The sequence below is a fragment of the Oncorhynchus keta genome, chromosome 34 (assembly GCF_023373465.1).
Source record: "Oncorhynchus keta strain PuntledgeMale-10-30-2019 chromosome 34, Oket_V2, whole genome shotgun sequence".
Taxonomy (NCBI): Eukaryota; Metazoa; Chordata; class Actinopteri; order Salmoniformes; family Salmonidae; genus Oncorhynchus; species Oncorhynchus keta.
Genome location: NC_068454.1, coordinates 33,596,802 through 33,707,815, shown reverse-complemented (window position 1 = coordinate 33,707,815; position 111,014 = coordinate 33,596,802). Strand labels below are relative to the sequence as shown.

At 42.0% G+C, this 111,014-nt stretch overlaps 1 protein-coding gene across 13 annotated transcripts; it reads right to left on the bottom strand.

The window, feature by feature from the left end:
- Positions 1 to 2,734: 2,734 nt before the first annotated feature.
- On the bottom strand, positions 2,735 to 80,894 carry LOC118366979 (R3H domain-containing protein 1-like). Of its 13 annotated transcripts, none has more exons than XM_052493727.1 (27): positions 80,522 to 80,701; positions 44,285 to 44,343; positions 34,087 to 34,342; positions 32,772 to 33,045; positions 31,149 to 31,184; positions 30,590 to 30,685; positions 28,491 to 28,623; positions 28,100 to 28,178; positions 27,804 to 27,863; positions 27,169 to 27,309; positions 26,739 to 26,847; positions 26,225 to 26,320; positions 26,059 to 26,141; positions 25,696 to 25,913; positions 23,789 to 24,085; positions 21,563 to 21,750; positions 20,216 to 20,341; positions 18,859 to 19,107; positions 18,366 to 18,489; positions 14,460 to 14,611; positions 14,073 to 14,233; positions 13,001 to 13,110; positions 9,426 to 9,595; positions 9,002 to 9,155; positions 8,628 to 8,722; positions 8,237 to 8,330; positions 2,735 to 7,946 (listed from the first exon to the last, which is right to left on the bottom strand). In XM_052493727.1, exons 4-27 carry the CDS (start codon positions 33,000 to 33,002, stop codon positions 7,795 to 7,797), a joined length of 3,354 nt encoding a protein of 1,117 aa, XP_052349687.1. In that variant the 5' UTR covers positions 33,003 to 33,045; positions 34,087 to 34,342; positions 44,285 to 44,343; positions 80,522 to 80,701; the 3' UTR covers positions 2,735 to 7,794. The 13 variants fall into 13 exon arrangements, with proteins under 13 accessions (XP_052349687.1, XP_035605762.2, XP_035605761.2 ...); XM_035749869.2 differs by lacking the exon at positions 44,285 to 44,343 and adding an exon at positions 38,454 to 38,529; XM_035749868.2 differs by lacking the exons at positions 44,285 to 44,343; positions 80,522 to 80,701 and adding exons at positions 38,454 to 38,529; positions 40,363 to 40,582.
- Between the last annotated feature and the right edge of the window lie 30,120 nt (positions 80,895 to 111,014).

The window sequence follows — 111,014 nt, the reverse complement described above, 5'->3', positions numbered from 1 at the left end:
CACAAACTACTGCAGCATAAATACTGGAGGCTGAGACAGGAGGGGTCAGGAGACACTGTGGCCCCATCCGAGGACACCCCCGGACAGAGCCAAACACACCACTAGAGGGATATCTTCAACCACCAACTTACCATCCTGAGACAAGGCTGAGTATAGCCCACAAAGATCTCCGCCATGGCACAACCCAAGGGGTTTATTATGTTTATTATGTGGTGCTCTATACATGTCCTCAAAGATGGAAGACAGGCGGGAAGCGAGATCAGGTGGGACCATTCTAGCCCATGAGGGGGCAGATACGTGTGTGAACATGCCATAGTGATAGAGGACTCATTTTTGTATCTGTGCCATTATAGCGTCTGTAACACATGGGCAGTGCCATTAAGGCTATCTCCATTTTAAAGTAGTACATTTTCTTCTTCGTTGGCTGATTGCTCCCAATTTGTAGAAATCCCCATCGAGTGGACTACTTTAAAATGGTGGAAGCCCTCAATGGCATTGTCCATTTGGATTTGAAATCAAATATGAGGTTAAAGTGCAGACTCTCAGCTTTAATTTAAGGGTATTTCCATCCATATCGATTATTATTATTGACTTGTTAATGGTTTACTCCATGTGTAACTGTGTTGTCTGCTCACACTGCTATGCTTTATCTTGGCCAGGTTGCAGTTGCAAATGAGAACTTGTTCTCAACTAGCCTACCTGGTTAAATAAAGGTGAAATTAAAAAAATATATAAAAAAATATCAGTGGTGGAAAAAGTACCCAATGGTCATACTTGAGTAAAGATACCTAGAAATAATGTGACTCAAGTAAGAGAAAGTCCTCCAGTAAAAGTACTACTTGAATAAAAGTCTAAAAGTATTTGGTTTTAAATATACTTAAGTATCAAAACTAAATGTAATTGCAAAAAATATACTTAAGCATCAAAAGTAAAAGTATAAATTATTTCAATGTGCTTATATTAAGCAAACCAGACAGCACCATTTAATATATACACTGCTCAAAAAAATAAAGGGAACACTAAAATAACACATCCTAGATCTGAATGAATGAAATATTCTTATTCAATACTTTTTTCTTTACATAGTTGAATGTGCTGACAACAAAATCACACAAAAATTATCAATGGAAATCAAATGTATCAACCCATGGAGGTCTGGATTTGGAGTCACACTCGAAATTAAAGTGGAAAACCACACTACAGGCTGATCCAACTTTGATGTAATGTCCTTAAAACAAGTCTATATTAGGCTTTGTAGTGTGTGTGACCTCCACATGCCTGTATGACCTCACAGCAACGCATGGGCATGCTCCTGATGAGGTGACGGATGGTCTCCTGAGGGATCTCCTCCCAGACCTGGACTAAAGCATCCGCCAACTCCTGGACAGTCTGTGGTGCAACATGGCGTTGGTGGATGGAGCGAGACATGATGTCCCAGATGTGCTCAATTGGATTCAGGTCTGGGGAATGGGCGGGCCAGTCCATAGCATCAATGCCTTCCTCTTGCAGGAACTGCTGACACACTCCAGCCACATGAGGTCTAACATTGTCTTGCATTAGGAGGAACCCAGGGCCAACCACAACAGCATATGGTCTCACAAGGGGTCTGAGGATATCATCTCGATACCTAATGGCAGTCAGGCTACCTCTGGCGAGCACATGGAGGGCTGTGCGGACCCCCAAAGAAATGCCACCCCACACCATGAGCTGCACTACCTGAGCCACTTGTGTGGGTTGTAGACTCCGTCTCATGCTACCACTAGAGTGAAAGCACCGCCAGCATTCAAAAGTGACCAAAACATCAGCCAGGAAGCATAGGAACTGAGAAGTGGTCTGTGGTCACCACCTGCAGAACCACTCCTTTATTGGGTGTGTCTTGCTAATTGCCTATAATTTCCACCTGTTGTCTATTCCATTTGCACAACAGCATGTGAAATTTATTGTCAATCAGTGTTGCTTCCTAAGTGGACAGTTTGATTGACTTGGAGTTACATTGTGTTGTTTAAGTGTTCCCTTTCTTTTTTTGAGCAGTGTATATAACAGATAGCCAGGGGCACACTACATGTAACAGTACTTTTGGGTGTCAGGGAAAATGTATGGAGTAAAAAGTACATTATTTTCTTTAGGAATGTTGTGAAGTAAAAGTTGTCAAAAATATCAACCGTAAAGTACAGATACTACTAAGTACTTTAAAGTATTTTGACTTAAGTACTTTACACCACTGTTGTATATGCAGCCCCTCATGACCTACATGTTTCCTATAAGGACATAAACTACGCCCATTAGATGTTCAGCAAATTACTAGTTTTGTCCCGCACCAAACATATTATTTTTCGGTGACCATTTTTTTATTATAATATTTTTTTCACACTGTCGGATCAAGCATAAATAGTATTTTATGGTCAATATGGCTTCTGTATTGGCCCTACAGCATTTACGGAGATGCGTCCTTTGCAGAAGTCAGGTAAATCATACTTATTGCGACTCGTTGAGGTATTTTCAGCATCTGTTGTGAAGGAAGTTATCAAGAAAGGGATTTTCTGTTTATACAGGACGTATCGCCTCCACCTACGGTCAAACAATGATCTCAATGCGGAGCTACATGTATATAGAGCCCTCCGCATCATTTGTGGGGGACGACATGTTTACTGTTGCCTTGTAACTATGGAGCTTTGATTAATAACAAGACCCTCCAAAAATACACGGGTGTGGTAGCTCACAACACAACACATAATAGAATATTGCATTTTATTACTGTGGTAATATATCAGCCTCCACTACATTACTTTGTAATGCCATATTAAGATAGTATGGGTTAAAATACGTGCACTATTTGTATTCTTACTCTTTATGGGAAGAAATAAAATCACAAGGCAAATAGTCACAAAATGTCTGTCTTAGCATCCCAGTGCTTTTCCTATTGATCATTACCCCACACTCTAGAAGGCTCTGTATGGTTACTGTGATACAGTCTCTGCAGAAGTCAACGCATTCATACTTCTTGCAATTTGTGGAGCAGAGCAGCGCTGTTGTCAATCAAGTGAGTTTGTGTTTATGCAGGACCTCCCGCCCCCACCTAGCGTCCCCCACTCATGTCAATGCGGAGCTACTGATAACAATTCACTAGCTTCGATTGCAGTCCGAGACCAATGTGTCGCAGGGGGGAGACTATACATTTTCACCACTAGTTTGCTTTCTCTATCAATAAGATTAGCATTTCAGAGACATGCATTCTTTATCAGGTTGATAAAGAAAATCTTATTTGATAGTCACCATGTCTTTATGACTTTCAAAACGACAGATGAGAATTCAATCTAACCTTGTTCTTCCTTAGGGTTATTGTGGTCCCCAGATGCCAGATACCCAAACAAGTGAATCCTGAACAAACACCAGATATTGACCCACATCAACCTAGATTCAGCATACCCCTCTCTATCCAAGCACCTATTCCTATGGTCACAATGCTTTCCCTATCTTATTGCTGCACCATCAGTTTTAAAACAATCAAAACGACCACCTGTACTGTCAGGGCCTTAGGGACAGTTTCCTGTCCCAAAAGCCTAGTCCTGGACTTAAAAAGCTTGTTCAATGGCAATTCTCCATTTAAAGTGCTTTTTAGCCCAGGACTAGGACTCATCTGTCAAGGAAACAAGCCCTCTGTGTTTAGTTTAATAAAGGCGTGAAAACATCCACCACCCCATTTTAATAGTAGGAATACAACCGAATTGGCACAGCTATTAAAGCCGTCTGTAACCTTATCTACTGTCTATGGAGCCCTTTCCAACCTGCCCTAATTTTAGCTTTACTCCTACTGTGTCTGGGCTGACCAAGTCATACAACAGTGGAGAGGGTAATGGCAGCAGGTTGTCACCCTTCTAACAGTGGGAAGGGCTGTTTCATAGGCTAGTGCATACAGTATGCGCTGGGTGCTTCACTACACATCAGAGAAAAAGACCATTCTCAGTAAGAACTATGAGCACCTTTCACAGAGAACAGGGTTGTATGTCATTTCCTTTCATGGAAAACATACCCCTGCTCACAGCTTTCATTCAATGATTTATGCATGTCTGGGACTATACTGGAGGTGATAGTGAGTGCAGCTTTGTTCAATTGGTTTTGTACGGACTTACCATCAATTCTCCATGGTCTTCAGTGCATGTATACATTATAGAGCAACATTTATTAATATTATACTTGCTGCTTGAAATAACTTCACAATGCATTAATATGCTTGATATCAATCCCTGTGCTAGACGTCAACCCTTCGGCAGAAAAAAAAGAGGGTAATTTATTGCTGAGAGAATTTCCTCAATAAGGCTCCATTTCACCAGCCTTGGCTGCAACACTGAGCTAGGTCCTCCAGATGTTGGCTTAATTATCTGTTAATAATCTCACTGTCAGCATGGAGATCCTTAATGCCATGACCGGACACATAACAGGCTCCTTCACATAACAGATAGCGCAGATATTAAGCCATCCATTTAAAACGGTTTCTGGCAACACTAGCTTCCCCAGGCTCTAGATGAGACATGGGGCAGGTGGTTAGATTTTTCTTGCAGTAAATTGTTTTATTGTTATTGGAAAGGAAAAATATGACAGTGGAGGAAGGAACTGTGTGGCATTGGGTGAGATGAGGTTGGTGGGAGGTTAATGTAGCAGACAAATTACCCTATAAAACCTGGATTGAGATGAATAGCACCAACCAAAGACCAAATTAGATAATGCCAAGTATAAAACCCACATCCCCACCAATAGCAAAATAAACCACTATCTGCTTACACTGACATCTGAGGTAGGACTATACTTAGTGTTGATGAAAAATAAAAAAATTTATCATAAGTTTAAACATCATGAGAGGCCATTCAAAGCGGTTTGTGATGATGGACAGAGAAAGAGAAACCCAGAGGACCCTCATCCATTTCAAAGGACTTCTTGTGATCTGAAAAAGCACATATTTTGGTGTAAACATTTATTGGTTTCAAACTGAAATAAAAATGACTTGCACCAGCACTGAACAGCCTTTCAGAATCCACACATTTTCATCTTTCGAGAGAAATAAAAAGGATATATATCTCGTACCAGTCAAAAGTTTAGACACACTCATTCCAATGTTTTTCTTTATTTGTGTTTTTTTCTACATAGTAGAATAATAGTGAAGACAAACTATGAAATAACATATGGAATCATGTAACCAAAAAAAAGCATTAAACAAATCAAAATAGATTTTATGAGATTATTCAAAGTAGCCACACTTTGCCTTGACAGCTTTGCACACTCTTGGCATTCTCTCAACCAGCTTCATGAGTTAGGTACCTGGAATGCATTTCAATTAACAGGCATGCCTTAATTTGTGGAATTTCTTTCCCTCGTAATGCTTCTGAGCCAATCAGTTGTGTTGTGACAGGTCAGGGGTAGTATACAGAAGATAAACCTCTTTGGTAAAAGACCAAGTCCATATTATGTCAAGAACAACTCAAATAAGCAAAGAGAAACGACACTCCATTACTTTAAGACATGAAAGTCAGTCAATACAGAACATTTCCTTCAAGTGCAGTCGCAAAAATCATCAAGCGCTATGATGAAACTGGCTCTCATGAGGACCGTCACAGGAAAGGAAGACCCACAGTTACCTCTACTGCAGGAGATACGTTCACTAGAGTTACCAGCCTCAGAAATTGCAGCCCAAATAAATGCGTCAGAGTTCAAGTAACAGACATCTCAACATCAACTGTTCAGAGGAGACTGTATAAATCAGGCCTTCATGGTTGAATTGCTGCAAAGAAACCACTACTAAAGGACACCAATAAGAAGAGACTCGCTTGGGCCAAGAAACACAAGCAATGGACATTAGACTGATGGAAAGCTGTCCTTTGGTCTGGAGTCAAAAGTTGAGATTTTTGGTTCCAAACACCGTGTCTTTGTGAAACACAAAGTAGGTGAACGAATGATCTCCGCATGTGTGGTTCCCACCGTGATGCACGGAGGTGGTGTGATGGTGTGGGGGTGCTTTGCTGGTGACACTGTTGGTGATTTATTTAGAATTCAAGGCACACTAAACCAGCATGTTTACCACAGCATTCTGCAGCAATACGCCATCCCATCTGGTTTTGTGCTTAATGGAACTATCATTTGTTTTTCAACAGGACAATGACCCAACACACCTCCCGGCTGTGTAAGGGCTAATTGACCAAGGAGAGTGATGGATTGCTGCATCAGATGACCTGGCCTCCACAATCACCCGACCTCAACCCAATTGAGATGGTTTGGGATGAGTTGGACCACAGAGTGAAGAAAAAGCAATAAGTGCTCAGCATGTGTGGAAACTCAAACTGTTGGAAAAGCAATCCAGGTGAAACTCGTTGAGAGAATGCAAAGCTGTCATCAAGGCAAAGGTTGGCTACTTTGAAGACACTAAAATATATTTTGATTTGTTTAACACTTTTTTGGTTACTACATGATTCCATGTATTATTTAATAGTTTTGATGTCTTCAATATTATTATACAATGTAGAAAATATTTATAAAAATAAATGAAAGTAAAACCCTTGAATGAGTAGGTGTCCAAACTTTTGACGGGTACTGTGTATTCAGTTGTATAAATGTGCAAACTGTCTTTTTTCCCCAGTGACCCAGTAGGTATATAATTTAAAAAGGCCTAATGAAAGATTTTAAACCATTGGCCTTGTAGGAGGAGAGGAGAAAGAGGGAGAACAGTGTGGTGGAGAGAGGCCCTCCAAGCAGAGGATTGCTAAAAATATGCAGTTGCAGTGGAGGAGTGTCATTTTTATCTCAACTTTTAAATTAAGTTAAAAACTAGGCGTGTTAAACAAAAGCCTTTCTTGGCTGCACTCATCTGTGCCCGCCTGTGACCAACACATACAGACCATTCACTGAAATGACAAGTGATTGAGATATTTAATTACCAATCCTATATAAATTATTTACAAGGTGCAGGTCTTTTCATTTAACAATAGACTGACTGGGGTGTCATTTTGTGTTTCTTGGAGAATAAATCAGTAGACTCTCAAGAGAAAGGCACAAGAGACCCATTGTGTAGCTAAGGGCGACTCCATGATGTACTGGCCACAATATGGGGCAAGTGGCTGGTGGCAGGGTGGCCGATAATCAGCAACCCTGGGGTGTGGGGAGGCTTTGGTTGAGTTAAACGGAACCAGGACAGACACTGCAACTGGGCTGGGGAATAATAATGAGCTTTGGGTCTGACTCAAGATTTCAACAACTATAAAACAAATTAAAAAATAAAACAAAAATACAGACCGCCCTTTTGATATGTTCTGGTCGGTTCTCAAAACAGAGAGCAGACGGGTTTATAATATTTGGAACTTCAATAATCGTGGTTTTTAAATGTTCGTTCATGTCGGATCAGTGTTACGTTTCGCTCTTTTGTTCCTTTTCATCAAATCGTTAGTAAGAACATTACAAAGTACAACACAATCCCCCTAAGCAAGTCTCTAGTGGAAAAACAACCCTTAACAACAAGCCAACTTAGTGAGGAGTGGGGCTGGGGGGAGTGATGGCAACAGGAAGTGACTGGCGGTGCTGATGAGGGGTGAAAGGTCAAGCCAGGGGTCCTTAGCACCCTCTACTGGGAGCTGGCCCTCTCCAGGGGGTGTCTGTGGCCCCTGCTCACAGTGAGTCTAAAGGAGGCTTGGGGGCCATTGTGGTGGAGGAGGGAGTCCTGCGCAGTGTATCCGGAAGGGAACATGGCCAGGATGGTGTAGATGAAGGTCGAGTCAGCAGGGGCTTGACCGTGGGTTTGGGTGGGGGACACCGTTAGCCCCCCGACTGCCAATCTCGGAGGCTGTGGTGCTCTGGGAGCCATCCGACTACAGCCCGGGCTCTGGAGAGCTCACCTAGCAGAGAGTCCGCCTCGGTCCTGCTGATCTCTCCCGGCAGGTCAGTCACCTCCAGGACTTGCCCACTCACTGTCACAGACAGAGCAGCGAGAGACAGAGCAGCAGGAGGGGGGGGAGCAAGAGAGAAACTGTCAAAACCAACTTGGAGACAACCTTAGGCCCATGACCTAATTAGTTTTACTGGTACAGACTAACCCTAGCGTCCTTTGCAATCAGTTTTGTTCTATGTACAAATCTGTGGGAATTCAAATCAAAGAAAAATATAAGATAGATCTAAGAGTGAGATATGAGGGAGGTTTTTAGGCTTGGAGGTCCACATCTCTGTCCTCTAACAGACAGAGGGTGTTCCCTACCATTACCTGGATCACCTACACTGAGATCTGTAGACAGAGCTTTCCTTGTCTGCTTCCTCCCTCTGCCCCCTCCACCGCTGTGCCGCATCCCCATGTGTACCTGGGTGCAGAAAGAAGGACAAGAGCATGTTCAGATTACCATCTCTCGCAACTATACTTTCTTTGGACTCCAGCTTAAGGTATCGGAATGATATTGATTCAATTGGAAGACAAATGAGGAACAAAAGAATTAGAGACCAATGTTTGACGTCTTTTGTTTTATTTGCACAGTACTAAAGAGATGTTTCCAGGCTTTGCCAAGCATTTCAGAAGGGTATATCGAAATCCCCACATAATTCCTCCTATAAACAATAGGTAGCTTCAACTTAAGTGGATGATCGGTCTTGTGTAGACTCACCTGATGGTTGGGGACCATGGGTGGAGCGTGGAGAGGAGGACGGATCTGGGGGTTGTACTGGAGGGCCTGCCCTAGTAACGGGTACCGCGCATCTCCTGGGAAACACAGAGATGACAACACACTTAGCTTGGCTCAATTTCATTAGGGTTACAATTTTCCATAAAGATGGAGCAACTGAGCTGTCCTCAGGGACCCTGAGCATTCCACACATTTGTTGAATTTAGTACTAGCACACCTGATTCTTCTTGTCAACGAATGACAGCAAGCCCTTGGGATATCATATTCCTATATAATTGGAATAGATTAAATATGTAGAAATATCTGGTTGAAGGTCCACCAGGACTGGGTAGAAAAACACTGGGTGTCTCCCTCACCTTGCCCTGGCATAAAGGGTCTGGAGAACTGGGGCATCATGGGTATGGGGGCGAGGCCTGGACGGATGCTCTTCACATTGGTTAGGTGGTGTGGGTGGGAGGGTGTTGGCGACTGGGCAGGGGAAGTTGAGGGACTGCCCAGCTGGGGAATGCTCTGTACGGACAGTTGGAGAGTTAGTGGGTGGACACGGAGCTCACAGACACCATTACATTTAGTCTCAGGGATACTCCCTTCTTAGAAAATTACAGACCATGGTCACGTCTGTCCACATCATAAAACCAAACCTCATTACTACATTTACACTCAGCATGTGATACTGATAAATATATATATTTTTTAATTAAATTGTGTTTTTTTTTCATATATATATATTTTTTTTAATCTGCAGGTTCTCTCTAGGCTCAGCTGGGTCCCTACACTCACCTGTGAGGTGTCTAGGGTGGAGAGCTCTGTGGACTTCTGTCCTCTCGTGTGGTCCAGACTGTAGTACTTGCTGTGTTTCCACTGCGGGGGCGAGTGAGGCCGTGGTTGCTGGCCGGGGGGCAACGTCAGCTGCATCATCACCATCCCACCGCCTGGGGGAGGGGGAACGCCTAGGGGGGCACAAAGACATCAAGGACAGACATTAGAATCTCATATTAAATAAACGTTTATTTATCCCCTCAGGGGCAATTAAAGATTTAATGTGTATAAACATATTGACCGCCTGTTAACGTGGGAATTCCATTATGTTCGTCCTGTGTGTAGCAGGTTTACCTTAAAAATATTTATCAAGTTCAATAGGATCAGCATACGTCAGTGTGACTTAAATTATTATTTCATTAGTGCATTAGAAAAAATAAAAATGTCCACGTTCACTGTCTCACCGTTAGAATCCTTTGTAATCTATTTGTGTGACGTTAACCTCCACTCATTTGATATGTAATATGTTAATAGTAACTAAATTCCATGTTTGAACAAAGTGTTTGTTGATATGCGTATTATTCTTGTCTGGTCGCGACTTTCAGCGTGTCTTCTTTCCAAGGACAGCGCCAACCACTAATACATAATCATATCTAATACCTTCAGCCGTCAAGCATCCATTTAAAGTTGTTTGCCCAACAATGAGGGGTTAGGAAATTTACTAGACCTGCACTTGGCCTTATTAAAAGAAGAGTTCTGACTGCACTTAGCCCGTCTAATGATTTTTGGCGGTGGTTTAAAAGTAAACAGTGTGTATATAATGCTCTTATCCTGACAGGGTGTAAACCACTGTATATAGCTAACTCATGCTTGAAGAAAACAAGTCTTCAAACAAAGTGTGCCAAAAAAGCTGTACTTGTAATAGAAAACCAGGCAAAACATTAAATATTTAGGCCTGTCTTGGTGCAATATGATGCAGTTTATTGGGATTTAATTGCAAATGAAGAAGCTTAAGGACCAAAACACAATTCCACATTTAAAGAAAGAGAATGCCATTATAATTTTGTACTAAGGACTTATCTAACTCCTCGTAAGCTTTCATATGAACATTTTGAATGATGCATTTACATTACATTACATTTAAGTCATTTAGCAGACGCTCTTATCCAGAGCGACTTACAAATTGGTGCATTCACCTTATGACATCCAGTGGAACAGCCACTTTACAATAGTGCATCTAAATCTTTTAAGGGGGGTGAGAAGGATTACTTTATCCTATCCTAGGTATTCCTTAAAGAGGTGGGGTTTCAGGTGTCTCCGGAAGGTGGTGATTGACTCCGCTGTCCTGGCGTCGTGAGGGAGTTTGTTCCACCATTGGGGGCCAGAGCAGCGAACAGTTTTGACTGGGCTGAGCGGGAACTGTACTTCCTCAGTGGTAGGGAGGCGAGCAGGCCAGAGGTGGATGAACGCAGTGCCCTTGTTTGGGTGTAGGGCCTGATCAGAGCCTGGAGGTACTGAGGTGCCGTTCCCCTCACAGCTCCGTAGGCAAGCACCATGGTCTTGTAGCGGATGCGAGCTTCAACTGGAAGCCAGTGGAGAGAGCGGAGGAGCGGGGTGACGTGAGAGAACTTGGGAAGGTTGAACACCAGACGGGCTGCGGCGTTCTGGATGAGTTGTAGGGGTTTAATGGCACAGGCAGGGAGCCCAGCCAACAGCGAGTTGCAGTAATCCAGACGGGAGATGACAAGTGCCTGGATTAGGACCTGCGCCGCTTCCTGTGTGAGGCAGGGTCGTACTCTGCGGATGTTGTAGAGCATGAACCTACCTACTGATGCATCCTGTACACTGTGCCCTCTTTAATGAACCTGTTACCTTTATACACATGGTTTAGGAATTCCCTCGTATCTCTACTGAACAAAAATATAAACGCAACATGTAACAATTTAAGATTTTACTGAGTTTGTTAATGGAAGGAAATCAGTCAATTGAAATTAATAAATTAGGCCCTAAACAAATTTGTGCACAAAATTTGAGAGAAATTTCTGGGATCTTTTATTTCAGCTCATTGAACATGGGACCAACACTTTACATGTTGCGTTTTATATTTTGGTTTAGTATATATTCTGGGATGAAGTAGCTTTGATCTTGTCCACTGATGTCCGAAAATATTCCAGCAACTCCTTTCATTTTACTTTTAAATGATTTCTCTGTACTTCATTTCTTTGTCAGTGGCACATTCTTCTTGCTGGCCTAACGGCTGCAAAGAAAATGATTGCCGTATGATGGAAGCCTCCACACACTATCTGGCAATGGATCCTCACTTTTTTGGATGTCATTTATATGGAGCTGTCTACCTCTCGCATTCATGGAGCTAAAGAAGTCACTTTGAACCAATGGTTCTTTCCGCTGAAACACTTTGTGATGTGTTGCTTTGAGTTTCTCTTTTCCTATCATTTATTTTGATCCATGTATGTTTATTTAATTTGATACTTTAGGTCCTCGGATGGGATTGGGATGGGGGAAGGTGTAACTTCATTTTGTATGTATGTATTCATGTTTGCTGACTATTATTACTAAATTTAAAAAACGTTTGATTAAAAAAAAGAAACAGAACGCAACAAAATACATATGTTAATTTGATAGTATTTGCCACAAAAAAATGAAGGGAATTATTTTTCACTTGGTAATCCCTGCATGAAATTAAAACATTTACCACCTCACTTCTGAATGGAGCGAAATCTAATTTCAGGATTTGAAAGAACATTTCCCTTTCCATTTTAATTAGATTATTCAAGGAGAAAAGACAAAAAGAGAGGGAGAGATGGAAAGGAGAGAGATGGGGTGACTGACGATGGCTATACTGATTCACAGGGGCTTCGCCACAGAGAGGAAATTAACATTAACTGAAATTAGAACACCCATGAAAGCCCTTACTTTTTAAAGATGGCCATAACTGGGAACAAAGCAGCAGAGGAATTACTTTTTAATTACCAGCCTATATCTGTTCAATAATTAGATCGTTAAGACTTGGAGTGTCATTTCAATTAGCACCTTAACGCTTCACAGCTAACAATCAGCGGTGGGGGCTGGCAGGGTGTTAAGGCGTCTACATGACTACCTTTCTTTTGTTGTTGCCACGTCGTATAATTATAGCTTTGGCCCTGGGAGATGAGAATGCTGCCTGCCTGTCTGTGCCCCCTCACCCTTTTAGAATCGATTCAATCAATTTTGAATTGCCAGAGAATTCAGTCTGAAGTCATTTCTCCTGATGACACCTGCCTCTGTTAAGTGGGGTTCTAATTCCAGGGTTTTTGGAAAGGTTGTTTTAGGCTATTACACTCCAGTGTTTTGCACAGGGGGGATTGGATTGAAGAGAGTATTAAAGAACAAAAAAGTACAGGTAGCAGAAAGGTTTAAAACAGGGTGCGAAGAGAAAGTCATACATGGAAGCTAGTGATCTGTGGGTTTTGTTCTAGAGACGACCTATACGGCAGCTAATTTTATTGACAGTGATTGATATTTCATTCCTAGTTGAGACCTGGTTGTAATGGATGCTGTTGCTCAGGCTGGATCTGTGCTGTGACTGGGCTGTGTACCTGAGCACTGCTGTGCCTGATGGAGGGGCTGCTGGGAGCTGCAGGGGGAGGACGGCCGAGGGAACTGCATCTGCTCTGATCCAGGAGGAGGCAAGAACCCAACAGAGGAGCTGCAGAGAGAGAAACACACACACACACACTTTTTAAATCTGAGCAGCAGAGAGGCAAAGCTCTGGCAGCGCTTCACTCAATGTAATCAGAATTTGGCTCATCAGTTTAAAATGGGCTAAATTACTGAAGTGGAACACTGTACACAGGGGCATTAGAACTACCACTAATATCCTCAATCGGAAACGAGTAAAGGCTGGGAATCGCTACGGACCTCATTTTCTACCAAATCAAAACAAATCAAGGGCAATCATCATTTTTTACTGTGTCTCCGTAACCAACTTTGCAGTTGCCGTGTGCAACTTTGGGTTTTCTGCTTTCCAGGCTCTTCTTTCGCTCATTTCAGTTGTGATTTAATAAGGATAAAAAGCAAAGCGAAGGCAGGCAGGAGGCAGGGTGATGCGTCAGCCCAAAGCACAGAGGCAGGCAGCTGCTGCTGGAGACAGTCGACTCTTCGCTCCGCTCTGCACCCTGAGGAATAGTGTGCGTCTGCACAGCGGACCAGAGGGCTGGCATGAAAGATGGTGTAGAGAGAGCAGCTCACCACATGGGACCAGCAATGTTATATTAAGACTCAGTAGATATCTGGCCTTATAAATCATCTTGAACATGGCCTACTAAAGAAGAGGCCCCATGAGAGGGAGGGAAGAGGGGGGTGGAAAGTGACCCCTTTCTTTGCCATGCATAGCCCAGTGTGAAGCATCACAGAGACGGGCTAGTTATCGGTTAAAACTAAAAACGTCTCACTGTAAAATAAGGAATATATTAACGGTCTGTAATATTGTAATTCGTCTATAATCAGAGTATGTTCACATTAAAACATTGTGATTTCCTACTACATGGTGTTTTGTTAAACTGGGAATACATTTAGAACCGGTATTCAACAATGTAATGGGTCTACAATAAGCATATATAATGGGTATAGGTATTTCCATGTTAAAACAGTGTGGTGACGATGTCCAACCTCATGGTGTTCTGTTGATTGGGTGTGATAACACTGTAGTAGACCTGGACACCAGAGCCAGGCATGGGCCCCTGGTTGGACTGGTTGTGGTTGGGGATGATGATAGGCTGCTGATATGTCTGCTGTGGCACACCCTGGGAGCCTTGGGGCTGCATGGATACCTGCCAAGACAGACCCAAATTACACATTGTCAACATGGGATGCCAAAAAATATACAAGATCGTTATTGTAAAAGAGAATGGTTCTTAACGACCAAGATACTTGACTAAATAAAGGTTTAAATAAATATACTTTTTTTAACGTCTTAATAATGTTCATCATTGACAATTGTGTTTTGACATTATAGACTTACACTGACTTAGTGTTGGTGAAATGCCAAGTACCCACCTGATAAGATGGCATGGAGGGATACTGGACCATCATGCCTTGCATCTGATTTCCCATATTGCTATGCAGGCCACTGACAGTGTTCTGACTCTGTGGCACTCCAATCATACTCTGATAGCTCTGTGGCTGATTTGGCATCACAGTTTGGTAACCTGGAGAAATAAAGAGAGCAAGTTGAAGTTGATAAAATCAAAAAGTGGACACAAATGACTTGAGGATCTTAGATTTCAGCAGACTTGCATTGAAATGAAATGCAAAGTTCCTTGGCACAGGACAGGCAGGCTATGTGCTTATTTATTTGAAAAGTGATCAATGATTCAAAGTCAACATTAAAATGGCTCGGTGAATAAACAACCTTTAAGAGCCAAAGTCATTTCAATAGGATTTATCCTCCGCTGGTAAGATTATGGGAGACGAGAAGAGAGAGAGAAAAAAAAACTTTTCATAGAGTATGTTAGAGAAATGATCCTCTTTTTTTTCACTGGGTAAAATACATCAGTGTCAAGGTTACCAGAGTGCGTGTAAAGCTCTGAGAACGCCATTGAAAAACCCTCCAAAGCAGGCGCCCTGAGGAGAGGTATGGGGGGATGGAGGGGAGAAAACTGCAGGAGGTAAAAAGGAGGAAGGGAGTGAGGTGGGGGGCTGGGCAATTTTCAATTTCTCCTGGCTTTTGGCCAGAGCGACAGCAATCAATTTGGTCCAGATGAGAAGAGAAGTGGGACAAAAGGAATGGATGGCCCCAGGCGGGGAATGAAGGAGAGGCAAGCGACGAGAGAGGCTGGTCGCTATTTTTAGTGCCATTCTCTCGCCTCCACTTACAAACTGAGCATGAAGCGAATATAATATTAAACACTCTCTGCTTCGGCTGACTGAGCAGAGGAAGGTGAGGAGAAAGGAGACGCGTTGCACTATGGTACCACCCAGACTCTGAACCTGGACATAGGGACTCAAAAGGCTTGAATCGCTTGCTGCTTGCAGACAGTTTTGCCTGCCTGGTTAAAAAGGTACTGACTGTCAGGCGGCTATAACAGATAAGATGAAACGGGCACGCCACCCCTCTCCTTGTTACAGCAGATAAACTGAGGCTTCCGCTGCCTTTCTCAAGTTCAAAAGCTTAATCTTTGCTTACAAGAATAAGGGAAAGGACTAGGCTTTCTCAGACGCCTGGGGAAAGGAGTTTTCAGACGGTACTGGTGTCCTTCAACTCAGATCTACCACAACATTTTTCTTCCTCCCTCTTTTCACCAAAACATTTTCCTTCAGCTTTATTTGACCACATGTGGAGAAGTATAGTACATGTTCACAGACAATGTCCAGTTTCAGCTGACATTAAGAATTATGCTGATATTTTGTGATTACAAAAATTGCACAATTATGAATATAATACTTTGTCTTCATAATTACAGTTGAGACTCTTGCACAAGCCTTTTATAGTTAACAGAATCAGCTAATAATGAGCAGTATAATATATGTTAACAGAATCTGATTTTATTATGAAATAATTATAGAAGTGGAGCACACAAAAAAGTTGAAGCCTGATGTAGAAGTTAAAACCAAAATGAGGGCACTTTTTATGGCAGGAACATTGAGGATAAAAACAAAAATACACTGAGTCTTCACAAATATTCACAGCGAGATGCATTTAAAGTCTCAGTCAAGTCAGAAGGCCTTCTGATTTGACCGTCAATAATCAAGAATGCCCAGAAGACAGGAGGGCTTTAACATGCGAGTTTTACAGCAGTTTGATTTATTGCGTAATCGTTCGTGCCGAGCGATTAAACAACATTTCTGTTATTTTTCATTTTTTAAAACAACTATTGTCCAACATTGGTTCAATTATTTGGATTCCATTTCATTCAGGGTTTTTTTGTGAGCTCAATGCAAATGATATCACTGCAGATTCTCTAAAGACAAATCAGATCAACCCTGAACTGTGCGATGTAGTAGGGAGTTATAATTCTCAACAGGCCAATATTCTATAGTTTAGCGTAGTGTTTCCCAATCCTGGTCCTCGAGTACCCCCAACAGTACACAATTTCGTTGTAACCCTTGACAGACACACCTCATTCAACTCATTAAGGGCCTTACTTTTTATTTGATTTAAGAAGGCAAGTCAGGTAAGAACAAATTCTTATTTACAATGACGGCCTACCCCGGCCAAATCCTAACCCGGATGACACTGGGCCAATTGTGCACCGCCCTATGGGACTCCCAATCACGGGCGGTTACGATACAGCTTGGAATCGAACCAGGGTCTGTAGTGACACCTCTAGCACTGAGATGCAGTGCCTTAGACCATTGTGCCACTTGGGAGCCTGATGATTAGTTGACAAGGTGTGCTTGAAGACCAGGGTTGAGAAACACTGGTTTAGCGCAAAAAACATAGCAATTAACTACAATGACCATAATCCATTGCACGCCTACTTGTCCGGACACAACGCATGATGGAGAGGGATAAAGAGCAGTTGCTTTGCGAGGCACTGTATCTCTACCTGAAAATACATGATCTAACTGATTAATAGTTGGTATTCAGCAGTCAAAAGTATGCCTTATTTACTTTAATGAACAAATAAAATTGAGATTTTGTCAGACAGCATAGACAGCCACTCTAGAGATGAGATGACTAGGAAATAAATATAGTAATCAAATAAAACAAATGTAATATACACAACTGAAATATTAAATTAAAGTAATGTGAATAAAATATGGGTAATAAGTGATAAGCAGTAATTGGTAGTCACTACCATCATGGGACTTTTATTAATTATTTTATTCTGTGTTACAGCATAATGCAATGTGCTTCTGCTGCCTTTCATTAAAAATGTCTACAAAAATTCTGTAAACTGAAACCGACCGCAAAAAGCACTGATCGATCGCTCAGCACTACTAGCGGTAGGATGTGGTTGGCGAACAGTTCTGTCTGAAGAGGTGAGAGTGAGGGGCTGGAAAAGAGACCGGTTCACTGTGAGAATCATAGGCCTCTCAGACAGTGCCCCGGCCCCGTATCCTGAGCCTCTGGTTTTACCATGGAGGGCCAATACCTGGTTCCACCCATGGAGGGTCTAGATCCACCAGTATCCAGGGCAGGCCTTTCGGTTCTAAAACAGTCTGGAGGGCTGATATCCAGGTAGGAAACCCATCTAAACACCTGACTTTGGACCCACAGGCATATAAACGTTCTGACATTTCCCTGCTGGAATTCACCATCATTTAATCATTTTCCCATTTGAAATCTCCATCCTTTTCTCCACTGCCAACCTGCATGACAGATGCATGTACAAAGGCTGGCAGGTAATTAAAACAAAATTCCCCATTTCCTTTCAGAGATCAGATTGGCTTCTGGATTTCAGTGGTGCAGCGGAGCATCTGTTTCTCTAGACAGGCCAGTGAATAATGCCTCAGCGATACACAGAGGGGGGAGGGAAACCATGCTAATAGTGTATTTGATTGGGAATTGTTATTATGGGGTAAAAGGGTAAGGCAAAACAATGGCCAAAACTGCAGAGAAAAGCATTCCAACACAGTAGCTTTTCGCTCTGCCCCAGGGGCACTGTCTAATTTCCCCTCTGCAGTTTACTTAAATTAGCCTATTGTGTACCCGCCATAAAAGCAGATAACCGGAGAGAAGAAAGTGCTGAGTGTAATAGAAAAGAAGTGTGAAAAGGGAGGGAGGAGCAGTAACAGCCATCTCCCCGCAGCTTGATATTAACCGTCTTAAAATAAACACACAAGGGGGTATTTTACCCCCCATGTAGATACCTTCAATGCAAACCACTCCACTGATGGTATTACATATATTACACCAGAGAAATAACACACCTGAAAGTAACACCTGTTTTTAATAGAAGAACTTGGCAGCTGAGATGGACGGTTGAGTTACTGGTTCAGCCTGTGCTAGATACCTACCTGTCTGTTGTGTGGGCGGGGGCATTGGCTGACTCTGTGGGGCGCTGAACTGCACTGTGCCCACAGGCCTGTACTGCTGGTTGGACAGGGGGTACTGGCCTGGCGCACAGTAACATGCTGGCATCTGTAGGCAGAGATAGAGCAGTCTAAAATGGCATACCATTAATACCAACACAGCTATCCATCTCTCTGAGGTCTCTGAACATACAGTACAGTACCGCTGCTGGTGTGTGGTATATAGTTACCAAGTGCCATTTAAATGCTATTTTAAGTAGAGAGAGAAAGTATTTATGAACAAATGTATTGTGCATGTGTCTCTCAGATAGTATTGATGGAACATTACAATCATGTAGTTGAGGGAACAAAGATACTGGCAAGGCATTGATTAAGATAGTCAGTTAGATGGAACAAAAGTATATTAGTACTAATGTAACAGAATAGTGTAAAGACTAAGAGGAGTAAACCAGGTTAGGCTCGGATGTACAGAAACTACCTGCTGCTGCATGTAGCCCTGTTGCTGCATGACCGGCTGGTTGACAGGCGGAGGGGCGGGGGTGTTGTAGACCTGGGGTGCCAGGACGGGCTGGACTGGAGGGGCCACCATGTAGCCCTGCTGCTGAGGGGGAGTCTGGAGCACGACGGAGGAGGGGTACATGGCAATGTGGGTGTCCCGACCTGGGCCCTCTCCAGAGACCTGCCGGGCCAAGCTCATGTGGGTGAACTGGGCTCCCAGGTTGTTTTGCTGTGGGAGCACACAGAAACGTGTTAAATTGATACATTACATTATTACATGTCTTTTATATATTTATTAATATAATGGGAGTTCAGTAATGGCTCTACTTGAACTACAACAGAACATTGTATATAATTAATAATACATTGTACTTTTATATAGCGATTTTCTGAAACCCAAAGACTTCTATAGAAAACTATAGGCTAGTACTAACGAACGACTACTGCTGGATACAGCCACCCATGCAAATCAAAAATCTGAAGGCCCTAAAACTGAATTCCTCCTGACCTGTTTAAGTGTGGTTTGGTTTACTTTACAGGATGGCGGGTGGTTAGGGACTTTCAGCATTGCTATTCATAGAACATCAAATTCCATCATCTGCTGTGAAATTAATTATTCAAAGCAGCCTTCCACAAATGTAAAAATGTAATTAGTTATTAAGGGATGTTTATTGGTAGAGGGAGGTCAGGAAAGAGGTTAACGGAACACATGATTTGCATCAATGGATGGAGTGGGGTAGAAATACACAACACATGAAAATAAAACTGATTCCATTTAGCATTAATTGGCATATTAAGTCTTACTAAGGGGGAAAAACACTAACCATTGACTAACTGCATTCGATTAGCCTCGAGAAGTAACACTAAGCAATGCCTGACACTAGTGAATATAAGTTCATTAAGGAACTTTTGCAAGTCTTGTTTGAAATTCTGTCCTTGTGTGTATTATTTCATGAATATTAGCCTACATGTTACATTCAGATCTTAATGTGGGCATATAGCAAGAACAGAACATTAGCTCCATTCATTTTGCTGTAGAGAATGTCTATATTTATTAATCACAGTCATCTATCATATAGCTGGAAAATGACCCTATACCATTCCCATTTAGCAGTCTCAGGCACCTACAGTAGCAAACACTAGTTTGGCTCTGTACTAAGTTCACTATGTATTTACAAAAAGTATCAACAGATTATTTGGCTCTGTACTAATAAGTTCACTACACATTTACAGATTTTTTTAAACAAGCCATAAGAGGGAAGATGGGATAGAACCCAAATATTGAGGTTGAAAGAGGAGGTGAATGAAGGAAGAGTAAAGAGATGAAAGTCAAGTACCACAGTGTATTGTTGGTTAGGGGAGACGGAGAGCAGCTGATGAGGTGGGTAAGAGACAGATGCGTACTGGACAGGCTGAGCAGAAGGCTGGAGGGGCCGGACCGGCTGAGGAAGGGATAGAACAGACTGAGAAGAGGAGAGTAAAAGAGATAGAGGAGAAGAATAGGTAGAGGAGGAGAGGAAAATAGGTAGGGGAGAAGAAGAGGTAGTAGAGGAGGAGAGAAGAAGAGGTAGAGAAGAGGCAGAAAAGACAAGAGGAAGATTAAAGGAGAGAAGTAGGCGTAGAAGGTGAAGAGGAGAGGTAGGAGGAGAGAAGTACAGGAGAGGAGAAGGAGAAGCGGTAGAGGGCAATGGGTTTAGTCAAAGACATTAGGCAGAAGATGCAAACACTGCAAGAGGAGAAAGCATTGCCATCTCATAAACAAAATAATTACAGTAGGGGAAAAGGATATTAGTTTAGTGCTAGCTCCTGGGGAAATACAACTAAACAGTAATGAAGTTAATTAAGACAAAGAGCTCAGTCAATAGATGACCATGGATATGAATATCCTCTGTCTTCTACCAAGGTTGACTGGTGGAAATCAATTACAAGACATAAATATGAACACCATGGGACAGCTCTTAGTTCAACATAAATATCCTCCAATTTGCAAACCCCTCATCAACCTCATCCCCTGTGTCTATAATGATGTCTTTATTAGAAAGGGACATTGCTGCTTCGCGTCATTGGAAAGGCATCCTTGTCCGACTCCTGGGTTGTGCACCCACACTATCAGAGGTCAACTCATTTTCCTGCCCTGGTATTTTCACTAATGAAGCTCAACCCCTCTGGCTCTGGTTTATTTTTTTAAAGGACCTCTTCATGACAGGTTGTGTTGATGGGGATCTTGCTATTAGAGATTGCTATTCCTACCACCGAGGGCCTGTATAAATTCTAATGATTACCGTTTGGGCTGTGTGCTGCACCAGGGTCACAGTGTTTAGCCGACACTCTGAACTCAATTCATTTACTCTGACAGGGGTGGCGACTAAGGAGAACGGCAGGTTGCAAAATTTCCTTAATGAATTACACCGTACCAATGTCAAGCACCGCCATGGTAATGTTTTGAAATGGGGACCATGTCAATCACCAGGGTGTTTTAGGATGACTGAGTAAGAATTGAACATGTACATCAGTTGTTTTCCTACTTTCCCTTGCCCTGCTAGGGATTAAACAAGCACGTTATGGTTTGTAATGTGTAGATGTTATGAATAAGCCAATGACATCTACATTTTCTCCTATGCTTCAATTGAATTGAATTAAATCTCAAATTAAATTCAGTGCCCTGCTAAAGGGTGTTAGCGGACCTGTGAGAGTACGTGGTTGTGATTGGTGGGCTGGTGTTGGTGGCGGCCAGGAGGGTGTGGAGGAGGAAGCATGGGCTGCTGGGTCCTGCCCTGCTGATTATGATGCTGATGATGTTGATGCTGAGGAGCCATGCTGTGGTTGGGGTTGTATACCACAGCACTGCCATCCGGGTTCACAAAGGGCTGGCCTGTAGGTTAGAGAGGAAGGGCTGAAACGCACTGGAAAACCACCAGCACTGGTATCTCTATTAACACATTAATAAACATAATTTTCAGCATTATAATCAACACGAACCATCTTCTCAAATCACATCAACCATTATTGTCAACATTCTCTTCATCCCTATTGATATTGGCCCCATTATCAACATTAAACATATTCTTCAATGCTATGATACGAATTTGCCAAATTGTTAGGTATCCAGAAATGTAATTTGGCTAGCATTATCCTTACAGCAGTTGTAGACAGTATAGTGTCCAAAGGGCTTAATTTACATTGCCTATTTCTGAATTCACACAGTGAAGTGAGTAAATATTTATACGGTGAATGCACCAATTTGTAAGTCGCTCTGGATAAGAGCGTCTGCTAAATGACTTAAATGTAATGTAATGTAATAAATGTGTACCTTTGCATGAGCAGGAAAAAGACGAAGAATATTGTGTGCAGAGGCACCTTGTGTAGAGAGAATATGAAAGAAACATCTAGGATAGATTTCTGCCCTCATTCTTTCCTAGGGCTCATTTCTCCTCTGAATCGCAGGTGAAAAATGCATTGATGGTTCTGAGGGTTCACTGTGAAATAGGCTGGCTCCGAATGACGAATATCCTTTTGTGAAGGTATTTTTTAATGCAGAAAGGAGGTTATTGCCACGGAGCAGTGCAGAGACACTCAGCTCCAGTGTATGGCTTATATATCACATTACCTGGTCAAATCTTGGGTGTTTTTTCCTTACATTTGTATTCTACACACGTCTAATGAAGTGCCTGTTGGTAATATACATTGCCATAGGGACAAGGTTTCACACTCCACAGACATATTTGCTTTGTGAGCTCTACAGTTACTCATATACTAAGAGGATTAGAGAGGGTTTGGGCCATGCTCTTATTTTACTAAATCTAATATCGGTGAGTATCTACTATAGTTAGCATTTTTCCTACACATTTGGAGTCATAATAAATTATTGAGAAGAAAATATATAGGCTATACATTTGCACTCTGGGCTCATTTGCCAGTGGTGAGAGGATGGGTTTTCCTCAACTTTTTGCACGTGTGACGCACACATGGACCTGAAAAGAACTCCTCTTGAGTTTTGAACTATCAGGTGGCTAAATTAATTCCTGGGTACTACACAATACATTTCCAAGTCCTTAAGAAAGGTCAATAAGCAATTACACACCCCTGACTGGCTCTTGAAAAACATATTAGTGCCAGCTCCATATACCCGGGCTTATCAGCCAGACCCATGCATATTTAACAACTAACCTTCTCTATGTCGGCCGCTGAACGAGCAGACTGAAGAAGAATGCATTATACATCAGAGCTCCGACTTACTCTCTAGTTTTTCTATATTCAACACCGTACAGTATGGCTCCATTATCCCTTGTCTCAGCAACACTTTATGGAATTTGTTTTGACCAACGTCGGGAAGTATTGATCTTGCGAGCGCACTATCGTTTTTCAAAGTGCTTCTGTTCTGACCTCATCTGCGGGTAGCAGAGAGACGGATCCTCATTTGAATGCAAGCCGCCACAGACAGCAACTCCCGTGTCAAATCTAAATAATTTGAGGAAAGTGATACACATTCTGTCGGTTGGGTTTACTATTTAAAAAGGACAATCAAAGCAAGTTCTAATTTTCACCTCCCCCAAAATACTCAGAACTCAAATGCATCATAAATAATGCATGAAGAAATGCCTTGTGTTCTGCTGTGGCGTTCCACCACTTTTCTTCCAGATACCCCCCACCCGAGATACATCACCCTCCCCAGCTGGCTCCAACGTTACAAACTACAGTACGCTGTCTGTCTCTCTATGCACCACAAGAAGAAGAAAGCAGTCAAGGAATAAGCAGCAAGTTGTGAGAGTTTGTGAGTCGTGTTAGTTTGAAGGAGAAGATATCGGTTTGTGAAAGAAACACATTTTACATCCCCCATGCAAGCCCCCGTACTGTACAACTAACTTATTCCTAACCAACCTGGTCCGATGGTATGGTTAGAGGGTACCAACCTGTGTGTGGGTTGACCAGGATACTCCCTGGCGGTATCCCTGTGGCTTCCAGGGGAAGCAAATAGTAGCTAGTGTTAGCTGCATTTGCTAGTGGTGGCGGCACCGGGCCGCTCCTGCCTCCCGCCTCATAAGTCACAGTACTACTAGTGCAGGTGGCTGGGTAAGCCACTGGGCAGGGGGGCACGGCGTGGTTGTGAGGGTGGCCAGCCTGGGTTAGAGCTGGGGCGGTGAGGGGCAGCTGGGAGCGAGAGAGCGAACCCGTTGAGGACCCTACACTACTAGAAGACTCTAGTGAACCTAGGGAAGGAAGGAAGGAAGGAAGGAAGGAAGGAAGGAAGGAAGGAAGGAAGGAAGGAAGGAAGGAAGGAAGGAAGGAAGGAAAGGAAGGAAGGAAGGAAAGCCTTAACCTACAGACACAGCAGAGTTAACACACCATGCTTAGAGTTGTTATATGGGGTTGGAAAGGGAGAGTTGTAAGATGCATGCCAAGGGTCAAAGGAGATACTGATGGTATCTACTGGAGAAGCTGCTTGAATTCATTGGATAGTTATATTAGTCTGGCTTAGACAATCACCTTTAACTGTACAATGCATCAATGGTTGAGACCATTGCCATAAAAACCTTTAGTTGACCCAAGTAGAAATCTAAAGTTTTTCATTAAGAAATGCACTACATTGAAAGGTCAGTTTTGAAATTCCAAACCTACACAACAATGATCTATTCTAATTACCTGTGGGACTGATGCGGTCATAAAATAGAAAAGAGGATGATGATATCGTCAGCAGCTCTAAATTACAATTTAATTAATTTCTTGATTAACGTGTTCATTTAACTATTCACTTTGTGTGTCCAAGCACCACCACCATGTCCATGGTGGGCAGAACACAACACAACACTTAATGAAACTAATAGATTCTTGAACTGTACATAATTAGATCATTAAGACTGGAATCTAATCACTGTCAGGTAAACAAAATAAAACATGATTGACTAAGTCATTCTACTACAATTCTAAAATAATGGCAAACCACTGATAGCATATTACCATAATATTTGTAGAACTATGGTTCAAAGAAAGAGAAAATGCATAAATGCTAAAATAATGCTTTGTTGAATTGGCTAGCTACTTCCCCTATTAAACTGACCATTGTATGTTTGAGATGGGGCTCTTCTTTTTGTGAACGTAATAACCAATGAATTCACACTCCAGATACCAAATGGTTGTAATAAAATGAGAGAGGAGGAGCGGCAAATGTAATAAGAGGAGAAAGTATGCTGGAAAGGCACGCATTAGAAAGCACACTGTCAAAAATGTACACACTGTCAATATGTGAGTGGTATGTTAAGTGCCAGCAAGGTGTGACAATGCACTAAGACCTGCATCAATGGTGCCAAATAGAAAAGTGCTCCGTCAATATCTTGATCAAATCAAATGGGGGGCGACACACAAAAAGCATCCTATATCAACGCAAGGAGACAGGAGATGAAATGTGCATGGTTTGGTTTTCCTCATCTGCCGACATCTGTTTGAGAATACACCTACAGCACAAGACCACACAGTGAAGCACCCATTTCACCTGGCAGGAGTCGTCATAGGGAATGTAATGTCTCTTTAAAGACTAAAAGCATTCAAACCCTTTGATAGAATGATGGGCATTATTCTAGAATCTGCTTTTGTCATGTCACATGGCTTCTCTGATTGGACGCTCCTCTAAATGGACAGGCCGTTTTGACAGGTGCTGCACTGCTGATTGGCCAATATAAAGGTGGAGATTTAGAGTGAAGTGAACTGTGGTTGGTGGTTAGTTTGGTTAAACCAGACTGAACACTGCACTCACCATGGAGGGTGGCATTCAGTCTGGTTTAACCAGGCTAGTTGATAGTGGAAGTAGTGGTTATTTATTTACCAGTCTTAGAGAGGCGACCCATGCTCTTGCTGCTGCTCGAGCTGTCTCCCCTGATGAGGACAGAGATCCCGCTGAAGCTGCTGGCCTTGGTCATGGCTGGCCTCAGGTTACGGTTGGAGCTGTCAGAGTCTGTGCTGCTCCACGGCCGAGGGTCAGAGTACTTGGGTTCGTTCTCAGAGCTGCTCTGGCGACTGTTGGCCGGGCGGCCATCTTTTAACCTGAGGAAGGAGCCATTTTAAACCATTATGGGATTATACATTTATTAGCTATTATAACAGATATAAACTAATTAATCACATAACCATTTCCTAAGTAAGAGATTGGTGAATTTGTCATGGCTATGTTACGGTGAGAGATAATTACCTAAACATTTGCCGCCTTTGCTGTGTACTGTTACAAGCATCATCCTCCTGTTTTCTTTTTTCAAGAACCAAGCCATCTGGACCCTGGAATAAAATAAGCTCTGTTCGCTACTTGTATTTACTGACTCAAACTATATATTAAGGGAATTCTATGGGATGGTTCTTACATCTTGAGCAAATATCCTGTCTCTGGCCCTCTGGTACTCCTCCTCTCGTTCCTCTATAGACTTACTCCTACGGTCGTCCTTTAGCCGCATCCGCATCTAGACACGTCAACACAATGCTTTAGCACTAACATCTGACACATACATCCACTGTCTCCTTTAGCAATGGTTTGTTAGTTAATAGTAACAAAAGGCTAAGGGAATATACTCTAGGAAACACTGAACAAATCACCATTAATTTGTCCATTGACTACTGCTTTTACTTTGTGCATGGAGGAAAAACATTCTGAGCTGTGCTAGTAGTGAAGACACCATTAATACCATTTGGCCATTGACTACGCTTGGCGCATCAAGGAAATACACTTTTCAAAATAGGGTGTTGTCTTTTTAAAACTTTACTGGCTTTCATGGAGAAAAGCGAATAATTTATTTTCACATTTTAACTTTCTTTCTTGGAAGCTAATTGATAATAATGAGGTCTAGTATTGGGGAGCCTCACATCAAATGACTATCTTACCATGTTGTCATCTTTGTCTGAGCCGGAGTTGTCCCTTTTGAGAATGTAGCGCTTTTGGAAGTCGTCAGTTTTGTCGTCTTTGATGTGTTCTGAAAACTTTTGATCAGGTCTACAGAGAGAGAGATATGGGGTGGGAAGAGAAAAAAAATGAGGAAACTTGAGTTGTAGTACTAATTCGTTCCAAGAAACCTGAGATGTTTACACCATCTCCCTTCCGCCTCAAATGCTGTTGCTCTCCTCCCAACTTTCATCACCCAATATTGAAAACGCAGATAATTACATTTCCCCAAAAACTCATTTCGAGGGCTGCAAAGGAAAATCTTTTTTGCCTTGGCAGAACATTTCTGCAGGCTTAGCCATTTGAATTAAGAGTAGGGATGAACATTTCAATTATTGGTTGTGGCAGAGAGGGACGAGAGAGATTACTCACATTCTTGTATTGCTAGTTTTGTTGATGATTACAGATTTCCCGGTTTGGTCGACGTTGTGGTCTAGGCCGAAGTAGGCGGCGACGCGGTGCAGCAGCATTCTGTGGTAGGAGGTCATTGGAGGGAACTTTCTCTTCTGGCTTCTGAGGAGGCGGATGAGGAGAGGACAGGACAGGGAGGAGAGGAGGATAGAGGACAGAGGGAGAGGACAGGAGGTGGGAGAGGATGGGAAAAGAGTGGGAGAGGACAGGGAGAGAGGAGGATAGAGGTGAGGACAGGGAGAGAGGAGCATGGGGGAGAGGACAGGGAGAGGAGCATGGCGGAGAGGACAGGGAGAATAGGATGGGGGGCGAGTACAGGGGACCAAATCAATAATTCAAAGAGGGACTACAGGACAATTAGGAACAGTCGTTCTGTGCAAAACGGTCCAACATAGCCTGGAGTGAAATCTCATTAGTTCTCCCCAGGCAGAGAGACATCACACGAAATTATGCATGAGGCTTAATAAATGAACAGAAACAGCTTATTCTGTTTAAATGACCCCCCCCCCCAAATCCTCAACAAATCGAGACACAAGAGACTTGTCAATTCAGTTGAAATGCACCCAAAAAAAACTTGACCCAGCTGAGCTACTCACTCGTTATTACTGATAAAGTCGAGAATGTCCTGTTCCAACTTCAGCAGCATCATTCTGTCCCTGTGAATATAATGGATTGAACATGGAGATAATTAGTTTGGAGTCTGTTTAGTCATTTGAGCATCCATCTCATTACCTCAGGGTATGAAAAAAACTGCAACTGATGACTGATGAAAATGCCAAGTGTTCAAACCTTTTAGAGAATGAGTCTTTGCTTATTCACCAGTGAAAGAGAACAACAGCTGGGCTTGTGGGTACAGACTAAATATTTTCAAATGACTGGCATGGGTACACACCTGGGGTTGTTTTTCAATGTGTTTACTAAGAATTCATGGATATCGATCCCGGTAGAATCTGTGTACTCCTGACTGGAATCTGGAGGGGAAAAATAGGCATTAAAGCAAAACGTTTCTATTGTGTCTCCTCATTTCGCAGAAACTTTGCAAAAGTTAGAGCATTAATGAGCAAGAAAGATTGTTTTTTTAAGTAAGCTAAACTTGTAGGACATAAGACCATCCATTGTTGTGGTTTATTTTAAATCAACTTTACAACCTCTGAGAAACCTCTGATTCCAGACAATAGCCGGTGCTTACCCACACAGGATGCCTGTGTCCCAAATGGAAACCTTTTTTGTTTTTAGTGCACTTCTTTGGACCAAGGCCCATAGGGGACGCAGATAATGCCTACCTCTGGACAGCATCTTCCTGGGCATCCTCTCAGTCTTCTCTAGCAGCTTCTCCACACCTTTGTCCTCCTCATCCTTGATGGGTGACACCTCCTCTTTGTCAAATGACTGGGAGACCTGGATCTCAACTTCATCCTGCAAAATAAAATACTGTTGGAGTCACCTTTTATAATGAAACAAATGGGATAAGGTGATTTCTCTTACTTAAGGAGCTATCCATCAGGATAATGATGACGACCCCACCAACTTTCCAAATGTACAGATTATGTAGCTAGTGGGGTGGCATGGTAGGAAAGCCCATGTGTACTAAGGGTTATCAGTTTAATGCTATGATCTTGAGCATTCACACCCTACAGAGTAGCCCAGCCTACTCTTTCTCTGATTAAGAATCTGAAGCACCCAGAAAGGCTTTCATTTAATATTTTGGTCAATACAAAAGTAGAAGTAAAACAAGCACACAATGAGGCAGAGGGACAGCAAATGTTTTTTTTAAATGGGGAAATCTGCTATGTTTACATTGGAAGAAAAAAAAACATTGCACCACCCCTGTAAAAAGTTATAGCCTAGGGGAGTTGCAGCTTGCTAACAATGCTTTGATGCTGCACAGACTGAGAAAAAGCGAGAGAGCGAAGGATAGTGAATAGAGGGGGGTGAAAAACTCCTGGGAAAGGAAATCTCAATCACACACCAGTTCAAGGGCATACATCTGACTGAATGAGTCTTCGTGACACCCTGCCAAGCGTATTCTTTCATGAGGTGGGAGATAATTTGACAAGCATTTGTTTAATTCACTCACACAGTCAGGGAGTTTCCATACTGCTCCTGATTTAGGGTTTTTATACAGTAAACCAGTTAATCGAGACACTATTTCTACTATGGAATGGGTGGAATGAAAGAAAGTTGGCCTAACACCTAATAAAACAAACGTGTTCTACAGAAGCTTGCATTCAAATAATTCAACAGATTTGAACCCCTGCTGTCAGATTAAAACAAATTATTTTAATAGGCTAATTCTAGTATGACCTGTTGGATCTTAAAAAAAAAATCAGATTTCATGTTGAACAAACAAATGTGAGAATCTAGACCACAGCTAACACGGAACCCAAACCGGCTGCGCACGTGCGCCATCGTGCATAAATGTATTTTGTCCCCCTACACCAAACGCGATCACGACACGCAGGTTAAAATATCAAAACAAACTCTGAACCAATGACATTAATTTGGGAACAGGTCAAAAAGCATTAAACATGTATGGCAATTTAACTAGTTAGCTTGCACTTGCTAGCTCATTTGTCCTATTTAGCTAGCTTGCTGTTGCTTGCTAATTTGTCCTGGGATATAAACATTGAGTTGTTATTTTACCTGAAATGCACAAAGTCCTCTACTCCACCAATTAATCCACACATAAAACGGCCAACCGAATCGTTTCTAGTCATCTCTCCTCCTTCAAGGCCTTTTCATCTTTGAACTTAAATGGTGATTGGCATCTACACTTTCATAGTATTACCACGAAAACCGGCAAAACATTTAGTCTTTCAATCACCCACTTGGGTTTAACCAATGAGGAGATGGCACGTGGGTACCTGCTTCTATAAACCAATGAGGAAATGGGAGAGGCAGGACTTGCAGCACGATCTGCGTCAGAAATAGAAAGGAGTTCTATTGTGTGGGTGCAATAATTGAATAACATTGATTTCTACATTTATTTTGCGACGCTTGCGCCACGTGTCCGGTCTGGTCAGCATGTAAAGCTAAATATGAATCATGTGGTGAGTGACCTGAAACAAGGTAGGTGCTTCAATAGTCACAAATCCTTTCAAGCAACTGGAAATGTCGTGTTATTCAAACAAATTCCTTTCTGAAGCTTTTGTTGCGGGGAAAATGTTGTTCTGGAAGCTGAAGATAACCAAAGAGGGGAACAGTTGGTGAGGTGTGGAAACTACAGGAATTTCTTGTAAACCTCTTTCTTGACGTTTCATTATTAAAAGAGATGCACTTGTGGGGTATAAATATGCAATGAAATGATGGTTTGACACCAGCTGATGGTTTGGGGCGGGGCAGTGAATTGTCATAGGAGGGGCGTGGGGGATTTGCGGTTTACCTTGTGTTCTCGAGGCAGATCAGTGGTAATAGGGGGAGGAGGAGAGGACTCTTCGCAAACAGCCAGGCTCCGAACTAACTTTAACTTTGAGTTAGACTGGGGATTGGAGAGTGGTGAGGGTTAAAAAGAGAGTCAGGATGGTACAAATACAGTGCAGGCAGAGTTTGAAAAAACACCACAAACCAAGCGCATGGAGGGAGGGAAATGTATATATCAGAAGGAAAATATCAGAAGAATCCAGAATTCCCATGCAAGCACAGCACACACTGGCATGGCAACCCAAGCTCAAGACTCAAGACACCAAGCACACGGTCACCTAGGTTAGATTGACCATTAACTGGTCACTGGTTAGATCACTCGTCATGATTCTGATGCATTAGAATTTACACTTGAATAACTGAAAATCACAAGCTTAAAAAAAGCTTAAAAAATATATACTACACAAAATGGGGGGGTGCAGGCAGTGTAAATTAAAAGGGAAAAACAACTCATTGTCAGCTATTAGATGGTGGGGTTCATCAAGCAAACACTGTTACAGACATGCCTCTTGCCACTGTACCTTGGGCCTTTTTCCCATCTGTCCCGGTGTTTGCCGCTGTACAGTAGGCAATGAGACAAAATGGATCACATGAGACAAGGGTCTCATTGTCTGTAAGCCCTGGGATGAGTCCCCTTAATTAATAACAAAATGACTGAGGACAATTACATAGTAAAGATGGGAATCTGCTCTTGAAACCATTTAGTCCATCTCTACAAAAACAGATCCATTAAATGTTTTTGTAATGAAGAAATATATTATTAACCTTTTCTTTTGCCTAAATATCCAACAGATTCTAACCCTTATTTATTAATGGTTGATGCACAATAACATTTGAATTTGTTTGCCCTAATGTTTGTTTGCCCTAATGCATCAGGCTAAATTATACCCAAGTCTAAATAAGTCACTGTAGTAGAGGATTTGGAAAGAAAGAGTTCCTTGCCCTCCATGCTACTCTGAATTCTAGACTTGGAAGAACGGCCGCGGGGAATTGTAAAATAACTGTTCTCTCCTGCACACACGTCTAAAACAGCACCTTGTGTGCAGTGAGGCGCCTCGATCTGCAAAGTGGAGGAGACAGATGGCAGTAAAGGCATTTGTTCCGCCTCCTCATCCCCCTAGGGGTGATACAGGAGAAGTTTGTGGATAAACTGGGATTTGAGATCGAGATTATCTGCTTTTCCGCTCTTGCATGGATCTCCTCAGCAGACTGACTGCATGGCTCCTGGCCTTTCCATTCCCTTACAGGTATATGCCGCCCCCCCCGCCCCCCTCTTATCTCAACTGCCTTTAGTACTATACAACCACCTTTACAAGGGGGGGGGCAGCCAGGCTAAGATACAACTGAAGTGGCAATCTTTTCCATATAAAGTGCACTACTTTTGACCAGAGCCCTATAGGCCCTAATCGAAAATAGTGCACTATATCGTAAATAGGGTGCCATTTCAAACGCAGCTCTCCTCTGACTGCTGTAATACCATATATAACCACCTATACACATGGAGCCAGGTTGAGAGAAGACTGGTGGTGCTGAGATATGAAAAGGGTCAAGGCTTTTCAGAAAGGGGGATAGCATGAGGGAAATGTTACAGCATGAAAGGAGACTAGCCTAGCTGTTCAAATCTTTCACGCACTACCTGTCAGAGGATGGGAGAGAAAAAACGATATAGGCCGCCTGCCATATAAAACCTCCACAAGGTTAACCTTCAAGCGTATGATAACTGAGTAGTGGTTTTGCGGTACACCGCTTCTGCGGGTTCTCACAACTCAATTATCTGACAATTGATTGGTTGTGCTTTGCCAGGGACTCCCCAGGGCCCCTGAGCCTGTGCTGTATCAGAAAGCAATTATTTCTCCCCGCTCTGCTAACCATTACAAAGCCCACCGATACCCCCAACCCTCACACGTCTGTCTCACTAGTCCCCTACCATTTCTCGCTGCATATACCTTTAGTGTAGTCCTCTGGTACATAACTCAACCCCGTCAACGGACATGCCATACTTTGATACGGAAATTGTGTGGGTAGGGATGGTTGATTTTGTGGGGAGGGGGGGTTGCAGGCATTGGTTAAAAAAAGGCTGACTGGTACGGGACGGTGTGGGACCCAGGTGGTAAGATACAACCCTGCTCTGTGATGAGATTTACCTGAGTTTCGTTCTTGTCTTGGCAGCAGCTCTCTGGTTGAATCTCGGGTTGGAGCTGGGTTTGAGCTTTGGCCTGTGGCGGGGTCTCTGCCTGCTCCCTGCCGTTTGTCTTGGTCGGGCTTGGTTCTTCTCCCCCCGCTGGTGTGGCACTGGCATGGTGGCTCTCCTCCGTCTCCACACCTCTCATGGTGGCGCTAGTCTCCTTTACAGTGACAGTATCAGACATCCTCATTAGAGAAGGCTACTTGGAGCTTCGTCTACCAAGAGCTCGAGACCTAGAGAGCAGAAAGAGATGGACAACACACGACACGGTTGCTTCGGTCAGCCTCAGCCACTGCCTGTCCTCCCCGAGGCTACTGTTTCAGCAGCAGCTATTTGTACTAACAGATCAATGAAGTTTCCTCAATGACAAATCACCCAATATTATAGCCAAGTGTGTAATAGTGCATAATTTTAAACTCTTAACCTCTCCCCCTTTCCTTTCCCTACACCCCTCCCTCGATCTAAATTGATGAAAACCGTGTCCCTGAGAGTGTGAGCAGCACCTGGCCCTCAGGAGAGCCCAGCCAGCTCAAAGGTGCTAATGAGAATCAGTGGCTTCTGAAGCGCTTCCATTAACACTTTAGGAGGGTGAGATGTGCTCTACTCCTGTGTGTGTGACGCTCCTCTACTCACACAGTGGTCCTGCCTGACAGTGCGTGCCTGGTGCCAGGGCGGACGTCAGCATGGCCAGATGGTGCAACGAGCTGTGACTGCTCTGCCTGCCAGGCTGCCTGCCTCGCAGGGAGAAAAGACACGGTGGTGGTGACACTCCCATATGCGGGCCTGTAGACGCTGTAGCAAGCAGCACTGAGGCCTCCAGGGATCCCGATCTTCCTTATCGTGAAAACGGGAGAAGCAGTCTCCCTGCGTTATCTCCTATCTGGCAACCTGTCACCACACTGGCATCCTATTCTCTCCCACCCAGTCTCTCTGGCTGTCACTGCCCGCTCTACCCTGCCTATCCAGTCTGCCATCTCTTGCCTGAAATGGACTGCCTTTTTAATGCTTTGTCCTGAGACATGGGCTGTGACTATTACTGCAGAGGCTGTAATGTCTGTGATGCGAGTGATGTCTGATTGTGTGTGTGTGTGTGTGTGTGTGTGTGTGTGTGTGTGTGTGTGTGTGTGTGTGTGTGTGTGTGTGTGTGTGTGTGTGTGTGTGTGTGTGTGTGTGTGTGTGTGTGTGTGTGTGTGTGTGTGTGTGTGTGTGTGTGTGTGTGTGTGTGTGTGTGTGTGTGTGTGTGTGTGTGTGTGTGTGTGTGTGTGTGTATTTACCGGCTGCGGTGCTTGGCCTGCAGGTCAGTGGTAGCGCCGAAGAGAAGGGCGAGACCCACTGAGGCGGGGTCCCTCTGCGTGCTGCTGCCGTTGGTGTCTGGGTGGTGCTGGACCAGTTGGTGGCTGAGGCTCTGGTTTGTGTGGAGCTGGGTCGTGCTGGAAGCCCTGAGGAAGAGGCCCATGTCCCCGTCACCAGCACTGGGTCCGGCAAGCAACAGCGCTGGCCTCCGACAAGGCTCTCATGCCCCTCAGTGACCTGGGGAGAGAGGTGGTGGAGGGAGGAAGAGAGAGAATGGTTTGTTAGTACGTGTGTTCACTGGTGATTTATGTATTTAAATGTAAACTCATCTTTAACATATTTGTAGAACAGGGTGTTGAAGTTATCAGTTGCATACACACTCACAGAGTGGGAGTGATACTAAAACAATCATTTTGAATCAACTCTATATGGCCACTGTCTAACTGAGAAGACGTGGATTTGTTGCTTCTCTGATTCTTTACTCTCCTGTGGTTGGAGGCCAAACTGCAGTGCAGGAGGCTGTCACAGAGAGCTAACGTTTCCATCTCTCAGCTTCCTCAGAGCTCCGCCACGCTCTAACCCCGCTAAACTCTGCTCTCTTCTGGGTTAAGAAGCTGTGTGGAGGAAGTCCCAGTCAGAGGAGTTGGCCAGGAGGTCAAGTGGATTTACAGCTCGCTCCATAATCCAGTTAACAATGGCTCCAACTCACCTCTTAGCCCTACGGAGCCCCAGGTAACCGGGCACTGTGTCACCTCGTAGAGGTTGCCATGGGCACCAAGAAGCATGGCGTCACGGTAGCTAGTTCATCCTAAATCTATTCTCTCTCTTCAGTCCAGTTTACTGAACTGATCTGATCTGCTCCACACTGGCCAGGATGACTGTGTTGGTGCTTCTCAATTCACATTTTTAGCAGAATTCAGCAGTGGAAATACCAGTCGAAATAGAGGCCTGAGATCATTGGGACGTGTTGACTTGAGAATGGCAGGGTACAGCTAAGCAAACACTTGCTGTGTACCTGACTGACAACGTAGCACATTTATCAGGCTAATGGAGGTGGCGCAGAGCTGAAGCAGGGGCTGCTGCATTATTTAATCCTCCGATGGCCTCGCCTGATTGGGATTCATGAGATCTGTAGCCCAGGGCTGGTAGGGGGCTGTCAGTAGAGAGGACAGGTGTGTGCGCGTGTCTGGTTGGCTTTTAGTGTCTCACACACACACTTACGGTCACACAAATGCTTGTCAACACACACACACCCCCGTCTGTCGGTGTGCGGCAGCCTCCTGTCTGTCAACAGGGCGTGTGGTGTCTGTCACAAGTCCCTCTGCTCAGTCTCTTTCCCCAGGCCTCCTGCTGTCTGGGCTGCCTGCCCTGTGCTTTTTGGGAGTGACAGCCTGCCATAAGCCCTCCACATCTCAACTACGCAAGCTGCGCTGTGTGGGGGGTCACAGGGACCAGACGTCGGTGAGGGGCTGAACGAGACACTCTGCATATTTTCCCACCTCTTCTCTAGGCGGACTCACACTCAAGGACAATTATGCTTTTAATGCGACCAGACAAGAGCAGTTCTGGAATTCATGAGAGCTCAGTAGTTCACCACCCCACCCCCTCCCGTTTTTTCCGCAGCACATCCAGCGTCAGGAGAGCAAGGACGCCCATGCCTGGCCAACCTTTTCCCTCCCACGCCCCCCGCTTTGGAGTGGCCACAGATGGAGGCTCCCCCGGGCTGAGAGAAGGGGTAGGCTGGTGGTGGAGGGCTGGTGGTAGAGAGGAGAGTACAGTGCTGTCTCTTCTAGTGGGAGGACCAGTGCTGCCTGACTGAGGCCCCATGAGGATCAACCTCCATTAAACAAGTTTGTGGTGCGTGCAGTGGAACATCTAAGAAGCAGGTCTTTCTTGACCCTGGATGTTGAGCCTTGTAGTCACATGACTCTTCTGGGACTTCTGGTCTCAGCCGGAGCACTGACTGGACGTTCCGTAGAATTTTCGGTGTCTGTCCATATGCTTGTGGTTTGTGTTTTTTTGTGAATTTATGAGTGCATCATTTCTACGGCAGACGCTCGTTCACCTCACAAGGTGACTTGGTTCACACAAATGCTTTTGTGGATGACAGATGGACAATATTAAAGAGGCAAAGGGCATTCTCCCCTCCCCCCCCCCTTGGAGACGCAAAAGTCCAATTCACGGAGCTTCATGGATCTTCCTCCAGGGGCTTGTATTTTGTTAATTTTCCTTCTTTCCTCCTCAATGGGGGAGTCTGAGTCCACATTTCACACTAATTGGTCAGGGTGTTCTATCCGAGCGGCTAGCCGGAGCCAGACAGAGACAGCACCGGCCATCTCTTCTACTCACAGTTGACTCGAGGAATGCTTAGGTGGTTAAGGATTTACATCGAGCTGCTCAACCAACTGTGGCCGACCAGTGAGCAGAGGGAAAACTAAGAGTACAAATAAGGTTGGAAGTGGCAAGTTTGTGAGTGATTGTAACGTGTGTTTGTGTGTGTGCGGGCCTCTCTCTTTCCGATCGGTCATCCAGTCGGCGAATGGATGTTGGAGATACAAATGAGATCTGTGTTGGTGTCAACGAGTGACAGCTAAGAGTGGAAAAGGTATTGATTTTGTCAGGCTGGATAAATAAGCTGTTTGCTGCTTCCTCATCCCTGCTGTGTACAAAACAAGAGGCAGGGTAGCATCCCAAATGGCACCTTACTCCTGCATAGTGCACTACTTCTGACCAGGGCCTGTCCAAAGTAGTGCACTAATATAGGGAATAGGGTGCCATTTGGGACCCATGAAGGGAGGTGTCCTATAGACTTAAATAGTGAGGAAGCATGGCACGAACATGGGCAGGAGGAGAGGAAAGCGGGAGCAGTCCGCTACGGTCGATCTGCAAGTTGACACCGTAATAAACCACAGAGACAAATGGACTGATCTGTCTGTGACAGTCCAATCATGTGTTAACTAACCATGAACATGCAATTTTATTTTCCAGAATATAAACTAGGTAAACAATATTTCCTTCTTATGAAAGCATGTGACTCACCAAAAATAATTTTACCCTTTATCTGTGGGGAAAGCATTTATGACAATGCAACAAGGAACATTTTTTGGGGTCAAGAATAAAATAGTAAATTTATATAATTCTGCAAGATTAGAATACTTTGTGATATTGAAATAAGAACTGAGGGAGATGAAAACTTTAATTAAATTCCTTCCTTTCAACCTTTGTTATCTTTTAAGCACATAGACCTGGAGAGAGTTTCTTTTTTTTTTTTTACCACCCACACACAGGGGGATGGCGTCCTTATTAATAATCCCCATCAGCACTGGGTGAACTATTTTTTCATAGCCAATTATATTTACGGATGATTGACAGTTGGCTGACGTCAGAACGGAATATAAATTGCAAGAAGAGGGGGGTGCTCTGAAGCCGACACAACTGTGCCTTAACTACACACACGCATTTAAAACACAAAATTAAAAGAAAAATACCAGTGATGCCAGCTCCGTAACTGCCCCTTTTTGCTCCCACCATGCCCCCTTCCCTTACATACAGCATCATCTGAAATATGTAATTCCCTGGCTTCAGTTTGGAACTGCGCCAAGAAGTACACCGTTCCATTGACAGACTAAGATTCCGATGCATTCAACACTCAGAAGGCTCAAAAGACAGCACCTCAAGCCCCAGGGTGCTTTCTTTAATGACGCTCTCTGAGTTAGGGGAGATTTTTTTTTAAATACCCCTGAGGTCGGAAGGTTCAACTCTCAGACCCCAGTGGTGCTGTTCATTTCCATCTCATTTCCACTTCCAGCTTAAACACAAAGCCGTGATCAAAAGCAGAGTCTTGTGGACAAAACGTTTTTTTTTTTTTTATTGAATGCAGGAATAAAGAAGTCTATATCTATGTCCGAGCCAGGGCTATCAAAAATGAGATGGGAGAATTCCCAGTAGTGCGGGGCAATATGGACAAAAATCCATATCACCATAAATGCAATGAAATTACCACGATAACGATACATTGAACATTAATGTGCACCAATTACTTTTTATTATATTACCCTTAAAACTACTAACTTTAAATGTGTCTATCATTGTCCTGTTAGCAATAACCCATTTTAGCAGCCTTATTTTATTTCAAACTTCACATTCCTCTAGTAAAGGCTACGTATCGTTCTTATTAATATCAGTAAAAATGTCCTCGATAAATGGTCGGTATTGATACATTTTGATTGATCGTCCCAGCTCTAATTCACAGTACATTGAGCTACACTAATGACTTCAATAGCAAATCACAATATCCACTATCCATCATCTCATCCAGCAGAGAGAGGAGACATGGTGAATCTCTCACCTGCTGTGTGAGTTTCCTAATAGATGGGCCAGGTGACTTCAGGGCTGCCGTCAGAGGTGAGGCTACCTCTAGCTTCCTTTCAATTACCAACGGGGGAGAAAGAGGAGAAAGAATGAATGAAACATATAAGGGAAGGAAGGATGGATAAGGATCAAAATCTTGGTGCAGTTCTTTCCTTTGCTGGATGGCAGCAGCCGACACTCAGCACACAAAGGAGCGCTACTTTTCACTAATGAGGACTTCCTGCGGAGGTTAGAGCGCAGTGCGCCGGGCTACGCTCCCTCCCCGGCTACATCCATATAGCAATTACACCACTTAATTGCCTTCATGGGCCAGATATTCCCCTGCCTTTTGCCCCAATCATAATGCAATTACGCCAGGTTCCTGGGCAATGTTAAACGCCATCTCTGGAGTGCATCTCTGGGGCATTGTGGCTTGCAGTAGCATTGGGTCCCATTATGTTATTAATTTCAACCCCCTCTTAGAGTGAGGCTGGAGGAGACTGAACTGAATCATTAGCCAGACTCTGAAAACGACCCTTATCACCTCGCTCCGGCCGTCTGGGACTGTGATGGGAGCCAAAGCTCACTGATGGCAAGTGACATTTGGGCTAGGCATCAAATTAGAATCCTTCACTTGTCCCCTTCATTAGATGTCCGATTAGTAGAGATAAAAGGATATGAGTTGAAGACTGGAGGGGAATTGATGAGAATGGCTGATTCAGAGTAGCCGTTAGGTGTGCGCTGACAGTGGTGGTCTGACGGACTCCATTCCCATCATAACCTTGTCCCACTTTACCAGAACTCTGATTGCCCCATTTAACAGAAATTAGATGCATAGTATTCAGGGAAACTAAATACAAGTGGCCCCACTCTACCAATTACAACACAGTTCGCACACACTTAGCATAAAAATAATTTGCTAACAGTCCCCTAAGGTATCATATGGGGAAATAGGCGCAATTACCAGTGAACTATTAGCAAATAAAGCCAAGCTCGTAACGCTATAGAATAATCTATGACAGGGATAATAACCAATTCATCAGCCAGCCAGAGGACGATTGAGGAAAAAAACACACCTGGAGACACAGAAATGAGCATAAAAATGCTGACAGAGGCACAAGACAAAAACAGCAAACCTCTACACTTCTAAATTGCTTATGAGCTGATTGAGCACTTACTAGTAGAATTGCAAAAATTACAGAAGAACAATAGCAAGCGCACTCCTACCAGACAATGTAATAATATTCAGAGTTGCAAAAGATCTGCATATTCCGCGCCCCATTAGACTCAACAACTTTTCCGGTGTGAAAAAAGCCACAGTGTCACAAATTGACAACGCCATTGAAGGAGAGAGATGGAGACTGTCTTACTGTTGCATGCATTTCCCTCCTGGTCCAAGCATGGCACAGCGAGTAAGGTTTTAGAGAGGGACTGAGCAGCTTGGGTCCGAGTGTCGTGGTGCTATTCAGCACACATCAAAAGATCTCAGCAGGGGTTCAAGCACACCGCTTCCTTCCCCCTCTCCATCCTAAGGGAAAAAGCCCTTTGAGAAAGAAACAACGTCGCAGCAGCGCAAATAACAATATTTTCAAAGGGGAAGTTAATGGGACTATGGCCAAAGACAACCTCGGTGCAAAAAAACTCACAAAGCTCCAGACAGCTAATCATATTCCTCCTTTTTCGAACGCAAAGCTTGTGAACTTCTAGAAAAGCCGCAGCATTTCCCCAGCAAACTCTGCTCTCTCACTGCAAATTGCTGAATACTACAGCCACGCTCAAACAGTCTCAGGTTTATTTCACTATGTACAAAGACAAGACCCACTTACACAGGGTGCTCATATATTGGACCTTGTTCTGGTAGGTACTTGCACCTCTCGAGTGGAGCGTGCACAGCACATATCACTCACCTGCCACATTGTAGCCACCATTATTTCCATTGGTCAGAGGTTTAGTTTCCATAGTACCAGAGGCTGCATTGGCTGTGAAAGTTGCTGCTCAGAGAATTGTCCCCGAGACAGCCCCCTTCTTTCTTCCTTTCTTCCTCTCTTTGTAGCGCTCTCTCGCTCTGTCTGTGCCGGGCTGCCTAAGTGCCAGAGCCCATGGTTGGGTTGAGACTCTCACTCCGAAGCCTCGGAGACAGAGCCAAATCAACGACTGGGCTGTATGATGTCAGAGCCGGGCTCAGCCACTCAGGTGGCTCGGCTGAGCTCGCGGCACGTCACTGGCTAAATTGAGCTCTTTATTAGCGATACAGCCCGAGCCCACGGCGTTGAGAGGAGCCATGGGATGTTTACCTACCTCACCCATCCCTCCCACTTCATAACCAACCACCCTCCCCGCAATAAAATCACAACCCAACCAGAGTGTGTGTGTAGGTGTTTGTGTAGGAGTGAGTGTGTGAGAAAGGTGGGGGTATGTTGGACCACAGTATATGCCTTACAGATGAATAGTGTAAAGAGGTAGTGCGATGTAAAGAAAGCTTGAGAGAATTCTACTGTCTAGGTGTATTTGATTGATTGGCCGTAGCAGTCAATTAAGGGGGAGAAACATCTCATCTGAATAAAGGTTTTGACACTTCTCTTCTGCAAGTCTTTTAGTGAACAAAACGTGTTTCTAAAGAGATAGTTACGACAAGATAAAATATTTGATGCATTATGCATTAGTGATGAAGAATTGTTTATTAAGGAATGCTTGGCCTAATCAACCAAATAGGACAACATACAGATGCTCAGGCTTACCCATGGCTGCGCCCCTGCCCAGTCATGTGAAATCCAAAGATTAGGGCCTAATTAATTAATTTAAATGGACTTATTTGCTTATATGAAGTGTAACGCAGTAAAATCATTGAAATTGTTGGCTATTGCGGTTATATTCCTGTTCAGTATAGTTCTGTACGATAGCGAGTGGTGGGGTCGATAAACCAGGACGATTCTCCAAAGTTTAAATCTCCAGTTAGGGAACATTTTGGCTTCACAGTAGACTGCAACGGCGATGGAAAGAGTGGGTATGTTGCCAGTTCTCAATGAGAATAGCCTACGCAGCTGCCAACACCTCAAACATGTTGACACATTTACACCAACATCACCCACGTGGACATTGTACCTCGATTACCTCAACATCGGTGCCCCCGCACATTGACTCTGTACCGGTATGCAATGTATATAGCCCCGCTATTGATATTTACTGCTGTTCTTTAACTATTTATTACTTATCTCTTACTTTTAAAAAATTGGGGGGGGGGGGGTATTTTCTTAAAACTGCATTGTTGGTTAAAACTTCTTATGGCTGCAGGGGCAGTATTGAGTAGCTTGGATGAAAGGTGCCCAGAGTAAACGGCCTGCTCCTCAGTCTCAGTTGCTGATATATGCATATTATTCGTAGTATTGGATAGAAAACACTCTGAAGTTTCTAAAACTGTTTGAATGATGTATGTGAGTATAACAAAGCTCATATGGCAGGCAAAAACCTGAGAAGAAATCCAAACAGGAAGTGAGAAATCTGAGGTTGGTCGATTTTCAACCCAGGCCCTATTGAATTCACATTGGGATATGGATGAAGTTGCACTTTCTAGGGCTTCCACTAGATGTCAACCGTCTTTACAAACTGGAATGAGGCTTCTACTGTGTTGTGGGCCTGAATAAGAGCTGAATAAGTCAGGTTACTGCCAGAGAGCCATTTCCTGGTCAGATGCATTCCACATGATATCGACCTGCGTTCCATTGCTTCTCTAGACACAAAGGAATTCTCCGGTTGGAACTTTATTGAAGATTTATTATAACAACACCCTAAAGATTGATTCTATACTTAGTTTGAAATGTTTCTTTGATCTGTAATATAACTTTTTGAAGTTTTTGACCGACGTTCGGCTGGACCTGCACGAGCGTTTGGATATGTGTACCTAACGCGCTAACAAAAGTAGCAACTTGGACATAAATAATGGACATTATCGAACATATCAAGCATTTACTGTGGAACTAGGATTCCTGGGGGTGCATACTGATGAAGATCAAAGGTAGGGGAATATTTATAATGTGATTTCTGGTTTCTGTTGACTCCGACATGGCAGAAAATGTTATTTGTTTTCTGAGCGCCGTCTCAGATTATTGCATGGTTTACTTTTTCCGTCAAGTTTTTAAAAAATCTGACACAGCGGTTGCATTAAGGAGAGGTATATCTATAATTCCATGTGTATAACTTGTATTATCAGCTACATTTATGATGAGTATGTCTGTTGAATCGATGTGGCTATGCAAAATCACTGATGTTTTTGGAACTAGTGAACGTAACACGCCAATGTAAACTCAGATTGATAAAGTTCATATTTATATAAAACAAACAAAACATACATGTATTGTGTAACATGAAGTCCTATGAGTGTCATCTGATGAAGATCGTCAAAGGTTTGTGATTCATTTTATTTCTATTTCTGCTTTTTGTGACTCCTCTCTTTGGCTGGAAAAATGGCTGTGTTTTTTTGTGGCTTGGTGGTGACCTAACATAATCGTTTGTGGGGCTTTCGCTGTAAAGCCTATTTGGAATCGGACACTGTGGTGGGATTAACAACAAGATTACCTTTAAAACGGTATAAAGATACATGTATGTTTGAGGTACATGTATTTTGTATTATGTATTTTAATTATGAGATTTCTGTTTTGAATTTGTGCCCTGCACTTTCACTGGCTGTTGTCATATCATTCCGTTAACGGGATTGCAGCCCAAAGAAGTTAAGGGCTTGTAAGTAAGCATTTCTGTTGTATTCGGCGCATGTGGCGGCAGATAGCCTACTGGTTAGAGCTTTGGACTAGTAACCGAAAGGTTGCAAGATTTAATCTGACAAGATAAAAAAAACTGTTGTTCTGCCCATGAACAAGGCAGTTAACCCACTATTCCCAGGCCATCATTGAAAATAAGAATTTGTTCTGAACTGACTTGTCTAGTTAAATGAAAGGTTAAAAAAAATTTAACTGCCAAAAAAATTGACAAATAAAATTTGATTTGAGTATTCCTACCAGCCAAGCAAGACGGTAAGGCACAAAAAAAAAACTCTCCCACACCTCTGCATTCAAGCAGCCGTTTGCAGGGGATTCTGACCAGGCCAAATAAATAACAAGAACAATAGTTATCTTAATAGCTGGGGATATGCGCCATTCTCAGTGGTTGAAAAGAATAACGGATTTCAGCACCTCGTGAAAGTGCTATAGCTAAGTTATTAACTTTGCCCTCTCCAACCCATTTGAGAAAACGGTTAGTACCAGCTCTATATAAGCAAGCTAAAGCCAAAGTTGTCAATGAACTGGCCAATGCACCCTGTGTTGCAATGACAACAGATGGAAGGAGCTCAAGGGCTACAGAGATAGCCCATTACATTACCTCGGAGTGGGAAATTAGAAGTAACCTGCTACAGACATTGGTGTGCATGTTTTTCTCTTTGTAAGAAAACATGGCATAGGCCTATATAATGTCTGAGCCATTTTTACATATTGATTTCATACACATAATGCACTTTGTTTTAATGTTACATAGTAATCGTGTATTCATTTCAGAAAATACAAAGTGTTGATATTCCTGATTGTGCTCTCATCAGGCATTATATGACTCATGATCATATATGGAATCAGGAATACCAACACTTTGTATTTTCTGAAATAAACAAAAATGAACTACAGTACCAAAACCGAACAGTTACCCCAAAACAACAATACTACTGAACCGTGGGTTTGGTGAACCTTTACATACCTACTAAACAAGTCATTAAAATCTAGATGGTATTAAAATAAACAATAGCATTTCTCTCAAGGATAGGGCACAGGCAGCAAAATCCTTTCTTACCCCTCTGCCATTGATCTACGTGGGGTCCTCACAACCCCCCCTGGCAAACACACCGACACCTAAAAAAAACATCCAATAAACAATTACTGCACATGAGTGCGGCACCCTGCCTCTACTGTAAACAAATGTGATTCTCACACCTTCAGAATTATACAGTTCTAGTAGGGAATGAATGCTTACTTCCTCCATCCTCCCCCAATAATATACTACAGATCCCTGTCAAGCAACCATCAGGAGTCTGTGTTCATTAAATGTGTTTACATTATACTGCAACGACGTGGGGAGTTGAGCCCAAAGTGATGGTGTTTGGCAATAACAGACGCTTTGAATGCCTCAGTAAGAAGCAGATGAGAAAGTTTGAGACAATTGGAGGGAGAGGGAAAGTTAGTAAAACAAAATGTAACCAAGTGTTTGTTTTTGCAAGCATTTCCCTGAAACCTTGTTGCATTATCCCTGGCAGGCTCGAGTCCTAGATTAAAACATGTCCCTGGGTGTCCCTGACAATATTCATATTTAATGATGGCTCCTGAAATGGTTGAAACTGCAAGTGCACACACCTTCTCTAAACTGTAGGAAAAATATAATTTGGCTATGGCTTAAATTATGTTGAAAGATTAATTCTGCTGAAAGAGAGAAGAGGCTACTCCTGTATATCCAACCTATTAGACTTTACTCTGTAGTTGAAGAAAACTGAACCCCTGAAACCTGTGCGGACAAACAATTATTTCAGAGAAATAATGACATAAGGTATAATTAACTAAATTGGTCAAAGAGCCTGTTTTTTTAAGCATCACACCATTGAGCTGCAAAGTTTCACTGTCACCTCTGGGTGGACGACTATAAGTGGAGGTGCGAGGGACATAGTTGTCATCGCTCTTGAGTGCTAGAGCAGGTCTGGTTGGGCGAACTGTGACAAGCTCACAGGGCTATTTGCATACACACCAACAGGCTACACAAGTACACACACAAGCTATACTTACGCACAAACAGGCACACACGCTCACAGCATGGTGCGGTGGTGAAGGAAACATCTAGGCACACAGGTGCTGGTGCCCTCGGCATTTTCATACTTCACCAGTGATTGGAAGAAATTGAGTTACATACCGCAATATTATTTTTGGCAATATTATATTGATATTTTTGATATTATTTCCTCATGCTCTCTCGTCTTTCTGTAGCCGACATATAGTGAGCAATATGTTTGTAATATCAAATCTTAATACATATAGAATCTCAACACATCGTTTTGGCACCGAAGAATTGTGATATCGTATTGTGAGTATCTGGCAATTCCCAGCCCTTCAGCTGAATAGATTGGTTAACAAAATACCTCTGGAAGATAATATCCACCCGGTACACTACATAACACACCCCTGGCAAATAAGGTAGTTCCTTTCGCCACTGTAATTGGAGAATATTCACTCATACTAATTAACTGAATGCATTGCAAAGCAAGCTGGGGTTGGAAATGGATTCAGATTAGGGCTGGCGATATGACCAAAATATCATATTACAATATTTCTCACATTTTTTACAGTATTTTATGTTTTTGAATAATAAAAGTTTGCTTTATGAGTAGCGCTTGTCCCTAGGGTGGCAACACATACATTCTAAGTGATTTCAAAATGGGGCTTTCTATTCTGATAGTTTTATACTGTTCAATTAAACTTCAACCAAAAATGTTTTTCAGCATTATCAATTTCCTGCACTCATTTCAGACCACACTGCCACTTAGGGCTGTACAGATGGGCAAAAAATCTAGACCTTATTTTAACTAAATATTGCAATTTGACTTGTGATTTAGATCAAAACACTTAAGCTGTTGAAAACTGTTGGAATCATGGAAATAGAACGATTATTCTAATAAGTGGGCACCACCTAACGTGAGATTAGCATTAGCTGTTTACATAATTTGGCCACAAACTAGCTGTTTATAGACAGTAAGAAACAAACAGTGCAATTATAGAATGCTTGTGGATTAAAATTAAGGAGCAAAGTGGAAACAGCATCGTCGTCATCATTTTGTTGCATGTGCCCCATTGACCATGCAGACTGAACGCAAGTGTTCTCGTGGTCGAGTAACATCTGCGATCCTTGAGCTTGAGTGACAGGGGACGGGCTAGGTCTGTGTGGAAAGTGGCAGGGAGAGGAGAGAGACGACTCAAGTAGCAAAGTAAACTATAAAAATGGACATTACACGCAGCTGAGTAGCGCATCACATTTAAACAAACCAAACATTGAAATAAGGTTATAGAAGGTAAAGTAAAAACCTAAACTGGTCCTTGCATCAATACCGGTATATAGTCAAAAATGGTATACCTCTCAGCCCTAATTCAGATTAGCACTGATTTAGTTCAAACTGACAAGTGTGGTAGTGGAGACAATGTATTTACAAAGAGCAACCAACCCATGAGTGACTAATTCTAGTAGTGAAATACATCCTGCAGTCAATTTAACATGAGGAACATACAGGTAACTGTGAAATTTAAGGAAACACCAACATAAGTGTCGTAATGGGCACTGGGCCTTCATGAGCCAGAACAGCATCAATGCACTTTGGCATAAATTCTACAAGTGTCTGCAACTCTATTGGAGGGATGGGACACCATTTTTTTCAAACAATAAATTCCCTAATTTTATGTTTTGTTGATGGTGGTGGATGGGGGCATTGTAATACCTATGCAGGGATAGCCATGGGAGCCAAATCAATAGCCAAAATAATGGCCTGCTGTAAGGGTGGATGGTAGGCCCCTTACTTAATCTGGTGAGCAAGGAGAGGCAGGAAGCAGAAGATCCCGTGCACCGTATTTATTTAAGGCTCTTAGAGCAGGTGCAGGTATTTACAAAATCTATAAATCATCCAACAAGATGGTGGACCAGGCTCAAAGTAAATAATAAACTGAAACTAGTCAAATGAATATAAAGACGGAAGATCTAACAACTCTACAGTAACAGTTGAGATACTATAACCTGTACGATACAGAAATATATATAGAATACTTTTAAAGAGCTGGACTAGAGCAGAAACTCTCCCCCCCCAATTAGTAATGGAGTGTTCCTTCTTAATGAGCAGACCATGGCCACGCCAAACATTTGTGGAGACAAATCGCACACCCAAAAATGTGTAAGTAATGCTTCAGACTCGCAACATAAAGTTTATTAGTTATCTAATTTAAATTTTTTTAATGATTTGGACTAGATCAAAACACATGAAACATGTAACTTAACCAAAACAAGCAATTATATATCACAGTGTATACTGTGAAATGGGACCAGTGAGAAAGCACAACTAGCTTTCTCACACCTGCCCAACATTTTTATACATGGCTGTAAGCATGATGAGGTGTTAATCGCTTAATTTAACCACATCTGTGTTTCAGCATACTTTGTATCCCTTATTTATTCAAGGGGTTCCATTATTGAGGCCGTTACCTGTACATGTAGCGGTAGCAAATATGACAAAAATACGGTCTACAAGGCGACGGCGCAGTCACGTATACTCACTCCCTCTCTGGGACTCGAGGTCACCAGGCTTCTCATTATTACGCACACCTGTCACCATCGTTATGCTCACCAGCACCTCAGTGAAATCAAACTGTCCACTTAGGAAGCAACACTGATTGACAATAAATTTCACATGCTGTTATGCAAATAGTTTAGACAACAGGTGGAAATTATAGGCAATTAGCAAGACACCCCCAATAAAGGAGTGGTTCTGCAGGTGATAACCACAGACCACTTCTCAGTTCCTATGCTTCCTGGCTGATGTTTTGGTCACTTTTGAATGCTGGCAGTGTTTTCACTCTAGTGGTAGCATGAGACGGAGTCTACAACCCACACAAGTGGCTCAGGTAGTGAAGCTCATCCAGGATGGCACATCAATGCGAGCTGTGGCAAGAAGGTTTGCTACCAGGAGACAGGCCAGTACATCAGGAGATGTGGAGGAGGCCGTAGGAGGGCAACAACCCAGCAGCAGCACCACCACTACCTCTGCCTTTGTGCAAGGAGGAGCAGGAGGAGCACTGCCAGAGCCCTGCAAAATGACCTCCAGCAGGCCACAAATGTGCATGTGTCTGCTCAAACGGTCAGAAACAGACTCCATGAGGGTGGTATGAGGGCCCGACGTCCACAGGTGGGGGTTGTGCTTACAGCCCAACACAGTGCAGGACGTTTGGCATTTGCCAGAGAACACCAAGATTGGAAAATTCGCCACTGGCGCCCTGTGCTCTTCACAAATGAAAGCAGATTCACACTGAGCACGTGACAGACGTGACAGTCTGGAGACGCCGTGGAGAACGTTCTGCTGCCTGCAACGTCCTCTCGCATGACCGGTTTGGCAGTGGGTCAGTCATGATGTGGGGTGGCATTTCTTTGGGGGGCCGCACAGCCCTCCATGTGCTCGCCAGAGGTAGCCTGACTGCCATTAGGTACCGAGATGAGATAATCCTCAGACCCCTTGTGAGACCATATGCTGGTGCGGTTGGCCCTGGGTTCCTCCTAATGCAAGACAATGTGGCTGGAGTGTGTCAGCAGTTCCTGCAAGACGAAGGCATTGATGCTATGGATTGGCCCGCCCGTTCCCCAGACCTGAATCCAATTGAGCACATGATGTCTCGCTCCATCCACCAACGCCACGTTGCACCACAGACTGTCCAGGAGTTGGTGAATGATTTAGTCCGGGTCTGGGAGGAGATCCCTCAGGAGACCATCCGCCACCTCATCAGGAGCATGCCCAGGCGTTGTAGGGAGGTCATACAGGCACGTGGAGGCCACATACACTACTGAGCCTAATTTTGACTTGTTTTAACAAGGAAAACTGTTCACCCCAACAACAAAAAAACAAGATCAATCTGCCAGTTGGCTGTATTGTCTATGGCCTGCGAAAATATATACATCTCAGTTTACAAGTCCTACAGCTTCCACACGATGTCACCAGTCTTGGCAATTTCCTTGACGTTGTTCCTTGGTCAAACGAAGAAGAGACACTTGATTTATTCCGGTCCACGACAGGAAGTTTTGGAAGAGAGAATTATGGACGCTCATTTCAAGACGTGGATCAATTTGATTGATTATTAATGTTTACTAATACCTAAAGTTGGATTACAAATGTATTTTGAAGTGTTTTGTCAAAGTTTATAGGCAACTTTGTTAATTTAAAAAAATGACGTTGCGTTTTGTAAAGCAGTTTTTTCCTGGATCAGACGGGCTACATAAATGGACATTTTGGGTATACATGGACGGATTTAATCAGAAAAAAGACCCAATTGTGATGTTTATGGTACATATAGGAGTGCCAACAAAGAAGCTCGTCAATTGTAATGGATGTTTTATATTTTATTTCTCCGTTTTGTGTAGCGCCGGCTATGCTAATTATTTTGTTTACGTCCCCTTCAGGTATTTTGGGGTGTTGCATGCTATCAGATAATAGCTTCTCAAGCTTTCGCCGAAAAGCATTTAAAAAATCTGACTTGTTGGCTAGATTCACAACGAGTGTAGCTTTAATTCAGTACCTTGCATGTGTGTTTTAATTAAAGTTTGAGTTTTAGCGAGTACTATTAGCATTTGGCGTTGCACATTTCCATTTCCTGTTGGCTAGGGGGCACGCAGACGTCTCACCTATCCCTAAGAGGTCTGTTACTCCTACCCCCTACTTTTTCGAACATTCTGTTAAAAATCGCGCAACATTTCAGCGCCCTGCTACTCATGCCAGGAATATAGTATATGCATATGATTAGTATGTGTGGATAGAAAACACTCAGACGTTTATAAAACTGTGACTATAACAGAACGTGCGTTTCATCGAAAAGCGCAGGAAAATCTGATCACTGAAAATGGGAAAATATATCCATGCGCCACTAGAACCCATTGTTGAATGTGATCCACATTAAATGGGGCCGAGGTTGCAATACCTTCAGCTTCCACACGATGTCAACAGTCTTGTCATTTGCCTTCGATTTGTTTCTTGGTCAAACGGACATACGGTAGCGCCTTTCTTCCGGTCTCCGACCGGATATTTTGGTTGAGATTTACCCGGACATTATTTCCAGACGTACAGCTATAGAATATACATCGCCTCGTGATCAATTTGATCGCTTATTAACGTTTACTAATAACTAAAGTTGCATTACAAAAGTATTTCGAAGTGTTTTGTGAAAGTTTATCGTCAACTTTTTTAATTTTAAAAAATGACTTACGTTATAAAACGCTATTTTTTTTCCTTGATCACACAGTCTTCGTAGATCGATATCTAGGCTATATATGGACCGATTTAATCGGGAAAAAAAATACCCAATAGTGATGTTTATGGGACATCTAGGAGTGCCAACAAAGAAGATGGCCAAAGGTAATGAATGTTTTATATTTTATTTGTGTGTTTTGTGTAGCGCCAACTATGCTAATTATTTTGTTTACGTCTCCTGCGGGTCTTTTGGGGTGTTACATGCTATCAGATAATAGCTTCTAATGCTTTCGCCGAAAAGCATTTTAAAAATCTGACTTGTTGCCTGGATTCACAACGAGTGTAGCTTTAATTCAGTACCTTGCATGTGTGTTTTAATTAAAGTTTGAGTTTTAGCGAGTACTATTAGCATTTGGCGTTGCACATTTCCATTTCCTGTTGGCTAGGGGGCACGCAGACGTCTCACCTATCCCTAAGAGGTCTGTTACTCCTACCCCCTACTTTTTCGAACATTCTGTTAAAAATCGCGCAACATTTCAGCGCCCTGCTACTCATGCCAGGAATATAGTATATGCATATGATTAGTATGTGTGGATAGAAAACACTCAGACGTTTATAAAACTGGTTAAATCACGGCTGTGACTATAACAGAACGTGCGTTTCATCGAAAAGCGCAGGAAAATCTGATCACTGAAAATGGGAAAATATATCCATGCGCCACTAGAACCCATTGTTGAATGTGATCCACATTAAATGGGGCCGAGGTTGCAATACCTTCAGCTTCCACACGATGTCAACAGTCTTGTCATTTGCCTTCGATTTGTTTCTTGGTCAAACGGACATACGGTAGCGCCTTTCTTCCGGTCTCCGACCGGATATTTTGGTTGAGATTTACCCGGACATTATTTCCAGACGTACAGCTATAGAATATACATCGCCTCGTGATCAATTTGATCGCTTATTAACGTTTACTAATAACTAAAGTTGCATTACAAAAGTATTTCGAAGTGTTTTGTGAAAGTTTATCGTCAACTTTTTTAATTTTAAAAAATGACTTACGTTATAAAACGCTATTTTTTTTCCTTGATCACACAGTCTTCATAGATCGATATCTAGGCTATATATGGACCGATTTAATCGGGGGAAAAAATACCCAATAGTGATGTTTATGGGACATCTAGGAGTGCCAACAAAGAAGATGGCCAAAGGTAATGAATGTTTTATATTTTATTTGTGTGTTTTGTGTAGCGCCAACTATGCTAATTATTTTGTTTACGTCTCCTGCGGGTCTTTTGGGGTGTTACATGCTATCAGATAATAGCTTCTAATGCTTTCGCCGAAAAGCATTTTAAAAATCTGACTTGTTGCCTGGATTCACAACGAGTTTAGCTTTAATTCAGTACCCTGCATGTGTATTTTAATGAACGTTTGAGTTTTAACGAGTGCTATTAGCATTTAGCGTAGCGCATTTGCATTTCCAGATGTCTAGATGGGACGCCTGCGTGTCGGGTAGGAGCAAGAGGTTAAACACGTCCTGTTATAGTCACGGACATGGTTTAACCAGTTTTAGAAACTTCAGAGTGTTTTCTATCCACACATACTAATCATGTGCATATACTATATTCCTGGAATTTTGCGCGATTTTTAACAAAATGTTGAAAAAATAGTCCCGAGCTCTAAGAGGTTTTAAGGACATTACATCAAAGTTGGATCCGCCTGTAGTGTGGTTTTCCACTTTAATTTTGAGTGTGACTCCAAATCCAGACCTCCATGGGTTGATCAATTTGATTTCCATTGATAATTTTTGTGTGATTTTGTTGTCAGCACATTCAACTATGTAAAGAAAAAAGTATTGAATAAGAATATTTCATTCATTCAGATCTATGCTGTGTTATTTTAGTGTTCCCTTTATTTTGTTGAGCAGTGTATATACAGTGGGGCAAAAAAGTATTTAGTCAGCCACGAATTGTGCAAGTGCTCCCACTTAAAAAGATGAGGCCTGTAATTTTCATCATAGGTACACTTCAAAAATGATTTTTAATGAATTTATTTGCAAATTATGTTGGAAAATAATCTCAATACTTTGTTATATACCCTTTGTTGGCAATGACAGAGGTCAAACGTTTTCACAAGTCTTCACAAGGTTTTCACACACTGTTGCTGGTATTTTGGCCCATTCCTCCATGCAGATCTCCTCTAGAGCAGTGATGTTTTGGGGCTTTTGCTGGGCAACACGGACTTTCAACTCCCTCCAAAGATATTCTATGGGGTTGAGACCTGGAGACTGGCTAGGCCACTCCAGGACCTTGAAATGTTTCTTACGAAGCCACTCCTTCGTTGCTCGGCTGTGTGTTTGGGTTCATTGTCATGCTGAAAGACCCAGCCACGTTTCATCTTCAATGCCCTTGCTGATGGAAGGCGGATTTCACTCAAAATCTCACGATACATGGCCCCATTCATTCTTTCCTTTACACGGATCACTCGTCCTGGTCCCTTTGCATAAAAACAGCCCCAAAGCATGATGTTTCCACCCCCATGCTTCACGGTAGGTATGGTGTACTTTGGATGCAACTCAGCATTCTTTGTCCTCCAAACACAACGAGTTGAGTTTTTACCAAAAAGTTATATTTTGGTTTCATCTGACCATATGACATTCTCCCAATCTTCTGGATCATCCAAATGCTCTCTAGAAACTTCAGACGGGCCTGGACATGTACTTAAGCAGGGGGACACGTCTGGCACTGCAGGAGTTGAGTCCCTGGCGGCGTAGTGTGTTACTGATGGTAGGCTTTGTTACTTTGGTCCCAGCTCTCTGCAGGTCATTCACTAGGTCCCCCCGTGTGGTTCTGGGATTTTTGCTCACCGTTGTTTTGATCATTTTGACCACATGGGGTGAGATCTTGCGTGGAGCCCCAGATCGAGGGAGATTATCAGTGGTCTTGTATGTCTTCCATTTCCTAATAATTGCTCCCACAGTTGATTTCTTCAAACCAAGCTGCTTACCTATTGCAGATTCAGTCTTCCCAGCCTGGTGCAGGTCTATAATTGTGTTTCTGGTGTCCTTTGACAGCTCTTTGGTATTGGCCATAGTGGAGTTTGGAGTGTGACTGTTTGGGGTTGTGGACATGTGTCTTTTATACTGATAACAAGTTAAAAACAGGTGCCATTAATACAGGTAACGAGTGGAGGACAGAGGAGCCTCTTAAAGAAGAAGTTACAGGTCTGTGAGAGCCAGAAATCTTGTTTGTTTGTAGGTGACCAAATACTTATTTTCCACCATAATTTGCAAATAAATTCATAAAAAATCCTACAATGTGATTTTCTGGAATTTTTTCTAATTTTGTCTGTCATAGTTGAAGTGTACCTTCGATGAAAATTACAGGCCTCTCATCTTTTTAAGTGGGAGAACTTGCACAATTGGTGGCTGACAATACTTTTTTGCCCCACTGTATATATATATATATATATATATTTCCCTAGACGTTATGATTTCTGTTTCAGCGTTTCATGTCTGTACACTACTCAAGTTCTTGTTTTGTTCCTTGTGTTATTTATTATTAACATCACTCTCTGTACTTGCTTCCCAATTCGCAGCGTACACGTTACAGGCTCCTTCACTTCGGCTGTGTCTGACGAAGTTACTTGAGGTCAAATCCTTGCTTTCGTTCTTGTTTCTATCAATTCTTTTCAAATCTCATTTTAGGAGTGAAACATGGATGGAAGAAGCAAGGACTTGACGCCAGCAAGTAAAGTTTTCAGACACAGCCTTGGAGTTGACCAGAGAGACAATAAGTGGAAGAAATAGACAAAACAAATGCCATTTCTTCATCCAGGCTCCGCCATCTAATTGCCCCTCGCCTTCTTTCACCCAGATGAAAATTATCCCTCTCCGTTATTCAATTAGAAAGAATATAAGTCACGGGCAACTCAGCATTGGCAAATTATAATCCTTCTGACCATAAATCAGAAGTAGCATCACTGCACTGCTAATTACAGACACTCCAGAGGTTCGGAGAGTCAACCACACCGTGCCACCCTACTTCAAAATAATTAATGGACGGACACTATGCACACTCACTGGTTCATCAGGATTCTATAATCCCATGGAAAGAACAAGAACATTTGGGGGAATTAAACGTCTGGAAAATTGTGAGTCATTCTTGACAGAGGGTCGCTTATAATGGCCAACAGTAACACAATCACAATGCTTCCTGGACCCGACCTATCAACCCATTTCCCAAGATGTCTACAGTGACAACTGGGTGTTTTGAGGTCCAACAAAATAAATTGAATAACACACACACACACACACACACACACACACACACACACACACACACACACACACACACACACACAAAAAGTGATAGAAACCTCATCTCTCAAATGCCAACCCAACACTTAAATAGCAGACGTCTTGCCTTTCTGTAGTTAATAAATCCAATGCGAAACGTGATCAACTAGCATTGAAAAAGTTACTTGATTGTTCTCCAATTAAAATCTCTCTCTCTGAATCACACCTGTAACATCAGTAGCTACAGTAGAATATGCACGCTTTGGAGGGAGGGGCAGGTGGCCTATACACACACACAGGCAAAGATGTTAGGCTGGTAGTCTCTGGAATAAGTTTGAGAGACAGTGAGGGCTTTGTTGCCTTTTTTGTGGGACTGAAAAATCCAAGAACGTTAAAGAAAGTTATTAACTGGTTTCCATGCTTTAGCAGTGCTGTTCCGGAACATTATAGTCCACTTTCGTTCTCGGTTCTGTTCCTCACAAAAATATATTTTCCAGTTTTCGCTACCGTTCCCTGAACTGGTTCCAACTCCAGTTGGAAAAATGATTTACATTTTTGGAAATTGGGTTTAAAAAAATATTCACATGCATAATAAAGAGATACTGTATGTGATCATATACAAGTTTAAATTAAAATCTGTTTGGTCTTCTTGCAGTCAACAAATTATTTGTTTTTATGTTCCGGCCTCCTGACCATGATGCCCTCAAGAAAAAGAAAAAAAAATGTCCCACAGCTGAATCAAGTCGAGATTACCTTGGGTTATTGGCTCAGCAGGATATATACATTTTTCTTTGATGGTCGTTCCGAGGCAAAATAGCTTGCATTACTTTGCAGTGATTTACAATGTTAAGAAGAGCATACCTTTTGCCAACCAGACAAGAGTCAGATTCCAATGGCAGGGTTTTTCATGCCTATTTGTACAGTTATAAAATGTATTGTATATCTATTATATTACATTGCTCCCCACAGTGATATGCTGCTGGCTATTATTCTGTGTACTTTCAGAGTGAAAAGCCCAATCAAAAACAGAAAGAGGTCTCATTGAAGTGACTAGATCAAAATCCTCCCAATTGACGTCAATCCAAATTACACAGGGGAGTGGGTCTTCAACATCAAGCCATTTCAAGTATGAGTTTTGGAATGAGGGGGTTCTTCTAAGCAATAAATGCACTTTAAGTGACTTGGCAGAGCTAAATGCGCTGGCTCAGCTTGGGAAAGGAGAGCAAACGGAGAGGCAGATCTAACAATGTTGTCACACCCACTATTCCCAGTGTCTCCTTTTCACAGAGATTTTGAGATTGAGCCATTAACAGATGGTATTCTCAATACAAAGCAGTAAAATCCAACGTTTTATCATTTGACTCCATCCAAAACATTTAATGAGGACAGACCACCAGCCAACTATATTCCTGCCTGCCTGTAGTTTAATAAGCTGTTCTCAGGTCCATTCTTCCACTGCCCATGCAATGGATCCACCATCATATGTGTAGGTTTGTGGCTGGCCTGGTCAGGTGGTGGAGGTTTGTGGGTTTATGAAAAGGAGGAGAGGAACTGGAGAAGGCGTGTCAGGGAGCCCTAATCTCCCTATAAAAAAGGTTTCAATATTAAACGACTGATAACACCTGCAGGCTATTCAGCACTGCAGTTTTCAGGCACATTGCACTCTGGATTTATGAGTATCAATTTCCACGTTTGGCAAAGATGGTTTCCCGGGAAAAGGGCAGAGAGCGAGAGGGTTCCTGAATAACTGAATGCTGAACAGCAGTCTGTCCAATAGGCACTCGACAGCCACCACTATGCACCCAAACTGTAACAAAGGATACTAAAGTAGCCCGTCACTCATGTCTTTCCAGCACTATAGCTGGAAAAACTGAGGAAAAACTAATCTGTCAAATAATTATAGCTTGTCCTATGATTTCACAGTGCAATTGTCTTTTTGATTCTTTCACATGCAAAAAATAGACCCCAGCATTCAGCTTGGAAACACCTGGCACGGGGCTTGTGAGACAACACTTCCAAACCGCTCGACCAATTAATTTGCATAATAAAGAAAGCGTAATGGCAGCGTTTACTAATTAAGCCTCAAATTGCAATTTGCTCCCAAGAAAGAGGACGAGGGAGAAAAAAATAAGAGGGAGGAGATAGAAGTGACAAATGCGTTTATTAAATTTTTTCCCCAAGGACATACTGATTCCTGCACATTTTAGGAAGGGAAAAAAAATAAAATAATAACTTTCTAATGAGGTCCCTTGGCGTGTAGGGAGAGCCTTCCCGCTCTCCCGCTTTCTCTCCTCCCTCTCTCTCATTCCTTCTTTCTCCCCCTCTCTAACGTGACAGACCTCCTGTGGACACGGTTATATCCTTAGAGCACAGGCAAAAACCGGGGCTGCACAGACACTATAGGTTCCGCATATGTCAGACGGTGACACGTCCTCACACCGTGAAATGCTTGTGCCGAGACAAGAGGGCTGGTGGTGGTGGAGGGGCAGCAGTGTGAGCACGTAATGGATTCTGACAGCCCAAACCAACGTTAGCGTACATTAGATTTCCAGTGCGCTCTAGCCAATAGAATAATATTGGTCTAAACTTTGATTGGCTGGGTCAATTCAGGCAACTCGCAATTATTGCATGTCAACAACGGCATACAACTGCAAAGTTGTAAATTGCTTTAAACAATGAAAATTCTGTGTTTGCAGAACACAGGTCTGGGGTGGATTGTGATGGCAAACCTTGATCCTCAAATGACGACCTCTGGTACACATCTATTGATCTGAAGAGCACAGTTTCCTCTGGGCTTTTTATAGGACACCGTGTTTCTTAGCAACCGTTACATCATTGTTTTTCTTTACCCAAGCCGGCGGAGCAAAGCCCTAAAATGATTATGCGACTCCAGACAGTTTCCCAAGCCCAGACTTCATAAACAAACACAGCATATTAATGCATAAGGCGACAGATCACTGCTCACATTTATTGATTCCCAGAGCGGCAGGCAGGCAGGCAGTATGATGCACATATCCAGATTGGCATCTTCATACACACACAGTGCAGAGCGTCAGTCTCCTCCACAGTTACTTAAGGTAATAATCTCCATGCAACCCCCCCCCTAGTGATTGACCTTTTCTATTGAATAGGTATACAGAGCAGCAGAGAATCCACTCCAGGGAAAGGGCAACAGTGTTTGTAGAGCAATATTAAACCCCTATAAGGACCAAACCGCAACGTTTCTCTTCATCGCTCCTGCTCTATCCACAATCTGCAAATATGTGTGAGAAAAATTGCTAGGGGAGAAAAAAACGAATTAGAAACACACGGGACAGATCCGTAGCAATTAGAGGGGAGCTCGTCAGCTGTGAACCTCTACTTGCAAAAGTGGCTCTGCAGCTCTGCCGTGCAGAGATGACAGGGTGAGCTCTCAGCACAACTGACGCTCTGTCTGCCCGCCTGATCTCCCTCTATCCCTTTCTTCCCTGCTCTCTGGCGGCCCTGAGCGTCGGTGGAAAATATGCAGGACTACGGGCAACCACAGAACATTTCTCCGGGGGGGTTCGGAAGAAAAAGCGGATAAGCGGGGTTTCAACGGGCATATGTTCTTCCTAGGTCAACACTCGTCCCACTAGTCGACCTCTACCTTGATTTTACAGAACCAGGTGCTGGTGGACCCCATCCTGGCTCGCATTGCAGACTGCAGGGGGAGGGATTAGAGGGAGGGAGAAACATCAAAGGGGAGGGTATCGTTCAAGCCCAGGCGAAGGACTACCAGACGGCAAAACAAAAATAGATTACCGTCTGGCGAGAGCAAAAGTTTACAAAAACGGGTTTCCACCCTGGCTTTCAGTGCTTTATCGCTTGTATGTTGCACTTGCAAGCTTGCTTACAGGGAACTGAATGCAATATAAATACCTGACATTGTCCGAGAGATGTTCTCATGCTGTGTAGAATGATATACATCGCTAGCCAGCCATCGCAGGTTATTCCATAATTTTGTGGCAATTTAATTGGCTCTGGGACACTTTTCTGACGACGGACAACTCCGGATTTGGAGAGCATTCAAACAATGAGAAAGACTGATCAGAGTCTAATAAGAAAGTACTTGGGTCACTGCAAAGGTGGATAGATGAAACTGCTATCTGCCTGCCTCAAAGGAAAAGCTCCAACAAATCTTGAGTCAGGTATTTCACATTTGGGTATTTTTCAAATAGGACATTATACGTCTTTTTGGGCAGGAGTACCGGCACCTCAAATTGTCTTCTGCTTGCGCTACTGCATCGCCATAGAATATTAGCTCAAAATGATTGAGTTCCTGCACACAAAGTCAACCACTGGCCTAGACATGCATACACTATCAAATAGAATTCATAGCAAGCAGTTGGGAGGGAGTGGGACGAAAGGTATATACACTACATGACGAACACCTGCTCGTCGAACATCTCATTCAAAATTCATTGGCATTAATATGGAGTTGGTCCCCCTTTGCTGCTATAACAGCCTCCACTCTTCTAGGAAGAACATTTCACTAGATCAGTGGTTCTCAAACTTTTTATAGTCCCGTACCCCTTCAAACATTCAACCTCCAGCTGTGTACCCCCTCTAGCACCAGGGTCAAAGCAATCTCAAATGTTGGTTTTTGCCATCATTGTAAGCCTGCCACCCACACACTATATGATACATTTATTAACCTCTTGATTCTAGCCATCCCGGATCCGGGATCGTGAATACAGCCTCAAGCTCATTACCATAATGCAACGTTAACTATTCATGAAAATCAAATGAAATAAATATATTTGCTCTCAAGCTTAGCATTTTGTTAACACTGTCATCTCAGATTTTCAAAATATTATTTTGAACCATAGCTAAACAAGCATTTGTGTAAGAGTATTGATAGCCTAGCATAGCATTTAGCCTAGCATTCAGCATGCAACATTTTTTTTAAAACAAGAAAAGCATTCAAATAAAATCATTTACCTTTGAAGAACTTCAGATGTTTTCAATGAGGAGACTCTCAGTTAGATAGCAAATGTTCAGTTTTTACAAAAATATTATTTGTGTAGGACAAATCGCTCCGTTTTGTTCATCACGTTGGCTACGAAAAAAACGTATCCAGGAGTGTAATTCTCTCTGCAAGCTCATTAGCATAATGCAAAGTTAACTATTCATGAAAATCGCAAATGAAATTAAATAAATATATTAGCTCTCAAGCTTAGCCTTTTGTTAACAACACTGTCATCTCAGATTTTCAAAATATGCGTTTAAACCATAGCTAAACAAGCATTTGTGTAACAGTATTGATAGCCTAGCATAGCATTCAGATGTTTTCAATGAGGAGACTCAGTTAGATAGCAAATGTTCAGTTTTTACAAAAATATTATTTGTGTAGACAAATCGCTCCATTTTCTTCATCACGTTTGGGTAAGAAAAAACCCGAAAATTAAGTCATTACAACGCAAACTTTTTCCAAATTAACTCCATAATATCGACAGAAACATGGCAAACGTTGTTTAGAATCAATCCTCAAGGTGTTTTTCACATATCTATCGATGATAAATCATTCGTGGCAGTTGACTTTCTCCTCTGAAGAAATGGAACGAGCATGGAGCTAAAGATTACGCAATAATTTCGACGCAGGACACCGGGCGGACACCTGGTAAATGTAGTCTCTTATGGTCAATCTTCCAATGATATGCCTACAAATACGTCACAATGCTGCAGACACCTTGGGGAAACGACAGAAAGGGCAGGCTCATTCCTGGCGCATTCACAGCCATATAACGAGACATTGGAACAGAGCGCCTTCAGAATCTGGGGCATTTCCTGTATGAAATTTCATCTTGGTTTCGCCTGTAGCATTAGTTCTGGGGCACTCACAGATAATATCTTTGCAGTTTTGGAAACGTCAGAGTTTTTTCTTTCCAAAGCTGTCAATTACATGCATAGTCGAGCATCTTTTCGTGACAAAATATCTCGTTTAAAACGGGAACGTTTTTTATCCAAAAATTAAGAGCGCCCCCTATCTTGAAGAAGTTAAACATAAGAACGAGTGTGAGTTTGTCACTTCCCACGAGCCAGGTTGAGACAAAGAGCTCTTATAGGACCAGGACACAAATTAATATAATCAATAATTCTGCTCTTTATGTAACCATCTTATATATAAAACCTTATTTATTAATCAAAATGAATTAATCGTGGTTGCAAAGGGAATCAGTGTATTAACAGCGCAATTTGCCAAGGCAGAATACTCGGAGCGCAACCTGATCCAGAAATCTGTCAGCAGCTTCTGATTAAATAAAAAGTTTCACAGAACCGCTTGTTGCAATTTCGATGAGGCTCTCTTGTTCAGATATCGGTAAGTGGACTGGAGGCAGGGCATGAAAGGGATAAGAATCCAGGTGTTTGTGTCATCCGTTTCGGGAAAGTACATGCGTAATTGCGCACCCAGCTCACGCAGGTGCTTCGCTATATCACATTTGATATTATCCGAAAGCTTGAGTTCATTTACACACAAATAAATCATACAATAATGGAAATACCTGTGTGTTGTCCTTGTTAATGCAGACACAAGAGCTCCAACTTCTTAATCATAGCCTCAATTGTGTCCCGCACAATGAATATAGTTGTGAAGAGTCCCTGTAATCCTAGATTCAGATCATTCAGGCGAGAAAAAACATCACCCAGATAGGTCAGTCATGTGAGAAACTCGTCATCATGCAAGCGGTCAGACAAGTGAAAATTATGGTCAGTAAAGAAAACTAAGCTCATCTCTCAATTAAAACAAAATGTGTCAATACTTTGCCCCTTCATAATCAGCACACTTTTTTTTACCCACTTTTTTCTCCCCAATTTCGTGGAATCCAATTGGTAGTAGATACAGTCTTGTCTCATCGCTGCAACTCCTGTACGGACTCGGGAGAGGAGAATTTTGAGAGCCATGCGTCCTCCGAAACACAACCCAACCTTGCCGCACTGCTTCTTGAAACAACGCACATCCAACCCGGAAGCCAGCCGCACCAATGTGTCGGAGGAAACACTGTACACCTAGCGACCTGGTCAGCGTGCACTGCGCCCAGCCCGTCACAGGAGTCGCGCAATGAGACAAGGATATCCTTGCCGGCCAAACCCTCCCTAACCGGGACGACGCTGGGCCAATTCTGCATCGCCCCATGGACCTCCCGGTCGAGGCCGGGTGCGACAGAACCTGGGCTCGAACCCAGAATCTCTGGTGGCATTGCGATGCGCCACCCAGAAGGCATCAGCGCACTTCTGTATGTTGTGAAAGCGGTACATGGTCGCTACCCATATCGTTGCATAGTGCAGAAAATATACAAGAGTTCAGGGGCCTTGCTTTAACCAAGTTAACCATTTTCACTGTAGTGTCCAAAACTTATTTCAAGCTGTCAGGCATTCACTTGGCAGCAAGAGCCTCTCGGTGGATGCTGCAGTATACCCAAGTGACGTCGGGAGCAACTGCTTGCACGCGAGTTACCACTCCACTATGTCTCCCTGTCATGGCTTTTACACCATCAGTAAAGATAACAACATAAGCAGCAGCTACGTTTGGCTACATATGGACCGTAAGTGGAATTTCCGCAAGAGAGTAACGGTTAATGTGGCGCGTTATCTATTTGTCAGCCATTTTTTTTTGTTAATGCAAGTTATTGCTAGTTTGACCGCATCTTTGAGAAGCATTTGATAGTCTTCCGTATTTGGCATTTTGGTATTTTATTAGGATCCCCATTAGCTGTCACAAAAGCAGCAGCTACTCTTCCTGGGGTCCACACAAAACAGAATACAGAATGACATAATACAGAACATCATTAGACAAGAACAGCTCACCATAGATTTCTAAAAAGGCACATGTAGCCTACATATCAATGCATACACACAAACTATCTAGGTCAAATAGGGGTGAGGTGTTGTGACACGAGGTGTCGCTTTATCTGTTTTTTGAAAATCAGGTTTGCAGTTAATTTGAGCAATATGAGATGGAAGGAAGTTCCATGCAATAAGGGCTCTATATAATACTGTATGTGTTCTTGAATTAGTTTTGGATTTGAAACTATGAAAAGACCCATGGTGGCATGTCTGGTGGGATAAGTGTGTGTGTCAGAGCTGTGTGTAAATTGACTATGCAAACAATTTGGGATATTAACTTATTTGGGATAGGGGGCAGCATTTTCACTTTTGGATGAATAGTGTGCCCAGAGTGAACTGCCTCCTACTCAGTCCCAGATGCTAAAATATGCATATTATTATTAGTATTGGATAGAAAACACTCTGAAGTTTCTAAAACTGTTTGAATGATGTCTGTGAGTATGGCAGGCAAAAACTTGAGAAAAAATCCAAACAGGAAGTGGAAAATCTGAGGTTTGTAGTTTTTGAACTCAGCCCCAATCGAATTCACAGTGGGATATGGGTTATTTTGCACTTACTAAGGTTTCCACTAGATGTCAACCGTCTTCAGAATGTTGTTTCAGGCTTTTCGTGTGAAGGGGGCCGGATGGGAGCTGTTTGACTAAGGGGTCTGCCAGCAGCCTCGTTCTCAGTCACGCACATTTCACATGAGAGGGATCTCTAATTTTTTATAAAAACATCCTAAAGATTGATTCTATACTTAGTTTGACAAGTTTCTTCGACCTGTAATATAACTTTTTGACTTTTCGTCCGACTGGACCTGAACGCGATTTTGGATTTGTTTACCAAACGCCCTAACAAAAGAAGATATTTGGACATAAATGATGGACATTATCGAACAAAACAAACATTTATTGTGGAACTGTGATTCCTGTGAGTGCATTCTGATGAAGATCATCAAAGGTAAGTGAATATTTGTAATGCTATTTAAGACTAATGCTGACTGCGCAACATGGCAGATATTTATTTTGGCTGGTTTGGGCTCAAGGAGCCGTTCTCAGATTATGCTTTTTCCGTAAAGTTTTTTGAATTCTGAAACAGCGGTTGCATTAAGGAGAAGTTTATCTAAAGTTCCATGCACAACACTAATTTTCATCAACATTTATAATGAGTATTTCTGTGAATTCATGTGGCTCTCTGCAATATCACTGCATGTTTTTGAACTACTGAAAATAACATGCCAATGTAAAATAAGATATTTGGATATACATAGGAACTTTACCGAACAAAACATACATGTATTGTGTAACATGAAGTCCTATGAGTGTCATCTGATGAAGATCATCAAAGGTTAGTGATTCATTTTATCTCTATTTGTGCTTTTTGTGACTCCTCTCTTTGGCTGTAAAAATGGCTGGGTTTTTCTGGGAGTTTGTGGTGACCTAACATAATTGTTTGTGGAGCTTTCACTGTAAAGCATTTTTTTAAATCAGACACTGTGGCTGGATTAACGAGAATTGTATCTTTCAAATGGTGCCTAATACTTGTATGTTTGAGAAATTTGATTTATGAGATTTCTGTTGATTTGTATTTGGCGCCCTGCAATTTCACTGGCTGTTGGCGAGGGGTTCCGCAGTTAACTGACTTGCCTCGTTAAATAAAAGGTTACACCAAGAGCATAACATTTCTGCACCCTAATTTTCCCTATGCTTGCCTCAGAGCAGCGCGAAACAGTGCTAAAATAGTTGTAGGCTTTTGCTTCTAACCTCAATATGCTCTTTAAATAAATAAGACCCCCACCATTTTTAACATCACATTAACTCAACACTTGTGAGACTCATTTCGCCTATGGTAGGCCTACAGTATATCGAAAAATATATTTTTTCACTTATAATTAATAATTACATTTAGAGGATTGGAGGACTCTAAATTAATATCTAAGGGGCATTTTCCATTAGATATTCTCAGATATTCTCACAGATCCCACGGGGCTTTTATAAAATTATTAATTAATTAATAATAATAGCTTTGTTTAAAAATGAACAATATTTGAAATTTTGTTTTTCATTTAACTAAGAGCGAGAAAAAGGCTATTCTTGAACATGGGGTTTCGCACTCATTTGTAAATAAAGTCAGTTTGTTATTTAGAATGTTTTATTTATTTAGAAACCAAACTAGATTATTTTGCAGACATCACTTGCTTATATTCATGAAGATGATAAAGGCAATCTAATCTGCTAACATCACGGCATGACGTCGCTCTAATTACAGTCAGAAGACAGTTGAAGAAACTAGCATGGAAAGGCTCAGTAAGAAATTGTATATATTTTTTTTATTATCAGAACACTAACCATGTGTTCACTTGTTTTGAACTGTTCTGTAGTTTCGAACCAATAATTAATCTGACAAACAAAGCATCAAACATGGCCCTTGAGCAATTTGCTCAAAATCACTACAGAAAAAAAAGAAAGAAGATCAAGCAAGCCGAGTCCCAAGCATCTGCTCAAACTCCATGTGTGGGGGGGTAATGTCTCGCCAGGGACCAGGCCCATATTAGATTTTTTGACATAAAATACTGTAGCATACACCTCACGGACTGTTATGTTCCACAATAATTCACTCTTGCCTCCTTTTTCAGGTATCATCATTGAAATTTCTTTGAGAAAGAAATCAAGAGATCTCTGACATGGGGTCCAGCATAAGTGTTTCTGGGTACACACCGTTTATTTCAAGGTAGAATTATAGCAATAATTTGTTAGGTTTAGGCCTATTTACATGTATAGTTATATTATTGTACCTCATTTTGGTTGTTAGGCTAAATGTATTTTTTTCTTCTCCAAATGCAGACAATGACCCAAAACACACTACCACCCGGGTTTGCATTGCAAAGGAGGGCATAAACTGGGTCAAGATGCCAGCAGAGACAGTAGACCTTTATGTTGTAAAATAAAGGTTCAATAAAGAATAAATAAAATACCTAAAACACCTTCGGTCTCATGATTTAAACCCGATCTAACTTGTTTGGCATCAACTGAAAACATTAATCCGTAACTTTGCCAAACCAACAGGAAAAGATGAACTGGTCAAAGCCATCAAGATGTTTTGGCTAGAGAAATTGACGATACAACAATGGAACAAATACATTGATCATCTCAGCAAGGTTTTACCTGTGGTCGTGGACTTCCAAAACAGTAGCCGGGTTATAAAAAAAGTATATTGTCCTGCTAATAGGAAACATTTGCATGATGGGCTACACCCGCTACAGTTGTGATGTCTTCACTATTATTCTACAATGTAGAAAATAGTAAACATATAGAAAAATCCTGGAATGAGTAGATGTCCCCAAACGTTTGACTGGTAATTAATTAATTAGATTAATATCATGGTGTTTATATTCCATGTAACACGAAAAACACTCGGTTTCTGTTAGGATGGAATGGAAAATATGTCGCGGTACAACGTGAAAGTTAAAAGTAAAGTACTGGGCTATTTAGCTAAAGAATCCCTGTGTCGTGCGGACGGGAGACCAGTTGTAATTGTAAGTAGGCCTAATAAATAAAAAAGATCTGACTTATATATTAGGCCGTTAAGCCTCATAACTGGATGAGGGAGGCAAAGTTATTTTATATATGTCTAGGCTCCGAAGAAAGACTCCAATTAAGCCCTCTTGTTGATTGTAAAGTCAAATTAAAATTAAGATTAATGTTGAAATGAATTGCTCGACTGGTGTAAGTTCTCCCTTTGTTGTTGTGCAACACTCGCATAAAAAGTTAGCTATATTTTTCAGCACCAGCCACTGTTCAGCTCCTATTTATTGCACTATGGTTGCCGCCTGTTGTTTTTTTTTTTATTAAACCTTTATTTATTTAACTAGGCAAGTCCGATAAGAACAAATTCTTATTTAGAATGAAGGGATACCACGGCCAAACACAGATAACGCTGGGCCAATTGTGCGCCCCCACATGGCACTCCCAATCATGGTCAGATGTGATACAGCCTAAATTCAACCCAGGGACGGTAGTAAAGCCTCTTGCACCGAGATGCAGTGCCTTAGACCGCTGCTCCACATGGGAACCATGACCAATTATGTATGTATGCATGTACAGTGGGGAGAACAAGTATTTGCTACACTGCCGATTTTGCAGGTTTTCCTACTTACAAAGCATGTAGAGGTCTGTAATTTTTTTTATCATAGGTACACGTCGACTGTGAGAGACGGAATCTAAAACAAAAATCCAGAAAATCACATTGTATGATTTTTAAGTAATTAATTTGCATTTTATTGCATGACATAAGTATTGGATCACCTACCAACCAGTAAGAATTCCGGCTCTCACAGACATGTTTGTTTTTCTTTAAGAAACCCTCCTGTTCTCCACTCATTACCTGTATTAACTGCACCTGTTTGAACTCGTTACCTGTATAAAAGACACCTGTCCACACACTCAATCAAACAGACTCCAACCTCTCCACAATGGCCAAGACCAGAGAGCTGTGTAAGGACATCAGGGATAAAATTGTAGACCTGCACAAGGCTGTGATGGGCTACAGGACAATAGGCAAGCAGCTTGGTGAGAAGGCAACAACTGATGGCGCAATTATTAGAAAATGGAAGAAGTTCAAGATGACGGTCAATCACCCTCGGTCTGGGGCTCCATGCAAGATCTCACCTCGTGGGGCATCAATGATCATGAGGAAGGTGAGAGATCAGCCCAGTACTACACGGCAGGACGTGGTCAATGACCTGAAGAGAGCTGGGACCACAGTCTCAAAGAAAACCATTAGTAACACACTACGCCATCATGGATTAAAATCCTGCAGCGCACGCAAGGTCCCCCTGCTCAAGCCAGCGCATGTTCAGGCCCATCTGAAGTTTGCCAATGACTATCTGGATGATCCAGAGGAGGAATGGGAGAAGGTCATGTGGTCTGATGAGACAAAAATAGAGCTTTTTGGTCTAAACTCCACTCGCCGTGTTTGGAGGAAGAAGAAGGATGAGTACAACCCCAAGAACACCATCCCAACCGTGAAGTATGGAGGTGGAAACATAATTCTTTGGGGATGCATTTCAGCAACGGGGACAGGACGACTGCACCGTATTGAGGGGAGGATGGATGGGGCCATGTATCGCGAGATCTTGGCCAACAACCTCCTTCCCTCAGTAAGAGCATTGAAGATGGGTCGTGCCTGGTTCTTCCAGCATGACAACAACCCGAAACACACAGCCAGGGCAACTAAGGAGTGGCTCAGTAAGAAGCATCTCAAGGTCCTGGAGTGGCCTAGCCAGTCTCCAGACCTGAACCAAATAGAAAATCTTTGGAGGGAGCTGAAAGTCCGTATTGCCCAGTGACAACCCTGAAAACTGAAGGATCTGGAGAAGGTCTGTATGGAGGAGTGGGCCAAAATTCCTGCTGCAGTGTGTGCAAACCTGGTCAAGAACTACAGGAAACGTATGATCTCTGTAATTGCAAACAAAGATTTCTGTACCAAATATTAAGTTCTGTTTTTCTGATGTATCAAACAAATACTTATGTCATGCAATAAAATGCAAATGAATTACTTAAAAATCATACAATGTGATTTTCTGGATTTTTGTTTTAGATTCCGTCTCTCACAGTTGAAGTGTACCTATGATAAAAAAATTAGACTTCCAAATGCTTTGTAAGTAGGAAAACCTACAAAATCGGCAGTGTATGAAATACTTGTTCTCCCCACTGTATGTATATATATATTTTTCCGCCCCCCAGAACATTAACCGTGTGTAGGTAGATACGTGTCTAGGTAGATGTGGAAAGATCAATAAAAATTATTTGTTGCAAGTTGGGGGGTTTCACATCTAGCTCGGCTATTAGACAATTATTTAGTAAAGGTTGAATATTGCTCTTCCACATGTCATTCTCCGCCTGAGTGGTTCACTTGTCGGAGTACTGGCAGAATATACTGTTTTTATATTCTGTATATAAGAATTACAAATCAGCCTTTACTTAAATCATGTTTCTCGTCAATTGCAGTTAGAATTCGAAAATCATTGATGTCCCTTGAGCAGGGGTGGTACACTGTTGACGTGTATAATTGTAATATATACATGCAGACACAGCATCATTCAAAGAATAGAGTTTGATACACCTGGTATTGGAAATGACAAAAAAAATCTTGCTAAATAGCGATTTTCATGAATGAACTTTATGACAAAAAAATATGCAATCATTTATCTCTACATTTTAACAATGTTCTTTTTTTACCTTTATTTAACTAGGCAAGTCAGTTAAGAACAAATTCTTATTTTCAATGGATTAACTGCCTGTTCAGGGGCAGGCAGAACGACAGATTTGTACCTTGTCAGCTCGGGGTTTGAACTTGCAACCTTCCGGTTACTAGTCCAACGCTCTAACCACTAGGCTACCCTGCCGCCCCAAAGTTTTTGCTTGACTCGTTATGGCATTATAATTACTTCAATTAGCTTCACTGTAATGTTCTGTCAGTCATCTTTGCTGAAGAAAGTCACAAGGGACTGGTGGCTCATGTCAAATTTGTCATTGGAACCACTCAATATGATTGGTCATATAAAAACCTTGGGACCCAAATGCATAATGAGAGCTCTAACTCCCCCTTGCGGTGGTCTGGAGTAGAGGTTGACCGATTATCATTTTTAAACGCCAAAACCAATTATTGGAGGACCAAAAATATATATATTGTAATAATGACAATTACAACAATACTGAATGAACACTTATTTTAACTTAATATAAAACATAAATAAAATCAATTTAGTCTCAAAAATCATATAAAAACAGTGTTGGCGAAGAAAGTAAAAGTGCAATACAGTTGAAGTGGAAGTTTACATACCACTCCACAAATTTCTTGTTAATAACAAACTATAGTGTTCTCAAGTCGGTTAGGACATCTACTTTGTGCATGACACAAGTAATTTCTCCAACAATTGTTTAGAGATTATTTCACTGTATCACAAGTCCAGTGGGTCAAAAGATTACATACACTAAGTTGACTGTGCCATTAAACAGCTTGAAGACTTAAACAGCGCTGTGCTTCAAGCATTGCTAAGAGCTGCAGGCGAAAGCAGTAAAGTGCTGTTTGAATGAATGCTTACGAGCCTGCTGCTGCCTACCACCGCTCAGTCAGACTGCTCTATCAAATCATATACTTAATTATAATAAAAACACAGAAATATGAGCCTTAGGTCATTAATATGGTAAAATACAACTGAGGACAGATGATTTTTACGCGCTACATCACTTGCTGGTCCCATTCTGTCAGCTTGTGTGGCCTACCACTTCACAGGTGATCTGTTGTTGCTCCTAGACGTTGCCATGACTTTTGTAAATATAGTGTACACTGACAATCATTTTAATTTTTAATACTTTTAATTTTATTTGGCAGATGTATTTCAGGTCACTCAAGGACATCTTAAATAAAGTGTTGTTCAAAACAATATTTAATTTAGGCCTAGGCTTTAAAAAATGAAGGAACGCGTTAAATTATTGTCATATGTCCTGATTGGTCAACAAGCTTATTTGACACGTCAAATAGTGTTATTTGACATGTATCTTTTTTGACACGCAAAAGATCCAAACGGTGTTCCATAGAAATCCTGTTTGAGAATTAAACGACTGAACAAATTAACAACAAAACAGAACAGCAAGTAAGTAGAATAAATATGTTTTGATTATGCTTTACTGGTAATGGGGACAAACGTAAATGCCAACAAAATAACTTTTTGGTCAGTGTGGTGTGTAACCTTTATTTAACTAGGCAAATCATTTAAGAAAAAAATCGTATTTACAATGACAGCCCGGACAACGCTGGGCCAATTGTGTGCCCTATTGGACTCCCAATCACAGCTGGATTCGAACCAGGGAATGTTGTTATACTTCTTGCACTGCGATGCAGTGCCTTAGACCTCTGCATCCATGTGTGTATGTTAACTGTACTATAATGCTTAAAATGCCGCAAACATTTTAAATATCGGTATTGCTTTTTTTTGGCAAGGAAAATATCAGTTATCGCTATCGACCAAAAATGTAATATCGGTGCATCACTAGTCTGAATACACTGTATATGAAAATAGGGTATTTACATTGACAGTAAATACATGATCCTATTTAATTTTATTGGATATAGAACTTTGCCCTGTGCTTCTTTGCCCATGCACTATAGTTGGGCCCTATAGGCTATTGATCATTTAATTGATATCCCACAATACATTCTAGGCGCAGTTGAACTCCCGCGCCCAGCAGAGAATGGAACTCGGCTTGCATTTTGACACAGTGATTTTGACTAAAAAAAGGTTGGTGACCACTGTTCTAGTCTATATAGGGTTATTGTGATATATTACTGTTATATTAGGGCATTATGTCCTAGTCTCAGTCTAATTATAGGCCTATGATTTATTATGTGTAGCCCTGTGTGAATCACGTTTTAAATGCAAGAGTCAAGGATTTTATGTAGGCCTACAAGACTATTTGGTCAGTAATGCGAAATCACTTTAGATGAGTAGTTGTGTGCGATTGATTACATTAGGGTATAGGGTAGGCATTTATGATAATTGAGTGATGATTTGAATACCCACATTTTGGCACACCTACATTTTTGCTGGCCCTGCCATCAACAGATCGCTGCCTAAGCCACTAGATTGGAGATGGGAAGACGGGAAGTTTTGATGAAAGCCACATGAAAAAGGTGAAGGTAAACTAGGGATACGGTGCTTTAACTTTTACACAAGGTATTGAAAATTCATAATTCTACCATTCACATTTCCATAAAAAAATTGTTGGAAAAGAAGACAGAGAGAGAGGGGGACAGAAAAATAAATGGCAAAAAAAATAAGATAAGAAAAAAAGGCACAAGTTGTCTGTGGAGGAAAGATTGCTACGAGCTACTGTACTACAACAAGATCAGAACAAGGTTGTTCTGAAATGCATGAATACACATACTGTGTCATGGCTGTATTTCAGTTTCAAGACAACAGAAAGAGAATAAAAAGTTAGGACTTTATGAGCTTAACAAAAATCACTGACATGTTTTCCTGTCTAAGTGCAGGTACAAGCTCCATTTCTCTTTATTCTGGGTTTACAGGTCCCTGCAATGCAGCAGTTTCCCTAGGAGAATTAAACTAGCAATAATCCATGCCAAACATTTGAGCTGTACCATTTCCATCAACCATATCAATAAACCAAAAGGGACAAATTAGTCAGCTAATTAACCCCCATCAAAATTAACCTACATTTAGGCTATTGTTTATGTGTATTTATATGATCTATTATGACTGTATGGAAGACTACGTTATAAGGCTACTCCTGAACTACTATTTTAGTGTGTGTGCGCTTTCTGGTGCCTGTGACTACCGTAGTATCACCCAAGTGGGTGCTGCATTTTGGTAGTAGCGAAGAGTAGTTGGCTAGCTACTAATCCATTGGCTAGTATGGAAGCCTAACTTCATCTGACTGAGTTCTACTATGAAGCCACAGATGGCGTGGATGGCAATACACAGGGTTGACAGCGTGCCGCCTGCTCGCCCCTTTGACCACCTCCTCCATCCTCTGACCTCACTCAAGCAATGAACTTCCTCCACCTTCAGTATCTTGACTGTCGATCTACCCATGATGATTAATGTTGTTTGTTGTTGTTGTTGTTGTTGCTTCACAAATGTATTTATGTAATGAATAGTGCTAAAAAAGTTTAATTACTAATATTTCACACTATTTTGGGGTAAAAACCTGAGTATAATGCTTGTATGGAATGTCAAGCCCAATACATGTTCATGTCATCACCAATCAAACATATTACACCACCAATTTCTATATATGCTAGCTATGCTACCAGCTTATATAGACGGGAGTTAGAATTTACCATAAATGTTTTCTAAGCACAAAAAAAAGGCCAATTTGTAAATATTATGCAGCAAAAACAGCCAAATGTATCCAAATTTGATTTTAGTAAGGAAATTGTGGGCCTATTAGAACACAAAAATCATGACGGATTTGACGAATATCCACTTTGCAAGATCATATTTTTTGCATGTGTGCCAATGACAGTGTCCTTGTTCTTTCCCCCACAGTCTGTGTTCCATTGATCTATTTAAGGCATGCATAGGGACCCAAAGGGCAGCCACCAAACAGATGGACTAACTCTTGACTTGCAACTTGGCAGTATGTGTCGCAGGTAAACTACTCCATTCAACACCACAGAGCCTGCTTGCCTCGACCATAATACCACTTAAAGCTTTTCAAAACAACATGATTAGAGAACATGACATTTTATGTACTATATAAGATATATAAAATACATGTTTAGCTTCCAGATGATCAGTGGGGAAAGTGAAATTATGAGGTCATTCACAACATGCAGGTCAATAAAAAGGCAGGCTGTATGCTAAAACAACAAGGATAATGCATCCTAAAGTGTGTTTGTTTGAAGTTGGGCAACGCTACCTTATTGCTGTGTTTCCAAACACGAGCTGTGCAAAGCCAGGCAGTTACTCAGGTGGGAGCCTCCTGGGGCCTAATGGAGACTGACGTTTGTTTCTGTTTCTCATTCCGCAGGAGCCCATATGGGCTAAGTCGCAAATGGCACCCTATTCCCTATGTAGTGCACTCTTTTGGACCAGGCCCTGAAGCAAGCAACTCATGCATCACATCCCCTCAGTCCCATTAATATCCCCCTGACAGATACAGGCCAGGGAAAAAGAGACCATTGCCAAACAATACTGAGACTGACATTAGCTGTAATGCAATTAGACAGCCTGACAAACCTCGACCAGAGAACATTACAGTCAGGGACGTAGCCTATCTGGAGGAAGGTGAGACTCATCGGGTGGTTCTTTCTCCTTTCAGTGTTTTTTTTTCACCTGACAGATAATCATGTTCTCTCGATAAGGCAAGGCATCGTCCTGACCGCATGGCACACGGCAAAGCGGCTGCTCTGTGCTTTGTCCAGCTTCACTTCAGTTGCCACTAGAGGACCGACTTATGATCACACTTGTTTGAACACCTTGTCTTGGTGGAGTGCTTTGCAAATTGGCATAATGCCCTCGAGTAAATGGATGTCCTGGTGGATTAGTATGTGTGACCTAACCCTGAGAAACAGGCAGAAACGGTTCAGCAGTTTGACAGTCCGTGAGTGTAGCATTGCTGAAAACCCACATGTATCTATTATGAACCACTCAAAGGCAGACAGGTGTATTAACACTGAGGTGCCGCTGGGCAGCCCTGATTAAAACGAGCCAATAATGTGGTTTGGAAAATTGCAGTAGTTGCAGGATCCGGAGAAGAGGAAGATCTTCCCGCAGGTGATCAACTATTTATTGCTTTGGAGCATGTGCCATTTCCCATCATGTGTAATATCATTCTGTAACCACGTTCCCACCCCCAGTTTTTATGCGGGTAAAGTCATTAATATTGCAAATAGGATTGTGGCTTCCATCAATGCAATTGTCTGAATCATTTCCAGTCCCCCATATACAGTACATTTGGAAAGTATTCAGACCCCTTGACCTTATCCACATTTTGTTACATTCCATCCTTATTATATATTTTTTTTTTTATCCTCAATCTACACACAAGACCCTTTACTTTGTTGAAGCACCTTTGGCAGCTTTTAGAGCCTTGCGTGTTCTTGGGTATTACACTTCAAGCTTGCCACAACTGTATTTGGAGAGTTTCTCCCATTCAGCAGATCCTATCAAGCTCTGCCAGGTTGGATGGGAAGTGTTGCTGCACAGCTATTTTCAGGTCTCTCCACAGATGTTCGATCAGGATCAAGTCCGAGCTCGGGCTGGGCCACTCAAGGACATTCAGAGACTTGTCTCGAAGCAAATCCGACCTGGTCTTGGCTGTGTGCTTAAGGTCGTTGTCCTATTGGAAGGTGAACCAGTGTCTCATTCTAAGGGCCTGAGTGCTCTGGAGCAGGTTTTCACCAAGGATCTCTCTGTACTTTGCTCTGTTCATCTTTCCCCCGATCCTGACTAGCCCCTACCGCTGAAAAACATCCCCACAGCATGATGCTGCCACCACCATGCTTGACCGTAGGGATGGTGCTAGGTTTCCTCCAGACGTGACGCTTGACATTCAGGCCAAAAAGTTAAATCTTGGTTTTATCAGATCAAAGAATCACGATTCTCATGGTCAGAGTCTTTAGGTGGCGTTTAGCAAACTGAAAGTGGGCTGCACTATTGGTTAGAGCATGTAAGTAAGCATTTCACTGTAAGGTCTACAGCTGAAGTATTCGGCGCAAATGACAAATAAACTTTGATTTGTGCCTTTACTGAGGAGTGGTTTCCATCTGGCCACTCTACCTTAAAGGCCTAATTGGTGGAGTGCTGCAGAGATGGGAGAACCTTCCAGAAGGAAAACTATCTCCAAAGGAACTCTGGAGCTCTGTAAGAGTGACCTTTGTGTTCTTGTTCACCTCGCTGACCAAGGCCCTTCTCCCACGATTGCTCAGTTCGGCCGGGCGGCCAGCTCTAGGAAGATTCATGGTGGTTCCAAGCTTCTTATGGAGGCCACTGTGTTCTTGGGGACCTTCAGTGCTGCAGAAATGTTTTGGCTACCCTTCCCCAGATCTGTGCCTCGACACAATCCTGTCTCAGAGCTTTACAGACAATTCCTTTGACCTCATGGCTTGGTTTTTGCTCTGACATGCACTGTCAACAGTGGGACCTTATATAGACACGGGTGTGCCTTTCCAAATCATGTCCAATCAATTGAATTTACCACAGGTGGACTCCAATAAAGTTGTAGAAACATCTGAAGGATGAGAAATGGAAAGAGGATTCACCGGAGCTCAATTTCAAGTCTCATAGCAAACAGTTCTGAAAACGTATGTAAATTGGGTATTTCTGTTTTATACATTTGCAAAAATGTTTTTTTTTTATGATTTAAATAATCAATCAATTTTAGAACAAAGCTGTAATGTAAAAAATTAGGAAAAAGGGGTCTGAAAACATTCCGAATGCAACATATTTTTCGTAAATATATCTATATATTTTTTAATATATTCTCCTTTATTATTTTCCCCTAACCCTACCACCACTCCCCTAATTGGTGTAAACCAAATGGCAAAAAAAAAACTAAGCTTCTACTTCCAGCTAATACATAATATACACATTTTACAGATAAAGTATATTTTATAATAGTTATCTTTTGTTTGTTTTCAGTTCCATCGTTCAGCTACCCTCACCTCAACCCCCCCGATCAATCTCTGAACACCACCCAGTTTGCCATATATTTTGAGACTGTGCAGTGATGTTTTACAAAAGTTCTGAACCTTTCTAATCTTGTAGTTTCTACAGATTGTAAAATAAAATAAAATATTTCGCTAAGAGTATATTATTATTATTGATCGTCAGCGGCCCAGCGACATCTGGGTTTGGTCGGGGGAGGCTGTCATTGTAAACAAGATTTTGTTTTTAACTGACTTGCTGTGTACTACTCCCTTCACAGAACATCACCAACTGGCCCTAACCAGAATAGGAGTGGGAGGGCCCAATGCACAACTGATTAAGACAACATTGTCTAGTTTGAGAAACAGACGCCTCACATGTCCTCAACTGGCAGCTTCATTAAATAGTACCCGCAAAACACCAGTTGCAACGTCAACAGTGAAGAGGCGACTCCGGGATGCTGACCTAATAGGCAGAGTTCCTCTGTCCAGTATTTGTGTTCTTTTGCCCATCTTATTCTTTTATTTTTATTGGCCAGTCTGAGATCTGGCCTTTTCTTTACAGAGTTCCATGAGAACTTCAGTTTCTTGGCAATTTCTCACAAGGAATGGCCTTCATTTCTCAGAACAAGAATAGACTGACGAGGTTCAGAAGTAAGTTCTTTGTTTCTGGCCATTTTGAGCATGTAATCAAACCCACAAATGCTGATGCTCCAGATACTCAACTAGTCTAAAGGACCGTTTTATTGCTTCTTGTGCTTCTTTAACCAGAACAACAGTTTTCAACTGTGCTAACATATTGCAAACGGGTTTTCTAATGATCAATTAGCCTTTTAAAATGATAGACTTGGATTAGCTAACACAACGTGCCATATGAACACAGGATGGCCGCTAATAATGGGCATCTGATCTGTACGCCTATGTAGACATTCCATTGAAAATCTGCCATTTCCAGCTACAATAGTCATTTACAACATTAACAATGTCTACACTGTATTTCTGATCAATTTGGTGTTATTTTAATGGCCCCAAAAAAATATTTTCTTTCCAAAACAAGGACATGTCTAAGTGACCCCAAACTTTTGAATGGTAGTGTATATTTTAATAACTGAGCATTTTCTAAATTCAAAACGGACAAGGACATTTTATGACTCCTGTTTCCACAAATCGAGGACAAAGACAGTATCACCCAAGCTAAGGTTGTTTCGAAAATGTTCTGTGCTACAGCAAACAGTACCTAACCTGCAACTCCCAGTATAATGGATACCAAAAATGTTGATAAAATTCCATTATCTGGTGTTACAATCTGTAGCTATAGAATTACCAGATACCCTACAGTGTCCAACTCATTCCACGGAGGGTTGAGTGTCTGTGGGTTTTCGCTCCACCCTTGATTGTTGAATTAAGGTCACTAATTAGTAAGGAACTCCCCTCACCTGGTTGTCTAGGTCTTAATTTAAAGGGAAAAAACAAAAACCTGCAGACAATTGGCCCTCCGTGGAATGAGTTTGACTGACACCTCTCCCCAACATTGACCATCACCTACAATTAAAAACTAATACAAAAACGTAATTGTTGAAACAGGTGTTTAGTGCTGGGCTGATACAAAAACCTGCATGCCCACCAGTAGCTATTAGCAGGGTACGTTTTAGGCTGCGAGTCAGCAAGTTGTCAGCCTAAAGAATTCTATTTCCAAAATTGGGGGATCCCCAAAGTAGTTCAACTATATTGTCATTATGCTAGTAGTGACAAAAGTGTATCGAGCTACTGCACATGGATATCCAGTTGGGTGATAGCTAGTTCTCACTAAACTGGCACTTGACAAAAAAACACTTTCCATAAATCCTCTTGGATTACTAAAATTAGAATCTTTAGTTATCCATTTCATAATTGTTATGTATATTGATCAGAATGCATTTTAGATAATTTCCACGACTACCAATACAAAACAATATCATTACCACAATCGTTTTGAAAGTCCCAAAAAGTAAAACAAATACATTTACATTTTGAGTTAAAAAAATAAATGTAAAACAAATATTTTAAAATGTAAAATGTCTTATTACCACAACCTTTTCTGAATCTTGTGTATCATAATTACTAGTGGATACATGTTATTTTTATGTACCCATATTTGGATAAAGAACAAAAAGGCACTATCAGATAAAACAAAAATTAAAAGTTTGGACACCTACTCATTCAAGTTAATTTGTGTAATTTCTTTCTTTCTTAATATGTTTGAGACAATCAGTTGAGGTGTGACAAGGTAGGGGTGGTATTCAGAAGATAGCCCTATTTGGTAAAAGACCAAATCCATATTATGGCGAGAACAACTCAAATAAGAAAAGACATGAATGTCTGTCAATCTGGAAAATTTCCAGAACTTTGAAAGTTTCTTCAAGTGCAGTCGCATAAACCATCAAGCGCTATGATGAACCTTACTCTCATGAGGACCGCCACAGGAAAGGAAGATGCACAGTTACCTCCGCTGCAGAGGATCATTAGAGTTCATTAGAGTTACCAGCCTCAGAAATTGCAGGCCAAATAAATGCTTCACAGTGTTCAAGTAACAGACACGTCAACATCGACTGTTCAGATGATACTGTGTGAATCAGGCCTTCATGGGCAAATTGCTGCAAAGAAACCACTAAAGGACACCAAAATGAAGAAGAGACTTGCTTGGGCCAAGAAACATGAGCAATTGACATTAGACTCGCAGGAAATCTGTCCTTTGGTCTGATAAGTCCAAATGTTTTATTTTTGGTTCCAACCACCGTGTCTTCATGAGACGCAGAGCAGGTGAACGAATGATCTCCGCATATGTGGTTCCTACCGTGAAGCATGGAGATATGATGGTGTGGGTGTGCTTCACTGGTGATACTGTCAGTGATTTATTTAGAATTCAAGGCACACTTAACCAGCATGGATACCACAGCATTCAGCAGCGATATACCATCCCATCTGGTTTGCTCTTACTGGGACTATCATTTATTTTTCAACAGAACAATGATCCAACACACCTCCAGGCTGTGTAAGGGCTATTTGACCAAGAAGGGGAGTGATGAAGTGCTGCATCAGATGACCTGGCCTCCACAATCACCCGACCTCAACCCAATTGAGATGGTCTGGGATGAGTTGGCCACCAGAGTGAAGGAAAAGCAGCCAACAAGTGTTCACCATACGTGGGAACTCCTTCAAGACTGTTGGAAAAGCATTCCAGGTGAAGCTGGTTGAGAGAATATGCCAAGTGTGTAAAGCTATCATCAAACTTTTGACTGATACAGTATATCCATAAAAATGATGCCAGCTGATACATTATTTTGACTGGTTGAGAAGCGCTGCCTGCCTGGTCCTGACACCTTCATTACTATGGGACAGCTAGAGATGGAATTTGAATATTGAAACAATGTTGCAAATGTCAGAGACAGACAGGATGGTTTATTCAAATCTCCTCTGTTGAAAACTAAAATGTTAGTCTAAGAGAAATGTGATAATGTCTTGATGCTTTTTATAGTAGAGATCAAGTTTAGAATGTACCTAAATGTTTAATATCCATCATTTTATGATTATTTAGTTGAATTGCACACCCTCCAGTTTCACTCGAAGTTCAGCATTCAGGATTAGACCCACCAGTTGTATAATGTGCTTTATAAACTGGGTAATTTGAGCCCTGAATTCTGATTGGCTGACAACCGTGGTACATCAGCCCATATGCCATGGGTACGACAAAGCATTTCTTTTCTCTCTAAAATTACGTTAGTAACCAGTTTATAATAGCAATAAGACACCTTGGATGCCAAGGCTAAGGGCTATATCAAGGCAGTCCGCTGTGCATAAAAACAGCCCTTAGCTGTGGTATAAAATGGTCATATACCACACCCCCTTTAATAAACTAGGCATCTTAATCTTCAGAATGATAGTTGCATCATGGTTTTCTACCTCAATTGGTTAATGCCATGATTAAAACTGGTTTCATGAGAATCACCCAGTCAATGTTGCTAGCACCGCAAGCTCTCCGCCAAACATGAAAGTTTAGCTACACTTAGCTATCTTTCAACGCAATACAAAATCCAACCTCACCGGCTAGCTTGCGCGAATCAGTTTCAAAGAGCATATGAACTTGTTAAAAATGAACTTTGCTAGTAACTCGACCAGGTCACATCTACCTCGAATGTTTATTCATATACAGTATTACTGTATGCAACTAGCTGGCTAGTTAACTAACTCGTTAGGCCATTGTGCACTGACACTAGCAAGAAAAATGTGCAAACTGGTGACAAGCTCCCAAACCTAGTCACCTAACGTTACCGCCCCCTTGCCTTAGCGCCACAGAACGCGATTATGGCAGGCCTCACATGGTTAGCGAGCATTTGCTAGCCACATAGCTAGCTAACTACTTCTGTAAAATAATAGTTGAGTTAGCTGACTAAGTTACAAAGGTTAGTTATCCGTTTAACAAAATCCATATGTATGCATACATTTTTTTTAATTTTAAATAACGACTATGCTCGCATGACACGTGCTTACAAAAAAACTTGTCAGGGAGAATCCCTTGTTTTTATTCGTCAGGTTAGCTAGATGGCTATAATTAGCTAGTCTTTCAGCTAGGCCAAAGCTTCGTCAACGTTGCCTTTCTCGCCATTGGAAGCCGTTTAGCTAGCTACGTTGGATGCGCTAATTACATTCATATAATATTCAAGAAAATTGTTAACGTTATATTTATAAACCATTAAATTGTCCTTACCGGCTGCGTTAGGTTGTTAGTTATCGGTGTGTATATTTATGTTTCTATTTCCAGTCAGTCGGCAACATGAGGGGGAGGCAGCGCGTCTGCAACTGACTGACAGATAGGGGGAGGTTGCCTAATCAGGCAGACTATGATACAAATTATTGTTAAAGTCAAACAAAACTCTGCCAGAATGTTGAATAACATTTCATGTGAATGTACCGGTTGGTCTTTCAGCTGGGCAACATTTGAAACAAATCTATCCACAGGAAAGTATTATTTACCCGAGTTTTTAGAGTGCCAGTGGTGCAATTGAAATTTCACCTGGCACATGTGCAAAACCACGTGAACACCTGCAAGACTTCGTTGGTATGCATTCATTGCGTGCATGTGCTTTTCTGTCTTGTACACGTACTTTAGGTCATGAGCAAATACACCTTGATTGGCATACACAGAGACCTATTTTTTTAATCGGTTTAATGGTCCAATGCAACCGTTTTTTTCTCAATATCAAATAATTGTTCGGTGACAATTACGTACCTTGCTGTGATTGTTTTCAATGAAAATGGTCAAAAATACATTTCTCAAGCAAGGATTTTGCTGCGAATGGTCTGAGCAGGGAGGGGGAAACTGAAAACTAGCTGTTATTGGCACAGAGGTTTGGAATTCACTTTTTTATTGGTCTTTAAACTATTTTACCTTATGTGACCATCCCACCAAAAGAGGCTGACATTTCAGGCAGTCTTTTCAAACAGCTCTTACACTATAAGGGCATCATAATTTTCCCAGTATTATTTCAACCTCATAGTCTGGAAATACATATAAAATACAGGAAAGTCACATTTTGACTGCACTGGGCCTTTTAATAATACTGTGCTGTGGATATTTTTGTCTCAGATTTCAACCAGCTGAAGGATCAACCCCATGGAAAATCAACAGAGTACTTTCAAATATAATTGTATTCAACAGTTGTGACAGAAGGCATTGCCACATTTGGGATTTTTGGGATGCAGAGTGGAACAAATGAATGACACTGAATCTTGTCCTATTACTAACTAGCTAGCCACAAGGTGTGGGATGTTTTTTTAAACTATTATAAATTGATGCTGTCATGAGGGAAGTCAATTATTTGAAACTTTTTTGTTGAAAAAGTAACAAGTCAGTTGTTCTCTAGAATCAATGGAGAGGCAGCCATGCTGAAGTCAGATAGTCAATGTAAGGTGAGTGCAGTCAAGAGCAGGCCTGGGAGAAGATGCCAAGAATTAAAACCACCCAGGTAAAAATCTGTGTGTTTCTATAATTTGTTGTTTTTAAATTACAGATAAAATGTAATGTTTTGCATACAGATAATGAAAAGTAGAACGCAGTATTTTGACAGGACAGGTGGTGGCAAGCATTTGGACAATTTGAAAAGAGTACGCATACTTTAATTTCACATTCTTATCACCATCCTTAGATTACTTCCTTTGTGAAACGTGAAAACTTTTGAAAAACATTTTACATCTGTTCTAGCCAGGGCTGTTTTCAGGGTTACAGATAAGACAAGTTTCTTCAAAGTTAGCCTCAGCTGATTCTAATTCCTGTGGGGTTGTAAGTCTGCCCAGGGACACAGTAGGTATCCCAAATGGCACCCTATTCCCTATGCCATAGTTTTGACCAGGGCATTGGTCAAAAGTAAGGTACTAAAGGGTATAGGGTGCCCTTTGGAACAAACAGAGTTGGAGTAAAATCAATTCCCTGGGATGAAACAGTCGCTGCTCTGGTTAGGTCAGTCAGTCAATTGAGAGAGCAACATGGGACACAAGGGCCTGCGTTCCAATGGTCTTATTTTTTCCCTGCTGGCTTCTCAGTGCGTTAGTAAAGATCAGGTTAGCTAAAGCCTAGCAAGGGGTATCGATTTGAGGCTGAGCACTCAAACAATGCCCTTCCTTACAGCAAATGTGTTGATGTCCTCTCTGACTTTACCTTCTGAGCCAATAAAATAATCCAATGTTTTATTGAGTGCCTGGATATTAGTGATCTCCAAATGTACAGTATATTCATGATAAACAAGAGCAAATACATAAATTACCCAGCTTTAGAGCACCACTCATTGCTCTTGCCCGTGACTATTTTCAACCTCAACACCCCCAAACAAAGCAATACACAAACAAGTGAACTTTAAAGCACCTCGTTATGTGCCGAGTACATTATGCTCATATTCAATCAACCAGTTTTTCCACCCCTCTCTCTCCCCCTTTCCATGTACATAGTATCTACATGGAAGTATTCAGACCCCTCTACTTTTTCCACATTTCTAAAATTGAATCAATCGTTTCCCCCCCCCCCCCTCCTCAATCTACACACACACTTCCCCACAAGTTTTTGAATTGTTTGCAAATGTATAAAAAATAAACGGAAATATCACATTTACATACAGTACCAGTCAAAAGTTTGGACACAGCTACTCATTCCATTCTACATTGTAGAATAATGGTCCTTCTGTAGCTCAGTTGGTAGAGCATGGCGCTTGTAACGCCAGGGTAGTGGGTTCGATCCCCGGGACCACCCATACGTAGAATGTATGCACACATGACTGTAAGTCGCTTTGGATAAAAGCGTCTGCTAAATGGCATATATTATTATTATATTATTATTATAATAGAAGGCATCAAAACTATTAAATAACATATATGGAATCATGTAGTAACCAAAAAAAGTGTTCAACAAATCAAAATATAAGTAGCCACCCTTTGCCTTGATGAGGAACTCTGGAGCTTGTCCCCCGATTGCTCCGCTTGGCCGGGCGGCCATCTCTAGGAAGAGTCTTGGTGATTCCAAACTTCTTCCATTTAAGGATGATGGAGGCCACGGTGTTCTTGGGGACCTTCAACGCTGCAAACATTTTTTGGTACGCTTCCCCAGATCTGTGCATCGACAAAAGCCAGTCTTGGCGCTCTACGGACAATTCCTTTTGTACAATTCCCAAACCTCATGGCTTGGTTTTTGCTCTGACTGTCAACCGTGGGACCTTATATAGACTTGGGTGTGCCTTTCCAAATCATGTCCAATCAATTGAATTTACCACAGGTGAACTCCAAGTTGTAGAAACATCTCAAGGATGATCAATGGAAACAGGGGAGGCAGGTAGCCTCGTGATTAGAGTGTTAGGCCAGTAACCGAAAGGTTGCTGGATAAAATCCCCGAGATGACAAGGTAAAAATCTGTCGTTCTGCTCCTGAACAAGGCCGTTAACCCATTGTTCTCTGGTAACCTGTGATTGTAAATAAGAATTTGTTCTTAACTGACCTGCCTAGTTTTTTTTTTAAACAGGATGCATCTGATTTCAAGTCTCATAACGGTCTGAATACTTATGTAAAAAAAGGTATTTCTGTTTTTATTTTTAGTACATTTGTCAACATTTTTTTTTAAATTTTCGCTTTGATGAGTATTTTTTTTAAAGTCCATTTTAGAATAAGGATGTAAGGTAACACAATGTGGAAAAAGGAAGGGATCTGAATATTTTCCATATGCACTGTATCTTTATTTACCTGCATAATATCTCTCTGTTTGTCGCTGTCTGATTTGTTTATGTGGGGAATTGCTTGTAAACCTCCATGGCGTCAATGCAACAGAGAGAATGGCCAGGTTCAGGTAAAGCAAACCCTCTCCCTGTAGCCCCAGACTGATTGATACTTTACAGAAGCCAGTTACTGACGTTCATGTTGCCTACTTCTGTGAAGTGACAGGTTTTCTGATACCCTGTTATCTTTACATAACTGCTGTGTGGGAGGACAGGCAGCGTTCATCAAGAGGAGGGCCAGTGCCACAGCCCTGCATATGCAGCTGAGAAAGGAGAGCTCTGTTTGGAGCTGTTGAGATGTGTAGGCAGGCACCCTCAAACTGGAATCTGGCTTACTGGGGGGAGAACTAAAAATGAAATTATGTAAAACACTCCAATGAACTCATAAGACAAACCGGGAATAGAAATGGACTCTATGACTTTGAATAAACAAAGTGGGGTTTCATTTGCAATCAAAAAGGATATTATGGAGTAGTTATGCATTTTCAATCTTTGCTGTATGGTTCATGAAGAACATTCCTGCCGGTAATATACTGTAGCTTTAGCAAACAATCTTATATTTAGCAGATTTAATTAGCCTGAGAACATTTATGAATTAAGATTATGAATTAAATAATGCTCAACTGGTGAAAAGTGAGACATAGCTAAGGCCTATAAAGATGCCATTTTAAATATTGTCTAATGTTGACATTAATATCAGTAAATATCAATTTAAATTTTCCCTTTGAAAGATAAGCTACTATTGTAATTAACCAACCAACAGAGGACAGGATCAGAATTACAATTAAGGAATTGTTGCCTCAATGCAAGATAGCTGAAGGTTGTATTCTACATTGGCCATTCAGTGAGAAATCCCTTTAGTGGCCAGAACAATACAGTCCTCAACAAGACGTGACAGCTTTTGGCTTATCTCCCTGCCCCATGTTGATGGCTGTGCTGGCTGGCTTTACAGCTGCAGACCAATAGACTGACTCCCCAGGTGCATGCGGAGGTTATTTCCCCCTGATCCTCCACTGACAGTGCAAATCCACAGATGTGTCCCAAATGGCACCCCATTCACTATATAGTGCACTACTTTTGACTCGGGCTCTATGGGCCCTGCTCAAAGTTGTGCACTACATTGGGAATAGGGTGCCATTTGAAACGCACTCTATGTCGAGGCAGCAGGCAGTGTCCCTCGGATCCCACAACAAAACCAGACAGAGCGGATTTCGGATGCTCCATCTCCTTAAATATGGCTGCTCCCTGGGGGGTTTTGTGTCACATTTTTCAGGGTTTTTACTGTGGATAGAGTGTAACCCTCCTCACCACTCTCCGACCTGGTTATTAATCTGTAAATTGATCGCAAACCCTCTTTCCCTGGGAGGTGTTTGCCGCTGTCTCCCTGGTTTAAATTGGGAGGGGGGGGGGGTATAGGCTTTAGCCCTGCTCTTATTTAGCCCAACTTTAGCCTGGTATAATGGAGCAATCTGCTCCCCTCTGAATATCCACCACCAACCCCCAGTTGGGCTCTTGCCATAGTATTCATTGCTGTATTGGCTCCCTGAGACTACACTTTACTGGCCAGTTGACCCTGCCTCGTTCATATTTATCCCAGTGTTGATGGGCTCCTATATCATCCCGTATTGCCTGAGTGGTTTCGATTTTATTTTTCTCCAGGGCAGTTAGACCTTAACTTAAAGGTTTTTTTTCTTCCGAATTCAGGAAAATAAGGTGTTTCATTGAAGTATTGAGATTGCATTTATGCTGCGGTTGATGATCCATTTAGTCTGAATGATGCCTGCACATTTGTGTGGGTTTGCTGAGGTTTTGTTGCTCATGCTAATCGGCATCACTCCTGCACATTTTAATCATCATTATTGGAACTAGTTGTATGATGGGTTGTATCTGAAAACACACATGGCAAACCATGTTAAAAGGATTTGCTAGAAAAATGCATCAGATGATGATGCCAAGCTGTGTTGGGCCTTTGGGAAAGTCAGATCTGAACAGTGCGTGAGTCATACTATATGAAGAAAAAGAGCAACAGCCTAGCATTTAAGGAGAGGAAAAAACATCCAGAAAATGTTTTATAATTGTAAGATTGTTTTTTTGAAGACCCCCCATAGGCAAGGAAGAGTTTGAGGAAGAAGGTGGCTCTGCTTTGTGGTGAGTGAGTGAGTGTGTGTAAGGGAGTTGAGCGGTGGTGTGTGTGTATGAGCTCCACTTCAAGCTCCGTTCTGACTCACCCCAGTGGGTGAGGGCCAGGAGAACATAGGACACCCACGCCCTCAGCCCACACTCCCCACAGCTCAGCGCTCTACTGCTACTGCCCTGGAAGCTGAAGAACACAGAGGGAGGGGGAGGACAGAGATGAAGAAAAGAAGAAATACATATCTCCTTTTAAACTATTAATAGTCCAGTCATCAATGTTATGTATGTTTTCCTTCGGATGCTGTGGGGAACATAGGTGCGTGGGTAAAGTACCAGACCTAAACTGTAGATTATTAGTGGACACTGACTGAAAGGAGCGGTCTTTGAAATAAACATCAGGGTCTGAAATAGACAACGGTGTCCTGGCCATGAAAAAAACTTTGGCTGATGGTCTTTCTTCCTGTTATATCATACACCTGAAGGAAAAGTTCTAAGAAAAGAACGTTGTGGCTTGCAAGTGACCTCCACCCTTAGTCTGCTCGCTTTGCTGGTTCTTCTGCATTGTAATCTGAGGCACAACAGTCAAACAGATGAGATCCACCTTTGTGATTTGCGATCTGTGTTTTGAAACTTGCTGGTTGTCACTATACTCATCCCTCTGACAGATTACAATCTCAGCCCCAACTGGATGCAATTCAACTGTGTGGAGAAGCTGTGCCAGGGAATTGGAAATGACATTTTCAGTAATATTGCCTAACCCCAGCCAGCTTTCATCCTACCAGCACACCAGGAACACAAGTGGATGTTGGCTTTCATGTGGCATAGATTTTTCTTTTCCAGAGATAGGCCTATAGCAAACCAGCTTCCCAGGGGGTCTGCATTGGAAGGCAATTACAGGAGGGAGAGAAGTCCCCAATACTGTGTTATTTGGCCTTTTACCCTACTGTAGGCTACCTGAATGAGACTATAGTTTCTTGTCCCAGGCACAAAGGCAAAGAGGCACACACTCGTTTCTAATTCTTCCAACAAACAAGACCGACAGTAGCTACATGTTTCAGACACCTTTCTCCACTCCAACAAATATTAACCAGCACAATCAAAGCTCGTAATAAGACCACTGTAACAAACATGACATGAGGCGTCATTGAACCTGAAAGGCACAAGGAAGTGGAGGTAATGCACAGCTGTGTTCACAGTAAAGATAAAGTTACATTTGTGAAGGCCAATCAGGTGGAAATTGAGGCGCGGCAGGTGGCAATTATGGATGAGCGTGCAAATGCAACATTTTGTTTAGCTCCTCACACCACAAGGTAATGAAATGCACACTGAATGCAAATTGGTGCACGCTGCATTCACAAAATCATCTGTGGTTAGTGTGGTAATGCATGCAGATCACATACCCGGTAGGGGATGCAAGGGAAGGGGAGGGAGGGAGGGTCAGTAACAATTAAGGTAGATAATTAACCCATGTCGCAAGCTGGAGTTGCCGTGGCATTGATGGCTATCTTTGTTACGAGAGCTAATGGATTGTAACGTTTCACGTTAAGACATCAAGACGGCCCCTCATCATATATCAGACAAAAATGTGTGCGTGATGAATTGTGTGTTTATCTTATTTCCCCTGTCCTTGTTCCCTGTCAGGCCTGTCACAGCGGTGCACCAAATCCTATGTAAAAGGCTAATAAAGAAGCAAAGACTGGCACCAGGGGCGGACCACAGTTGATGCTGGTGCCACTTTTCATTTAGCATCATTACTCAGCAGCCAACTACTAAAGCACTCTGTCTCTTACAGAGCTCTGTATCGGAAGGAATAAGAGATACAGTTTAAAGCCATAAATACACCACAGGAATTCATCATGCATCTTCCCTTCTTCAATAGGGCATGAATCATGATAAAACAAACAGAACCAAGAGCATATACAGAAACTGATTTGTATCATCTGACCAAGGAATACTGCAGAAGAAAATCTGAAAATATATAATATGAAATATGACATTTTGGACCTGAAAAGAAGCTGGGGAATTAATTATAACCCTTTAATAAATTCTCTACTGAGGAGAGGAGGCACGATTATCTTGTATAGTTCAATTATGTCATTGTCACCAGATGGGATCCTCTGTCGTCCTTTAGGGGCTGCTTGTGCTCCAGGCCCTTGTGGATTTGGAAGATAACATTTAGGAGTTCTGCATGTTGCTGTCAGGCAACCTTCACCTAGGATGCCGTGCTGTTTGGAGCGTGAGCCCCTGAGTAGACACAGATGATTAATGCTCGGCGAGGCAGCAGGCCCCTGCATGAGTCTTATCCATTGTGTGTGGAGACAGGCCAAGAGGGAGCCCCAGCAATTAAAAAAAGGACACCACTGGCTATGATGATATTACTCAAATAGCTTCAACTAACTTCAAATAAACCCCAGTGTCTGCGATAGATAACTACTCTGATTAGGCCTTTCTTATTCACCAAATCAGCACTAATGCCAGTTGTGTTTTCGGCTTTGTTTATAAAGGCGACACAATTCAGTAGTCTTTTAAATAATCAGATCACCTCTGAAAAGATCTGATGTGATTGGTCAAAAGACCAATTAGTGGGAAAAAAGATCAGAATTGGGCTGACTGTCTAAACGCAGTCTTAGAGACACAATTGGTGGATAAGAGGATAATAAAATAGACCATCGTTATAACCTAGACAACAGAAGTCAACAACACCATCAGCATCGATTTGCACAGCTCTGCCAGATACATAATTGCAGCGCTGTAAGGGGGAAAATATAGGGCTAGGAGCAAATAATGATGAAAATGATCATCTATAGTTTGCAGAGAGCTTTTCATGAACGGCAAAGTGTTGATTTTAATTTGATACCCCCGGCCTCAAACTGTTGGAGCCAAGCATCACATTATACATCCATCCGCAGATGGTTCTTTGATGAGCAATCAGGTCAGATATTTCAATTGACGCACGTATCTCATGGTGTATTCAAAGTGTTAATTGTTACACTGAAGAGGAAGTGATAATTAAGAGATCTCTTGCTTTTCTTAATGGTGTCAGGATGCAACCGAGAGAGGAGGGGAAAAGGGATGGGGGTGTTTCAAAGAAAACACAATTCTTATCATCAATCATTTGTTTGGAGATGAGTTGAGAACATGCCCAGCAGCTCACTGTTATGTCGGTCTCTGACTGCTGTTTTGGAGTTTGTGTTTGGTAGAGGCATTGTCAGAAGGTTGGCTGGACCTTTCTTAAAGCTGCAATATGCCACTTTTTTGTCGAGCTGACCAAAGTCACATAGAAATGTGAGTTATAGATATGTAATTCTCATTGAAAGCAAGTCTAAGAAACGGTAGATATGTTCTATGTGCGCTATTTCTATGCTCCCGTTCTTAAGTTTTGTTCTTGAGTCTTTTACTTTTGATTTTGTACACCAGCTTCAAATAGACAAATACAATACTTTTGGTTATGGAAAATATGTTTCACATAGATGGTACAATGATTCTCTACACTATACTTGTTTGTTTTGTCACAAACTAAAATCAAGCGAACTATTCGAATTTTAGCAACCAGGAAATGGCAGAGCGATTTCTACATATTGCATCTAGATCACTTCACTTCTCCCTTTTTGTTTCCAAGCTTTTCTGCAGAAGCTTCCAACATATCTCACTTCTCCATAAAAATAAGGGGCACCAAACCCCCTCACAGGGTTGGTTAACTCTTGAGGTCCCTGGTCTCTCTACTACCAACCTAGGTAAATCAGCCTTCAGTTGTAATGCCCCTCCCACCCCATCCCTGGTGCCAATAGGGCAGTTTAGAACACTGATGAGGGATGAATTCAAATCAAAAGTATATTTGTCACATGCACCAAATACAACAGGTGTAGTAGACCTTAGTGAAATGCTTACTTACAAGTCCTTAACCAACAATGCAGTTAAGAAAAATACCCCACAATAGTTTTTTATAAATGTTGTTGTTTTTATTTATATTTTTTTATTTGAATAATTCACTGAGGTTTGCAAGTGTTGGTTGATTGTAGTGCATTATTAGGGTTTTGGTTGATTGTGGTGCTTTATTAGGGTTGTTGAGATGTTGTGTGCCTGTATCTGCTGTATCCTGTAGTTAATACAGTTCTTTCTGTTTTATTGATGTATTTAATAATCATGTTGTGAGTTGTTTGTAATCAGGGCACCATCAGGGCACCATTGTTTTGAGGCTGGATTTGGTAATAAACTGTAACGTCTGCTTCCAACTCACACTCTCAAACACATAGATCCCCTGAACGCAGCTCACTCTCCAGATCCCAATCACCTGAATTCTGATCTACTGTTCACATAGTGTGTGTAAATGACATACAGCTATTTAGTTCAGTTCTATGCACCCTATCATTGTGAGGTATTGTTTGTTTTGATACACATTTCTATTCGGTGTGCTGGTTTTCCCGTATTAGTCCCCGTGTATCATAGTTTGGCCTGCCTCACTAACGACACCTTTTTGCCTATTCCCTGCCTGTACTTTTGCCTATTGGATTTCCTGTTATAAACCTCTTGCCTAATCTCCTGGAGTACGTTACTAGTCTTTTCTCTGCCTGTACTGTTGCCTTTTTGGACCCCCCGTGTATGACCTTCTGCCTGCCCCTGGACCCAGTTACCTGCCTCCTCCTGTGGTCCTTTACAAATATACACCTGCTGTGCCCTGTGCTTGAAACCAGCTCTCTGTCTTCCATCGTATTCATTACAGAAACTTGTCGTTTTCTCATTAAGTTCCTATGGATTATAGTCAAATTGCATGCCTGCCTCATACAGGCCGGTATTTCTGAGTTAATTTAGTTGTTACGTCCCACACTGTTTCCCTGACTGAATACGTTTCAATTGTTAGAATATGTTGAAAATGAAGCAAGAAATTCTGTCTAATTTAGACTTAAAGACACGTCCTCAGCTGTCAACTTTTGTAGCTGGTCAATTTATATCAGTTTCTGCAGTCTTTAATGATGAGCAAGTGTCCGTGGAGTTGGCTGTCATATGTTAATAATCATTCCTTCACAGGCCCACATTCTGTAGTTGTCCTGCTGTCGTTTGTTTGATTAATTTCGGAGGCGTCGCTCGCCTCTGAGGAAACAATAGAAGCACCGCATCCAGAAATAGTTTAACGCAACCCAGGCCTAATCTGTTCGCAATCCAAACTGATTAATCCTCATTTGACAGGTTGCCGTATTCTCTTTAATTAAGTAAAATCATTCATTAATATTCGCTCACCATCAGAGTGTGAGTCTCATGAACGTGGACGTGTTCAGCTGTCAGCGGTGTCTTCTTCCATTACCTCATAAAGATCCCTGAAAAGTACAGCGTCTTGGAAGTTTAAGTGCCATCATGGATATATTGTGTCGACAATACAGCTCCTGCTCCTCCTAACTTTCTTCTTCTTGCAATTTATTGCTTATTGCTTTTCAAAGATTTTGTTCTGACGTTTGGCTTGAAACACTGCCTGGAGACAAGGTGTTCTCTTTCTTGCCTCTATTGTGTATTTTGTCAATCCCACCACATTGTAGAGGACAAATCATTTGAGAAGACATTTGATTTTGTTCTCATACACTGACTATCAATATACATCTGAAGGGTGGTGGTGGAAGGACCCATCTCTTGGAAAATTGTCCTGGGACTCTGTGAGGAATGGTAAACCCAACTCGCTTGAACTTATCCTTTTCAGAAAAAAACAGTACTGTATCGAATTCCACAGGAGCGGGAAAGCATAAAGAATCAGAAAGAAACAGTTTCCAAGGGACAGAGTAAAAAATTGTCATGTTAGTTTTAAGTAAAGATCAAGAACAAGTGATTCTCGTTAATGAGTATCTGAAATGTCGGGAGATTGGCAGAGGGTACGCGAGCAAGGTGACATTTATTCTCTCCTACTTAATAGCTCTAGTAACAGAGCCATCCTTGACTCCTGTCTCCTCCTCTCTGTCATTTAATTAACCTTTGCGCAGATTAAAATGTTATCCGGTGTTATCTGAAAGCAGAGGGTGCAAAGAACAGCTTCTTGCTGAGTTTTAAGCCTATATGAAGTGAGATGTTCGGTTCGCCGCAATCTATTCCCTGCACACTAGGGATACTAGGTATAATATGTGCTTTGATATTCGGAGGAATTATCATTGGGCGATGAAAAGGAGAGTGAACAGGTTGGCTGGTCTGTCTCTTCAGAAGCCAGCTGATTGGCATGGCAGCCCTGTGACAAATCACTGGGGCTAGATTAAACAACTCAGCTTCTGATCGTAAGGCCACTCACTGCCTGTTGTTTCTCTCCTGCTCCCATCGCGTGGTCTATGCAACACTGGCACATCTGAATGGGCCAATTGTCATCATAATGTGTGGGAAGAAAGTCCCACAGGATAAGAGGAAAATCAATGCAACAATGCTTGGTTGTCATGCTGTGCAATACACATTCAAATCCGAAACTGATGTAGGTTTATTAAAAGTACTACACAAATGTACTAATATGCATGAGGATGTTCTGATGAAAATGACTTGCTTCTGAAAGACCTCATACAGTGATTTCTCATATGTCGTAATGAAGAAGCGTAGTCAAAGCAGTTAGGTACTATCAAACCCGAACTATATTATGTTTAATCATTCAGGAATTCATACTGTTTTCTGAAAAGATCCATCGACATAATTCATGTTTTGTAATTGAACCTTTATTTAACTAGGCAAGTCAGTTAAGAACAAATTCTTATTTTACAATGACGGCCTACCACGGCCAAACCCTCCCCTAACCCGGACAATCCTGGGCCAATTGTGTGCCGCCCTATGGGGCTCCCGATCACGGCCGGTTGTGATACAGATCGATCCAGGGTCTGTAGTGACGCCTCTATCACTGAGATGCAGGGCTTTAGAACGCTGCGCAACTCGGGAGCCTCCAAATGACAAGCTGATAAGGTGACAAGTTATCCAGCCAATTTGCAAACTTACAAGAAATCCATTTATTACTGTGTCAAACGCATTTGTTACACATCTGTAATACAATACCAATATCGGCTCGTATGTCCGAAAGATTTTCGATACTGAAGGGTGTAACAAACCCTCATCCAACTGATTTTTTTTATTAGAACATTTAATTTTTCTACCATGTTTATCACCCATGAGAGAGGATGGCAGAGGCTACGGTAGAGATGATTCAGCTACAGGATTCACAGGCCTATAAAGTGGGTTTATTGTGATTTGTGTAGCTCCACATCTACTGATATCATGATTGCCAGGATGTGCCTGGGAATAGACAGACCAGGTGGATGTGTCGGAAGCAATTTAGGCTAGTGAAACCATACAGCTACGGTAACTGCTTGCATTGTACTAACCATAATTGGCAATAAGGTGAGGGCTGATACCGCACCATCTCTTGTACCTCATCATTGTCCTTCCCTGCGACTGATGGCTATAAGCTATAAGCTTGGGTTGTCAGGGAGCAAAAACAGAATCGGCTCTGAAACCGCTGACACTCAGGTTTATAAAAGATTGATGTGATGCCTCCCAGCCTTGCACACTTTCTGTGTTGTTTGTCGGCAAGGAAACAACCAGGTACAATCCCCATGTGATATCTGGCATGCTGAATGTTTTATGACTCCGGAGTGCATCGGGACAGAGGTGCTGCGACGTTTGGCTACTTCAGGAAATTGTCTTGTGTTGTCCCATGGGACGAAAAGGGAATCATGAAAGAGATGCCAGAAAAAGACAAGAGACAGCAGCCACTTCTGTGTTTCTTCTGTTTCTCAATTTCTGTGACACAAAAGCTTGCTTGCACATTGACTCTGTACCACCTGTATGTAGCCTTGTTATTGTTATTTGTGTTAATTTTTTACTTTAGTTTAACTCTATTTCTTGAACTGCATTGTTGGTTAAGGGCTCATAAGTAAGCATTTCATGGTAAGGTCTACCTACACCTGTTGTATTCGGCGCATTAAACAAATACAATTGGATTTGAACAACAGTAGCCTACTGTCTCACACTTATTCATTTAAGATGTTAACAATTGGACCCTGCTAACAATGAATGATTCATAACTATAACAAATGTTTCTATACATTGACATAACCAATTCATATAGTTCATGACAGGCATATAACAGAAATAATTGTCATAATGTTTCATTCAAAAGTGGGAAAATGCTGTTGGGAAGTTATTTTGTCAAGTTTTGGTGGACTGTCTGTCCTGAAATAGCAAAGAACAGTAAATGAGACAAGTTTCTTTGTTCACGAGAGGATGAATTTGTGTTGCTAAAGAAAGATTCTCACAAATTAATGAGTTCTTGTTGTTCTGGCAGTAAACCCTCCCTGAGAATTCCAGCAGCACCAGTTTAGGTGGACCTGTGTTGCTGCCATGGTAACATTGAGAATACATCTCTGATGTTGCCTCTCAGGCAGTATGCATGCATGTTATTTATATTGTATGTCTCCATACCTTATGTTAAACTATTAACCTCTTCCAAGAACAGGATGTTTTTCTCCTTCAAGAGAAAATAAAAACATTAAAACATGTCAATTACACACAATGAGATTTTAAAGAACCCCCACTGTGCATCGCACGCTACCTACATATGTGCGAAGAAATTATCTTAATCATTGGAAGTAAATTCAACATTTTATTGACTCAATTTAGTTTGGACAGAAATATGTGTCTCTCTTTGTTACGTCACCAGAAGACTAACTCTCTACTTAAGGTTGTGTATAGAGAGCTTTACTCATACTAAGTGTTCTTGATGCGAAAATGTGAATAATCTTTGCTTATTTAAAATAGTCACAAGCTACCCTGTTAGTCTCTTCATCAGGATATATTGTGCATCCAAGATTGTCATCGTTGTGTTCCTTTTGATTATTAACTTTAATACCCATCTTTTTTTCTAATCATTTGATGTTTGAGTTGACTTCTGACGAGCTGTCACATTTTGAAACAAACATAGCAACCATAATTAATAACAAGCAAGAGTCTGTCAAAGACACCATTCACAGTGTTGATTTTCTCACATTTATTGGTTATGCTTCTTGTTACACGCTTTTTTTTCATAATTAACAGCGCATACGTTATAGCTTTAATTACAACAACAAAAAAGGCACATACACAACAACAACATCTAAAGTATAATGTTACTTGATTGCCATAAGCTGTGCTATGGTGTGTGGGATACTTCTTGAGTTCTCATTCGGGAACATTCACAATCAAATGGTCATGTACAAATTAAAACAATCTCACACCTTAAAAGTGTTCACAGACTGTTTCAATGAACTCCCACACTAAGCTGAAGTGAGAAGAACAGCTCTGAGAATAGCTCCGGCTTTGTCAGCCTTATGTCTGACTTTATTTCCAAACTTTTATATTTTATGAGCACATATATTCCTTTAACCTTTACCCTCCTACTGCAATGTCACAATCTAGAGGTGTTCATGGGCTTTTACAGTATGATAAAAAAAAAAAATGCAATGTACTTACGGTAATGTACGGTTTTCAAAATAATTTTTAAATGTTGCATGGTAGGATCCTATAGGACCAAAACAAGCCATTTTGTGACCAACTTTTTATTTAGTTTAGTCATTTTTTCAGAAGGGGGGGGGGGTTACAGGTACGTGTGAACTGAGTAGACAAAACATTAGGAACACATTCCTAATATTGAGTTGCACCCCCTTTTGTCCTCAAAGCAGCCTCAAGTCAACGTGGTGTGTAGTCTACAAGGTGTCGAAAGAGTGCTGGCCTATGTTGATGCCAATGCTTCCCACAGTTGTGTCAAGTTGGCTAGTTGTCCTTTGGGTGGTGGACCATTATTGATACACACGGGAAACTGGTTGTCGAACATCTCATTCCAAAATCATGGGCATTAATATGGAATTGGTACCCCCTTTGCTGCCTTCTGGGAAGGCTTTCCACTAGATGTTGGAACATTGCTGCAAGGACTTGGTTCCGTTCAGCCACGAGCATTAGTGTGGTCAGGCACTGATATTGGGCAATTAGACCTGGCTTGCAGTCGGCATTCCAATTCATCTCAAAGGTGTTCGATAGAGTTGAGGTCAGGGCTCTGTGCAGGCCAGTCAAGTTCTTCCACACCGATCTCGACAAATCATTTCTGTATGGACCTCACTTTGTACACAGGGGCATTATGCTGAAACAGGAAATGGCCTTCCCCAAACTTTTGCCACAAAGTTGGAAGCACAGAATCATCTATAATGTCATTGTAAGCTATAGCATTAAGATTTCCCTTAACTGGAACAAAGGGGCCTGAACCATGAAAAACAGCTCCAGGCCATTATTACTCTTCCACCAAACTTTACATTTGACACTATGTATTGGGGCAGGTAGCGATCTCCTTGCATCCACCAAACCCAGATGGTGAAGCATTATTCATCACTCCAGAGAATGTGTTTCCACTTATTCAGAGTCTAATGGGGGCAAGCTTCACACCACTCTAGCCGACGCTTGGCAGTGTGCTTTGTGATCTTATGCTTGTGTGCGGCTGCTTGGCCATGGAAACCCATTTCATTAAGCTCCCGATGAACAGTTCTTGTGCTGACGTTGCTTCCAGAGGCAGTTTGGAACTCAGTAGTGAGTGTTGCAACCAGAGGACAGATGATTTTTACGAGCTACACGCTTCAGCACTCAGCGTTCACGTTCTGTGAGCTTGTGTGGTCTACCACTTTGCGGCTGAGCCGTTGTTGCACTTAAACGTTTGCACTTCACAATAACAGCACTTATAGTTGACCTGGGCAGCTATAGCAGGGCAGAAATTTGACGAACTGACTCGTTGGAAAGGTGGCATCCTTTGACGGTGCCTCATTGAAAGTCACTGAGTTCTTCATTAACGCCATTCTACTACAAATGTTTGCATGGCTGTGTGCTCGATTTTATACACCTGTCAGCAATGGGTGTGGCTGAAATAGCCAAATCCACTAATTTGAAAGGATGTCCACATACTTTTGTAAATATAGTATATCTCTGACTATCACCCCACTTATAGATGTTGGAGTTTCTAATAGAGCTGTAATACTAGTGACAGGCAGTGGGTATGTGTGGTGATGCTGGGATCCTTTGATGAGTGCAATCAGGTCTCTCTGTTCAGCACGTGGGCAACACAAAAGTAGCATCTCAGTAATTGCTAGTTATTAAAGCTGATAATCAGCCCCGGTGTGCAATGAAGTATAATGACCATCGTTGATGGACCCATCTCTGAGGATGTGAAAAGCCCTCATGCATACGTACAGTATGGGGGTGAAAACATAGGGAGTGCGGTCGTGTGAGAATTAAACTTAAAACAGTTTCTCAGAACCACAACGACTTGTGATCGACTGTCATTTACTCACCAAATGGGGACTTCAGTGGGGTCTTCAGAGATGGAGTACCGCATTAGGGAAATTACCTCTTTACCTTGTTATTCCAAATTATATTCCATATAGAAATTCTAGTGCTGTAAGACATACAGTGCCTTTGGAAAGTATTCAGATCTTGACTTTTTCCACATTTAGAAATGTTTGCAAATTAATAAAATACAAATAACTGAAATATCACATTTGCATAAGTTGTCAGACCCTTTACTCAGTACATTGATTAAGCACATTTTGCAGCGATTACAGCCTTTAGTCTTCTTGGGTATGTCGTGACTTGACTTTCATTCATCTGATGACTGTTATTTATTGAATCAACTATGTTTAATTGTTACCCGATTTAATTGAATCATGTAACCATTACCTCATTAGGAATTTGGGGCACCACAAGAGAAGTTGTTTAGAGTTACCATCTCCTGAATTAAACTCCAAAAAGGTCTTTAACTATCACATCCATAAAACTGTCAAAGCATTAATCATAACTTCTTACATCATTTTGAACAGTCATAACCTCCTGCAACTGCAAAATCCGCCTTACTGGTGATTCAGTACTACACAAATTGGTTTAATTATTTATTTACTAGCTAACTAAATGACAACACAGGATAGCATGCACACTTAATACATTAGTAAAAAGTCCCAAGCGGACTGACACAAAATGGTGGCTTTTTACACAACTACATGGAGAGAAAAGAGAGAGAGAGACACTTATCATTGATACATTTTAAAAACTATTCTCACAGTAATCAAATACTTTGCACATGAACCACCGTCCATTAGGAGTAAGAAATCATTCATGTATTTACGTGCGAATGCCTTCATTCACCGTTTATCTCTATCGGAACCAGCCCTCCTTAGGAAGGGTGATGGGCCTTTTAGCGGCATGCGTAAGGCTCCGATTGTCCGAAAAGGTCCAGACCCACCTCTTCTACTGTTGTTCACTGTGGACGATGCTCCTGTCGTGGAAATTCTTACACAGGGACACTCAAAGTCAATCTTAAATGAATCCTTGTTTATTGTCAGCGCTGGAGTGGTTCCAACCAACTCAATGCACCATAGTACAGATGTTAATCAGGAGCTCTGCCTGGCTGTCCCAGCAGTTGTCTTATATACAGCTATACACAGACAAGTTATATTTGCATGATTTAGCATCATTAATGAATCATCACCGTTTTTTTTTCATTTGTGTGAAAGACCAATGCTGGTTCATAACGTGACAGACTAATACCTCACGAGACTTCTTCTCTCTAAGCTGAGACCCATCTTTCGTTCGTTCTCAAAACAAGGTCTGGGCCTACTGCCAAATTGCAGCTACACTACTGATAGTGAGGATTTGGACAGTCAACCACTTGCATGAACACAGACATTGATTTATAGAACAGCACATGAATAGAACACAGACATGAGTTATAAGAAAAACAAACATTAAAATTCCCATTACACGCATTTGAAGATCGGCTAGCCAGCCATGCTGGTGGTTCCCATGGGTCGATGAGAGTAGCGTAATACGCTGGTTTGAGAAGAATAGTACAGTGATCCCACTTAAATGTGGTTTTCTACATACGTACCTTGGGACAGCAAAGCAGCTGTACCAGTGATTGTCTGAGAGGGAGAGTTTTCTACAAATCGTGTTGGTATTCAGGGTTCAAACCTCTTTGTATTTGAGCTGCAGCTCGACGCCTTTCTAGTCTATGAGATTCAGAGTTCAAACCACTTTGGTCGTGGGCTGCAACTCCCCGTCTATCCTGGTCTAAATGTTAATTTATTTACGGATCCTTTTATGCACTCTGGTAGAAGGGGACGGTTCCATCAGGCTGACACACTCTGACCTCACTCGGGAAACAAAGCACATTCCTCTAAACAGGGTGTGAACTGTCAACCCCCCAGCAGCTCCCTCCTCCCCGCTGTGGGTGAGGGAGGGTATTTTTACTGTCATCCATTGCCAAGTTGATCTGACCCATTCGCATCCTCACAGGACAGTCATGACACACCTGTATTTGGAGAGTTTCTCCCATTCTCCCACTCTGCAGATCCTCTCAAGCTGTGTCAGGTTGAATGGGGAGCGTTGCTGCACAGCTATTTTCAGGTCTCTCCAGAGATGTTTGAGCAGGGTCAAATCTGGGCTCTGACTGGGTCTCTCAAGGGCATTCAGAGACTTGTCCTGAAGCCACTCCTGTGTTGTCTTGGCTGTGTGCTTAGGGTCATTGTCCTGTTGAAAAGTGAACCGTCACCCCCCCAGCCTGAGGACCTTTCTGTACTTTGCTCTGTTCATCTTTGCCTCGATCCTGATTAGTCACCCAGTCCCTGCTGTTGAAAAACAATGATATTGCCACTACCATGCTTCCCCGTAGGGATGGTGCCAGGTTTTCTCCAGGCGTGATACTTGACATTCACGCCAAATAGTTTGATTTGGTTTCATCAGACCAGAGAATCTTGTTTCTCATGGTCTGAGAGTCTTTAGGTGCCTTTTGGCAAACTCCATGTTTTCTGTCATGTGCCTTTTATTGAGTAGTGGCTTCCATCTGGCCGTTCTACCAGAAAGGCCTGATTGGTGGAGTGCTGCAGAGATGGTTGTCCTTCTGGAAGGTTCTCCCAGCTCAACAGAGGAACTCTAGAGCTCTGTCAGAGTGACCATTGGCTTCTTGGTCACCTTCCTGACCAAGGCCCTTCTCCCCAGATTGCTCAGTTTGGCCAGGCGGCCAGCTCTAGGAAGAGTCCCATCTCGCTCAAGCGGGTCAGGCACCTTCAAGCTGACTTGGTCGCCAGCTGAATGGTGTTTCCCGACACATTGGTGCGGCTGGCTTCCGGGTTTAGCGGGCAGTGTGTCAAGAAGCATTGCGGCTTGGCAGGGTCGTGTTTGAGGACACATGGCGCTCGACCGTCGCCTCTCCTGAGTCCGTAGGGGAGTTGCCGCGATGAGACAAGACTTTAACTTCCAATTGGGGAGAGAAGTACAACAAAAATTGGAGGTCACTGTGTTCTTGGGGACCTTCAATGCTGCAGAATTCTGTTTGTACCTTTCCCCAGATCTGTGCCTTGACACAATCTTGTCTCGGAGCTCTACGGACAATTCCTTCAAATTTTGCTCTGGCATGCACTGTCAACTGTGGGACATTTATAGCCTTTGCAAATCCAAATCATGTCCAATCAATTGAATTTACCACAGGTGGACTCCAATCAAATTGTATAAACATCTCAAGGATGAGCAATTGATACAGGATGCACCTGTGCGCAAAGTCTCTTAGCAAAAGGTTCTGAATACTTATGTATATAAAGATTGTTTTTTTTTGCCAAAAAATTCTACAAACTTGTTTTTGCTTTGTCATTATGGGGTATTGTGTGTAGATTGCTGAGTATTTGTATTTCATCAATTTTAGATTAAGGCTGTAATGTAACAAATTGTGGAAAAAGTCAAGGAGTTTGAATACTTTCTGAAGGCACTGTATATATAGACACCCACACAGATAAAGCTGAAAATGCTTATGTCTCTAGGAATGGTATGTTTTATTCCTCTCAGAAAGGAGAGAAATCAAAAAACAAATTTGAGTTTGGACACCTACTCATTTAAGGGATTTCATTGTTTATATTTTCTACATTGTAGAATTATGGTAAAGACATCAAAACTATGAATTAACACATCAAATCATGTAGTAACCAGAAAAGTGTTAAAAATCAAAAATATATTTTATATTTGAGATTCTTCAAAGTAGCCACCCTTTGCCTTGATGACAGCTTAGCACTCTTGGCATTCTCTCAGCCAGATTCATGAGGTAGTCACCTGGGAGGCATTTCAATTAACAGGTGTGCGTTGTTAAAAGATAATGCATTAAGGAAAGAAATTCCACATTTTTTTTTTTTATCAGCATTAGCTTTGTGTACTTTATACCAAAAACAGTTTATCATCCCAAATTATTTGTATTATTTTTAATTATAGTTTACAGTACTGTAACGGTTTTCTGTGGACGAAGGATCGGACCAAAGCGTGGTTAGAGTTCAACATGTTTAATAAAGACAATAAACATGAACCTACAAATGTGGACTAAACAATAACCTACAAATGTGGACAATACCGAACCTACAAATGTGGACAATACCAAATCAAATTTTATTTGTCACATACACATGGTTAGCAGATGTTAATGCGAGTGTAGCGAAATGCTTGTGCTTCTAGTTCCGACAATGCAGTGATAACCAACAAGTAATCTAACTAACAATTCCAAAACTACTGTCTTATACACAGTGTAAGGGGATAGAGAATATGTACATAAGGATATATGAATGAGTGATGGTACAGGGCAGCATACAGTAGATGGTATCGAGTACACTATATACATATGAGATGAGTATGTAGACAAAGTAAACAAAGTGGCATAGTTAAAGTGGCTAGTGATACATGTATTACATAAGGATGCAGTCGATGATATAGAGTACAGTATATACGTATGCATATGAGATGAATAATGTAGGGTAAGTAACATTATATAAGGTAGCATTGTTTAAAGTGGCTAGTGATATATTTACATCATTCCCATCAATTCCCATTATTAAAGTGGCTGGAGTTGAGTCAGTGTCAGTGTGTTGGCAGCGTCCACTCAATGTTAGTGGTGGCTGTTTAACAGTCTGATGGCCTTGAGATAGAAGCTGTTTTTCAGTCTCTCGGTCCCAGCTTTGATGCACCTGTACTGACCTCGCCTTCTGGATGATAGCGGGGTGAACAGGCAGTGGCTCGGGTGGTTGATGTCCTTGATGATCTTTATGGCCTTCCTGTAACATCGGGTGGTGTAGGTGTCCTGGAGGGCAGGTAGTTTGCCCCCGGTGATGCGTTGTGCAGACCTCACTACCCTCTGGAGAGCCTTACGGTTGAGGGCGGAGCAGTTGCCGTACCAGGCGGTGATACAGCCCGCCAGGATGCTCTCGATTGTGCATCTGCAGAAGTTTGTGAGTGCTTTTGGTGACAAGCCGAATTTCTTCAGCCTCCTGAATTCAGTTTGTCTTTGATGTTTGTATGCCGAGGAACTTAAAACTTGCTACCCTCTCCACTACTGTTCCATCGATGTGGATAGGGGGTGTTCCCTCTGCTGTTTCCTGAAGTCCACAATCATCTCCTTAGTTTTGTTGACGTTGAGTGTGAGGTTATTTTCCTGACACCACACTCCGAGGGCCCTCACCTCCTCCCTGTAGGCCGTCTCGTCGTTGTTGGTAATCAAGCCTACCACTGTTGTGTCGTCCGCAAACTTGATGATTGAGTTGGAGGCGTGCGTGGCCACGCAGTCGTGGGTGAACAGGGAGTACAGGAGAGGGCTCAGAACGCACCCTTGTGGGGCCCCCGTGTTGAGGATCAGCGGGGAGGAGATGTTGTTGCCTACCCTCACCACCTGGGGGCGGCCCGTCAGGAAGTCCAGTACCCAGTTGCACAGGGCGGGGTCGAGACCCAGGGTCTCGAGCTTGATGACGAGCTTGGAGGGTACTATGGTGTTGAATGCCGAGCTGTAGTCGATGAACAGCATTCTCACATAGGTATTACTCTTGTCTAGGTGGGTTAGGGCAGTGTGCAGTGTGGTTGAGATTGCATCGTCTGTGGACCTATTTGGGCGGTAAGCAAATTGGAGTGGGTCTAGGGTGTCAGGTAGGGTGGAGGTGATATGGTCCTTGACTAGTCTCTCAAAGCACTTCATGATGACGGAAGTGAGTGCTACGGGGCGGTAGTCGTTTAGCTCAGTTACCTTAGCTTTCTTGGGAACAGGAACAATGGTGGCCCTCTTGAAGCATGTGGGAACAGCAGACTGGTATAGGGATTGATTGAATATGTCCGTAAACACACCGGCCAGCTGGTCTGCGCATGCAGTCTGGGCCTGCAGCCTTGCGAGGGTTAACACGTTTAAATGTCTTACTCACCTCGGCTGCAGTGAAGGAGAGACCGCATGTTTTCGTTGCAGACCGTGTCAGTGGCACTGTATTGTCCTCAAAGCGGGCAAAAAAAGTTATTTAGTCTGCCTGGGAGCAAGACATCCTGGTCCGTGACTGGGCTGGGTTTCTTCTTGTAGTCCGTGATTGACTGTAGACCCTGCCACATGCCTCTTGTGTCGGAGCCGTTGAATTGATATTCTACGTTGTCTCTGTACTGACGCTTAGCTTGTTTAATAGCCTTGCGGAGGGAATAGCTGCATTGTTTATATTCGGTCATGTTACCAGACACCTTGCCCTGATTAAAAGCAGTGGTTCACGCTTTCAGTTTCACGCGAATGCTGCCATCAATCCACGGTTTCTGGTTAGGGAATGTTTTTATCGTTGCTATGGGAACGACATCTTCAACGCACGTTCTAATGAACTCGCACACCGAATCAGCGTATTCGTCAATATTTTTATCTGACGCAATACGAAACATGTCCCAGTCCACGTGATGGAAGCAGTCTTGGAGTGTGGAGTCAGCTTGGTCGGACCAGCGTTGGACAGACCTCAGCGTGGGAGCCTCTTGTTTAAGTTTCTGTCTGTAGGCAGGGATCAACAAAATGGAGTCGTGGTCAGCTTTTCCGAAAGGGGGCGGGGCAGGGCCTTATATGCGTCGCGGAAGTTAGAGTAACAATGATCCAAGGTTTTACCACCCCTGGTTGCGCAATCGATATGCTGATAAAATTTAGGGAGTCTTGTTTTCAGATTAGCTTTGTTAAAATCCCCAGCTACAATGAATGCAGCCTCCGGATAAATGGTTTCCAGTTTGCAAAGAGTTAAATAAAGTTTGTTCAGAGCCATCGATGTGTCTGCTTGGGGGATATATACGGCTGTGATTATAATCGAAGAGAATTCTCTTGGTAGATAATGCGGTCTACATTTGATTGTGAGGAATTCTAAATCAGGTGAACAGAAGGATTTGAGTTCCTGTATGTTTCTTTCATCACACCATGTCTCGTTAGTCATGAGGCATACGCCCGCCACTCTTCTTACCAGAAAGATGTTTGCTTCTGTCGGCGCGATGCGTGGAGAAACCCGTTGACTGCACCGCCCCGGATAGAGTCTTCCCAGTGAGCCATGTTTCCGTGAAGCAGAGGACGTTACAGTCTCTGATGTCCCTCTGGAATGCTACCCTTGCTCGGATTTCATCAACCTTGTTGTCAAGAGACTGGACATTAGCAAGAAGAATGCTAGGGAGTGGTGCGCGATGTGCCCGTGTCCTGACTCTGACCAGAAGACCGCTACGTTTCCCTCTTTTACGAAGTCGTTTTTTGGGGTCGCTGCATGGAATCAATTCCGTTGACCTGTTTGTAAGGCAGAACACAGGATCCACGTCGCGGAAAACATATTCTTGGTCATACTGATGGGGAGTTGACGCTGATCTTATATTCAGTAGTTCTTCTCGACTGTATGTAATGAAACCTAAGATGACATGGGGTACTAATGTAAGAAAGAACACGTAAAAAAAACAAAAAACTGCGTAGTTTCCTAGGAACGCGAAGCGGCAATCTCTGTCAGCGCCGGAACCTACAAATGTGGACAATACCAAACCTACAAATGTGGACAATACCAAACCTACAAATGTGGACAATACCAAACCTACAAATGTGGACAATACCAAACCTACAAATGTGGACAATACCAAACCAACAAATGTGGACAATACCAAACCAACAAATGTGGACAATACCAAACCAACAAATGTGGACAATACCAAACCAACAAATGTGGACAATACCAAACCAACAAATGTGGACAATACCAAACCAACAAATGTGGACAATACCAAACCAACAAATGTGGACAATACCAAACCAACAAATGTGGACAATACCAAAACAGTCCTACCTGGTGCATAGACAGAAGACAACCACCCACAAATCCCAACACAAAACAGGCTACCTAAATATGGTTCCCAATCAGAGACAATGACTAACACCTGCCTCTGATGAACCATATCAGGCCAAACATAGAAATACAACCTAGAAACACAAAACATAGAATGCCCACCAAACTCACGTCTTGAACAACTAGCGGTTAGAGCGTTGGACTAGTAACCGGTGTGTTGCGAGTTCAAACCCCCGAGCTGACAAGGTACAAATCTGTCGTTCTGCCCCTGAACAGGCAGTTAACCCACTGTTCCCAGGCCATCATTGAAAATAAGAATTTGTTCTGACTTGTCTGGTTAAATAAAGGTTTAAAAAACAACAACAACAAAAACACAAGAACTAGGGTCAGAATGTGACAAGTACAAGTCATAAATTTGGACACACATACTCATATTATATATATATATATATATTCTTGCATCCTCCAAGTTACCAACTAGTGAATAAATGATAGCTGGGAAGGTAAAGAACTTGAAAGGAACTTTGTTTCATGGGGAAGCTATTTGAAAGTTCCTCTGTGGTTGCTGAAATTGTAGGAAATGGTTTTAGGCAAGTGCAGACTCTAACGCTACACTTAAAGTGGAAATGTAAGATTTTGCCACTGTTCCCGTAAACAATCCATATTCATTCTGTGTGATTTGAATAGTATGCACATTCAATTCAGTTTGAAAGATGTAAATTGTGTGCTGTCACCTGTACTAGGGATTGAGACAATCTCACCGGGGATGTCAGTCGGCCTATGGATAAACATTCAGAACATTTTTATTTTATTTATTTCACCTTTATTTAACCAGGTAGGCAAGTTGAGAACAAGTTCTCATTTACAATTGCGACCTGAACATTAAAACTTTGCTCACCAGAACCGGTATTATTCTGTTGCAGTGTGTAGCCTTGTAGAGAACTTTGCCCATCACTACAGAATATTTATGTTTGCAACATTTCTGGGCATTTTCTGCAACATTCCCTCTGATATACAGTCAGGTCCAACGTTATTGGCACCCTTGAGAAAGGAGCAAAATAATACTGTATCAAATAAATAATACAAATACTATATTGTTCTCCACAAAATTTGAAAATGATATTATTTTATACTAGTACCATTTCTCAGAGAAAGAGTGGCAATAATATGCTAAGAATGTTTTTGTTGTTGTTATATTAGACTGTTACAATACAGATTAAAATGCTTTAGTTCCATTGCATTTATTGGGTTTTCTAACGACCATACAACATCACACACTGATGACTTTCTATTCATTATTGATTTATAATTCATTATCAAATAAGTTACAGCTAGGATAATTGATTTGGTAATGTTGTCTTTGGGAAGTGTTTAATTGATAGATCCTATTTTCTTCTGTGGTTGGGTCTCTCCTTTTTATATGAATGATTAAAGAGAGAGTTATTTCATCTGTCTCAGAGCCCTGCAGTGGATTTGCGTACAGTACTTCCATCTGACTAACCAAGTGGAGCGAGTGATGGCATCCCAATGGCCGCATATTCCATACATAGTTCACTACTTTTTACCAGAGCCCTATGGGGAATAGGGTGCCATTTGGGACACAACCCGTGTCTTTGACCAAATGGCCAACTAATCGCCTCCCATCTCCTCCCTGTTCCAGATGACCCAATTGACATATCATACTTGGCACCTCACAGTATTAATGAACGTGTTTCATCATCTGTGATTAAATTGGATGCTTTATGATTCATCAGCAACATTCTTTTGTGGGAATTAGAGTCTCTCCGAGGGGAACGACCATTTTAATTGCAGGTATGTGCACGGCACAACAGAAAAGAGAACGCGTGAGTTGCCTGCTGCCCATATAAATTCACCTGTGCATCAGCATTTTCACCAAAACCTGCTAGCAGAGGTGATACTACTTTAGCAAAAAATATTATTTTCAACATTACCAGCACTTCAATATCAGCATAATTTTGAACCCACGTACGATGGCTCCCTCCTTCAAAGCAGTTGTTGAGTGTGGCTGCATGGAGAGAGACAATCTGTTTTGTTCTTCTAAGTACTTTAATGGCTCTTCAACAAGCACACATGCTTCCTAATTCAATCTCTATGGAAATGGAGAATCACATTTTAATTTATGTAATACTCAACTGCCTTGCGAACATGCACAGCAATTTATGGAAATCAGACCCTTCTATTGAGCCAAAATTAAGAAATGATTATCCTCAGCTCCAAAGTGTGTTTTTCTAATAACCCGGTGTGGATTACACATTAGTAATCCATGTTAGTGTCATTTAGAAAACGATAGGCAGCTGAGCTTTTTATATTTCTCTACATATTTATGGAACGTCACTACGATGACTGCTGCTGACATCAGGGTTACCGAATCAAAATATAGCTGTTACTTTGTGAAAGAACAAAATGTTCCGAGTCCATACAGATTCTTTTGATGTGATAATATGGCTTTGGGGTAAAGAAAAAATGTAAATGAGGCGTGGATTCCCTTTTAGAACGAGATCTGAGGCAGCAGCCCTGTCTGTCACACATGCACACACGCACGCACGCACGCACGCACGCACGCACGCACGCACGCACGCACGCACGCACGCACGCACACACACACACACACACACACACACACACACACACACACACACACACACACACACACACACACACACACACACACACACACACACACACACACACACACACACACACACACACACACACACACACACACACACACACACAGGGAGGCGGTAGTACTGCCACTCTGGCCTTTCCTGGTCCGCCCGAGCCTGGCTATGGGATGACAGGTGACTGGCATTGTCCCCTCTTCCTTTGCCTCCCCTCATAAAAGTTTTGAGCTGCACCTGAATTAAATAATCAAATCCACCTCTGATTGGGTCTGATTGACCCACAGCTTAAAGGCAGTTCTGCAAAACTCTTCATTACTCTTTGAATCCGCCTGTGGTTCGCCTGAGAGGTACTGGCACGGACAAATCCTTCTCCAGTACTGAGGGTGGGGGCAGAGGGAGAGACGGAGGAGATAAAAATAGAGCCTCATTACTCCATTATTGCAGCCCATTGTCTGTTGCTAGGCAATGGTATCAGATTAACACTAATTATCATTTTATCACACTTTTCTTTCCCCTGTCGTTTTTTCTGGTTTTTTACTTTCTTTCGCTCTCTCTCTCTCTCTCTCTCTCTCTCTCTCTCTCTCTCTCTCTCTCTCTCTCTCTCTCTCTCTCTCTCTCTCTCTCTCTCTCTCTCTCTCTCTCTCTCTCTCTCTCTCTCTCTCTCTCTCTGCTGTAAAGCTGAAACTGTGATTTTGATCATTTGCACTGAGGAGTTACTTTAGGAATTCACATTAAGATATTTCCATTCGGAAGCATTTCATTTTCTGATATTGTGAGAAAATAATAAATTAGAGGGATCCAATATTGGTGAAGGGCTGATATAACGTTAGTCCCTTTCAGAAATATCAGTCATTTGGCACATCACATTAAAACACCACTGATATATCTAGTTTGGGAAGTGCAGGACACGAGCAGATTCCAGAGAGTAATACAATTGTCTTCATCTGTTTGTCTGGAATACCTCAATTCAAGGTAACCCACTGGGCAAAAACTAGTTAAATCAACCTTGTTTCCACATCATTTCAACACAAAAAATCTATGTGATGATGTTGAATTAACATAGAAAATTGATTGGACTGGCAAAAAGTTGTCAATGTGAAATCAATGGCATTTCATCTTTTTTTTCACCCAACTGTTAACCTAAATCCAATGACATCGTGACATTTGTTATTGATTTCATGTTGAATGCACGATGGTTGACAACTAAACCAAATGTACAGTACTAGTCAAAAGTTTGGGCACACCTACTAATTCAAGGGTTTTTCTTTATTCTGACTATTTTCTACATTGTAGAATAATAGTGAAGACATGAAAACGAGAAAATATTACAAATGGAATCATGTAGTAATCAAAAAAGTGTTAACCTAATCTAAATATATTTTACATTTTTGATTCTTCAAAGTAGCCACCCTTTGCCTTGTTGGCAGCTTTGTGCACTCTTGGCATTCTCTCAACCAGCTTCACATGGAATGGTTTTCTAACCGTCTTAAAGGACTTCCCACATATGTTGAGCAATTGTTGGCTACTTTTCTTTCGCTCTGTGGCCCAACTCATTCCAAACCATCTCAATTGGGTTGAGGTCGGGTGACTGTGGTCAGTCACCAGGTCATCTGATGCAGCACTCCATCACTCTCTTTCTTGGTCATATAGCCCTTACATAGCCTGGAGGTGTGTTGGGTCAATGTCTAACAAATGATAGTCCCAATAAGAGCAAACCAGATGGGATGGCGTATCGCTGCAGAATGCTGTGGTAGCCATGCTGGTTAAGTTTGACTTGAATTCTAAATAAATCACAGACAGTGTCACCAGCAGTACACCCCACCCCAAAACACCTCCTCCTCCATGCTTCACGGTGGGAATCACACATGCGGAGATCATCCGTTCACCTACTCTGTGTCTCACAAAGACACGGTGGTTGGAACAAAACATCTCAAATTTGGACTTATCAGACCAAAGGACAGATTTACACAGGTCTAATGTTCATTACTCGTGTTTCTTGGCCCAAGCAAGTCTATTCTTCTTTTTGGTGTCCTTTAGTAGTGGTTTCTTTGCAGCAATTCAACCATGAATGCCTGATTCACACAGTCTCCTCTGAACAGTTGATGTTGAGATGTGTCTGTTACTTGAACTCTGAGAAGCATTTATTTGAACTCTGTGAAGGTCATCTACAAGTCCATGCTAGGTAAAGCTCCGCCTTATCTCAGTTCACTGGTCACGATGGCAACACCCATCCGTAGTACGCGCTCCAGCAGGTGTATCTCACTGATCATCCCTAAAGCCAACACCTCATTTGGCCGCCTTTCGTTCCAGTTCTCTGCTGCCTGTGACTGGAACGAATTGCAAAAATCACTGAAGTTGGAGACTTTTATCTCCCTCACCAACTTCAAACATCTGCTATCTGAGCAGCTAACCGATCGCTGCAGCTGTACATAGTCTATCGGTAAATAGCCCACCCATTTTTACCTACCTCATCCCGATACTGTTTTTATTTATTTACTTTTCTGCTCTTTTGCACACCAATATCTCTACCTGTACATGACCATCTGATCATTTATCACTCCAGTGTTAATCTGCAAAATTGTAATTATTTGCCTACCTCCTCATGCCTTTTGCACACAATGTATATAGACTCCCCTTTTTTTCTACTGTGTTATTGATTTGTTAATTGTTTACTCCATGTGTAACTCTGTGTTGTCTGTTCACACTGCTATGCTTTATCTTGGCCAGGTCGCAGTTGCAAATGAGAACTTGTTCTCAACTACCCTCCCTTGTTAAATAAAGGTGAAATAACATTTTAAAAAGTTTTATTTTTTATTTTATTTGCGCTGCAAGTTCTGAGGCTGGTAACTCTAATGAATTTTATCTTCTGCAGCAGAGGTAACTCTGGGTCTTCATTTCCTGTGGCAGGCTTCATGAGAGACAATTTTATCATAGCACTTGATGGTTTTTGCGACTGCACTTGAAAAACTTTCAAAGTTCTTGAAATTTTCCGCATTGACTGACCTTCATGTCTTAAGTACTGATGGACTGTCATTTCTCTT

Coding starts and splice junctions, on each gene's coding strand:
- LOC118366979 (XM_052493728.1), bottom strand. CDS start 33,002: ATGAGGATGTCTGATACTGTCACTGTAAAGGAGACTAGCGCCACCATG. Junction 14,612..18,365: donor CCCGCCCACACAACAGACAG/GTAGGTATCTAG, acceptor TTATTTCTCCAG/GTTACCAAACTGTGATGCCA. Junction 14,234..14,459: donor CCTCCATGCCATCTTATCAG/GTGGGTACTTGG, acceptor CTGTCTTGGCAG/GTATCCATGCAGCCCCAAGG.